The sequence below is a fragment of the Prosopis cineraria genome, unplaced genomic scaffold, assembly GCF_029017545.1.
Source record: "Prosopis cineraria cultivar Desert tree isolate PC_DT_omini unplaced genomic scaffold, ASM2901754v1 PC10, whole genome shotgun sequence".
Classification (NCBI taxonomy): domain Eukaryota; kingdom Viridiplantae; phylum Streptophyta; class Magnoliopsida; order Fabales; family Fabaceae; genus Prosopis; species Prosopis cineraria.
The window spans coordinates 5383152-5500071 of NW_026555341.1; the positions used below are offsets into that span (position 1 = coordinate 5383152).

At 34.1% G+C, this 116920-nt stretch overlaps 10 protein-coding genes and 1 pseudogene across 16 annotated transcripts; 7 read left to right on the forward strand and 4 right to left on the reverse strand.

Moving 5' to 3' along the window:
* Positions 1 to 5846: 5846 nt before the first annotated feature.
* LOC129322756 (homeobox-leucine zipper protein HAT4-like) lies at positions 5847 to 7765 on the reverse strand. Its single transcript, XM_054969124.1, has 4 exons — positions 7473 to 7765; positions 6794 to 7104; positions 6591 to 6670; positions 5847 to 6502 (listed from the first exon to the last, which is right to left on the reverse strand). The coding sequence occupies exons 1-4, from the start codon at positions 7630 to 7632 to the stop codon at positions 6163 to 6165; spliced, it is 891 nt and encodes a 296-aa protein (XP_054825099.1). The 5' UTR covers positions 7633 to 7765; the 3' UTR covers positions 5847 to 6162.
* A 15790-nt stretch (positions 7766 to 23555) lies between these two features.
* Positions 23556 to 25319, reverse strand: LOC129322770 (uncharacterized). Its single transcript, XM_054969141.1, has 3 exons — positions 24356 to 25319; positions 24176 to 24247; positions 23556 to 23974 (listed from the first exon to the last, which is right to left on the reverse strand). Exons 1-3 carry the CDS (start codon positions 25067 to 25069, stop codon positions 23969 to 23971), a joined length of 792 nt encoding a protein of 263 aa, XP_054825116.1. The 5' UTR covers positions 25070 to 25319; the 3' UTR covers positions 23556 to 23968.
* A 17113-nt stretch (positions 25320 to 42432) lies between these two features.
* Positions 42433 to 49790, forward strand: LOC129322370 (E3 ubiquitin-protein ligase HOS1). Its single transcript, XM_054968696.1, has 10 exons — positions 42433 to 42753; positions 43581 to 43971; positions 44285 to 44419; positions 44522 to 44697; positions 45200 to 45601; positions 45696 to 45854; positions 46280 to 46777; positions 47539 to 47676; positions 48369 to 49075; positions 49319 to 49790. Exons 1-10 carry the CDS (start codon positions 42658 to 42660, stop codon positions 49494 to 49496), a joined length of 2880 nt encoding a protein of 959 aa, XP_054824671.1. The 5' UTR covers positions 42433 to 42657; the 3' UTR covers positions 49497 to 49790.
* A 6724-nt stretch (positions 49791 to 56514) lies between these two features.
* LOC129321254 (transcription factor KUA1-like) lies at positions 56515 to 59444 on the forward strand. Its single transcript, XM_054966965.1, has 3 exons — positions 56515 to 57054; positions 58006 to 58214; positions 58650 to 59444. Exons 1-3 carry the CDS (start codon positions 56766 to 56768, stop codon positions 59169 to 59171), a joined length of 1020 nt encoding a protein of 339 aa, XP_054822940.1. The 5' UTR covers positions 56515 to 56765; the 3' UTR covers positions 59172 to 59444.
* A 1492-nt stretch (positions 59445 to 60936) lies between these two features.
* LOC129321349 (peroxisomal acyl-coenzyme A oxidase 1-like) lies at positions 60937 to 66909 on the forward strand. The gene is made up of 14 exons (XM_054967088.1): positions 60937 to 61542; positions 62143 to 62251; positions 62385 to 62446; positions 62661 to 62870; positions 63113 to 63200; positions 63279 to 63441; positions 63705 to 63903; positions 64429 to 64626; positions 65195 to 65326; positions 65593 to 65713; positions 65798 to 65908; positions 66048 to 66117; positions 66255 to 66438; positions 66550 to 66909. Exons 1-14 carry the CDS (start codon positions 61405 to 61407, stop codon positions 66757 to 66759), a joined length of 1995 nt encoding a protein of 664 aa, XP_054823063.1. The 5' UTR covers positions 60937 to 61404; the 3' UTR covers positions 66760 to 66909.
* Positions 66910 to 70044: 3135 nt separating this feature from the next.
* LOC129322018 (dehydration-responsive element-binding protein 3-like) lies at positions 70045 to 70811 on the forward strand. The gene has a single exon (XM_054968047.1). The coding sequence runs from the start codon at positions 70045 to 70047 to the stop codon at positions 70399 to 70401; it is 357 nt and encodes a 118-aa protein (XP_054824022.1). The 3' UTR covers positions 70402 to 70811.
* A 20305-nt stretch (positions 70812 to 91116) lies between these two features.
* On the forward strand, positions 91117 to 91253 carry LOC129284664 (U4 spliceosomal RNA; annotated as a pseudogene).
* A 168-nt stretch (positions 91254 to 91421) lies between these two features.
* Positions 91422 to 95567, forward strand: LOC129321497 (uncharacterized). Its single transcript, XM_054967271.1, has 4 exons — positions 91422 to 93061; positions 94162 to 94308; positions 94610 to 94726; positions 94801 to 95567. Exons 1-4 carry the CDS (start codon positions 91556 to 91558, stop codon positions 95398 to 95400), a joined length of 2370 nt encoding a protein of 789 aa, XP_054823246.1. The 5' UTR covers positions 91422 to 91555; the 3' UTR covers positions 95401 to 95567.
* Positions 95568 to 96713: 1146 nt separating this feature from the next.
* Positions 96714 to 99273, reverse strand: LOC129321735 (3-isopropylmalate dehydratase small subunit 1-like). 3 transcript variants are annotated; one of them, XM_054967627.1, is made up of 2 exons: positions 98360 to 99273; positions 96714 to 96973 (listed from the first exon to the last, which is right to left on the reverse strand). In XM_054967627.1, the coding sequence occupies exon 1, from the start codon at positions 99140 to 99142 to the stop codon at positions 98366 to 98368; it is 777 nt and encodes a 258-aa protein (XP_054823602.1). In that variant the 5' UTR covers positions 99143 to 99273; the 3' UTR covers positions 96714 to 96973; positions 98360 to 98365. The 3 variants fall into 3 exon arrangements, with proteins under 3 accessions (XP_054823602.1, XP_054823601.1, XP_054823603.1); XM_054967626.1 differs by having other exon boundaries at positions 96714 to 96977; positions 98360 to 99271; XM_054967628.1 differs by lacking the exon at positions 96714 to 96973 and adding an exon at positions 96984 to 97193.
* A 1741-nt stretch (positions 99274 to 101014) lies between these two features.
* LOC129322305 (leucine--tRNA ligase, cytoplasmic) lies at positions 101015 to 105621 on the forward strand. 3 transcript variants are annotated; one of them, XM_054968559.1, is made up of 2 exons: positions 101015 to 101155; positions 102091 to 105621. In XM_054968559.1, exons 1-2 carry the CDS (start codon positions 101130 to 101132, stop codon positions 105365 to 105367), a joined length of 3303 nt encoding a protein of 1100 aa, XP_054824534.1. In that variant the 5' UTR covers positions 101015 to 101129; the 3' UTR covers positions 105368 to 105621. The 3 variants fall into 3 exon arrangements, with proteins under 3 accessions (XP_054824534.1, XP_054824536.1, XP_054824535.1); XM_054968561.1 differs by lacking the exon at positions 101015 to 101155 and adding an exon at positions 101168 to 101339; XM_054968560.1 differs by lacking the exon at positions 101015 to 101155 and adding an exon at positions 101398 to 101711.
* Positions 105622 to 106994: 1373 nt separating this feature from the next.
* LOC129321607 (DNA mismatch repair protein MSH4) lies at positions 106995 to 116529 on the reverse strand. Of its 3 annotated transcripts, none has more exons than XM_054967441.1 (24): positions 116446 to 116529; positions 114887 to 115090; positions 114751 to 114786; positions 114542 to 114654; positions 114097 to 114142; positions 113563 to 113609; positions 112914 to 113021; positions 112769 to 112844; positions 111906 to 111978; positions 111664 to 111809; positions 111417 to 111502; positions 110628 to 110767; positions 110370 to 110509; positions 110230 to 110280; positions 109523 to 109586; positions 108967 to 109110; positions 108811 to 108878; positions 108633 to 108691; positions 108326 to 108482; positions 108128 to 108180; positions 107962 to 108060; positions 107548 to 107662; positions 107349 to 107471; positions 106995 to 107169 (listed from the first exon to the last, which is right to left on the reverse strand). In XM_054967441.1, the coding sequence occupies exons 1-24, from the start codon at positions 116509 to 116511 to the stop codon at positions 107005 to 107007; spliced, it is 2379 nt and encodes a 792-aa protein (XP_054823416.1). In that variant the 5' UTR covers positions 116512 to 116529; the 3' UTR covers positions 106995 to 107004. The 3 variants fall into 3 exon arrangements, with proteins under 3 accessions (XP_054823416.1, XP_054823415.1, XP_054823414.1); XM_054967440.1 differs by having other exon boundaries at positions 107962 to 108057; positions 111664 to 111836; XM_054967439.1 differs by having other exon boundaries at positions 111664 to 111836.
* Between the last annotated feature and the right edge of the window lie 391 nt (positions 116530 to 116920).

Genomic DNA, 116920 nt, shown 5'->3' on the forward strand with positions numbered 1-116920 from the left:
TTTAAAGTTTTAGCTCTATGAGTCAAGTATTTAAAATTTTATCACCATGCAAAATAAGTCATTTTGTTTAGATGGGAAAAATAAAATAAGGACTAATTGTGTATAATTATAAAATTTTAAACACTTAATTTGTAGAATTTAAATTTCATTAATGAAATCGATAATTAGAATAAACATAAAGGATCAAAAGCTTCATTATATCATAAGGAGATTATATGTGCAAGTAAAAGAGAAATGGATAAAATTAGAAAACGAATGCATAGTTTATAGAGACAATGATCAAAGTCAAAAGTGAAAAAATGAGGGGCTGCAAGGCAATAATTTTACCCCTTGATTTAATCCTCAAGTGCCGTCCCACCATGTTAAAATCGAGCCACAAGAATACAACGTAAGTCTGCCCCTAGTTCTAAGTGATGTAGAAGAGGTATAAAGAAATAAAACACACTGAGATTGTGTTTGGATAGATAAATTTGATTTCAAAATTTAAATTTAAAATTTTATGTTTAAAATCTCATATTTAAAATGTATAAATTTTTTTTATTTAGATTTAAATTATAATGTCAAATTCTTTTGTTTAGATCTAAAGAAAAATTCTAAGTTTTAAGTTATACATTTAAATTTAAAAGCAACTCAAACAACATCAACGGTCCAATTTTAATCAAAATTGGCAGTCTAAACAGTCAACTTTAACTAGAATTGGATCGTCGGCGCCTACTAGGATCAAATGAGAGACTTCCACCCAGACCATAATGTTGATAATGACTAAAGTGTCAGGACCCTAGGTCATAGGGTACAATAATTTTTTAAATTATTAATAATTTAAAAAAATTTAATAATTTAAAAAATTATTACACCTTGCATGGCTTCATGTTATGGAATCATTAAGCAATCATCTCATCATCAATGTTAAGAAAAATATCACTTTCAATATAAGTTGTTAGACAATTATTTATCAATAGATTTCTCATACATTTTGCAACAATTTTTTTACAAATTTCATAGTAGAAAAAAGCTTTTTTATCATTGTTATGGCAATTGATGATATCATTCTTAACTTCAAGAAAGCATAAAATTTTTTAGAGCACAGACATTTTTGAAGTTGAACCAAGGGGAGTAAGATATTTGGACCAAGTTGCAAAATATTGAAACATATGAACTCTTATTGCCATTTTTCGTAAATTCAAAGGGCGTGTTTGCCTCCTGAATTCTATGTAGCACTACCTATGATTGAGATTAGATGACTAACTTTTACTAAGACTAGACTATCAACATCAACTAAGGCTTGATCGTCAGTGTCAACCAGGACAAGATCGGTTGGTCCCAGTCGTCCAATCATGATTAATAGCAGCGGCCTTGTCCAGATTAGCAGTAGCAGCTCAATCCTAATCGGTTGTCCAGTTCTAATCACGGTTGGTAATTTGGTCCTATTTGGCACCGCCAACAAGCTAGTCAAATTATAAAGAGATTGATGCAGAATTTAAAATAATAAGGTTTTTAGAAATTATTTTAAATTATAAAAAAATTGGGGTAGAATTTAGTTTTAAATTTGAATCAAATTCAAATTCATATATTTTTAATTATTCAGATAATAAATTTAGCTTAAATTTATATTTAAATTTAAATCTTTATACATTCAAACATAACATGAAGGTTTTGAGTTAGTCATTGCATTTGACATTTAATTGAAGAAATTTTGTCTGATTCAAAGTGCATACAATTTATTACGCAAGTAACATTGTCGCCTGTAACATGAATCTAATCTCTCTTCTTTCACGATAAACTCTTTCTATTGGATTCACACTGTCTCGGTAGACTTGTCTCGAGAATATTTTCTCCTCTTGCTTGTTGCTAGTATCCTTATCTATATATAAATGGTCCGATTATCTATATAAAATTATATTTCATTTTAAAAAATTATCTTTTATTTTATTATTATTTGTATTCAAATTATAAATTTTGAGGTCTGAGCTCAACTCAATTTAATTGACTTTAAAATAATTAAAAAAATATTTATGAAGCTCAATCACTAAGTTAAGGCCAAATATAGGCCATTATCTCCACCCTTTGCACATGGTGAGTGGCCACAATAGAGAAAGTGCTTCTAAAATTCAAGAAAAGTGATAATTATGGATTTGGGCACTAAACCAAAATTATTTATAAATAAAAGAGCCCTCTCTCAACAAGAATCATTATCAACATCAACAAATTACTAGTTAAATTCATAGACTTCATGTCTGCTACTTTATTTTATTTTTTCTTTTATCATATAATTTTAGTCTTTATTTTTCTGTTATACAGCCAACATAGCTTGCCACCTTCTTTTTTTAATTAATGTATCTCTATTTTTTTGCATCTATATTAATTTTTTTCATTTCGCTATCTCACATCTAGGTAAATTGTGGTAAGAGAGCTTGGGTTCCGCGCGTTTGATTAAAAGTCAAATTCTTCTATCCTTTTAAAACTTCACATCTCTGGCATGCCTCACAATACTTTTTTTTTGTTTTTGCCAAGCAACTACAAAGTTCTTTTTGGCAATGTGTATCATTATTTTTCAAACCCAATTTTTGAATAAAGCGATCCAATGGATTGAAGTCAACAGCTGGCAAATTAATAAACTGATCAACAAAATATTCACAGCCATATAATATGAAAAATAAGCTGCATTGTTCATTGAAAAACATTGTGACTCATTTTTTATTTCTTATCAATATCAATATATCCATTCATTGAATTGAGAAGTCAGGGTATTTAAAAAAGACCTAAATTATCAACAGGAGTGGAGTTTAATTTAGTAGAAGGAGCTTATCTTTTATAACATAATGAATTAAAGTTTAAATTCTTCTTGGATGAAATGCTCACATTCATTGCAAAACAGTACCTTCAATAGGAATATATGTATGGGTTAAAAAAACAATTCAAATTGATATGAACTGACCAAACTAATTATTAAAAATGCAAGATTTTTTGATTTTTTTTATAATAAAATCAATCGGTTTGATTGTGTAAAGTTATGCCAAAGGTTTTTTTTTTTTTAACCTTTGACAAGTTTAATTATTTGTAGCTCATTAGAAAAAAAAATATATTACTCCCTTCATTTAAAAATATAAAACATTACCCTTAACAAAGTAATCACTTTTCTTCAAACTAATCATATCTTTTTATATTTACTCCTATTTAATAAAATATATTAAAATAAATATAAAATAATTTATTTAATAAAGTATTTAAAAAAATAATGTACATTTTTCAACACTCAACCTTTCCAAAAAAAAAGCCTCACGGAGGGAGTACAATTTAGCTAAATAATACCTGCAAAAGCTGGAATTGAGGGCAGGAGTGAGATGATGACTTAATGGAAGAAGCGATGAAGAAGATGGAGGCATTTCAACAGCAGAGATGAAGAACCGACGCATGGACCGGTCACGGAAGTGTCCCTCTCGTGCCAGAACGGGTTAGTTTTGAAATATAAAGAGGCATTAGAAAGCCAGCAAAGCCATCGTGGAATCCAATGAAGATACAGAAACTGAGGACGATGATGATGTCGAGCATACATTTGATCAAATTGGCTGTCAAAAAAGTCATCTTAACGCAGAAATCTCAAAAGCGAACCAAGCTTCTTCTTTTGAAATATAAGGGATATGAATGAACAAAAACCCGCCAAGTACAATTCTACAAAGGCCTTCATCTCATCTCCTCTTTCTTCCTTGTGCTCTCCGCTGTCCTTTAGGATGGAAAATATTTTCAGCGACATGTGGATATCCCATTGCTCTCCGTTTTTGACAGGGTAGAAAAAGAGTTGAACAGAGCATCACCGTATATGTGTATATAAGCTAGCTGTAAAAAGCTACAACCTACGAGTACAAGACAACAAGAAGAACGACAGACGATCATGTTATGGTCAATTGATTACTATTATTCTTGTTATTATTGGCCACTGAAGATTGCTAGGAAACATCGAACGTGATGGAGCATAATTCTATGATATCGGCCTGCGGTGGTACTGGTGGGCTCGTGAGCGTGAGGAATGAGACCGGACGTAACTACAGATTGAATGGGTGATAAGTAAATAAATATTGCGCGCATGGCAGGCTCCCATTGGGGGAGTGGGAACGAATCATGGGACAAAGATGGCTGTTAAACCCGAGACAAAAGTAGAGCGATCTCAATTTAAAACCCTGTTGATGGGGTCCTCTCTCCAGTAAATGCTCAAATCCAGGGGCTGGTTTTGTTCCGGCGGTTTCATCACCTTTGTTTTTTTTTTTTTTATGGTTTTTAATTGGGGTTCAGTTCAATCATATCAGTGTGAGGGCTATCATCATGGGAAGGCAGGCGAAGTGGGTAGAGTTGAGTATGGCGCCATGGGCTCTGGACTCTGGAGCCTGGACCAGAGCTCCATGTGACCCCAACGCGTGTGATCTGGAAAGGCTTTGTTGAATCAGTGATTTGAGGGGAAGCAGGTGTTTGCCCTGCAATTTTGTAACAACCATAATGAGCTGAGGGGGATAACCCCCCAGAACCCCACTTCTGGTCTACCCGTTCTGATGTTTCCATTTTTCATAATAATTGCCCTGTAGGACTACAATCGTTTTTGTGTGTGTGTGTGTGTGTGTGTGAGGCCTTGTTTGCTTCAACTTGTCGGCAAAATTAGGTGATGCCTGCCTCTTATCACTGCCAGGGTTGCTCCATCTCTATCTGTTTTCCGTGTTCTGCCTCAGTCCTTCCTTTCATCCACCCTCTATTATATTTCTATAGCTTTAGCCTTTGTATAATCGTATCAGTACATTGTCAATTATTTTAAAGTAATTAACGAAAGTTAGTTGAATCATTTCTATTGTCTTAAAAAATTGGGAGAGTGACAGTAGAGTCCCAAAATAATCAATTTATAACAGTTAAGTCCCTACAAAATTTTTTTAAAAATCAATTGTAAAAATATTGATTGAGATAGTTATAAATTCAGTTGTTCTAAATGCAAATAAAATATTTAAATTTTAAATAATACTCTCAATTTGCAGCTAAAATTTCTGTTTATAACTATTTTAATTAATATCTATAGCTTATTTGAAAAAAATCTGTCGTGAATCTAACTATCAAAATTTTCAGTTTTGAGTTTTTATTGTCTTCTTCCTAAAAAATTTAATCACAATTTACCTTTATCAAATATATGGTTTTTAAATCCTTTTACCGTGTAAAAATTACAAAAAAAAAGTAGAATAGAAAAAATAATTAAAAATTATTTTCTCTACACAGTAATTTATATATTAAAAAAAAGATCATCTGAGAAAAGACTGAACTATATATTGAGAGGCATGTAATAATGGGGCGGGGTGGGTTCACTCTACTATTTTTTTCCTTCGCCAAGTCCCTACTTTGAATATAAATTCTTCAAATTAAATTTATATTTTAAAAATTATTAAATTTAAATTATATAATTTAATTTAACAGTTCAAATATGCGGCAATCTCTTGTCTCATCTTGAATGCAGGTGCGAAAAGCCAATCCCAAGTGGGAAGGAGTAAGTCATAGCATGTGTGGAAAATATTTTTTAATTGTGGAAGAGGCGTCATGATGGTCCGATTAAGAGAAGCGCAATTCCTGGTCAAACCTGGGACTTAAAACTCCCTGAAAATCAGATAACCCTTTCACAGTGTGAAACCAACACTTGGGCCCCTACGTGTTGATTATCATATTCCCTCCGGGAAACTGAAATTTAGTCCCCAGAAATTCCGCGTCTCCAAATATTTTATTCATCGTCCACGCATTCTATTTTCTCTCTCGTAAAAATTAAAACCTGGCTTTTCATTTGTCCAAAAACCAATTAAATTAAAAATTGGCTACGAGAGAACAAATTCCGCAAACGGAAAATTTATATTAGACCGCTGCAATTTACAGAGTCACCCCTTACTCTTCGGGATGGGAAAATGGGAAGTCATACAAACTAGCCAAATCCTAAGAACTACGTACACCACCCGGAGCAAAAACAACATTGGTGGGTCGAAACGGTACAAAACAACCGAAACCCACCAAATCATTTCCCCTACCAACCATATCTTATAGACCCCAACATACAATAACTCCCGTGTCCCCAATTCCATCTATTTCCCCATTTTCCCAGGCCGTACACGTTCGAGTTCAAAATGTCCAAAGTGCCCTCGTCGTGTACCATCACGATCTAGGGTGCAGCAAATCAAAGGGCCGGTGAGCTATGGGAGCTGCGGCAGTGGCCCACGGGCCAACGGGAATGGGCCGAGGGTGCGTCTGGGCTATCGGGTGGGGGCGGTTGCCACCGGCGGCGGCGGCCGCGTAGGGCGGCACGGCGACTCGCTCGCATGACGGGCACATGGTGAGGGTCGTGGGTGGGGTCATTTGCATGTATAGTTGCGGAGAGAGTTTCAACGCTCTAAGCTCTTGAACTTCCTTCTGCAACCGCCTGTTCTCCTCCGTCAGATTCTCACAGCATCTCTTCAAGAACTCACAGTCTACCTCAGTTTGCTTCAGCTTGGTCCTGAAATTTCAGTTCAGATTCCGTAAATTCTCAAGTTCTGCGAATATGTTTTATTATGAAGGAAGGGAGATCGCTGAAAATATCTTACCTTGCCCTTCTGTTCTGGAACCAGACCTCTACTTGTCTCGGTCGAAGGCCCAGCTGCTTTGCGAGTGCCAACTTTTGCTTCTGCAGAAAAAGAACGACTTCTTCGTCAGCAAAAGAAAGTGTGTATTTAGCTTTTTGGATGCTAAGAAAACTAAGATTTTCTGTCATTAACCAGAGACAAAACAGAAGGGTGATGATTCTTACGGGATTGAGGGTATTGTGCTCTTTGAAGCTTTCCTCGAGAATAGCGGATTGATCTTTCGAAAGCCTGAGCTTTTTCCTGGAGGTTTCGCCGTCTTCTTCGTCACTGATTCCTCGAGAGCAGTCTCTGTCGGCGTCATGCTCTTCTCCGTTGGGCTCCCTCTCACTTCTCTTGCCACTGACGCTCGATATCGTGCTGTTCGGAGACGAAACGCCGGCCTCCTCTTCGCAGTCCACCCCGGAAGGCAATCGGTTCACGTCGATTCCTCGCAGGAAAGATCTTCCCTCGCCTCTGCATGTCTCAGAATCCCGATCTGCACGTCAAAACATAACGAGTCAGGTTAATAAACGAAAACGGATGATTAATTTAAGTCGCACGCAAGGGAAAAGATTTAATTTTAGCAAGAGCTTTGAAGGAGAGCGTGAAGAAAAAGGGGGTGCGAAAACGATTGTTAAATTGCAAAAAGACATAGTGAAAAGCAGAAGCGAGAAAAAAAAAAAGTAAAAAAGGGGGGCAAATTATTCTATCCGAGCGCGTTGGCTTCTCGGGAAAGAGGGCAAGTTCAAAAGGAGAAGGGAGACCAGAAAAGGATAAAAATAAAAAGGTGATAAACCAGAACAGATCTGGAAGCCAAAAACCATGCAGGTGAAGAATAGGAAGAGAGAAGGCAAGAAGAGAGACCTGAGGAGGCGAAGGCGTCGTTCCAAGAGGGTTTGGGAAGATTGGAGGAAGCAGGAGAAGTAATAGAAGAAGGGAGGAGATTGAGGTGCAGAGGATTATTAGGAGGTTTGTTGGGGAAGCTCAAGCTGAGACTCAAACCCAGGTCGTCCTTCTCAACCATGATGGTATTACGTTGCAGACCAAAACCGAAGCTTGTGGCGTCAGGAACCAGTTTTGTGAGTTTGGCGTTGTGGAGGGAGGGGGGGGGGGAGAGAGAGAGAGAGATGGGGAGGCGTGGGATAGAATAGATACACGGGGGAGGGAGGGTTCTTGGGGGGGATTATATAGAAAGAGAGAAGTGCAATGAAGAGTTAATGTCAGAAAGCCCAATTTCCTCAATCATGGCTTTTGCCCCCCAAATAATACAACTCTTTTGTCAGTCCGTCTTCTCCCTCTCGCCTTTGACCATTTGGTAATTTCATATCCACACTCTCTCTGTCTTCACTCTTTCACTTTCACTCTCCAGTAACACCGCAACAACTAACCCTATTAACTGCGTGCCTCCTCAGCTCACTTGCCCCCCTCTTCCGGAAAAGCTGCCATCTACTGCTCATATGCTCATTGACACCTGAACAAATATCAAAGAAAATCATGATTGTACTGGAGGCCCAATTGTGCGGTGTCCATGTCCAAGATAATTCCCCCGCAGAAAATTATAATTAGACCCCACATTAAGAAATTAATTGTTATAAAATTTATTAATAATTGAATTAAATTATATTAATAATACATTATCAATAAATTTTATAATAATTAAATTTTAATATAATTCTCCCTGTCTTCTTCACTCAACTCAAGGAAATGTATGCGGCTTTTTTTTAAATTATTTTTAATATATTTTATCAAAATTAAAAATTATTAATTATTAATTTTATTTAAAAGTTTAAAAATTTTAACTTTACTTCTATTCAATATATATACTTTAATGAGATATACCCTCTATTCAATATTTAATGAATTACAAATGAAAAAATATATAATAAAAATTTAATAAAATGATTTATAAATAAAATTAAAAAATTATCCTATAAATAAAAGTAAATAAAGTATATAATTATACTTACATACATACAAATATACCCGCGTGGAGTGTGCGCATGTATGTTTTACTTTTTTTTTTTTTCCTTTTGAATGAGGTATGAGTGTGTTTCTTAATTATAATAGTGACTCGTTTTAAATTGCCGGGTGATGCAGACAACAGTGTTTTTTTTTTTTTTTGATAAGCAAGGGGGGCCTGCGGTTATATTTATTTTGTATATTGATTAATTTGATATTTGCGTGATTAGTAAATGCTAGATGGGATTATAGTATTATATTAACAAATAAATTCTTAGATAAATTAGGCGCGCTATATTATTTATAATCTATTTAATTAAAATATCTTAAATTATTTAAATAAAATCATTTGTAATATTATTTTAATTAATTTTATTCTTATGATACAATGTATATTTAATTAATTTTATTTTTTCTCTCTGCTATCATTAATGTCAAATTCAATTTATATTCAATGACATTTAAATAATATATTTTTATTAGATAAAACATAAATGACATGTTGCACCTAATCAATCTAAAAATTTCTCATTAAAACAATAAAAAAATAATTATGACAAAGAACATGCAACATTATCACTTATATTTCTCCCTTCGATATTATAAAGAACTTTATATTTTTAATAAATCAATTAGTTATTTTTAAAATTACATGTATTTTTATATTTATCACTGTTAATAAAGTATCTCAATTAAAAAACTTTCTCAATCACTTGATTAAAAAAATTTATTAATTACACTTTATGCCCCTTAATTGAGGGTATTTTTCTAGAAAAATTTCATTATTGGTGCATTAGAATACTCAAAATATCTTGTATTTTTAATATTTTATCTCATAAAAAATATCTTATATTTTTCTACAGAGGGAGCAATGAATTATTTAGCATGCTTATTTATTTGAGCATCAAATATACTTGCGTAAAATATAGGGCCTACAATTAAGTTTGTTTTTAAAAATATAACTTTATATCCTTGTAATTTTTTTTAATATTTTGAATTCTTAGACTTTTATTTTTAAATATTTTAAATTTTTATAATACTGTTCATTGAGAGATTTAAAATATTAACAAATAAAAATATAAAAAATTAAAATATTAAAAAAATGTAAAAATATATAATAAAATTTAAAAAAAATGTTAAGACTTGAAGTTATATTTTTTCTTTTAAAAACTTTGCTTTGTGGGAGGGGACTATCTCTCTCGAAGACATTAATGCCTTTCGCATTTACGCTTAAAGCATTCAAAGGCTCCATCTGGTTCCATTTTTGGTAAACAATCAAATCAGATAAAACTAATCAGTAAAAAAAAAAAAAACAGTGCTTTATTTTGATCAGTTTAGTTCGTTTTAACGAGCCTTGTGTGGTTTAAAAACACTTGTCGCGCATATTTGAATAAAAAGTTTCGTATTTAACTGGCTAGAATCTCTTATAAAATGACTCATGCTTATCAGTTCCGAAGACTTATGCATCACTATTCACATGTGAATACGATGACCCTGTCATTAAATTTGCATCACAAAAATTTTAAAAAATAACTTCATTTTGTAGCTGAAATTAAAAAAAGAAGTTAATTTTCTAAAGCTTTAAATTGACGATTTTGTTCTCACAGATCATGTTTAAAGCCCTCACATGCGTCTCCTAAAATAAAATACTGGACATGCCGTTCAGTAATAGTGAATACTTTCAATCCGTAAGGGGCATGAATAATTTAGAGATTGTTTGGTAATCTATTTTAAAAACAGTTTTTTTATTTTTTTAAATAAAAGAATAAAAAAATTCATTCAATAATATGTTTTTAAAAAGTATTTGAAGAATAAAAAATAAAATATTATTTTAAAAATAAAAAAAATAATTTTTAAGTATTTTGAAATTATTATTCTGAAGAATATAAAAGAATAAAAAATATCTATTTTTATTTTTTATTTTAAAATATGTTTTATAAAATATTAATTCTAAAAAAATAATTTCAAACATGCCCTTAATTTCGTACGTAGTCTGAGTCAAGTAGGATGTGTACAGTATCTAGCTTGCATATTTATGGAAAGAGAGATGATATATTTTTGTTTGATAAACGCGATACCACTTGTGATGTGATTAATAAGAAATTAAAAAAATATTAATTTTGATAAATAACATTTCCTCTAACTCTATTTATAAATTATTTTTAAAATTTTTTACACATATAATTCATATTATAAGATAAAATAAAATAAATAGCATATCTATTCTTAAGTTATGTTTTAATATTTAAAGAAAAAAATGAATGATTCAGTCAGTTAAGGATTAATTATAATAGGTATGTTGTGTTTTAGTAAGAAATTTAATTTGAGAATAAAAAAATAAAATACATCTAATTTATTTTATGAATGGACCATATTTTAAAATATTCAAAGATCTTATCCATAATTTATGAGAGCTTTATTTTTTTGAGACTATTGAGCTAATTTTCTCTTATTTTAACATATTTTTATCATAATTTGAAAAATCATCATGTTCATTAACTCTATTGAATAATTTAATAAATTTTATCCTTTATTTTATGAATCATATATTCCTCTGGTCCTATTTATGAGTGAGGGAGAGGAAAAAATTTAGTTATATTTATAGAAAACTTATCAATTTTCAATGCTATTATATATATTTTTGCCCTTATTAAATGTTTTGAATAAAAATATCAATAACAAGATTTAAGAATATCTATTAGGAATAAAGGTAAAAATTTATTAAATTTTAAGATAAAGTTAATGAGGTTTAAGGGTTTTCTTTAGTTCACGTGAAGCATACTAAAAGTGATTTATAAATAAGATCAAAGAGGATATATTTCAATAAGATACTCAATCCATTCCAAATTACAAAACACTTTTAAGAGAGATTCGGGGTTTCAAAATATAAGACACTTTAAGAAGATTTGAGACTTATTTTAATATTATTTATTCTCTCTCTATAATTAATTTTTGTATCTTCTCTTTTCAATTTATTAAATAATGGGTACTTTTAAAAGTTTATATACTTGTTTCTAAAAATATAAGGTTATTAGGTATATTTAATGAGATTTATTAATATGTAAGTTTTTGTCTTAAAATGTTTTATAATTTAAGATTAATGGAGCATTTTTTTTAATATTTAATGAAAGTTAAAATAAAATTATGATAAAAAAGTTAATAATACATGATAACTTTATGAGATAGTATATTTGAAAAAATAACAAAGAAAAAGAGGCAATGGAGAGTGGGAAAAGAAGGGGAGCAAGGAAAGGCCCAAAATAAATGCAGGTAGCTTTTGGATTGGGGAGGGAGGGCGAGAGTAGGAGATGCAAATCGCAAGAAATCTTGAGGCATTTAAATCCAAAGTGGGTTCCTTCTCCCCTCGGAGAACCAATTCCCTACATCAACGGCTGTCGTCAATTTCTGCCTCTCTCTTCAACGGATGGTGACGATGCACTGTTTCTCCTGTCCCTTCCGAGGGCCCCTCTTATCCTTATCCCATACGACACCCAAATCTTTCCCCGTGCGATTACCACCAGAGGGGCATCCAATCTTTTCCTCTGCGTCGCTTTCTCCACCTTTTCTGCAACTCCGTCTTTGCCTCCTGCCCTCAATCTCCTCCGCATTCTCGCGCGTCGCTTCTCCCCTCCTCAGGCCGTATGCCCCTGCTTTAATCCGCGTGCCCTTCACTCCTCCGATAAAGAGCGTGCTCGCCAGTTCTGCTCGCTAATAATTGTATCCTCGCTTACGTGAATTCATCACCATCTCTGCCCCGAGTGCTGCTTTTCCAGTGCCCTCCAAATTATTTCTCGGTCATTCCACTGCCGTGGAACAGCCAATCAAAATGAGTTTTAATTTTTAACATACTTTTAAAAATATTTAAGAAAAATGGAATAGTAACGTATTTAAATTATGATATTATGCTATAATTAAATAATAATTTAAATTTTTAAAATATAATGATTAAAAGCGTATCAAACTTATAAAAAAAATTTTCCCTCCATTTTATTATATTTAATCTTGCAGGAGGAAAAATTGTTTCACGCAACAGGTCCTTTAAACAATTTCAATATAATGTTAATAATATTTTTTTCTATTGTATCGTTCAAAATCATTTACTATTTATTTGTAATAATATTTTCAGAGACATTGAATGAAAGATAAATTTAATAAAGTATATTACATGTTTTTTTAAATTTACACGTACATAATAAGAATAATAATCTTAAAGAAAAGTATAAAAAGAATCCGAGAAGAGAGCTATCATGATTGAAGATACTCCATTCTCTAAACGAGATTCTGTGTTTGGACAATTAGGCTAGCGAAGCAGGGGCGGGGCATGTTTTCATGAAACGGATCCGAAGGGGAGGGGGGACAAGGGAGAGTGGAGTTCACGTGGGAGAAGGAGGGGCTGCGGATTTGAGGGAAGCGTGGACGAAAAACCTGTCCCTGACTCACGTGGACCAACATGCCTGCCTCCTCGACACGTGCTGCATCCTCACCCCGGGCCCCACCCGCCCCCTCCCCCCAACAAACTCCTCCGTGTCATCTTGTCCCTCCTCGCACCGACATCTTCCTTCTCACAATCATTTGAACTCCCCGCCCCCACTCTCCTGCCCTCCCCTCCCCTCCCACCCTCTCCCTATCCGCGTGCACCCCACCGCTCATTTCCCAACTATTTCATCCCTATCTTCACTCCAGGGTTTTAAAAACCAGACCGAACTGGCCGGTTCAACCGGTTGAACCGGAAACCGGCTTCTGATCCGGTTCGATCGACCCTTAAAAACCGGTCAGCAGAGAACCGGTCAACAACCGGTTAAACCGGTCAAAAACCAGTAAAATCGGACAAAAACCGGACCGGTTCTCATGAAAGAATCGGAAAAAATTAAAAAAATAAAAAAATAAATTAAAATTAAATTACATCTTTCTTGATATTTAAATGAAAAACTTCAATTATAATTAATATTAATTATGTATTTATCAATAAAAAATTATATTATCAAGCATTTATAATATATTTTTTAAAAAAATACATATTTAAATGTATTTTTATTTAATTATGATACATAAATTAAAAATATATTATTTTAATATCAACCGATTCGACCCCGGTTCGACCACAGTTCGACCAATGAACTGTAAACCAGTGTCTCATCCGATTCAATGATCGGTCCGGTTTTTAAAACCTTGCTTCACTCTCACAATAATTCCCGCTTTACCTCTTTACCCTTGGCTCGGGAAGCAGCTCCTCCGCGGATGACCAAAAAAGTCTCCCAGCCCGACCAATAGAGCAGTTCGCGTATTCCCTTGCTCGCAAGTTGCCCACCTTCGGCTCTGATCAAGAGCATGTTACGACACTGTTTAGACGGGGATACTCTTTATTTAGGATTAAAACTAGGTACTCATATTGTTGGGAAAAGAAAAAAGGAGCCGAGTTTTCATGGATAGAATAACAATGGGGCGGTCAAACCCGAGTACGATTGGCGTGAATATAATAACAAAGAAGGAGAAGCAATGATTTTAGGGTGACGGGAGTTTGAATATAGGATTAGGGAGGGGGGATTAGAGAATAGTACTAAAAAAAAGAGGGGGAGGAGAGACAAGATGTCGGGTGATGATTAAGAGTGTCCCCACGAGTGCGTGTTAGCTGTCCCACGTGTTCCCACGCATTTCCACGCACCCCAATAATGGATCTCACTTCTTAAAATCATACTCACTCATTGGCCTAACCCCACTACCCGACGAATCCCCCCTTCATCCCCATCTTTCCACCTCCCTGCCTTTTTCCCTCTCCCCAACCCCGCACGAGGCTCCCCCCCCCCCACCCCATGTGACCTGCACGTGAAGCCAGGTCCCCCACTCTCATTTCCCTTTATACGTTCCCCAGACTTCCAATAAAATAATACCAGATAAGTGTCGTGGTTAAATATTCCTGATATAACCGAAAGGAATGAGGGGCTTGTTTATTTAATATACTATAAAATTAATAGTCGCATTGACGAGGAGAAAATGAAGCGAGTCGTGTCAGGGGGCACCCAATAATTGGAATATAAGGGAAAGGACACCCCCGGGGATGGGCCCCCTGTTCCTCACTCGGGTCCGTACGGGGGTTGCCAGCATGTGAAAGGCACGTGAACTCCGGACCCCAGTAGTTCCCACCTCGTTCACGGCTAATAATGACCATGTTGCCCCCTGGATTTGGATGGCTTGCCCTTTGCCATGCCCTTACAATCATTGGAGGTGGGCAAGCATTAGGTGCTGCCGTTTCAGTTCGCTAGCCCCGTGGGCCCTCCTCCCCCCACCTCCAGATTGATTAGACTTCACACCTGACTTAGTCATGTCCTCTTCATCGAGGATCTCCTCTTGATTTTTTTTTCTTCCTAAATTTATTTTCCCCCCTTCCTCTCCTCTCTCTTTCTCTCTGTTCTGATTGCCTTTCCCTGATTACCCCTCCTCCCACCCCGCTTTATCGCTTACTCAGCATTTGCATTCAACGGCCTGGATTTTGCCACGTCATCACCGGGGCTGGAATGTCCTCGTTGCTCTGGTCGCCGAACCCTGTACTGTAAACATCAATCACAGGGTTTTTGAACCAACCTGGTTTACGTGATCAGTGTAGAGTTGTCTTCCTTTTCAAAACCGATCCCCGGTCAACACTGAACAGTATATTGCTACGTAATCATCAGATCACATCAATCTTTTTTCCCTCCCTTTTTGTAACGAAATATGGATACGTGATAAGTATTCATTTAATAGAAACGACTGAAGAAGGCACATGGTCCCCGAATAATTCTTCCAAACAAAGTCATAAATCTTTTCTTTTTCGCGCAAACGAAAAAAAAAAAAAAAACAAATGAATGATACAAACAGTAGTACTTTATCATAACTGGAAAGAACATGATGCGTACATGGTGGTTCAAGTTAATTGGCAACTGTCGCGGTCATCTTAAAAGACAGACAAAACAAAGAAACTACTCACAAGTTGCAAGTAAATAAAGGGGAGAATGATAATTAAGAATCTTGTGAGAATGTTAATGTAAAATAGCCAACTTTAATTATCAGTCACCCTAAATAAAATGGTTATAAAATGAGATTGGCAAGTTGCGAGGGGAAGGTATTGTGTTGAGACCTCGAGCTGTGCCACCCCACGTGGATCCTATTTGGCGCACCATTCTCTATAATGCCGACGGACAGCCAGGCGCACGTGTAGAATGTCTATGGCTCCATGCCACCACCACTTTCTTGGTCAAACCTGATTTTTTTTTGTTCCTTTCCTGTTCAACGGTCAAACCCCCTCGCCACCTTCCTCTCTCCTTCGTCACCGGTTCAGTCGGTCACCTTCCCAGCACCGTGGGATCTCCTAACTGTCTGATCCCCCGTTAAAACAATTCACCGCTGTTGGATTCCCAGATTTTCCACACGTGTGTTCGCCCAGTCGTTAAAAGCCATCTCGGCTCGGTTATTATTCGATCGGGTGGGTCCCGCAGTATCTGGCCACGTGATGCGCTGATCTGGCAGCCATGTGCTCGGCTGTTAAACGAATCCTCTACTTGGATCGGTTAATATCGTTAATCGATGATTATGTCCCTGTTGGTTCGCACGTGTGCTGGCTGAACCAACCTTTTTTTTTTTCCCTCTCGCGGAATATCATATTGCGGTGGAGCCCCGACCCACAAAAGGGCCCCTGGTTAAATAATCATGCATATTGAAGTCTCTAGATCTGCTCAATAATATTGGTTAGAAGCATGATTTGATTGATAAGGCTCTTAATACGACCCAGTTTATGACCATTTTAATATTAATGTTTATAAGAAAATAATCAAATCCTGGTTCTCCTAATATTTGACTAAACAAGATGACCTAGACATGAGGAGTCTGCTATTTTTTATTTCTTAGTTAACACGGAAGCAATCAGTCGGAATCGTGAAATGATGGAAGAGTTAGGAGTAATTATAAGAGGGCATGGATCAATGATTAAGACTAAAATTATAATACCGAGTTGGATTTGCATTAGTTCAACTGTAAGGGAGGTTAATTAATGGGAGGCCCACCCAAGATGATGTGAGAGAGGAAGCGAAGGGGGGGGGGGCATGTTGGATTAAAGAATGAAAAACCTTGAAGCTGCGTCTGCATGTATGTCCCCTGCTATGCAAAACGTGGCCTACCTGCAACATTATTCAATAATAATTCATAATTCAATGTTACTGTGTTAAATTAAATTTGTTCGATTTAATAATTGTGTCAACTAGCATCAAACAGTTAGTGAAAATATTTAATATTATTTTAAATAATTGGTCTTGTTATATTATTAAGTTTAGAACAGATTGGACCTCATTTCTAAAGGCGTGTTTTGAACAAATTAAACATCAAACTAAAAAAAAAGGCGGATTCTGTTAATCGATTAGCTTTCTGTGCGTATGATACACACAGACACACAATGACAATTATGTTCCAAGGGAGAAAAATAATGACAATTAAATCCCTAACAAATTTTTAGAAAAAAATTTATTGTAAATATGGATTCAAATAGTTGAAAAAAATTTAAAAGTTTCAATTACAAATATAATAATTAAATTATAATATAATAATTAATTTGCAATTCAGATTCTTATTTATAATTATTTAACCTAATATTTACAATTTAATTTACAGACAGTTGAAAACTTAATTGTCATTAATACATTATTTAATCCCTTTTGATCAAATGCAAAAGAAAGATGCAGCTCTTGAATTTATTCCAGCATAATATCATCTTATTATTGTTATTATTTTATTTTTTGGCTATACTAGAGTTTGCAGAGCAACTATAACGAAACTATTCATATTATTGTATATCAACTGTGAGGTTCTTTTCACGTGCGTTGTCCAATACTATACTCTTAATTGTGTTCTTACACTACATATTACAAACAACTACTAAATTGAATCACCAGATGCGACGAGTCTATTACGAGTTTTGATAGCTACGAGGGCTAGCTATTTGGAACACCACACGAAGCTTTCGAGCCGTGCGCCAACTTATTAATCACTCCAAATCTCAAACCTCCCGGTCTGCGCGTCTAATTATTGCCCACTCTAATTGTCTGTGCTCCTTGGGTTCTCTTACAAACACACACAGCTTGAGAATTATATAATTCTATATGTCATCGTTGATCCAGTATATCCCTTTAATAAACATCAGATTCAATTATTTGCATCGTTAATCAAATGAAAATCAACATCAACCTTTATGGCTAACTAAGAGCATAAATATTTGTGAAAGAATGCCGATCAGTTGCTGCACAGCACATCATGGATGGCGATATGATTATTTAGGTACCAGAGAAAACATCCTGGTATGTACGAATAAGGAAAGATACCAGAAGGATCTGTCGTCCATGACACTTAAAAAATAATGACGTGGCTTTCAACTACATGAAGGAAAAATTGTCAGAAAGATCCAGTGTGATCTTGTCCATGTTCCAGTTCCACTCCCGGAGAAAGAAAAGGAAACGGTGTGATTTCCTAAAAATCCCAATAGGAATCGCAGGAATATAATATAAAAAGGTATATAATGCATGGCAAGACAACCTGGTGGATTTGTTTTTGTAGGGTACGAGAATCTGGTGGCTGGCCGAAGTCAATGGAGGAGGAACGAATTATTCTGCAACTTTAATTCACACCCTGAAGTTTAATAATATTTAAATTACTGTAATCACTAGTACCTCGGAGCCACATTGTGGATTGTTTACGATGGGCTGATACAGAGGTTATCACGAAAAGCCCACTGCAGATCAAAAAGGGCCTATTGGATGAATGAAAAATATAAGATCATTTGGTGTATGATAGTCAAGGAAGGAGCCCATCACATGTAAAAGGCCATCCACATTGATATGTGAAAACCCATATTAGTTTTTTATCCAAAACCCCAGATTAGATATACTTCTCTCTCTCTCTTTTCAATGGATGGGACGGCTAAGAGGAGAAATCAAACATTCACATTTTTTTTTTTAATTGACTCAAATAAGGTGCATTTGGATTGTTTTTGAAAGTGAGAAAAGAGTGCTGTGGGGAATACAGTCCAAAGAGGGAAACGGTGTGGTATGGCCGTATGTGTATCATCATCTCTTTCATTTTTTTTAATTACATTTCCATCAATATAATACACACATTAAACAAAAATTATATAACCCCACCAACTTTGTTTCATAATTAGTTATAGATGAGGTGATGAGTGAGAGTTCAACTTATTCTCGCTTGAATCCTTAGAATGGATGGAAAGAAAAATATGGAGGAGATAATGACACTAGGAGGGAATACTCCTAAAAATAATAAATAAATTTACTATTTTTGGGAGTTTTACTCCTTAATATTCTCTCATCTCTATTTTCCTTTCACTTTTTCCTCCATCCGAACTAAACCTGAAAAATAAATATTTTTCCTTAGCAAGGCTCAAATGCTGTTGTTGATAAAGATTAAAGAAGACGGATGTGACTGTTGCAGTTTGAACGATAATCTTATATGTGATTTGATCATTGATATTTGGATTTTAGCTTTAAAGTTTTTTAAGTACTAATATTTAAATTTGCACCAATTTTTAAATAATGATTTGTCGTGTAAGTAGGGCTACTAAATTCCAGGACACATAAACATACGTTGATAAAATTATGACGGTCCATGTAACCCAATTCAGAACCAACCCGTGATGCGTAGGCTTCCCAGCTACGTTTTCATGTGATCTTTTTAATTTTATTTATAAATTATTTTTAACATATTTTATCAAAATTAAAATAATTTTAAATCCTATTAACTTCATCTTAAAATTTGACAAGTTTTTATTTTTATCACTGATAAATATTATTCAATTTTATTAGTGGTATTTTTATTTAAACCATTTAATAAGGATAAAAATATAAAAAATTATTAAAGATTATCAAATATTTTATAAATAAAAATAAATTATTTTTTTTAACTTTATAAGTTGAATCAGAGGAGCATATATGAAGAAGATTAAAAGCCGTGGCAGACCAAGTCCAAAGATAACACAGACCAGAGAGCGTGTGCTGTGTTAACAAGACCGTGACGCCAGGTTTGTTTCTGCCCTTCTTTCCTTTCCTTCTGAAATCTGGGCTCTCTCTTGTGGGCTGTAATATTGTCAGAGTACAAAATCCTCCAGGACCAAAATCGTCAACATTGTTAGTCCAGCCAAGAAATTGTCCTCGGCTCATCGACAAGAAATTTATATAATGTTTAGATGAATGAATTTAAATTTAAATTTTATATTTAAAATCTTTCATTTTAAACTCATATATCCTATGTTTGAATATAATAAAAAACATCAAAGAAAGAAGAGATTAGATGAGTTTGAGGAAAAACACAAAAAATTGAAGGTTAAAAGCTGATATCTATTCTTTAATTGATGATACATGAGAACATGAGATGAGAAAAAAGATGAAGTAATAAATATCAATAATGAAAACTTGAAAAAAATAAAAGAATTTGAAAAAAAATTTAAATAATTAAGATATAGAAAGAATTTGAAATATAAAAAAATTATGATAAAATATAGATTTGGATTTAATTTAAATTCATAGACTTTTATACATGTGTTAAGTTGTTCAAGTGTAAGTGAATATAAGACAATGTGAGAAATTTCATATCGAATAAAATTGAACTTAACAATTAATATATAATAAAGAAAAAGGATTCATAAATTTAAACTTTAAAATTTTGAATTAAAATGTAGCATTATTAAGCTGTTTTTGCCCGTCTCTTCCCTCCTTCCATTTTTAGGCGATCGCTCTTCATTTCTAACAATATCAAATAGAAGATTTGCTTCAAATCTGAAATTAAATTTTCATTCATCTAAATATAACTTTAATTCTTTTACCTAAGAAAATGGTTGTTGTTTCTGTTAATTAAAAAAAAAAAAGGAAATAATTATTATAAGAACACCAGCACCGGGCTGCTGGCTCTGATTGAGATTCCAACTTTGCTTTCTCTGCTGCTTCACTTGAACGAACAAGAGCCATCCATCCCTTAAACCGGCTTCATGAATTCGAGTCCATTCCTCTTCTCTGGCAAACTGCTTCTTCTCTCCCTCATCCGACCATCCTCACGATGTAAGATTTAATGAAGACTTGACCTTTGAAAAAAGCTTCATCAGGAGAAATCCTTTGCCTCGATGCTTCCTCAACTTGAATCGCAACCCTTGGCTTCTTGGGACCAGAACGCGCTAATGGTTTCCATTCATTTTATTTATCTAATCACCAAGTGCAACGCAATGGTTTGTGGGGTGGCACGCGGCTAAAAAACATGCTGAGAAATTTATTAATAGAATAAGTAAATACAAAAGTAATACAAATGAAAGAACAAAGGCATCACCATAAACGAATTTCAACGCGCACACAGACACAGGAAACCACTTTTTTTTTTTTCTCCTTTTCTTTTCTTTTCGAGATAAGCTATTATCCGAGTCGAGCTAGTTGATATCATCCCAAAATTCGTGTCTGTTGCGCATTGGTCTAACTTGTGGCAGGTTTATAAAGGCACGGTCAACCATTTTTGTCGTTAATAAAATCCTCAAGTTTGATACCGCGGGGATGACTCTGCTTGCGGCTGTCGGCATTTGTCACAGTTAATTCCTATTTAGTTTGCTAAGCGTGCTTGTTTATCCATCTATGCCCATAACAATAATAATAGTACAATGCTTCTACTCCATTTCTTAAATACTTTTCTACTTTTATTTATAAGGTAAAAAAAATAAATTTGGTCTTATTGATAATGTATTTATCAATTTTTAATACTTCTATTTATATTTTAATTTTGACCTTATTAAATACTTTAAATAAAATTAAAAATTTATTAAATTTTAAAATAAAGTTAATAAAATTTAAAAAAGCGACTTATAATTTTTAATTTATAAATAAAATTAAAGAGAGCAGTTTTTTCTTCATCTCATTTATAAGGGCAAAATAATAATAATAACAAGCTTCACTTATTTGACCACTCTATTCCCGTTAACGCCCAAAATAATATTCAACTATATAAGTTATTATAATCTTAAATCATCATCATCATCACGGGCTTCTTTTCCGTGGCTTTCTTTTTCTCATTTACTTGAACCGTTAGCCGCGCTTTGTCTGGAATGCCTCTACTTTTACTGATATATTTAAAATTTAAATTATTTTAACAAAACCGTAGAAGACAAATGAACATGTCAGAAGAAGAAATACAAAGGACATGCGAAAAATTCTGGAAAACATTATATATATATGATATTTAAAATAATAAAAATATATCTTTATTTTTCACCAAAGAAATAAATCTTTATTTTATGATACATATATATGATACATATAAAAATTTAAATAAAGTTTTTTATTAATTACGTAGAGTTTTTTTCAAATAGGATATTAAAGAGAGGAAAAAAAAAACAAATGTGATGGAACAATAATCAATATTTCAATACAAAATTTATAAGAAAAACATAATAAGGTATAAATAATACGACAAATATTTTACTCTTTAGGATATAATAGAAAACATACAAATGAAAATAGTAAATTTAAATCAGTGAAAAAATTCATTGCATAACATAAAAACTGTATAGAGCTATACAATATTGAACATTCTCTCTGTTAAAAACAGTTAAATATTAAAAAATATAAAGTATTTTTAATCTTTTGAGATGTAATCACTATTTTTTTTTTAAATGTCCCTATTAATAATAAATATTTATTTATTATAAAGTATTTAATAAAAATAAATACAAAAAATAGAGTTAATTAAAAAATAAATAATTATTTTATTAGGAGATAAAATTTAATTAAAAATACGTTATATTTGTAAACAGTGAGAGTATAATAGTACAACTTATTTTAAATTTCACAGATTCACGGTCCCACTCTAAATTACTTTGATTAATATTAGTCAAGGAAAAGAATTTTCAAATTTTTCCTCGCAGCAGCATTAGTTGAACACTGAGAAGGCAATAACTTTGCAAAAGTGTTGGTCGAAAAACTTAACTGATCACCTCATGAATGAAAACCCTAATCTGATTATCATGAAAAAATATGCATAATTGCATATAGCTCAGCATGCCAGTTTAAATATATGCCTTATTTATCAGCACCAGTCCGGAACAGACCATACTTTGTGGAAGGGGCCTCTTTTAGGATGTGAATCAAGCAAAGAAAGTGTACAAGACCTGAAGATGGTTAGCTCTTAAATAGAAGTTTACGGCTCAATAAAATTCACCAACAGCTTAGGTTTGTGTTTTTTCCCACTTGTTGAGCATATGGACTTTAAAAAGGGAGAATATTAATGAAAGACTTCTGAAATGATTTAATATTCAACAAGAACTTGTAACAAGTAACGTTGATAATTGACAAATGAAAATTCAAATTTTGATCTGTCCAAGTCCTTGTCTGATATTGAATCATTTTAATGGTCCTTCCTTGATATTCTGCCTTTTAAAAAACTATAAAGTACCTGATTCTCTTTCAGTAAAGATCATTAGCACAACTCAGAGCATTTTATGAGTTGCTGGAAACTATCTAGTTACTGACGGCAGTATTAACCTGAGCTGCCCTCAAATTACTATAGCCGCATGGCAAATATAATGCTCTGAACAAATGGGAATTTGCCAGTATGCCAGAGAACAAAACTGCGCAAACTGACAAGGTTCCCTTGCCATATATTTTCTCTTAAACTACAAATGCAAAAAAGGCAAAATGAAGAAGAAGAATATTCTTAAGTGCCCTAAAATTGCCCTCCCGTTTTGTAACTGATCTTGCTAGTTTTCATACAGTGCTATAGATGACTATCAATATCAATGCAGAGTTTTAAAAAGTGGATTCATGGCATTAAAAACATGAAACATCAACATATTCGGGCCACAATCACAAAGTTTGCAGTCATGGTTGTTAACTTTCAACCTCATCAAGGTTCCTCCAAAATGGCTCAACGAGAGCTAGGAAGCACGATTGCCTCCGATAATCAGTCTAGAATTGAATTGAGGGTTCGTAAAACAACTGTAAACTTGCTACTCTGGCCCCCAACAACGTAGGGAAGCCTGTCAAACATTTGAACAATTGGAGAATCAGAATTTATTCAATGAAAGAAAACCCAAAGCAGAATCTCCTAATCACACGCTTAACATTGTTGCTAATTTCACGCTATTAACCATCTATATATTTCTCCTTCGGTTACAGTTGAATAGATAGGTACACGAATTAAACAGAACTCCAGCATCTTAGCCTATAGCAAGTAAACATAACTAAAGCAATTAACAACCTTGACTTTAAGGATTCGTCTTCGTAATTCATTTGATCTACGGGAAATTCAGCGCATTTGTACCTCCATTCAAGATTCTCAATTTACCGAAGCCCAATGACTTTCAACCCATTTTGCAAACTGCAACTCGTTACGGCTTCTCTCTACCTCTGCAAGATGCATAATCAAATGATCAGCTTTCTCGATAAATAAATAACCCGAGAACCAGAAACACAATCGCCAATCCCCATCTTAAAAACACAGAACCCAGAGTCATCAACCAGTTTGCAGATGGCACCATGTTTATCACTTCGATTATGTAACTACTATGATCAATCATTAAATATCAGCGAGGAGAGTAGAAAGCGAACCTTTGGCGGAGTATGTAACCCCTTGTAAGCATCCGCAGAGAGTCCCACCAACCATAAGCCAGGGAAAACAAACTGAAATTCAACAAGAAAGGTTATTTGTTTAAGACATGGCATGATCAAAATCCACGCAAGCAGATAATCCATATGACCAAGAAATATGACGGAGGAAAGAACCCTTACATCAAGTTGTTTCTGCACATTCTTGTGCCTTTTCTTAGGTCTTCGGGCGGGCCTTGACCCAGTCATCACGAATATGTCCTCTTCAATCTCTTCCTTTGACAAAGCGATCCAGAATCTCCTCTTTTTCTTTCTTTCGGTATTTTGCGTCTCCGTGGCACACCTCAAGCGACGTAATTTCGGCTGTGGATGGTTCTCCTCTTGCTGAACCGAATGAACACCGGTAACCGCCGGGGATGTTTCCTGCAAATCTCCGTGCCTCGACGGTCCTACTCCGATCTCCACCGTGCCTCTCGAGAATATTGGTTTCCTGGGCCTCAAATTCCATGGCTTCTGCACTATATCTTCAGCTTCAGCTTCTTCAGCGTCCTCTGTCTCTCTCTTCCTCACTCCAGCTTCATCATCAGTTTCATTGTTACTCGCTACCTCTAAAGGTTCATGCTGCTGCCGTTGCTTCAGAGATTTCTCTCCCAGATAGCCCGAAGAAAACCCAAATCGGTTTCTGGAAGTTCTCGATCCGACCTTACAAGGTCGGGTTTCGGATTCCGACTCCGGCTCAGAGTTATGGTCAGCAACAGCCGCAATAGGTTGGGAGGAGTCGCCGGATGTCTGACGGCGGCAACGATGGGTAGTATTGGTCTGATTCTTGCCACCCCATTTCAAGAAAGGGAGAGAGAAGTTGTGGAGAGGCTGAGACTTCATAGTTGAGGTGGCCATTGAGAACCACCACGACCCTCTCTCTGAGCAGCTAAAAGAAACGGTATCGAATCACAAGAGCGCGGGACAATGGGAGATTTCAGAAAACCCTAGACACAGAAGGAGAAGGATGGATGGATGGATGGAAGGAAGGAAGGAAGGCAGGCAGGCAGGCAGGTGGGAGAAGAGAAGTGGTTTGATTAAGAAGTTTTTAGAGAGAACGAGGCGCTGTGCGGTTATTTGTATTAGGCACAGCTCTCTCACAGACACAAATCAAGCCAGGAGTTCGTTCTCCTACGTTTATGCACCACCTTTTGCCCTTGCCTTTTTCTTTATTTCCGATTGTATCCTCTTCCTTCCCTTATGGGGACCAACTAACGGTGACGTTAACGGCACCACTTTTGCTCCTCAACATTGACATCTTCAATATACTTCAACAAAAAAAAAAAAAAATTATCCATCGATATAACACAGCACACATACACACTTGGGACAAAACCTCAGCGAAACTTATACAAGGCAAAATATATAAAATAAATAAATAACATGTTTTAAGCCACTTTATTTGACGCTTCAGTACATGAAAAAATATATATATATATATATGTATGTATATTTCTTAACATGCTATGGTAACATGTGTTCATCCATGATAGCAACATATTTGGTTCAATACCATTGCACATGTACAATGGTAATGGACATTGCATTACTATTGAGAGAATTGTTTGGTTAGCTTTTTAAGTGAGTTAGTAGTTAATCATTATTACACATCATTATCATAAACATGATAATATTCATTCACGGCCCTCCCTCTATGAATTTTCATCGCACCTCACCATCATCTCCTTATTCCAAAATTGCCCCTTCCATTTTAGCTTCCTCTCCCCACACTCCATCACTACTGTTCGCCTTCCCCGTTATCTTTACAGTTAGCCATTTCTGTCACCTCAACCACCACCGTCCGCCTACCCCTTATCTTTGCCGTCAGCCGTTCCCATCATCTTGACCACCACTAGTGTCGCCCTTCCTCTGCCTCCACCATCGACCTCTTCGTCTTTTCCACCATTAGCGGCCTCTTCCTTTTTCATCTCCCCTACCTTCATTGACCTCTTCTCCTACCATCTCTCCTCTCGCTTCATCTCTCCCTCCACCATTAGCCTCCTCCCTCCCCATCAAGTGTGTGGCACCTGCGTTCAACCCTGTGATTCTTTGCGTTCTCGTCTCACTTGTGAGCATCGCCGCTCTCATCCACGACGAAGAGGAGCATAGCAATGGGTTTTGTGGGTCTATTTATCTTGAAAGTCTATTTTAATTTTACCCCCTTCTGGGTCTCTTTCTTGTGTTTAGTCATTAACATGCATCCATCAAGATAAGACGCAGACATGAAAAGTAGAGAAGAAAAGCGATGAACGTTCAAAGTAGAGAAGATAATGTATAAACAAACTTTTTGGTGGCTTTTTTATTTATTAGAGGAATTTTCTTTTGTCTTAACAATGACATGTTCCACAAGAAGTTGATTGATTGATCTCCATTCTACGTGCGGCAGAGGAAGAAGACGATCAGTGGGAGCTTTTTTAAAAATAAAATTAAGGGGCATTTTAGACTTTTAATAATTCTGATTAAATATAAAAAATATTTTTCCCATCTTGTTAATAATCAACCAACCTCAGTAATGGTAAAGAACATTGCATTGCACATCATTGCATTGCACTGCATTACACTATTAAAAATGTTTGCAATTGAACCGAACAGGATCTTGATATATTAAAATGGACTACTTCTTTATAACAGTGTGGTGATAAGTTAAGATTTAAATTTTTGTTATAAAAGATGTTTACATTTAATATCATACTGTATTTAAAATAAAATTACCTCTAAAAAGAATATATTTGAGCAATGAAAAAAAAAAAAGAGTAACATGCATGATATGGCATCAACTCCAGAGAGCGTTGTCTTGGGCTTGTGTTTTATTTTTGCTTTGTCGTTTTCGTCTCATAAAAAAAAAAACAGAGTGACGTGTTAGAGATGTATCCTATAAATCAAATCGCTTGATTGGATTTTACAATTTAAATTTAATAGTTTTAAAAATTATAAATTGATTTGCGTTGTTAAAATTTAATCTAAATGATTTATATCTGTAGTGACAGTGAGGTGGAGGAAAAATATAGTTAAAAGAAATCAAGTATATACTCATGTTTGGCTAAAAAAAAAAAAAGTCCATACTCATGCAGTTAACAGCTCTGGTTATTTTATCACGTTTGATCAACCCCCATCTTTTTTTAACTAAGATGGTGGATGATATAAGGAGACTGTTTGAAAACGCTGCTTAGGTTATAATTTTTGTGATTTTAGCACTTTTTTATTTCAGAAATTAAGACAGAAAGAAAGAAAGGAATCAAGTCTATCAAGCATGTGCTTGGCTGATTAATAGCACTCATCTTTATCACTCATAAATACCAACATTCACTTTTCAGCACATTTCAATCTAAGGTTTGATTTGATTGATTTAAGTTACGTTAAACTTAAAAATTCTATGAAGTTAATTTTTATATATTCCCCCAGCAAAAAAAGAAAAAAAAATTGTTTATGTAACTTCGAGAGGAAAAATTCATGAATTAAGTTAAGAAATTACAAATTTTATGCCGGTTGTAACTTGTATCAAAAGGTCTGATAATTCATATTTGGACATGGCATGTGCGTGAGGAAAAATATTATTTGGAAGTTATATTGACTTGCTTGTTTATTATGTTAAATGCGAAGGAGAATATCGGCTTATCTCAACTCCTTGTGATTGGGCTAATGCGTTCGAGTTAGGTCGTCATTCCCATTGAGATCTCTCAATAGCGTGTGGTGCCTCGAGCAAGTATTTTAGTTTTTTTCCACCTAATAAAAAACTATCAAAGAGTGAACAATAAAGAATTTGGATGCTTGCTGCCAATTGTTTCAACGAGGGTCAAGAAAATCTCTATTGCATTCAACTGATCCCGATGTGACGGTAACTAGTCACAGTTTTGAAACCAGGTGCCCCACGTTGAGTTATCTATGTTTTTAAGTAGGGTTAAAGGTAAAAAATACTTTTAAAATATATAAAAATATATATAAATATTTTTAAATTTAATTATGAATTATTTATGTGTATCAATCTCAAATGTTTTTTATGTTATCACCGTTTGATCTTTCTTTTTTTTTGTTAGTGGGCCCATTTTTATTTTTTTAATATTTTTTATTATAAAATATTATTTGTTATCCCCACGTTATTTTTTTTAATGTTTTTTTATCCTCCCTTCTCCTCTCTCTCTCTCCCCCCTCGCTCGATCTCATCATCTTCTCGTCCACACTCTCTTCTCCCGTCTCCTTCCTTGCTTCATCTCCCATCTCCCTCTGTGCTTCATCTCTTTATCTTTCAAACCCCCATCTCTCCCCCCTTCGTATCCTTCTCTCCTCTCTCTCTTCTCTCCCTACTTTCTCTCTCAGTCTCCAGTCTCCTGTCTCCCTCTCTGCTTCGCTCCTCAAGGACAGCATTGAGCTTGAACTCTAATATCTATGGGATCCCAATGCCGCTCAAGGACAGCTTAACAAGACAACAACAGTGAACCTTAGAGCGTTTACAGCACTTGGTGGAAGATGACCAAAGAGAGAGAAGGTAGAGAGAGAGGAGTACCGCAAGCTATGCACGTATGTATGCATGAAGCTTTTGACTGGTAGTTGTGTGGCCCAAATGAATATGACTCCTATATAATGCTTAACGATGATATTCTACGAAGAAAAAGTTGCTCTGTTTTTGCAGAAAGAAACAGAGCAAGACTACACTGCCTCCCCCTCCCTCCTTTCCCTCCCTCTTCTCTTTCTCACCTTCATTCCTTATCTCTTGGATTCAACTTTGCTCTTTTGCCCTCTTTACCAGACCTAACCTGTACCCCATTCCCTTCTCCTCTACCTCGTTCGCATTGCTTTGACCACACCCCAACACGAACGCGTTCCACACATGAGTAGCAAGTACCTCGAAGGACGTGGATGTTGACTTGTTGAGGTGTTACTCTTGAGCTAGTCAAGCCATTAAAGATGTTGGAGGCTGGTCTCAGGTTGCTCAAAACCTGAGTCTTGTACACATAGAGATTCCATACAAGTTTGTGCGCTAAGGTACAGGAACGGCCGAGGGCGCATGGAGCCATGCATGAAAGGAATGGACGATGATGGAGTTTGGAGGTAAAGGAAGAAAAGCGAATAAAGTAGAAAGGAAAGCTTGAGTAGAAGAATGCGGGGAGGAGAGAGAAGGGAGACCACGGAGAGAAGAAATGGAGGAGAGAGAGGGAATGGAGAGCGGATAGAGGAGGATGGATGAGAGATTAGGAATGGGATGAAGAAATGAAGTAGGACCCACACGTAAAATATTTTATTATAAAAAAATATTAAAAAATGAATATTGTACATGCATGGCTCATCAATTATGCAAAATTATAGGCCCCACAAAGTCAGAAATGATCAACATCTATTGGCTTAATGGTAGGGCAACGGAGTAAAAAAAATTTTGAGATTAAAAAATATAAATAATTTATAATTAAATTTATAAGTATTTATAAATTTTTGTGTATAATTCAAGAATAAAATTGGTTTTTAATCCTTCTGAGTATTATGAATTTTAATTCCAATAGAGAAGGGTGAAAACATGCTTACTTTTTTTAATACATAAATCGTGCAAAAATAAAACAAAATCAAATCAAGCTAGCTAATAACATGTCTTTGAATCTTGAAGGTGGATTATTGTAAAAAGTAACACCAAAATTGTCAAAATTAACTCAATGAATTGACCAATTAACACAAGTGTTCACTTTTTTGAAAGAAGTGATCGTCTATGATGGTCTAGTTCCACGTGACGAGCTTTTGATAATCCATGTGTGATCTCATTTGAATGCTCATTATGAATGATTAGTATTGCTTTAAATGAATCACAACAATGGATGTTAACACAAACATGCTTACTAATGCATGTGGCTTTGCTTGAATTAGACTTTCAAGTAGCCAAGGCCTTGCTAGGTAAGGTTGAAAGAAACAAAAAAGATTATATTACGTAAAGCAACATGAGGCACGTATGGCCCTAAGAAATCATATTGGATCAGGCTCTGTGAGCTAGCCCGTCAGGGTTGAAAAAAGTTCTACCACACATACACTTGCTCGCAAGTAGAACCATAAGTTGCCTTTCAAGCTCGGCACATATCCTCTTTCAAAATGTTGTAAATACAAAGTGCCATCTTAGCTTTGTCTAATTTTATTAACTTATTTTAATAATTTCAAATTTTTATTTTAAAAACTAATTTATCTTAATTCAGTTTTTCTCATTTTTCTGTCATTATCCTTTCCACTCTTCTATCATTATAATTTCTCATAATCTTATTTCTATTTTTAAACAATTAATTTTAAAAACCGAGATATCATATTGAGATATAAATGAGAGTGATAAATAATATATTATTTATTATGATGAATAATATAATAACATTTTAAATTAAGAAAATTTATATATCTATATATTCTCGATATAAAAGTAGAACTACAAGCTACCTTCTAAACTTAACACGTATGCAATTTTTAAAATACTATGATTATAAGATATCCACATCAACATTAATTTCTAAAAATATTTTTTCATAGATGATAATAATATTATCTTTCAATTGTCAAAAATTACTTTCTTTTATCTCTAAATTTTCTCTCCCACGATCTCATACATTGCCATAACTTTCTGACTTCCTCACCCTTGAAAATATACAATTTTACTGGTCATGCTAGATATTCTATCAAATGTTCTTTAGTATTCAAATTATTGTATTTAAAATTAAAATGAATTATTGTAATTCTTACTTTCCCTCATTATTCCTCCCACTCTCCTATCATCATAACTTTCCATAATCTTTTTCTTATTTTTAATTTCAAATTCTAATTGCACAAACTCAGGGTTAGATTGAGCAATTATGAAGCATATACAAGATTTTCTTTCACATGTAATATCAATTTAGATGCTCTATTCCCTTACTAAGACAAGCAAAATCACAAAACCCTCTTCCTCTCTGACTCCTTCCTCGGTCACCAATGTCCTCTCAACCCCATTCATGTCACCTTTCATGAAAATTTTTCTTTCCTAACCAATGGCATGATGAGGTTGTTATGTGCTTTTAGACGTTAAAAGAGCAATTCAATTTTTGATAGATCTCACATTCATGATGGATACCACATAATTGCACAGAATCATGCACTTCATAGTTTTTTATTGAATTTTCCTCCATCACATTCTAAATCTTTCTTTCACCGAGTTATGGTTTCATAGAATTTGTTTAGTTTTTGGAATATTTATTGTAAAGTGTATAATGATTTGTTAATTATTTTACAGCTCTTGATGTATATTAAAATTAGATGAAGAGGGAGATATACATTGCTATTGTTCTTCAAACCAACATAAAGTAATTTTTCTCTCACTCCACGTATATTTTGGGCAACTCCGTGTAAAATTTTGATTTGAAAAGTATGCTCATAATAATTTACTCATAATTATCCAAATTTCTTAATTTTGAATAATATTTTGATATCTTTGTTTAATTTTTAATTTTTATTTGAATTATAAATGTCAAATGAATTAACTATATTTTAAAGTTTTGATTCACATGTAACCTGTATTTGAAGATGATGACTTTAATCTTGATAATATTTGATATTATCATATCTCAATTACAAAAATTAAAAATATTGTTGTTTCAATTGAAAATCAAGTTTGCAAGATATATTAATATGTTTATTTGTTAATATTTATAAATCATAAATAAAAATATAACACATCATAAATTTATCTACCTCACATGATTTAATAAAAAAGTGGTGCCATATAATAACACTGCAATTTATTTTATGTAATTTTTTATCTACATTAGTTAATATTTTAAAATTATTTTATTCTAGATTACAAAAATACACTATGCATCGCACGGATATCATATATTTGTTTAAAAGACGATCGAGCTTGCCTTGCCTAACCTGTCAAAAAGGTAGGGTTTGCTTGTGTGGCTTGTGAGTTAGTCTGTTTTTCTCCCTCTCTTTTTATCCATTTTTTAACTGTTTCATTATAATTATAATAAAAATTTTATTTATACATTTATTTTTAGTGCATCTTTTGTTTTATATTAGGAACTTTTTCTGTCTTTTTATTTCTCATTTTATTTATTAATTTATTGTTTCTCTGTTGATTGAATAATCATGTAAAATATATTATATCATGCTTATATTTGCAAGTTTTAAGGTTTGTCTAATAACATAACTTGATGAAAAATATAGAAACAAGGCTATATAAATTTAAAATTCAATTTAAAAATTTTTTAAAAAAGACTTGAAAAATATTTTTCAAACAATTTTTTTAATTTATCAATTTTATTCATTAAATTTTCCTTATCTTTTAAGTTGAAAGATTTACCAAAGAGCAAGACATATGATGATGAAAAAGCAACCAGCAATAAATATAATCTAATATTGGTAGAAAGATTCCAATATATAATCTAACAATATTATTTTTCTTTCAAACTAGAACGATTAATTGTTAATAATCATCAGACTTTAAAAATTCAATTGATAAATATTAAATTTTAGAATCTAAATCAATAATCGATAACTATAATAAATTTGAGAGACATAAAATTTTATCATTGCTCTCTAATTTTTACATATCATCGAACTGGATCTAAATAAATACACATGAAATATCGCACAAGCACCAAAGGAATAAAGCTTATGATATAATAGTCGAGCTTGTTTATGCCATGATACTCATTTATTCCTCGTAATGACAAGACATGGAAGTGGAGCTGCAGATCGAGAATGCCGTGGAAATGAAGGTGGAAGCCGAGGAAGATGAAGTCTGGGCACAAGATGAGATGGGGAAGATGAGGAAGAATAAGAGGAAAAATCCAAAATCATGTTTGGGCATTAACAGAGTTTGAAACTTTAGGAGGAATAAGAAGAACGCTTGCAAGAAGAAGAAAGACCAAATACGTTACACAATATTCAAAGGTTGTTTGGCTTACAAGGCATTAATGCTAGGGCTCTGCTGATAAGATTTCATACTAACTCGGCACTTAATTATAATTAAATTAACGATCAATATTAATAATGGAGGGGTACATTATACCATTTTAAAAAAAGTTTGGGTGTATTGTGTTTGATAAACTATCTGCGTCAGCGTGGGAATTTTAGGTACCAATTTATGCATTAATCCTCTCTCTCCCTCTCTTTTAATAGGACTTTATTTTGTTCACATCATTTCAATAGTCCTTATATCCTTGCATGCCAATGCCATTCTCCATTTTAATTGTTAAAAATTTTAAAATATTATCATAAGATATCATAATTATACAGTCATATTGGCTAATAAAATAATCTTGACTATGATTTTTACATTTTTATCCTTACTCAATCCAAATCTATATTATTAATATCAATATAAAAATCAACGGATCAATTAATATAAAATCAAATCCTCTCTTGAATTTATTGAAGCGTAAACAAGATCTCAGATTCTCGATAGCCGCGTTAATTCAGTTTATTCTCAATTGCATTAAATCTCTATCTCTCTATTTTTTTTAACATACATAGCAAAGATAGGCTAAAGCCTGAAAGAAAGTCTATGCAGCAAGTTTGTCAGCCTGATAGAAGGCCATACACCCTATTGTGGGTTCAGTCAAAAGATTAAAATCATCAATCCTATTACGAGCATCTTTAGCTAGGAAGCCAGCAATCTGAACGGTCACATGATTAGAGTAAGCGATCTCCACATCCTAGTTGGAGTAAATCAGGTTGTTCATCATCTCGGATTCTCAGTAATATCAAAGCATATTGGATGTTCCAGGCCACCACCAGTCTTGAGTAAGTGGATGACTTCTAATAATTCTGAATGACATTTGGCTTTGTCTAAGTGATAGCTTTTGCAAAGCAACAGTCTTGCATTAGTAGCTAGAAGTTCTGAAGTCATGGAAGGAAAGTAGCCCAGTCGCTGTTAGAAACCTATGATTCGGCCAGTTGCCATGAGAGTCTCTTAACATGCCTCCACATGTAGCAAAGCCTTGCATGTTCATTGATCCATAGACATCCAGCTTGTAATAGTCAGTTAGGGGAGGGTGCCAATGAGTCTTAGTCCTGTGAAGCTTTGAAAAATTCTGTGCTTGACGTTCCATTTTCCATTATGTCGAAGAGGTGGTTCAAGGCATCAGGGGTCAGTTCAGATGCTGTAAATTGATGTCCCTCCATCATGCATTTGCATATGTTTCTCTAAAGTAACCAACGAATTGTACAGAATGTACTTAGCCATGCTTGATTTAAATTCATGTTATGACCCATATTATTCAAAGTGTTTCTCCTCAACCATACTTGCAAATCAGAAGAAGAGAAAAAATTTTGAACATGTAGAGGGTTAGTAAAGAAGGACCACACTTGTTTGGCTATCTCACTGTCACAAAGTATATGGAGAATAGTTTCCTCACAATCACACTCAAAGGACAATTTCTGCTCAATGAAAGACCTCATCAGGTTCTGAGTAAGTTAGTAGGAAGCCTCTCATGAATTACATGCTAGAAGAAATGTTTAATTTTCTCATGGATAATAGGCCAATGCCACAGTTTCCTCCAAATGAGCTCCTTGATATTATTACTTTGATTCTGTAAAAATAAATGAGTAGATTTGACACTAAATTTACTATTAGAGGAAGCTCGCCAAATAAAGCTGGAAATATTGGGATCTTTAGAGTAAAGATCTTTGAAATATTCGAAAGCCATGTTTTTGAGAGAATTTTCATCTTGAATTCACTCAACAGTATTATTTTGGAGGGCATGAATAGTATTTTTCTTCCTTTTTATCTTAGTTATGGCATGGAAGTATCTAGTGTTTCTGTCTCTTAATTGAAGCCATTTACAGCATGATTTTTGAAACCAGATCATTTCCTCTGGACACTCAGCTTCTAATATTCTTTCCAAAGTTTCTTTTCCAAATGATAAAGCCCACAATGATCATTGGCCCTTCATCTCCTCTTAATTCTTGTAAAGTAATGAAGAATATCCTTTTTCTTTTTTGGAATGCTACCTATGACTTCACAATTCCAGTTAGTTGCAAATTGACTAAAGTGTTCAACACCATTAAGCTAATTATTGTTGTCCTAGAAAACTTTAACAATGTCATAAGAATCATTCTTAAGAAGCCAAGCTGCTTGATAGAAAATCTATTATATTTCTTTCTTGAAGCTTTGGGGTTTTCATTAGACACAACCAAGATTTTGTAATCAGATTTGAATCACAGACGGTGAAAAACCTTAGAGTGAGGATGTTATTCCTCTTGAAGCAATTTGTTGAAAGACCAATCTTGTCTTTCTTTAAAATCATTTTTCCTTGGTGAATTTGTCTTCTACTAAAGAAATTTCCAAAAGGCCAGCCTCATTCATACAATCAGAGAAGTCAATCATGGATTGAGAAGAAGGTAGACACCCTCTAGATCTATCAAAGAAATTAAGGAAAGAATTAAATTACTAATCATAAGCCAAGCATTATCAGTATATTTAGCAATAGATTTAATAGACTCCCATGAAAAATTATCTTTGAAATATGAGTTTCCCTATAAATGAAAGTTGAATAAAAATATTTCCCAGATTGAAGTTTGAAAAATTTGTAATGAAAGATCTGAGTATCAAAACCAATATAACCAACTTTGGTGACAATATCATTCCATCGAACCTAAATGCCCCCCGCAAAACTAGTTGCTTCAACTGTGATCCAATTAGTGAAACCTAGATTTCTAACCATCTTATCAGCTTAAACCCTACTAGTCCAAGGCTCAAGAAAGCATAAACCATTAGTGCTATATAAAGCCATAATTTTTTTGACGATGTTAGAGAGAGCCTTACCTTCATCATCATGAAAATTCCATGAGGCTATTATCATTAATAAAATAGTATAGTAAAAGGAATGACGAGCTTAGGGTTAATCCAGCAGGTCATTAACAAGATCTTCATCAATTTACTTCAGGAGACCTACCGTAATAGTATGAGGCACACTTAAATTTGAATCATCTTTCTTCACCATGGGAGAGATGATATTTAAAGGTTTAAGGGCTAGAGTTGCCGATAGTCCTACGTTAGGTGTCGACGTGTTTGATTGGGGAGGAGCCAGAGCCTTATTTACAAACTAAGTTATAGAATTAAGAGCTGGAATTACAAGTGTTTTTGCTAGGTTAACATGAGTCTAATTGACTTGGTTAACTTGTCCACTAATTATATTGTGAGTTCTCTGGCCTACTTTTGTAGATCGCCCTTTCCTTAGTTGAATTGAAGTAGTGGGATTATTGCCTATATCTTTTGAAGCTGTAGCCTTTTTGTGAGGCTGGCCTAATTTAAAAAGCTCCTTAGGATTAACACTTTCTTTTCTCGTTGGCTTGTAAATTTTCTTTGACTTCTCTTGATCCCTCTTTTTTCACCCTACTGCTTGAGGCCTACAACCATGAACTTTTCTTCTTGCTAGAGACTTAATCATCAAAAAGTACAACCTTTGCTCCCTAATCCTTAATGGAGTATGGTCTACACCTTTTTTCATTGAAAATCGCCTGATAAATCATCTTTATGATCTAAATTATCCAAAACTTGGTACCTTGACACCATTGACCAACTCCCTTCCTTCTTTTGGTAGGTATATAGTTCTTTTTCCTTATTCATGCTTATTGTGTTGTGGCTTGTCACATCTCTAATAATGAGGCTTATTAGAATTAGGAGGCAACATCTAAGACCTATATCGTTGCTTAACGCTGGGTGCTTCTTTGCTTAAGAGGGTGCTAGTGTGGCAGAACTAGGGCAAGCATTATGGTTGTTCTGTGCCTTATTAGTTTAATATTGCCATGGTAATTCTTTTTACGATGACAAAAAAATGTGGTTAAAGCCTTCTTACATCAGGTTGAAAATGGAGTTTTGTTGCTATTATTAAGGGAATACATTTTTTTAAGGGTGAGTTCAACAAATAACTTGGTAAATAGACCTTTCTTTATTTGAGTATCACTTGCAGTAAAATTGACAAGAGTCTTCATGCCTCCCTTCAAAGGTTTTCCAATCCTTTCTTTAAGCCTAGAAATGTTCTTATTATAGTGGTGTATTGGGATGTTTAGGATTTTGATCCAAGTAGCCACCTTTCGAGAGGGTTATGAAAAGGGTCAAAGTAAGGTGTCTAACATTGAACCAAGAGGCAGTATTTCCTAATCACCTAAGGACCTTTACAGAGAACTTTCCTGTAGTAAACCATTTCCTGATCAGCATCTTTAAATCTCACTATAAAGTAATTGTTAGGTTAGTTGATAGGTCTAAACTTCTTGATTTCCTAATATTATTAAGATAATATTTTAGGTCGTAGATGTTAAACCTCTTGCCCAGCGCTATGATGACAAATGCCTTGCTTTAAGGCCTATACCATTCATTAAATTCCTCTTGTGTAATAGGAACTTTAAGATATGACTGTTTTAACTAATTGATTCCACCTAAAGCTTCTAGGAGAGCCTAATTGATTTCATCATCATTAAGAAGAAAATCTTCATCTTGAACAAGTTTTCCACTATTTGCAACTCCATTATAACTTAACAAAGGATCTCTATAAGATGCTTGCTTTTGTTCTTGCTTATAATCTGTTACCTCTTTGTTACTATCCTCTTGAGTCACAGAAGGAGAGTCACTAGCAGTTTTGGAAGCCCCTAGCATGGAGTTATCCATAAGAGCATCCTTGATGTGAACTTTAGCTTTGTCCATGAGCTTTTTTCTTTTGAATTTAGTGGAGAATTGTCCGATGGCTTGTTCGAAGGAATTTTTCAGTGGCTTTGATCATCCATGAGGAAGAAACACATGCTAGCATGAAACCAAGAGAGAGCAAAACCTAAACTTTATGGAAACTCTCACAAGATGAACACAAATCTAACTAACCAAAAGAAGGGGAGAGGAAGAGGGGAAAAAACCTTGGTTTGGTCACGTGTGTTTTGCTATAATATGTAAACATAATATTTATAATTATAATTATAATATTTAATATCCATCGTATTTATGATTGAAGTTATATATCTAGAATTTTAAATTTGGTAGGGATAGATTAGTATTAATATACTTATTCCAATTGCTTAGGTAGAGACATTTCACTAGAACACTCAATTCTTGCTGGTGAGATCCTAAAACATCAATGCATTGACCTCTGCCCTTCTTTTTATTATCCATTATCCTATCATCCTTCTTCATCATGCACTTGCCAACTACAAAACACAAGTTAAATTCAAGTTTTTCTCTTCTGCGTCTGCGTTTCAACTTCCAACTGTACTCTTTTTGGCCTCTATAAAACAATTTCAAACAAATTATACTCTTATAAATAACTTCATGTGATTTGACCTAAAAAAAACTTCCTTTAATATACTTCCAAAGATAAAAAAATTATAAAATAAAAAATAAGTCTCATATACATGCTTTCATTATTTTAAACTGCCTAATTATCAGCAATGTTATTAGAAAACATAAATAACTAGTAAATGCATTGATAAAAAATAAGGACGGTAACAATTATGATTTTGTTTAAATTATGAGAACAAAAAAATAAATGTTTTAAAAGTCGGATGTTAAACTGAAAAGTCAACAAATCTTGTTTTTATAATATAACTAATTAAACCAACAATTGAATAGTTGACATCAGAATTAAATACAAATAATATTAAATGCATATAATGTATATATGTGCATGAGCATACGTGCGTAACAAATTCACATTTTATAACTTGTTAAAGATAAGTGAAACTTAACTAAATCATATATGACTAGGCTCAACAATATATTTGCACTTGCACTTGCGCTTACATAATTGAATTTTTTTAATAGGGCTAATTCTTGAATTTTTAAAAAGGTCCTAAATCATATTATATAATTGTTATGGGTCCAAAAATGAAATTTTTTTAATAGGGCTAATTATTGAATTTTTAATTTTTTAAATTTAGCCTTTTTTATATTAGGTTTAAATTTGCCTATTTTATAAAAAATGTTTCAATTTTCAACTCATACACTAGTTTTAAGACCAATGGCAACTCAACTTTAGTCTAACTTGGCTCAATTATAAAAATAATTTTCTAATCCAAATTGAGCTGTCAATGCTCTAATCTATAATCTAATCAATATGATTGTCTAGTCTTATTCTTAAACAATAAAAAAAACCATTTGAAAAATGTTTGTTGATCTCGCTTGAAATTGATTGTACTTGAATCTAATTTTGATAAGGTTAAATGATAGATTCGTCTTTAAACTATAGATTTTTGAGTGTCTAATTCCTTTTATGTAATTTTATTGATCATTTTTTGTAATTTTTGGATTATTGTCTATGATTTTGAGGTATTTTTTATGTAATTTTTTGGATAATTAACAATTAAAGACAATTTTTACTAACGGTATGGGTGACATTGTATCGTTTTCAAAAATTAAAGAGAAATATTATACAAAAAATAGGTCCGTGGTCTCAAACGTTGCTAGATCTATAATTAAATTGTTCTTTGAACCATTTGATAATAATAACAAGGGTTAAATGATAAATTTTCCTTTTAACTATAGGTTTAGGAATGTATAGGATTGTAAACTCAGTTTTTATGCAATATTCTTCGTCAACATTTTAAAATAGTGCAATATTGCCTCTATCGTTAATAAATGCTAACTTTGATTATTAATTGACTATAAAAATATAACAAATGACATTAAAAATTACATAAAAGGATGAAAAATTTTCTTGATTATTTTATGATTTTTTAGGCCTCTCTATAATTTTTAGGCCTTTTTTTATATTCTTTTTTTTGTGAAATTTTAAGTTTTTTTGTAATTTTGTAGTTAATTAACAGTTAAAATTAATTTTTATCAATAGTGAGAATAACTTTGCATTGTTTTTAAAAGTTAAAAAAATATTACATTAAACATCAATTTAGGGTTTCAAATGCTCTTCGAATTGTCTTTTTAACTTTAATAAAAAAAATTAACAAAAAAATAATAACAAGAAAAAGGTGTAAGGCATAATTGTCCTAATGGTATAATAAGATGTCAGGTTGACCACAACGGTGGATTACACATGAAAATTAGGATGACGTCTAGTTATAGCTACCAATTGTTTATACTTTTGAGTACATAACCACCTTCTAGAGTCGATATTTTGAATCAAGCTCGAATAAATTCACAAAATTTTAGAGTTGAATTTAAAAATTTAGTAAAATATCAATACTTAAGCCTTTGGGCTTATTTGAACCACCTTAATAAAGGGGTCAGCCTTGAATCTTGAATACCTTTTTATTTTTATTTTTATTTTTTGAAAAATCAATGCTAAAGTGACATTCGACATGAGCTAGTATCTTGCTTGGTCCTTGCTCCTTAGAGTCTTTCCCTTTTGGTCTCAATCTTATCGTAGCGTCTTGATCTGTCTCGCCCCTCCTTCCCCTCCTCTTCTTTTTACTCGCCGTGTTTATTCATAGTTCATACCTTCTTTAATTGACAGACCCACAGGCTCAGGCTTTGTCTTCATCTGCCTTCAGTCTTCTCCTTTCTTCTTAGCTTGCCCAGTTCATTTAGACTTTAGATCTATTTAGGAAGTAAGAACCCGTAAGCTTAAATCCAAAGTTAGATCTCTATTAGTGGCATTTCCTCTGCCTTCATTCTTCTCTTCTTCATTAGTTCATCTCTAGAGGACCAGCGTCCAATCTCCAAACTAACTAGATAGAAAAATAGAAATTGAGTTTTTTTTAAATGACAAGTTATCGAATTGAGCTCAACATCAAGAAAGACGATAGATTCTGCTCAAGAATATCAATGCTCTTTCTTCTTTCTACTGCACCGTCTCCTTCTTCTTCATTTTAACTATGTTGAGAAATATCCATTAGAAATTTAGAATGAAGTGTTTAATTAAAACACATCTCCAGCAACATATCAACTCTTAAATTATAGAGTGTATTTGCTTGATAGATTTTAATTTTCAAGTTAAAAATTTTATTTGGTTTAAAAAAGAGAAAAAAAATCAATTTTAAAAAAATTTAGGTATTTAGGGTGGCCCGACCAAGCTCGAAACCTAAGGATATTAAGGTCGAACTTGGTTGTACGAGTTTTTTTTATAAGCTCGACCCGAAATAAGTTTAACTTGAAAAAGTTGGGCAACCTAAATTGCCAACTCTACTTTATTCCTATTTTCTCCTAATTTCAATATTTTCACATGCTCTTGTTTTTTGGTAATTAAATATAAAGAGAAAATATCACCTAAGGATCCTTGTAGAATTTTAACAGTAAACAATGACCTTGTGATCCTAAAATATTATTGCACCCTCTGGGAACTTGATAGTAAAAGGAAAAAAGACTTGATACCCCTATTAAGTTAACAAAAAATATAGTTGAACGAATGTCCATTTATTACTAATGTATGGGTATTTGTTTATATATGAATGGTTGTTTATTTATTAAATACTAACATCTGTGCAATTAAAATTATAGGACAAGTTTAGTCGTATAAGTGTTAAAACTAATATGAAAAGTTCACTTGTATGGGTGTTGGTACTGAACAATCAAGCAACGATTCATTGATAAACGGCTTAAAAAATTGATAGGATGTGTGATAATTGTGCAAGAGCGGCTCCTCAAGGAATAAGCAACTATTTGGGTATTGATAAAAAATCGTACATTAGTAACATGCAGACATTTGATTAGACGTATTTCCCATTCTGCTACGTTTCTAAGGGTAGTCTGGTCTTTTTCCCTATAAATCTGATTTTCAAGAATTATAAGCTCCTTAATAAATGCTTTTAATTTGTGCTCCTCAATTGACTTTCCATTCTTTGTCTCAGTCCACGCGGCCTGACTCTGTCAAATGTCAATTTCTATGTCCCTAATGGGCTTGGGCCCAAATTGTACCTCGTAGATCTTCTTAACTTCATTTCTTTCTCGTAGAGCCCGTTTCACTCCCACCATCACGCTAATTTATCCATAATATCACCGCCCGACCTGACAAGTTTTTGGGTCGGGGAATTTTTTTTATTATATTCAGATTTCATACAAAAAAATTTAATAAAAATATTATAAATTTTATAAAATATTTTTAATTTTAAATCTTACATTTTTTTTTTGGACAGAGAGTTTTAAATCTTACATATTAATAACTTAATTAAAGATTCAATTATTAATTTAAGAGTATTTTAAAAAATTTATATATAAATTTTTTATAATAAACTTCTTTTTATAAATATAATTTGAGATTTGAACATATTTTATCAAATTTGCGAGGCTTTTTTGAAAATAAATTTCCTCCACAGCACCTGAATGCAATTTTCAAAAAAAAAAAAAAAAACAGAGAAAAAAGGGGAGGTGGGGGAGGCAACGTTCGTGAGGTGTTTCAAAGGCGTTCCAATCTGTCTGCATTTCCCTCTCGAGGGAACTTTGATTGAGCGTCAATGGGGTTATTCACTGGACTCTAATCCGCATTGTTTCGCAGTCCCGGATTTTATTGCTACCTTCCACTTGGATTTTTCGACAAATTCTTCCCTGGCACCGTTTGGACAGTGTGTTGAAAATGGATAGGAGACTCAACGGACCCACCGGTGGCGCCGCCAGCACTAAATCTTCTACAACTACTTTGCAACCAAACTACGGCAACCAATCCGTTCAGGTAACTGTCCGTTCAATTTCATGTATAGCGTTTTTGGAGCTACCGAGTAAACCCTAGCTGTCGCCGTTTCAACCACAAATTGGTTTTCTTAACTTAATTGTGTAGCTTAGTTCATATTGGATCTTGAGGTCAATTTATAATGCACGGAACATGATCAGAGCGTTAAGGCCTGATATTCCAAAATTCTGATAGGAGTAACGGACTTGTATGTTTTCTGTGGACATTCTTTTTCGATGTTAGGGTGGATTGACGTTTTTTTGAAATACTCTCGGATGTTCAAAAAAAGACGATGCAAGTTGGGTAGTCGGATGAATCTAGTAGTTCAAAAGTGTATGCTGCAATCCGAGACTGCTTTAATTATTTTATTGTCTCCGTTGGTGATTGCTGTAACCTACAAAACTAGAGTACATAACAAGTATTCGGTCTATTCATAGCCTCATGAAGTTCTTCGTCCTTAAAGTGTTTGAATTTATCTTGGTAGGAACTTGTTGAGCTGTGATAATAATGATCTATGAAGTGATAGTCGTATTTGGAAAGTACTCAGCAAGTGAATACTTGTCATGTGCTGAACCTATTTATAATATTATGAGGCCCTTGGTCCTCAAAATTTCTGAATTATAACTTTCTTTTCGTCACATGGTTCACTGAATTACCCAAAAATAAGTTTCACAGGGCTGTCATTTTAATCTGAAGCCTGGTCATAGCGTCTTGCCTGTTTAAGCACGAAACATCTTGTAGATGATTTTTTTCCTTTTCATTTTACCCATGAAGTTCTGTCATATACTAACCATCAATAAATACTTATGGCTTCTAACATCTAATTCCAGGAAGCATTGGAACACTTAGCATCCATTGATTTAATTGACTTGTGCAAGGAAGCCAAAATTGAGCGCTGCCGGGCAACTAGAGACTTGAGAAGCTGTGGCCGCTATGTCCACCATTTGTTGAATTCATGTGGGCATGCCTCTCTATGTGCAGAATGTAGTCAAAGGTGTGATATCTGCCCAATTTGTAGAATCCCGGTACCCAAGACTGGCACTAGACTGCGTCAACGTCTTTATTATGAGTGCATTGAAGCTGGTCTTATATCTAAAAGATGTGATGAGAGGTTTCAAGAAATAGAAGACAGGGAGAAACAGCTAACTGCTGATGTCCAACGACTTTATTCTTTGTTTGATGTTGCACTTGAGAATAACTTGGTTTCTCTAATCTGTCACTGTATCCTTTTCTATGCATGCCATCTTTTTTTTATATAACATAGGCAAGCAAAAGCTTGAAAAGAGAAAAACCAAATGGCTAGAATATGCACTAATGGCCATACTGTCTCTCTGTTTTTTTTTTTTTTTAATGCCAGCCCTCTGTTTAGGTATAGAGGTTAATTTTAATTAAATATATTTTGAAGAAGCATCTTTAAATAATTAATGAAACGTATCTAGTTTTTTTATTAATATTATCACCTTAAACTATCATCAATGTTTTGCTTCCCCTCCTACGTGGAGACTGCACATTCCCCTTAACAGAATTTCAACAGACGTGACAGATGTATGTATGGATGAGACTGCAGTTTCGAGCGATCCTGTCATTGCATTTTTGTTGGATGAAGTGGTGGTAAAGGATTGGTGCAAGAGGACATTTGAAAACGTCATATCTGAATTACATGAAATCTGTATCCTGAAGCCTTTTCAGTTGTTGATATTTGAAGCTAATTTTAGTCTGTGCTTTTTGTTGTATTCCCTAAATCTTTATGTTTCTTAACGATTTTTACTAGATAGTCTTGACATTGGAGGAATGATAAATAGATTGAGTTCACTTCTTAAATTTAAATTACACTTGGCTGGAATATCTAATGTACTAGAAGTTTTGGAGTCATCTTTCAAGGGCACTGTCTCAGCACAACTTAATGATCTGCACAATCTCCAGGAGAGTGTATCAAAGACAAAGCAGGTCTAGTTGCTTGCAAAATTTTGCATTCAGTGGAGTGATTGCATAACTATTCATGAGATTACTTTATTAATTGTTTTCCCCCTTCCCAATGACACAAAATCAAGAATTTGGTTGATGAATATTGTTAATGTTTTTTTCTAACTTTTGTTTTTAACATATTTTATCCTTAATCTTGAAAAGTATGGATGACAATTATATATTCAATGCAAGGTGGCTTTGGTTGCATCCCAAATCATGGAAAGAGTGAATTAACTATTTAAATGCTATTATTGCTGGATAATTTTAATTTAGCTTGACACATATAACATGGACTTAAGCGGTCGATATTTTGCCCTTAATCTTACTATTTCATTGATTGTGACCTATTAAGTGTGTAATGGTCATACTCTACCTCTATCTGTCTACCCCTCCCATAATTATGGTAGTTATCAGGAGGTCATGTAAATTAGCTGACTGCAATCTACATTCTAGTGACTAATTCGTATTGTGTTGTTCCTTCCAGCATCTGGAGATTATTATTTGGTGTACAAGACATGAATTTTTGGAGCTTGTGAGATCTCGTTTTGCTGATATTTCATCATGGGCTTCAGATGTACGTGAACGGAAATCAGCGGCAATCAGGCGTGCTTGGCCCAATGCAATAAGTCCACCTGGGGAATCAACATGGCAGGATGGTTCTTTATTTATTGAAGATGCATTAAATAATCTTGAATTAGAGGAGGGTTTGATAAAGGACATTGGAGAGGGTTTGACAGTTGCTTCCTTGCAGAAGGATGGTACATCAATTTTCATGGCTAATGCTGATGGGGTACTGGGTTGCTATCCCTTCAAAAATCTTCGAGCTGCTGCTGACTTACTCTTTTTGCGTGGTAGTTCTGATATGGTGATCGCAAAGCAAGCCATTGTATCCTTTTCCTCTTACTTTTTCCTGTGTCATGAGTTCTCAATGGTTGCCATTATTTAGAGTATTGCTTGATTAGTTTCCTTAATTTCTATAGTTTCTGTATTATTTGTATGATCGCCACTGGTCAATTCCAGATGAAGAATGGAGAGAAATAGTGGAGGACTTTGCAGCTACCTTTAGAATTAGTAGGCACTCGTTATTGGAGTCTTTAATATTCTATCTTCTAGATGATCACACGGAAGAGGCTTTACAGGTAACTTGCATATATTACTATGCTCGTTGAGTCCGGATGATGGTTTTGTCTTGGCCTCAAATAAATTCTTATATTAAGTTGATCCGTTGGTTTCTTTTGACTTGAATGATCAATGTCCTATTTTTCTTGATACTGTTTTATATTAAAACTTCCCTTTTGACCTTGAAACAAGAGTGGTTAGAAGAAGTGTTCGGTTTCAAGTCGTATAATATTATATTTACGTGCTTAATGTTTTGAGTCCTTTCTTTTTTATTAATGATCCAATATCTGGGATGCTTTGTAAGCTTTAAAAAGTATTTAGGCAAAGTACGGAGAACCCCCTTCCCAAATAGATAGAAGTTTTTTCCATCTTGATACTTGTTTTTTGGATGTCAATGTGGACTCTTCTTTGCCTTTAAGAGTAACATAATTTGTTATCCTATTAGGAAGCTTGTCGCCTTCTTCCTGAAATTTCTGGCCCAGCATCACATCCTAAAATTGCTGAAGTTCTGTTGGAAAGGAATAGTCCTGATACAGCTCTTATGGTTTTAAGGTGGGCTGGCCGTGATGGTGGATCACAGTTGATTTCGCTTCAAGATGCTGTGACTGCAGTGAGGGTGAGGGTTGAGTGTGGACTTCTGACTGAAGCTTTTATGCATCAGAGACTGCTCTACACCAGAGTGAAGGAAACAAAATTTATGCATGGAGTAGCTGGGGATACTTTGGACAAACTAAAAGGTCAATATGGCAGTTGGCTGGAGTGGGTCGAGGCCTTGGTGACTGAGATTTGTTGGCTCTGTATCAGGAGGAGCTGGGTTGACCGAATGATAGAGTTGCCATGGAATTCTGATGAAGAGAAATATATACACAAGTGCCTCTTGGATTATGCTGTTAAAGACCCCCTTAAGACTACTGGAAGTCTTCTTGTTGTGTTCTATATTCAAGTAAGCCATTCAAATAGCTGTTTCAGCAACCAAGATTGATGCTACTGATTTTTTGATAATGTTTAGCTGTCTAGCTGTCTTGAGTTCTTTTGATTGTTGCACCTTTGCAATTCTGCCTATGTCTATCTCAGTTAAAACTTAAAAGTTGTGCATGTCACGCTTCAATTATTAATGTTCACCCAATCTGATAATTGTGGCCTTAATTGAAATGTAATTCCACATCCACCATCACTATTGTCCACTGTTTCCATATTTTGCTTGCTCAATATTAACATCCTCTCTGATGGGCATAAAAGATGGAGTTAGTTTTATTCTTTCCTGTCAAACTTATTGATGCAGGAGAAGTGTTTTCACCTCTTAACTAGTGATTCCTTTTCTGGAATCAGAGCCTATATAAGCTTAGTTTGGCACTTGCCTATGGGATTGCTTTTTAATAGTCCTTGGTGCCCTTGTGCTTGTCTCATCATGTCATCTTTGGAGCAAAAATAAGTGAATATGAATGACAAAATCTTGTCTTTGCCTCTCATGCATAAATATCATATGTGGTTTGCAATTTTTTTCAGCAGTGGGTCATAATTTGCTCAGTACTTGGATTAACCTGAAAGTTGATGTGAGTTGTATCTTTCCTTTTGAGCCACCATTTTTGTTGCAAATGAAAATATACTGCTATAATCTTCTTAAAATGTTTCTTGGCATTTGAGAATAAGTATGAAACAATTTTCTGGCAATTAAAAATAAAAAAATGTCCTTGTTCTCTGCAGCGCTACAGATATGCTGAAGCGTACCAAGTTCATCTTAAACTTGAAAAGGTAGAGCAAGCGTCAATTTCAGAAGTTTCTTTTGGAGAAGAAGCTCTATCTAGAATAAGGACACTCAGTCAATGGAGAGCTAATTTGGTTGTAAGTGATTTATGTGGTATTTTCTATTCGTATTTTGTTTTGTAGTATTTGGCCTTTGGAGCACGGCAAACATCAGTTAATTTTCAATTGGAGTGCCCAGAATCACAAATTCCTTGATCAACATTCCATGAAAAATAAATGCTTAGTGATGAGAATTTTGAGGGGAAACAATGTCTTAATTGACATTTTACTTTTTGAAATTGACAGAAACCTTCATGTAAATGAAATTTAATTGCCCAAAATAAATAGGAGTGTGTGTCACACTGGATATATCATTGATTACTGCTATATCTTATTTTACTTTTTGAATGCATGAAAGGAAAGCTTAGGACGTTACCCAAATATTGCTTAAATACAAAAACGCAATAGTTAGGTAGAATTAAATAACAATCGTTGTGGCGGGCCTACTTTCTGTATATGTTCTCTGTCATCTGTGTTCTCTATCTTTGTTCCCTTTTTAGAGCTTTTTCCCTTTTAATAAATTTGTTTACACATGAAAAGAATTCGAGAAGATAGAGGTAGTTCTGTCAAGATTAGTCAAAGCAAATTAATAGATGACATGATATGTTTTGTTTCACAATAGAAACTCCTAGATTTGCTGAACCAACAAAGCATGCAGAGTGTCAGATGCAGCATGCATTTGTGCTCATATGACGCAGATTTATGAAATATTGAGCTGCTGGGATATACAGGATAGATGCTTGGAGTTGTTGCCTGAAGTTAAGCAGCGACAACTGAGGAGTGGAAATTTCACTGAAGGTGCTGCTACCGCTGATGTAGAAGTTGAAAGTCCATCTAAATCTGATGTTCCTCAGATACAGGACTCCAGGCTGACTAGTTTATTGGTCCCCTTATCTGCTAATTCTACCCATGTGTTGGGTGTGGACAATGCAATCGGCTTGTTGCGGTCATCAACTTATGAGACTCCAACAAAAGTTGGCCAGGCTTTCTCCAGTATCAACCCTGAGCTTGGTAGATTTGGTTCTGCATCATCACATGAATGGTTATTAACCAACAGTGAGAGGAGGCCAAAATATCGAAGTAGCACTGGCAAAAGTTTCAGATATGATGCTGTAACTCAACGAAATCACAGGATTCATTCCATTAATGGTTCACCTGTAAGGGGATATAGCAGAACATCGCCAAGTAATTCCCAAGACAGCATGCAGGATAAAATCTCACCCGGAGATGGATGGAATCAGTTTCTTGGTCATAATTCAAACGGCAGTCCCATGTATCCCTGGAAAGCTGCAGCTAATGCTGTTACTATATCTGCTGTCGGTGATTCTACAGAATTTGTGAATGACCTGCTTATGTCCAGCAGAAAATTTCAATCACAGAGAGATGATAGAAATTGGAGCACAGCTGCCTCTGATGATCCAATGGATGTTTCTTTGAGGTAAGGATCTAGTTACATGATTCTCCTTCTGCTCACTTCCTTTTCTTTTCTTTTTTTTTTTCCTTGCCCCTTGTAAAAAGAAAAAAGAAAAAGTTTAGATGAGTTGCGATCCATAAATTTTAATTTTGTTTTAAAGATGCTTGTGGGAGTTGTTCTTATTCTTTTTAAGATTTTCTCATAAAAGGTTAAGTAAATGTAGTGACAGCAATTTTTTTTTTTTTTTGGTGTATTTTGTTCTTTCAGCCATATGGAAGGCAGCTTATCTATTGAAAAAAGCAACACCAATGGTGGACCAAGGTGGAGGTCGGATGAAGAAACTGGTGACGAGGAAGAAGAGAAGATTCTAGAAAGAGCTATGGGGATAGCTTATCATGCAACTTCAACTAGGAAAACCAGACGTAGCAGATTTACCAAGAGATGAGCGCGACTCTTACTTGGTACGAGTCTGGAAATTATCTGGAAATGAATAGGTAACATTCTTGTTGAAAGAGCTGTTTTAGGATGAGAGTTGTACCTTTTTGGAAGGTGGAAATTTTCAAGTTTACGACTACACTGGTCATAGTTGTGTACCTGATATTCAGAGAAGGAAATATTAATTTTGAAGGTCCATTTCCTTCCCATTTCCAATGTTGTTCATCAAAGTAATGTAGATTTACTGATAATATTTTGAGCGAATTCAAAGCGGAGGTGTCTGAGTGAGTTTTACTTCGTCATCTGTCTAATGACCCAAAGATATGATGATTGAACATTTAAGATCCATTTGGTTCTTTTGCTTTTCACGTTCAAAAAGCAAAATTTTACTTTCAGGAAGTCGAAAGTTATTTGGATAAAATATTTTACAGAAAAGTACATTTTGAACGTACATTTAAATAGTAGTTGAAAGTGAATTTTTAAAACGTAACCATTTAAAATTTTTAAAAAGTGAATTTAAAAAATAGGATATTATTTAATTATATTATTTCAAATTTAATCTCTTATTCTTTTATTTAAAAAATAGTTGATTCATTAAAAATATAATTATTATTTCAATAATAATGATTAGGTATCAAGTTTTTAGCATTATAAATTGAGTAATTAATCATGTTATTTTTTAGCATTAATGCATAGTAAAAATTACAAATCTTTATCACATTTTTTAAAATTACAAATTAAAAAATATAAATAATTAGAGATTAAATTTTTAACATTATAGATCAAAATTTATGTTGTTTAAAATTTTTATCACATTTTTTAAATATTTTAAATATATTAAATTTGTATGATAAAAATTATAAATCATCATAAATTAATGTCTTTTTTGATAATTGTACATTCAAAAGCATATTTCACTATTACAAATCAAACAACTTTTAATATATCAAACTGACTTTTAAAAAAAATATATTCAAATACAAATTTTGTTATAATAACTGACTTTAATTAAATTGATTTTTATTAAATAAATTTTTATTAAATAAATTTTTGACAAGTTGAAAATCAAATACACACTTATTGTGTACCCTTGGTCACTTGTTGGATCCTGGACGTCACTTCTGTAGGCCCTTTTATATTTTTGTAGCTAATCTTGATATGCAATGCCAGATAACGAATAAGCTTGCTAAAATCCAATATTTGGTGTAGGGTTTTCAGAAACTTGACTTTTGATGGTGAACGAGCTTCTCCAGCGGTGGTTACTGCGCGAGATCAGCAAACAAAATGTTAGCTAACTTTTCAGGTTTCTTGCAATTGCTATTCTGTTTTTTTTTTTTGGTCATCTGTGCAATTCCTTTTTTTTAAAAAAAATGATTTTTTAATTATTTAATTTTTAATTCATCTGTAACTCATTTTCTCAATTATAACTCACCGTAACTTAGTCTCTCAACTATGACTCACTATGATTTAATCTCTCAACTTTTGTTTCACTTATAACTCGATCCTTATTTTTTAATTTTTTTTAAAAAATTCTTATCAAATAAAAAGGATAAAAAATGTTCATATTTTATTTTAAAATACTCTCATCTTGCTTTTTGATATGAGATTTAAATTATCATAAAAAAACAAAGCTAACAAAAGTTGAGGGAGTGGATTAAAAGTGAGTTAAAAGTTGAGGGATTGAGTTATAGAAGTTATAATTAAGAAAATTAGTTACAGTAAGTCATAATTGAGGGACTGAAGTACGAGTAAGTTAAAAAATAGAGGACTAAAAAAATAATTTTTTCCTCTTTCCAACACTTAAAACATGTCTTTTTTAATTATTATCATGTATCGCTTCTCAAGCAATCACGAGTTTTTATTAGTTAGGTACAAGGATCTAAATTAAATGACGGGAGCACATCCTGCACCCATCATCGGCTCATCACCCTTAAACGAATCTGGATCGTTTAAATTTAAATATCTTTTTTATTTTTTTATTTTTAAAATAAAAATTTATAAAATTTTAAATAAATATATTTATTATTAACATATATCATTTATACTTAATTAGATGGATCTAAATTTTATTAATTTTTTTATAATTTTTTATAAATTGACTATACAGATTTAGTTTGTACTGTTTAGATTTAAAATTTTTAACTTGTTATATTTATTAAATTTAAAACAATTCAGAATAAATCTGTATTGTTAATTTATAAAAATTATAAAAATTAAATTTAAATTTAAACTAATCTAATTAAATATGAATGATACATATTAATAATAAAATATATTTATTTAAAATTTTATAATTTTTTATTTTTAAAAATAAAAAAATAATTAAATTCAAACGGTCCAAATTTGTTCAAGGTGATGAGCATCGAATGTGCTTCCGTTGAATGACACTAGCTTGAGAGGAGTCTGTCATCCTTCACCTGTGCGGCACACCTACCCCGATGAGTGGACGGGGGAATTGAAAGGGATTAACATATGATTTATCTTGGTTTAGTTCAGTTATATTCACTACGTTCAGCTTCCTTTTCTTTTTCTTTCTGATATTTCCCACTAATTTTGTAAGATTGAATTATGTTTCTTATGCCTATTCAAATACAAGCCTCACTCACAGCCTTAAATTAGTAATAATTTAGGCCCTCTTTGCACACTAAAATAAATATAATAAAATGGATTGAAAAAATAAAAATAAAAATAAGATGATTAGAGAGGATAGGTAAGTGCATTTATAAGGAGGGAGGTAATTTAATTCATAAAATTAAGAATCATAATTTATGATATTTTTAAAAGTATAATAATTTTTATATTTGTAGTATATATTAGTGAGTTTTATTATACTTATTATGAGGGAAAGAGTGGTTTAGTTAATTTTTATTTTATTTTTTTAATTTATTTTATTTTAATAAGCAAATGAGAACTTATTTTTCCTCGTGAGAGAATTTAATTTCCACTTAAAGGTTGATTATCTTTTTTCTTCACAAAAATATCATTAAAGAATCCTAAAAGCACCTTTTGTGAATGTGAAGACAGATAAATTTTGAAATATCATAAGAGACATTTTTTTTTAACCAACATCATAAGGGCTTAATTGCAATTTTTCTCATTCAATCATTAAAATGTCGTTCATTTATTTTTTTTAAATACCTAATTTATTCTCCTCCACCCCTATAAGGCAGCATGGCTGAGTGGTAAATTTCAGGGAAATTCATATTCAAGGATATATGAAAAATGTTATTCACAAATAAAAAATAATAAAAAATAAATTATTATTAAAATTCAAATATTTTTTTTTAAACAAATGGTGACTTGTTATTAGTTTTTGTTTGCAAATAACATGTTTTCACAGATCTTTGGATGCGATTTTTTTTAAACTTTAATTTGTTATCAGTCTAATTCTTTATCTTTGAGTATGCTCCTGAAAAAAAGGGGAATACACTTCAAGTCTTTGGGAGTAAATTCACAATTAAAACACAAAATAGTTGAAAGCTTTTTAATGAGGCATGGATTTTTTTTTTTTTTGGGGCCAAAGGTATTAATAAGGCATGGCTGGGAACTACATTTTCAGAACTTGATATTCAGATATCTAATTTTCTAATGCTTAAACAATTCTCATGTAGAAATAAATTTAACGAGTTTATATAGCATTGGAAGCAATTGAAATCTGTAAACATGTATAACAATTGAAATCTCATTTGAAAGAGTTAATTAATGGCTTAATCATTCCTTAGGCTATATCCCTGTTCCTAATTAGTAGATTTAATTACTCATGAAGGATAAAATAGACATTAAAACAAAGCTAAAATCTCAAATGGTCAAAGATAATGGGAAAATGACAAAAAAAAAAAAAATCCCTCCAAATATGCACATGGCAATAAGGTCTCATAAAATGCTATAATTATTTTCAAATCTCTATAAACCTTTATAATATTAATGATTTTGAGTGAAACGATTAGAATATTCTCAATTTAAAATAAAAATAAATATCAGTAATTATTTTAGTTTAAGTAATAATTACTTTTATTCTGGTAATGATTATAATAGAACAAACAATTATAACTTTTCTTGTACAAATTACAACTTCATTGAATTGAAAATTTGTATAGAAAAAATTATAATTACTTGTTTCATTTTAGTCATTGTCACAATAAAGATAGTCATTGCTTAAATTAAAATAATTATAGATACTTACAACACTTTGAATTTAATGAATATAAAATTTTCACAAAGAAAAGTTGTAATCGTTTCATTCTATTTATTGCAAAAAAAAAAAAGTCATTCCTTAAACTAAAATAATTATTAATATTTATTTTTTATTTTAAATTGTGGGTATTTTAGTCATTTTATAAAAAATAATCAATATCAAAAAGTCCCTGAGGACTTGAAAACAATACTAACATTTTGTGGAATCTCATTATCATTTAAATATTTTGAAATAAAAAATTATGTGATCTTCCCAAAAGATAAAGGATAAAAGAAAAGAAATCTTCATATAAAAAGATAAATCTTGAAGCACTCTTCACTTAAATCCTTGGACCAGGTTTCATGAGTCCAAACTCTCTTCATTTATCCATGAGAAGATAAAATCAATTCTTGAATGAAACTAATATTCATGTATTGTTTGGAGTTTAAGTTGTCCAGAATTTAAGACAAATGGTACCATTCGTGAGTCATGACTCACTTCTCGTGTAACATATATTGATGTTGATTTTTCTGAATTATTTGGAAAAATTATTTCCTTATTTGTATATTTATAATAATTAAATTATTTAAAATGATGCACTTCTTTCATAAATTAAGCCAAGTTAAGCTCAATGTTCCATTGGCCATGAAAAGGGCAAAGAGAAATAAAATACGAAAATAAAATTGCATATAATATTATGCATTATTTTTAAATAAAGACTTAAAATGATTTTTATTTTTATTTTATATTTAATATTTGCATAAAAAAGATTAGCTTATTTGCCAAAAAAAAAGAAGAAGCTAAGTTGGAGGAATCTCCATGCCACGTAGAGTCTCTCTACACATATTCAAAGCTGGATTTCATTTTTTATCCATATTTGTTTTTTTCTTCTTCTCTTGATGACGCCGTCTCCATCGTTCGATTTTTTCCTGGTTGATTGTCCTTCTTCTTCTATTTTTCTTGGCTTTCTATTTGGTGGGAGAAAAAGCTCATTCGTCTTTTGTCCTTCATTGACTTTCTTTTTTTTAGAAAATAAGCCCCGTCGTCCCTTTCTTTTCAAAGAATTAGACATGTGTAAACATTTTTAAATAAAATATCATATATTAATAAATTTTATTAAATATATTTAAAAAATTTATTTTTAAAAAATAAAAATACAACTTTTAAAAATACTGTTCATGATCTTAAATCTATACTTAATTAGTATTAAAAATAATAATATTAAAATAAATATATTTAATAATATTTTAATAATTGGGCTTTTGTAAATATTGCTCATTTTATAAGACCAAAATAAGAAAATAATTCAATATTTATTATATTTTGTGTTATAATTAATTTATAATACTTATCAATAATATATGATTGTATACTAATAATAAATCTCTTGTAAATTTTAAAATTTTTAATAATAAACTTTTTTAAATATTAATATGAACTGATGACATTTTCAAATTTTTAAAATTTAATTCATATTTTTTAAGTATAAGATTTTTTAACAAGTGAATTAATTTATTCTTAATTTTTTAAAATATCTTATATTTAAGATATTAAATTTTTTTTTAAATGTCCATGAAAATTTTAAATTCGGTACGAATGAAAAACTTTACACACTTTATTAATTTACTTAGATAAATTACACAACAGAGACTTTTGCGGTTAGGAGATATCCGCTTTTTATAATCCCAAAGAGATAACAAAAACAAAAATAAAAGGAAAACCTTTGGACTTGCCTCTAAGGGTGCTATGACAGCCTTGAAATGTGTAGTGATTTCACTTTAGAATAGATAGATCAAGCTTTAGATTATTCCATGCTACAATTTTATTTTATTTTATTTTATTTTTTGGGCTATTTGCGATGTGAACTAGGACTGATAGAATGGATATGCATCACAAGTTCATTCACCTTCTTACAGACTTTGTTATTTATTAGCTTCTTCGATGGGATATTTCTCTCCAATTTTCTTAATTGTAGGCTGTATTATATATTTTTTTTCCGCTTTTGGATATCAGTGAGTGTAATGATTTATCAACAGTAATAAAACTGAATCTGTTTTTGTTAGAAAAATTGAAGATGCGGAATTTTAATCAAGAAAAAAGAAAAGTAAGACGTGAATTGGCGGATTTGACGGTAGATTGGAGGTGGCTTGTGGTTCGGTAGATGACTTGTAATCCATGAAAAGTCATGAATTAATAGAGTGTGCATTTGCAATCAAACACGGTCAATTGTCACCGTCCGGCGTCCGCACAAGAAAGGAGTTGTTCAAAGTTGACTGGATAAGGACTGGGTGTTATGTTCAAACCGTGTATAAAATTCCACAATGTTAATGATGAGTAAAATCAACTTCAGTTTCGAAGGTTTATTTTTTTATCTTCCAATTGTTAATTATGCCCCTTCATGCTTTATTATCCTATCACTCATTGATATTTTTACCATTGGTTGGCCTGATCAGCGAAACAAAATCTCAACATAGTGCATGTTTAGTGATTTTTAACGTAAATCTAGTGAGCTCGTTTCAAGTATTATTATCATTGTGATTTTTTTTTTTAAAAAAACTTAAGTGAGGATGGGCTCCATTATATTTCTAGAATTTTCTTTTGGACAATTCATATGCAAATGGTAGCTTGGATTCAGCAAGAGAAGAGATGTGACTATGTGAACAGGTGGACCGATCACATGCCTAAGTGAAGAGCAGAGTGGTAACGCGGCTTGTGATGGTTGAGGCACCAGCCACGTCAACACGCACCATTCCATGATTGGCCAGTGCTTCCGAGGACCATGGGTCTAGACGGCCGCGAAGTATGATATAATTTCCCCGTTTCAATGGTGAACAAGAAACAGATATATGGATTATGGATAGCGTTTCATTATCCGCCGCCTCTGTTTATCCCTGCCAAAACCGAGAGAGAGAGAGAGAGAGAGAGAGAGAGAGAGAGAGAGAGCAACGAACAATTAATACACCACAGAACAACACCATTTCTGTCTGCGCCAACCTATTCTTCGTTTTGTATCACCTGTGGCCCGATATTCTGAAGCTTGAGCTCAAGTCTAGTTTGTTTGTTTGTTTGTTTGATCTGATTTTAGCGGAATCGAAAGCCGTCGGTATGACTCGGCGGTGTTCTCATTGCAGCCACAATGGCCATAACTCAAGGACTTGCCCCAATCGCGGTGTCAAGCTCTTTGGAGTTCGATTGACTGATGGCTCGATCCGGAAGAGTGCTAGTATGAGTAGTCTCAGCCACTATGCTGGGTCAAGCTCCGGAGCTCATCATGCTGGGTCCGTCAATCCGGGTTCGCCTGATGAGACGCCTGATCATGGTGCTGCCGCTGACGGTTACGCCTCCGAGGATTTTGTTCCTGGGTCATCGTCTGTTTCCCGGGAAAGGAAGAAGGGTTCGAATTCGAATGTCTAAGCGTTTATTTTGATTGTTTGTTTGTTTGCCCCCCCCTTTCACTTCGTTTTATTTTCCTTGGGTCTTCGTGGCGGACTCTGCTTTGGAAGTGTTCTTTTAACGTCCTTAGCTTTTGAGTTTCTTAGTCTGCATTTACTATCATGATACACGCTTAATTTTGCTTGCTCTGTCGATTAATACTATATCAATGTGTGATCTGGGAATTTGTCCTGCTGGTAGAACTTGTGAAAATAATTGGGCCACAAAGTTTTCGGTTGACTAAATTTCCAATGGTTTCTGTCTTTTTATGACTGAATCCTGAGAATGCTAGTATAACAAGCTGAGATGCATGGTTTCTAAAATTTAACAACGTTGGATGTTAGAACCGTCCCCAGACATTGCGTTAAATTGCAGCAGGCAGCAGCTCCTATAGCTCATGAAGGTTCCAATTATCCTTATCAGTGTAGAGGCCAAGTTTTCACTGACCTGATCTTTTGAAAAGAGAGGAAATTACTGAGTCCATCCATGTTGGGCGAGAGAATGAATTTCTTATGTAGCATGGAAACACAAAATTCGTGCACCTAAATTTCTATTTTTCCATTGATCACTATGAATGCTGAGATGGTTTTAAGTTATTCATTATTTATGAGGAAACGTGGAATGGAATTTAGTGAATGGCATCTGATACCCACAAATATGCTAGCCTAGAAAACGAGAGCGTGGATTCAATTTTCACTGGTAACCATATTACGTTTGCATAGTCAGATGCTCAATTTTATCTAGATTCCCCCTGTTAATTTTAAAAGAAAACAAGTGAGGTTTTTGTAATTCCATCTTCTTGATGATATTGTGTAGATCTGTCAATGTTTGTTATACTGAAGGCAAGTTACAGAAATCCATTGGTTTATTGTGCATGTTAAACTTTTGTTTCATTGTAGTTTTTTAAATGCAGGTGTTCCGTGGACTGAGGAGGAACATAGATTGTTCTTACTTGGATTGCAGAAGCTTGGCAAAGGTGATTGGCGTGGAATTGCCCGGAATTATGTTATATCAAGGACGCCTACTCAAGTAGCAAGCCATGCTCAGAAATATTTCATCAGGCAAAGCAATGTGTCTAGGAGGAAAAGACGCTCTAGTTTGTTTGACATTGTTGCTGATGAAGTTAGTATCCATGTTTAACCCTAAGATGCATGGTGTAAATGATGCCACACAGCCTATTTCATGGCCATTCATAAGAAAATCTGATCCTTTTTCTTCTCTTGACATGTTTGTCCTGTTCTAACTTCTATAATGAAGAAGATAGTCATATGCTGCTGATCGTAGATGGTCAGTTGTCATATTTGAAAGTTTGTCATTTCCAATCTTATTGTGCTGAGGAGTTGATAATATCATTAAAGTTTCTCACTTTTCTCATCATGCATGCTTCCATTATTTATATAATTATGCATTAATGGGTAGTTTGGTGATAAATATTGCATTTTTCTTGCATCAAATCATTAACATCCATAATTAGAATAATTAAGTCTCACCCTCATTCTTTGGTGCTTTCTCTTTCTTATAGGATTCTTACATATTGTTGCCATGTTTTTGTTGCAGACTGCTGACACACCAATGGCAGAACAAGACTTCTCGCCAGCTAGTCAGCCTGAGGCTGTAACAGAAGGCAATGACCCCTTGCCAGCTCCTCTGGCCATTGATGAAGAGTGCGAATCTATGGATTCCGCTTATTCAAATGATGGAGACTCTGCCTCTTTAAAGCCAGATAGCTCACAGTCACAGTCAGAGTCACAATCGCAGTTCCCAGTGCTATATCCTGCGTACTTTTCTCCTTTCTTCCCATTTCCTCTGCCTTATTGGTCAGGATACAGTCCGGAGCCCATCAAGAAGGAGGCAGTGCATGAGGTGCTAAAGCCTACTGCGGTACATTCTAAAAGCCCCATCAATGTTGATGAATTGGTTGGCATGTCTAAACTCAGTTTAGGGGACTCTATTGGTGAATCTGGCCCTTCCTCTCTTTCACTAAAACTCCTTGAGGGACCCTCTAGGCAGTCAGCTTTTCATGCAACTCCTTCATATGGTAATTCAGACATGAACGGCAATGCAATCCCTGCAGTTTAGGGCATCTTCTGCCAAGTTGACTATAGGCTAGCCCGGTAGTGTCACGATTATCTACAAATACAGGGCTCGCAAATTTGCTCTTATGTAGCCACAGGTCTCTGGTTGTGGGATAGCAGTATAGTTTTCTCTTCCTTCTTCACAGTGATTATTAACTTTGTTTCTTTTCTGGCAGGCGATAGCATCTAGGAATTATTTGAGTCTAAAACGTTATTTGACAAGTTGTTAATTACTTCTTGTGTTCTATATGGCATAGGCGTCATGAAGTTTATTCTACGGTATGGCATTTTACTGAGTTCGTTCCTTCTTTCTTTAATCTTTGGGATAAAATAAGAGATACTGAGTTTTTCTCCCTAAACCCAAGTTAATCAAGCATCCAAAGCACTGGCTCCTCTGAAGTTTAGCATAACTTAGGGAAGCTGCTGGGCCAAAAGATTAATAAACTGAAGACTAAAAAAATCATTACATATACTAAATGAAGGTTATGAGGCTAAGAACTAAGCTTTTGAGACTAACAATTTTTTTGCCAGTAAGCTTTTGAGAGAGTAAACGCTACTATTGAGCATGGAAACTATCGATCTTGGGAATGGGTTTTGTTCCTAGCCTTGTCTCTGAAGGGTGATCTTTTGGTAACCACCAAGAGCTCATCATCACCTCCGCCCTGGCTTGTCTTGGTTTTGATGTGACGTCTTGAAGAATTGAAGCTTGCAGTCTCCGTCACAAACGATCATGTCAAAAATTTGAATCTTTGACATGGAACTGAGACTGGGAAACTACCATAAGAAGAATGATAAACAAGGACCATATAAAAATAGTAATATTAAATTAATTTTTTTAAATACTAATGTTTTTATATTTCAAGACTCATTTTATTATATTTTAATATTAAAGTTTTTAATTTAATACTAATATTTTTATAAAGTCTTTCGTTTTTTTTCTCTCTCGATGTTATAGGTCCTTAATTGATGGGAATTTCTATTATAAAACATGGAAGCCAAAATCTAATATAATATCTGACAATTAAAAAATTCTTACCTTTTTTAAGATAACAATCTCACTAAAATTATTTTTTATCATAATTCAATAGAAATTCTCACGCTTCAGTGCAATTTTGTTTAAAATTATCTTCTCTCAAATATTATTAGTAAAATCAAGGACCTTTTTTTTTTAACCAAAAAATCAAGGACTTGGTTGTGAAAGATTGAATGTTACTACCTTCAACTTTGTTTTTAAAGAAGAAAACAAATATAAGGACTAGCTTGCACGTTATGTGTTACTGTGATTTTTATAGAACCACTCTTAAAGTGAGAAGTTTTATATGTTCTAATATAAACTAATTTTTTCAAAGCATGATCTCCATCACCTCGTATTAAGAGAAATCTTTAACAATACCTAGAGACAAAAAGGAAAGTGACTCTAATAAAAAAAAAGGAATAAAATTTAAGTTCAAAATATTGACTTAATAACAATTAAGTCTAAAAAAATAAAAAAAAAGAGTTGCATATATTATTAATTAAAAAATAATTATACATTGACAGTTATTTTATTTAAAATTTTGAATCCATTATTTGTAATTAAAATGTTTTCTTTTCGTCGTATATCGTGGCCGTGATCGAAACTATGGGCACAATAAGGAGGGTAATAGAAAGGCAGGTAGCTTTTCTCCACTTCATGCCAAATACTAAGCTTCTACGACCAGAAAGGTTGGTTCGATTATTTGAACCCCCGTGTAATCAAAAGCGACAGCGAAATCCGCGTAATCACAACAAAGCCGATAGACGAATTAAAGTAGGAGGCTGTAGCTTTAAGAAAATAAGAAGAGAAACGACTGAAAATCCATTCCAATTTCTCTATTATTACAAGTTCGTACGAAAAGCTCGGATCTGCGAAGAGTCGCCGCTGCAGCCTTGTCATCAGAGATCAAGACTCGAGCTTTCCCACCAAACCTCTATGCACCGCTACCTATGGATCAATCATATCATAATAAATATAAAATTCAACCATTATATCACAGCAACGGACCTGTCCGTACAGTTGAGATATTTATTTTCACAGTAAAATCAATGAATTAATAATTAATTATATAAATTAATAATTAACTTCTATATTTCTACGTTGTCATTTAATTTGGCCGATTATCTTGGTGTCGGTCTTCAACCCAAGCTGAGTTATAAAAGCTTTGGGTTTCGATTGTAAGAAGGCAGTGTTAGAGGTTGTGTTAGTTTCGTTCCCGAGAATGGAAGGTGTTGATTTCTTGGCTTCCGAGAGGAACAAAGCTCAATTCGATGTCGAAGGGATGAAAATCGTTTGGGCTGGTTCTCGTGAAGCTTTTGAAGTTTCTGATCGAATGTCTCGCCTTGTTGCCAGCGATCCGGTAAATTTTCCTTACACTGTTAGTTGTTACTTTTCTTTTGAAAAACTTCCTCAGAATAATTTGCATATCCTTTTTTCTCTTTATTTTACGATTTAGTGGACGATTTTTCCTTTTCACGAATTGATTTATCGTTGCTGGTGATTTGGGCGCAATATAATGTGCATCCAACGTGTCCATACTTGGACAAATTGTGATTTTTTTGAAAATAAATAAATAAATATTTTTGCTTTATTAAAAGAAGAAATTCTGATTCTCGATTTGAAATTTGCTTGCGATGTTCAGCGCTTTCGCTTCTTCCGGTTCCTCGAAGTTTAAATTGAAGATTTTGAACTATTAAACTCAATGTATCTCCCAACGAACCTGCTTTATTTAGCCTTTCTTTTTGTAGGTTGTGTCTCCCAATAAGAACCAAATCATTGTTGGCGACAAGCCTTATGAAAAGTCACTAGCTAGTTTAAGAATCACACACTACTGTACAGCACCAGGATGAAAAGTAGTTTGATTTTGCTTCATGTTTTTCTTCCTTGTATTTGTATAGGAATAGGACATCACTATGACTTCTGCTTGCACCTATAACCTTGATTGCTTGTCTGTCTCTAGGTATTCAGAAAGGATAATAGGCCCATGCTTGGCAGAAAAGAATTGTTTAAGAACACTTTGAGGAAAGCGGCTCATGCATGGAAGAGGATAATTGAGCTTCGCCTCACTGGTGAGCCTGTTGATCTTTTTGTCGTTTGCATTTGGTTTCCAAACTTGTTATGTTCTTCTAAGGAAGGCAATTTGTTGCCCATTGCAATTTCTATTTATCATTCTTTATAACCATGTAAGTTGTATTCTTGCAGAAGAGGAAGCTTCAAGACTTAGATTCTATGTGGATGAACCTGCATTTACGGATCTTCACTGGGTAAAATTCAATTTATTTTCCTGTTGGCATTCCTTTTTTCCATACTCTATCTATCCTCAAAGAAATACGTAGGTCAAAGGGACAATGTGAGGTTGTATTTGTACTAGTTTAAGGATTTCACATAATATATTGACCTCTTTTTCACTTATGATGTACATTTGAGGTCACTTCAACTACTTCTATTAAATTTTGGGTTATTTATATTATCTCGCAGGGAATGTTTATCCCAGCTATAAAGGGGCAAGGAACGGAGGAGCAGCAGCAACAATGGTTGCCTTTGGCTTATAAGATGCAAATAATTGGTTGCTATGCCCAAACTGAACTTGGTCATGGATCCAATGTTCAAGGGCTTGAAACAACTGCAACCTTTGATCCTCAAACAGATGAATTTGTGATAAATAGCCCCACACTAACTTCCAGCAAAGTGAGTAAACATGATAGTGACTGAGGAGAACTTTTACCAGTCATTTAGGAAGTGTATGATTTAAGATTCTATAAACTTATTATAATGCTACTGGATGCACTCATAAGTACAATAAGGAAAAGATATAATATTTCATTCATTCACTGTGTGCACTGGTTATTTAGGCTATTTGTCTAACATGTTATATTTTGGATAGTTATAGGATTTTGTCATCACTCCTTCCCCCCCTGATTTTTATGCAGTGGTGGCCTGGTGGATTGGGTAAAGTTTCCACTCATGCTGCTGTCTATGCCCGTCTAATCACTGATGGTCAAGACCAAGGAGTGCATGGTAATCGACATATTTGAATGATAAGTTTCTGGTGTTAGATTTATATTGCTAATAATTAACTGAGCTTGCAATATAAAGGTTTCATAGTCCAGCTGAGGAGCTTGGACGATCACTTGCCCCTTCCGGGCATAACTATTGGTGATATTGGAATGAAATTTGGAAATGGTGCATACAACTCGATGGATAATGGGGTTCTAAGATTTGATAATGTAAGAATTCCAAGGAATCAAATGTTGATGAGGTTAGTTCTTTTTATATCTTATTTTTGTCTGTGAATCCACTATTGGTAGACAGATAATTGTAAATTCCTCATTTAAAAATATATATTTTTTGAGAGCATCGCTCTGCTGCCTGGTCTTACAATATGTTTCCAGTATAAGAAGATTGTCTGGTGATTGTTAAATACCTGAGTATACAAAATCCTGAAAATGTTTAATTTTTAATTGATATATATATATATATATATATTATTCAGTACAATTTGATACTTTTTGAATTGACCAGGGTTTTACAGGTTACAAGAGAAGGAAAATGTGTCCAATCTAATGTTCCACGGCAATTAGTTTATGGTACAATGGTATATGTGAGACAATCCATTGTGTCTGATGCATCATGTGCTTTGTCACGAGCAGTTTGCATTGCTACAAGATATAGTGCTGTTCGAAGACAGTTTGGCTCACATAATGGAGGTCTTGAAACACAGGTCAGATTTTGAACTTTCTAATATCATTAGGTTGTTGGGCATTTACGTCATATGGAGTATAGTTTAATACTTCTATATTAGTTTCATCATAATTTTTTTAAGCACCAATGAGGGTGCCGAACCTAGGTTCACGGGATCAAATTATAAAATGAACTGTTTTTTTTCCCCTCTTATGAAGTTGCTCCTTATTGTTGGCTGTGTATTTCTATATCTCATTTGCCTAGGTTCCTGGAAATCTTGCTTTCCTCTAATGTATTATATTCTAATTTTCTGCAATTAGTTAGTAGTAGTAGTAGTAGTAGTAGTAGTAGTAGTAGTAGTAGTAGTAGTAGTAGTAGTAGTAGTAACAATGGCAAGGCTGATGTAGTTCCCACAGATCTTTTACATGGACGAATGCATGATATATAAACATTGGGTGGTCAGGTTTTGTAAGATCACTGGTTGGGTTGGTAATGCCTTTGTTTTTGTATCTTTGTCCATTCTATTATTTGCGGGTCTTATTCTTTACTACTTGTTTCCTTATAGGTGATTGATTACAAAACTCAGCAAGCTAGGCTCTTCCCCTTGCTAGCTTCTGCCTATGCTTTCAGATTCGTTGGTGAATGGTTGAAATGGCTATATATGGATGTGACCCGAAGATTGCAGGCCAATGATTTTTCAACCTTGCCTGAGGCTCATGCATGCACTGCAGGATTGAAGTCCTTGACTACATCAGTTACTGCTGTATGTCATCATTTATCATAGTTCACTGCTCTATCAAATGATTTTAGTTGCTTAGTTTAATTATTCTGCGTCTTTAGATGTCATATGGAATATGAATATTTATATACAATATGGGAGAATCTTTATATGTGTCTGCGTACATGTGCAATGTTGTCCAATCCTATAGTGAAATTTTCACAAGTGATGCTGATAGATAAGTTTCTGTTTTTTTTCTTCTCTTACCATTTTAGTTTAGGGCCTCCTCAATGAGCTGCTACCACATGAGCTCTTGGAGGGGGTATTTCATGCGATTTTTTATTTGTCTGCTTTTCTCATTATTATTCACTATGTTATTTAAAGTTTGCTGCGATGCAGTACTTATAATTTAATATCATTAATCTGTATCTATCTTGTTATTGTGTGATAACTAATTGGATCACTAATCTTTCCTTCATTTTATAGTCCATTCCTTTCTGGTATTATCTTTATACTTTTTTCTCGTGTAGTGTTTCTTGGGTAGTGTATAACTTTGCAGCTTTGTTGAATTCACTCTTGTTCAAATAAAGTAAAACCCAATTCCCCTTTGCAGGATGGGATTGAAGAATGCCGAAAACTATGTGGTGGCCATGGTTACCTTTGCAGCAGTGGCCTTCCTGAGTTATTTGCTGTATATGTTCCTACCTGCACTTATGAAGGAGACAATGTAGTGCTGCTTTTACAGGTTTGTTAATTCATATTGTACTATCATGGTGTGTCTTTTTGGTTTTTGTGGGATACGTCATAACTATAGTATTCTACAACGTTCAAAAGTCACTAAAGCATTGGAACATGTAATTATTTTATCTTCATTCTATGACTTCTCATATGTCCCTTCTCATTCCTGTGATCATCATTCACACCAGTGCAGTCTGATTTTGGTGTTATTGGATTAGTTTCACTGAAGGTTGGCCAGTCAATGTTGACGTTCTTGTAGAAAATCTCATGCAGGTCGCGAGACATCTCATGAAGACTGTCTCTCAGCTGGGCTCCGGGAAAAAGCCTGTCGGTACCACTGCTTATATGGGTCGAGTGGAACATCTGATGCAATGCCGTTCTGATGTTCAAAAAGGTACAATTCTGTATTAAAATTTGATCGACTGAGATTGCATCAGTTACTGCGAGAAATTTTGTTCTTACTTCTGCTTGATGACAGCTGAGGATTGGTTAAAGCCTAATGTAGTGCTGGAAGCATTTGAAGCTAGAGCTGCTAGGATGGCTGTTGCCTGCGCTCAAGCTCTTAGCAAGTTTACCAATCCAGAAGAAGGTATATGCTTCATTATTGCCTCTGAGCACAAAAAATTTTTTGTTGGGGAAGATACATGCATGTATATGTAATTTCTGTGATCAAAAGAACGCGATTAAACATTATAATGACTAATGCTGAGAGTTCTCCGGACATGCAGGTTTTCAACAACTGTCAGCTGATTTAGTTGAGGCAGCAGTTGCTCATTGCCAGTTGATTGTCGTTTCCAAGTTAGTTACTCTGTAATGTCTGTAGGAGTTTAGTACGCTGTCTACATATTATTGAATTGGTAATTTAGGAGATTTGAGTTGCATCCTAGGTATCCTTGAATATCTAACATGTAATTCGACCAACCCCTTGATTTTAGATTTTTGGAGAAGTTGCAGCAAGATATACCTGGAAAGGGAGTGAAACAGCAATTACAAATTCTCTGTAGCATATATGCTTTGTTTCTTGTTCATAAGAATCTGGGCGATTTTCTCTCCACTGGCTGCATCACTGCCAAACAGGGTTCACTTGGCAACGAGCAGCTGAGGTCCTTATATTCCCAGGTTCGTCCTCAATGATCTCAGCCTGTTTTACTTCTTCACAGATGGCACATTCTATAACGCCTAGAATTTGATTATGTGACTTCTAAAACTTGATTATATTATGTCTTTAAGGTTCGCCCCAATGCAGTTGCACTTGTGGATGCTTTTAACTACACCGATCACTACCTTGGTTCGGCTCTGGGTCGTTACGATGGAAATGTGTATCCGACGCTGTACGAGGAGGCTTGGAAGGATCCTCTGAATGATTCAGTTGTGCCAGATGGTTATCAGGAATATGTTCGACCAATGCTAAAGCAACAACTCCGCAATGCTAGACTTTAATGAAGAAATTTGAACTGGGCTGTATTCTGTAGACTATAACATATCAGAAGTTGGCCTATGCTATTCTGATCCAAGAGTGGCAGTTAATTCATTATGGATGGAAATTATATTTTTCTTATATTGCAGTACACAGAGACATAAATTTGCTAACGAGTATGCTTGTATTTTTTTTATTTTATTTATAAATCACTTTTAATATATTTTATCGAAATTAAAAAAATATTGGAACTCATTAATTTTATATTAAAAATTAATAAGTTTTTAAATTTACACATATTAAATATATATATTTTAATAATATTTTTTTCTAACATTAAGGAAAAATTTGTGTTAAAAATTTAATGAGATAATTTATAAATAAGAGTAAAAAAAAAATTCTCTCTCTATCATATAACTAAAACTTATAAATAGAATTAGTGGAAATATATTGCAATTTGGTGTATTTGGAAATGGAAACATGCTTTCACTACACTGTTGATTGTCGGTGATTGATGGCAGTGTCTTGGTTTATATTCTCAGTGAATAATTTCTTTTTGTATTTTCATTAGTTTTATTTTTAAAGAGTTGTTTTTCCTTGGATTCTAATGAAAAAAATATTTAAATTTTATACAAAAATAAATTATCTTTTTAATTTTATTGTCTATGAATAATTTGCTTAAATGGTTTTTCAAATGTAATTCTTCCTAAGACTTATTTTATTACAAGAGAAAAGGGAAAAGAGACATAATTTCTAATATTATAAACAGGTTAAGATTTTTAAAATAACCAGGACAATTTAGTCAAGTACAATTTTTTTCTCCTTCCTCTCCTAAAAAGAACCTCAATTTGGAGGGGGAGGGATAGGAGTTTTTAAACCAAACGAGAACCTTATTCGTTCCTATTTTTTGCTTCCCTCCCCTAAAACATTCCAACCAAACACACTTTTAAGTTTAGGTTGGATTGAGAGAGAATTGAAAAAAAAAAAAAAACAAGAAAAGAAAAAAGAAAGGAGCATGAAGCACAATTAGGAGAAAAAAATTCAAAGATAATAATTTTTTTACTATTTTTAAGAGTTTTTTTTTTTCTAATTGTATCTGATTATTCCTATCCAAATTAATGATTAAGGATCCCATAGTATCTCTCTCGGTGTGGGTGTGTGTGTGTCCAGTTTTGTACCATCGCAACCGCATCCTAGAAAACATAAATATGATAACTACCATATGATATACTATTTTCTTTAGTCTTTATTATAAATTGCCTTTTAAAAAAATTGTCCTTACTACACAGTATTTAATAGAATATTAATTATTTTTTTAATATTACACTTATTTAAATACATTAATTATGAAAAAGAATGTAATACAATTTTTTAAAAAAATTATTTAAATAAGAATAAAATTAGAAATTTATTTTATTTTTATAAAAAAATGACTTGACCACCTCTCATTAGAGATTGTTAAGAATGACTTGTAATAAATATCGGATGGAGGGAGGGAGTGGTGAAGTACTTCTGTAGAAATTTAATTTCAGGTAAGTTTAAAAAAATTTTAGTTCAATTTAAGAGAGAAAAGTCAAAAAAATTTTGTCGGTGAAAAGATTAAAATACCCTTATTAATATCACTTATTAATTTACTAATATCACTTGTAAATCACATCCATTTACTAGACAATTAGTAATATTAGTTGTTATTTTACTAATTTTACTTATTAATTTATTAGCATCAATTATAAATTACAAGACCTGTCAGTAATTTATAATTAATTTTTGTAAATTACAAGATCTATCAATAATTTATAACTAATGTTAATAAATTAATAAGTAAAATTTACAATTGAATAATTGATGTTGCTGCTTATAATTAAAAAATTGATATTAAATCTTATATAATTATTGACATATCAACTCATGTAATTTATAACTTATATTTATAAATTGACAAGTGAAGTACAAAAATTAACAACTAGTGATTCTATATAACAAGTGAAGGATATTTTAACCTTTTCATTAACAAAATTTTTTCTATTTTTTCTAACTGAATTAAAATTTTAATTTTTTTTAAACCCATCAAAAATTAAGTCTATATGAAGATATTTAACTGAAGTCCCCGTATGTCTTAAGTTGCACTGAATTATTCAAGTGATGCTGCATTAATGAATCTGTCTTCAATCAATTATCAATCGCACACAGTTTCCTAATTCGTTGTAATTCAAGGCACCTTGTTCCCCTTCAACTGAACCTTTTTCTCTAGAGAATGGAAAGCGATTAAAATGAGTCATTTAGGATTGGTTTGGTTTTCAGTTAGGATCTTCAAAAAAAAATTTGCAATGGATTTTGAAAATAAATATTATTTGATTTTCAATTTTTTTCAAAAAATTCTTTTGAAAAGTCATTTTTAAATATGGTTGAATGTGCTTTGAGTCAAATTAAAATTTTTTACTTTTGAAACTTACACTCTAAAAACAACACTTATTTATTCAAATTGACTTTTAAAAAAATATTTAAATATAAATTTCATTACAACAACTGATTTTTATTAAATAAATTTTTAATAAATTAATTTTTACCCAACAAAAAACCAAACAAACCGAGTACGCACTTACAAAGTGATGTATAGATATTACCATTCATGTACAGATATAACAAATACTGCCCTTTATCCTATTTATAAAATAGATATAATAATTTTTTATTCTATTTATAAAATATGTCATTCAATCTTTATTACATTTTTTCAATTACCTCCATTAAACATATATTATTAGAAAAAACAAAAAAAAGCACGTTATTAATAAATATATATGTGACTTATAAATGAAATTAAATGAAATATTTTTTTAAAAAAAATTATACATGCACTCATTATTATTGATGGGTTGTTTTTAATTTAGAAAAACCAATAAACACATGTACTCCAATTTAGTTATGAAATTGCTAAATGGTGAGTTTATTATATCTTTAAACTAAAAAATACATTATACATCACCATTTGCTATTAATTAGGTGAGCTCCGCAGAGAGTCTAAGAGAACAACTCTTACTCTTGACACTGTCTCGCTGTCAATTTTATATATATTTTATATTTTATATAGTATGTAAAATAAATTTTGTATCAAATCATATTATCCATGAACAATAAAAAGCGGAGAAAAACTCCAGGCAAAAAGTGTCTATTAAAAAGAGCAACTGTTGCTGGGTCTCCCATGGACCCATATCTTAATTGTGGGAGAATTATAAGAAGCTGCCGTATGAAACTAACTATACAATACAATAATAAGAAATTCATCATTTCCCCGTCCCTTCTTCCCCATGGAAGAAGAAGCTGTCCTTCTGCACATTCAAGCCATGCCATCCACTTCAACCGCCCCATCCTCCACAGAACCCAATGCACAGAAGAACACTGTAGAAGGTTCCGGAGACAACCAGAAAAGGGCGAAGCGAGAGCGACGATTCTCTTATGATTACGACGCAGGCCAACGCTACCGTGGAGTTCGCATTCGTCAATGGGGAAGATGGGTGTCTGAGATCAGAGAGCCCAAGAAGAAATCCAGAATCTGGCTCGGCACTTTCTCTACGCCGGAGATGGCGGCTCGAGCTCATGACGTTGCGGCTCTTACTATCAAAGGCTCCTCTGCTTTCCTCAATTTCCCTGAATTGGCCCCATAGCTTCCACGTCCGGCCACCGGCTCCCCGAAGGACATCCAAGCCGCAGCCGCCAAAGCCGCTGCTCTCACCCATCATCATCGTCAATCGCAACCCCAACCCGAAGGGTCGACCAGTGAGGATGACCCATTCTTCGACCTCCCTGATCTCTTACTTGATATGAATTACGGTGTTCATGATTTTCATCGCTCGCTGCCGTGGACTGTGGCCGGAGCTGAATGCCTTGAACCCCCAGCTATCTGGTCCGAAGATTCTCTTATCCTGCGGGAATTGTATTAGAGATCAGGCTGAGGTCATGATGCCTCCTCTTATCGGAGCCAAGTACAATGATCAACAAATTACTATGAAGTACGTGCCGTAGATGCATTCTTAATTTGTATGATGATTTCTATGACAGGATCGAGCTCCTTTGATCATCTCAAGACTGGTAAAAACATCACTGTATTTATATATACGAATTTCAAAAAATAATCCAATATAATGGTAAATATATGGTTGTCCTAGCTCGCCGTGTTAATTAATCCGCCATAATGTTTAGATTCTTTGTTGTTTTAAAATTATGAACGTCCAGGGACCTTTGGTGCCAGTTTACAGTACCCGGTATATCTTGTTTTCGTTCTTTGTTTGTATGTTCCCGTCATGAAGTAATCTTTCTTCTTTGCCAAAATTATTTTCTCGTTTTTCAAAGAGGTTGTATATGTCTTCAGGTTGATCGATATGTAAACAAGATCTATTTCTGAGAGGAGAATTTTTACAAGGACTTTGTCCTTCGTGGCACTCAAAAAGTTTTATTTGGTAGACTATCTCAAGCTCGAAATTATTTAAAAAAAAAAAAACAAAAACACTTGAGTGTTACCAAAGGGATATACAGTCTAAGTGGTCCTCCACAACTGGGTGGATTTAGCTAGATGTGGATAGTTACAGCAACGAAGGTTGGATATTCCGAATGGCTCAAAGTTATGTAGGGAATCAAGGAGATCGACGTAAAAAAACATTTTGATTTGTGTAGTGACTCTGTTAAAGCTTTGACTGATCTGATCTCCAAATAAGTCAGCAAACATACTTTAAAAAATACCATCAATGAAAGTTAGTGACGTCGTTGCTTTAATTTAGGGTGGTTGGTTAGTTACAACTCACAAGCACATTTTAGTGAGACGAACTGTTGCATCCATTGGACAGCTTATATATAAGGCTCACCATATATGGGTGAAGAATTTCTTATCCGTGATCTTCCCTCGGCAGTGTAATAACCTCTTAAATGCGGACATAGCTAAGGAGCATAACATAATACTTCCAGTACTTAGTCTCCTGTTTTTTGTATTGGCTTTGGCCTTCCATTCTTTAGATTGCTTACTAACTAACAGGAAGTTTTTTGTGGATTGCTCATAAGTATTTTTTATCAAAGGTGTGAACATTGTATTTTATTCAGACATTTTTTTAATAATAAACGACCATAAAAAATATACAAAAATAAATTTTAATCTTTCTTGAGATTATATTTTTGAAACATAAAAATTTTTTTTTTTAGAATTTAATCTTTTGATTAGGTTTTTTATTTTTTTTAGTTCACTAAAAGAAATTAATTAAATTAAATATATATATATATATATATAATATAAAAAAAAAAGGGAGAAAGAAGCATTTTTGGGTAAATGGGGAGAATGAAATGCGGCCCATTGCAGCGTTTCACTCCTCCCCCTTTAGCATCAAATGAGGCAGTCTAAGGAGCTTTGTTTTTTTTTTTTAAAAAATAATATATGTTAAAAGATGACATAAACCGATAGGTAAAAACTTAACCCATAGGTTCAGTCATCACAGATAAGGCAGCCGAAAACACGGATGCACGCAGAGAGAGGGAGACAGAAGAGATAAACAAAAAAAAAAAAAAAAGAAACAAAGAAGATCAGAGTGGCGGCGGAAATCTGGGCGAAAATGCAGAATAGAGGAAGGAAGAAGGAGAACACACCCGAGGAAGAGAACTCGAGGCGAAGAAAACTAGAGGCGTGAGCAGAAAATGCAGATGAACAGTGACGGGATCCAAAAATAGAGAAATTAGAAGAACAGAGAGGAGACGGCAATGCACACACATGGCGACGCAGCGGAAGAAAAGGGAAAAAGGCAAAAGAAGGAGATGGACGCGATCAGAAAGAGCAGAATAGAGATGGCGGTCTGAAATGGAAACATGTAACGGTAAGAAATCGTTTGCTCTCTATTTAAAGCTTGGAACCCGAAGAGAGAAAAAGAGGGGAAAAAAACCAAAATCAGAGAAGTGATTTCTGGAAAAAAACCAAGAAAAGAGAGAAACCGAGAGGATGAGGCCGGGAACTGAGCTGAAGTTCTAAAAAAAAGAGAGACTGAGAGTTCAAACCAAAAGGGTTGAGAGGATTTCTGGGGGTTGGGCTGGCCGAATTTCTGAAAAGAAAGAGAGAGACCGAATCCAAACCAAAAGTGTTGAGAGGAGTTCTGGGAGGAGGAGCTGGCCGAACTTGTTTTGGAGAGGAATCAGGCAAGAAGAGTCCGGAGCCTCTGAATATTTTTCTGGGGAAGGAACCAAGAAGAACCAAGGGAATTCGCGACTGATTTTGGTAGCAATTTAAGTCTCTGAAAATGAGAAAGATTTAAAATTCTCAGTTTACTCCAATAGGTTCAAAATTCATGAACCAAATTACTCTGACTTTGATCGATTAGCTTATATTACCTGTTTGAATATTTGCCTTTTGTTCTTCCTGATTATGATTCGGTATTGGAAATCTGGAGTTGAGAATTAGATTGGTTTTTTCTGTATGCTTCCTTTTTTCGGTCAGTTGGCAGGGAACCTGGAGTTGATAATTAGATTGGATTTTTTTGTATGTTTCCTTTTTTCGGTCAGTTTGTAGGGAATCTGGATTAGCTCAATATATGTATGTGTTGAATGAATAATCTAGGTTAGCTCAATATACGTATGTGTTGAATGAATAATCTAGGTTAGCTCAATATACGTATGTGTTGAATGAGTGATCCGGTTTAGCTCAAATACATGTATGTGTTGGATGAATGATCTTGGCTTGGCTCAATATATATAGGTGGTGGACGAATGTTTGAAATTATCTCTGCATTTGTATGTGTTAGACGAGTATATGAGAGTACGGTTACGGGTTCAAATCATATTGTTTCTTTTTATTATTTTATTTTAAATCATGCTCACTTATTAGTCTTGAGAATTTGTTGATTGGTCATGAGAATTTGATAATTTCATGGTAATTGTTCTGAGTATGGTTGGATTATAATATTAATCCTATTTTTTTTTATTCAGGCCATGTGAGATTATTTTTAAGAAATCCGCATAAGCGTTTAAAATGATCATCTATCACGAAAATCAATAAGGTTTTATAGGCAGATAGATCTAACTTGTATATATAATGATATGAATTCTAAGGATGTTCCATGATAATTAGTTTTACTAATTTATCATCATTTTTTTAATTAAATCGATAAAATATCTAACTTTGTTTTTGTGTGAAAGTTCAAGAAATTTTCAAAGAGCTTTAAAATAATTGCATTATCATAATATATTCTCACAAATAATGTGATTATTAATTTATATATAACTTTTTTGTAAATAAAATAAAATAATAAACATTTTTTAAAATAAAATAAGTTAAATTAATATATTTATATAATGACCTCAAAATCTTTTGGCCTTATGAGATTCCTTAATCTCTATAAATTGCTAAGATAATCTTTTTATCGTGAGTTAATAAGACTCTATTATTATGGTGATTATGAGTTTTTATCATACTCTGTGAGTGATAAGAGCTTTGATTGGCATATCAAATAAATGTATAAAAGAACATATATTAAAACAAAAATGTTTTATAAATAATCTAAGATTTTATATGGTAACACAATACAAAATTTTAAAAAGCATTAAGGTCATTTAAATTATTTAAGCGTACACGAGTGATAATAAATCTTCGTAGACATATTAAAATTTTTTTAAAAATATATTTATATATAACAATAATACTTTTCTATGTTGATAAGGTGAATTTTCAAAATAAAAAAATAGCTTTAAAAAAATATATAAATGGGAATAAGGAAATTATCTTTGCATAATAAATCATACCAACTCACAGTTTATAAAAATTGTTTTGTTTGCAATTGATAAGTTATTCCTATTTTTATGAAAATTCTAAATAAAGAAAATCATTGACAATTTTCTTAGCCTGAACTATGTGACTTTGATCCCCACCGCAGGGTACGTAGGTCTCAGAGTCAGATTCTGAGTCAAGTTCTCCTCGTAAATAAATAAATATTTCTTGCTTAATTCTTATTATTTTTATATCAAACACATGAATATAAAAGGGATAATTAAAATAATTTTAAAACCATATTAATATAGCACAACAAACTTTAGTAACCGTTTTTACGAACGGGTGTTGTGGGGTGCCTAACACCTTCCCTACACTCAACCGACTCCCGAACCTATTCTCTGATTTCATAGACCATTCTTATCTACTATTAAGCAGTTTCTCGAGATTTTTCTCAAAATCTTGTAGCGATTCTCATTTTTTTGATCTTCCTTTCGAAGGTCGAAACCTCCGCTCTCGTGCGTCCGTGTTGCATTTTCGAGTACAACAAGGGTAGTTTTGTTTCCAAGAAATAATTGTATACTAAGTATATTCTCTCCTATAGGAAAAAAGATAAGAAGTTTTAAGCGCTTGCTTTCCTTTTTGTATACATGGTTTTTATTATATAATGATCAAAATGACAGCTCAAATACTTATAATTTGTCTATCTCATACTTGAGTGCTTTTCTTCAATTCGTTTTTGATGACCCTATTGTCATTCTCATATAATTTGCAAGTTTTCTTTTTCAAGCACGGGATTGAAAATCTTAAACTTTATTCTTCAGTGGCTCGTTCAATGGTTCGGAAAGATGGATTGGCTTAAAAAAGTATCGTGAGTATAGCTGTAATTGCTTAACCAAAAGACAATGGGAGGGGACCCTCACTTATATTATTATCGTAGCACCCACTTAATTTTGTCATTTAATCCAAAACAAAGACTCCGATGTCAAGGACGGAGGAGCTGGTTGGCATTTCAATTATTATGATTATAATTTTTCTTTGGAAAAATGATAAGAAAATTCTAAAACATGTAAATGACTCTTTCAAATCCTTAAAGATCTTTCTAACATTAATGATTTTCAGTGAAATTACTAAAATTCTCCTAGTTAATAAAAAAATTGTATGAAAAAAGTTATAATTGCTTGTTCTATTTTAATCACTGTTAGAAAAAAGTAATTATTGTTTAAACTAAAGTAGTTACGATTAATATTTACAAAACTAGATGAATTTTAGTGAATCAAAAATTTGCACAGGGAAAATTATAATTGCTTGTTTCAATTTACTCATTGGCAAAAGAAAAATAGTCATTACTTAATAGTTAAAATTAAACCAAATTGTAATTTTGTTTTTCAAAACCCTTCTTTCATTCAAATACAATTCAAAGAAGAGTGAGAAATAAGGGGATGAATTTGAAAGATCATAGGGGTAACTGGTTGGAGGAGGAAGATCAGATTAATACAACTTTTGCTGATTTTTACAACCAGTTGTTTGCCTCAAACGATAACTTGAATATGTTTGAAGCTCTTAAGTTTGTGTTGTGTCAAGTGACCAATGAGGATAATCTGCAACTTGAGAGGACTACTACTACAGAGGAGATTAGGCAAGCTACGTTCCAGCTTGGAGGTAGTAAAGCCCCTAGACTTGATGGATGCTTTGGCCTTTTCTATCAATCGGCTTAGTGTGAAGTAAGCAAAGAATGGTAAGTATGGTGATTGATTTCTTCTCTAATGGTGCTAGTTTGAGAGAGATTAACAACACTAATATACTCATACCTAAAGTTGATGATGCTGAAAGTGTGGGTCAATTTAAACCAATTGATCTTTGTAATTTTTCTTACAAGATTATTAGTGAAGTCTCGGCTAATAGATTGCAAGGGGTATTAAATAGAATTACTACTTGCAATCAAAGGGCTTTTATTAAAGGTAGATTGATACGAGATAATATAATTGCTGCACGTAAAGCTTTTCATCACTTGAAGGATAGGAACAAGGGTAAAAAGGTGGAGATGGTAGTAAAAATTGATTTGAATAAAGCCTATGATAGGTTGAACCACGTTTTTTAGAGGAAGTAATGAGGAACTTGGGTTTTGGTAGTAAATGGATTGTTTAGATGATGAAGTGTGTGAGATTTGTGAGTTTGGATCTCATGGTGACTGGAAAAAGATCACAAATGTGGATATGAGAAGGGGAGTGAGGCAATGAGATCCTTTATCTTCACATCTTTTCATAACGGCAAGTGATGTGCTTTCTAATGGCAATTGAACTTGAAAACATTTGCATAAAAAGGGGCCAAATATCAATTTCTAGTAATATGAGCTATCCACCGTGGTGCTATGTGTCTCAACATATTGCATATAATTTGATAGCGATAAGCGGTCATATGACAAATCTGGGGGCTACACTTCTAGAGCTTTCTAAATTTTCATTTAATGTCTAATTGAGGTAATTTAGATGTTCATAAAAGGCTTATTTAGTGACTAGTTAATGGCACTAGTTTTATTTTCAAAATATTTCATACCAAATAGTTGGACACTTATACATAAACTAGTCACTTTTTTTACATTTTTTCACAATTATAGAGTGTCCAATCTCCAAACTAGTATTCATTAATTAAGGGTTTAAGATTAATCCTAATATTAAGTAAGTTAGTTTAAGCTAATAAAATTATTAATCAATGTCCATTAAACTTAATGGGAGTTAAATAAGCTAACATAAATGAGTTTTAGGGTTAATATGCTTAATCATGCTTGTTGAAAGTATTAGGTCTTAATCTTGATTAAGGGTCAATAAATAACAACTAGTAATTAATGATATTTATTAACCGCAATTTGTAGAGTTATTACTTGGAGCTTGTCAAGTTATGGGAAAGCTCTTTTAGAAATCTAAATTTACACTCTTAGGGTGATAAATCAAAGAGTTTAGGTAACCGAGCATTTAATTTTTACATATGATTGTACTTGTTTGATTAATTTTATATTGTTATAAATGGCATAGTGATGTTGGGAATTATGAGCTAGTATGTATGCCTTGTTAATTGATATATGAGTAATGACAATAGACTCTTGGCAATGTAGTTATGTTTGATAGTTGTATGAGTTACATGATTTCATAATTACAGAGTTGATGAATAGAAGTGATTTTTAACTAATTTTATACTTAGAGATTATAACTTTTATGATTGGGCATGAAGATTGATATAGTGATGTGAATGTAAGTTCTTAAGTTATATGGATGAGTATGTCATGTGTATATGATTACTTGAGTTGTTGAGAAGCATGAATATGTTGGCACATATTTGATGAACATGCGCGATTATGATAGGCAGGAGTTCACCTTAAAGTAGTAGAGGGTGTTGTTAGAAAAATCTATGTAGTGTGGCCTCAATTGTGTTTACATATAGTGGCTGGCAAATTTATCTTGCACAGGTACTTATCATTAACTTTTGGGAATGGCATGAGTCGGGCATACTACTTAGCATCACCAATCACTAAGGGGACAATATGCGTTGGACAATTATGACACCCTAAAATTAAAGTAAGGGAAATCTATGTTTTAAGAGTGAGAGCGAGAACCTTTAGTTAGGTAACCCCCCACAATTAAAGAGTGGAGCTAACCTAATCACACGAGTTAGACCTATATAAATTAGTAGCTCATAAATTCAATCAGATAATATAAAGAGTGGTATAAGATGGTTTCATTTTATCATGCGAATTATAGCATGATAATGGATTATGAATATGTGTAGTTTACCTTGTGTGATATTTAAGTTTGATTAATATGAATATGCCCTTTTATATGTTCTAATTGAATTGTTTAGTTATTGAAATTGAGAAATTTCACTTTTTTATTCATATCTTTCTAGGAGACGACAAAACGAAGGGCAAAGGGGAACTCTCTAAGGCCAAGCACTTGAGATTTGAGTGGTAATATGTGTAGTTGCCTTTATGTTATAATAGATTTCATATTTTGCTAACTTAGTATCTGTATGTTTGGATGGTGCATCATTTGCTTGTTAGCCCTCTCATAGACGTGGGCATTTTGATTGCTTGGCCTTATGTTTTTGGGAAATGCCAACCATGCAAATGTGTTTTATGATTGTTGATAATTACTTCTAGCCTAATCATGATATAGTGATGTGATATGATTTGTGCATGAGTGAGTTTTATGCATGTGGTATGTGATTGTTAATGGTTGGTGGAGGGAAGACACTTGGGGTGCCTTTATAGTAAATATAATTTTTGTCTTGATACCAAGTGTTCGAAGATCCTCAATTTATACCGAATTGAGTTGGAACCTAGGCTAGTAGATAGATCTTTTAACTATCTATGTGTGGATACTTAAATTACTTTAATTGGAGGTCTGGGTAATTAACTAGGTACATATGAAGTTAGAATTTAATTTTGCATAATTCTATGCTATTATGACTTGTTGGGATTCACTCGTTAGCCATGATGGATGAAATAATAAAGTGTCAATCGTGGCGGATGTGAAGTTTGGCTAGGTGGATATGTTGTGCTAGGCTGGCCATGGTGAATGGACATGCTAACTATAGTGAGTGGCCTCAATGCCATAGGTCACACAGCAGATAGCTCCTTAGTCATGGCAAACACGCACAATTTGTTGTATTGTCTATTTTGCCCCTATTGGAAGCTGTTTTAAATGCTCGATCTATATTTATGTTTTTCGCAATCTTTTCTAATATGATTTTATGTGTATTCAAGCATTATACTTTATTTTCAAATAATTACTGGATCCCAATGTTCTTAATGTGTTTTTTTAAAGATGTTTATGAAAACATACCTTAACCAATGTTGATCTTTAATTTTAAAGATTGATTTAATTAACTGGGTTTATTAATGGTTAATGACAAATGTCATTACAACATTGGCGGACTGGTTTGTCTGTTTTTTTTTTTTTTTTTGCTTTGTGTTTTTGTTGTTTGGTTTAGGTTGTATTATAGGTTTATTGCTTTGTTTACTTTCTTCAGGTTATATGTTAGGTTTGCTTTATTTTTTCTCATTGAGTGTAATTTCTCTTTTAGTGGTTAATAAAATGTCTGATCTTTGCGGGAAAAAAGAAAAAGAAAAAGTGAAGATATACATATAAGACAGTTTAATTTTATTTAATTTTTATTTTTTTAAAGCAATACTCGTTTTGTTCGCTTGTAAAATCCTACTCATGAGTTAAATTGAAAGTATAGATTTATCTCTTCGTTAAAATAAAGGTAAGCCTGATTTATAACACATTAGAGAGCTACCTGATTGGCCTTGACAAACAGCGGATACCATCATTATATAGTTCAAAAAAAAAAAAAAGACGTTTACTTCATTGTTAAAGTTGGACAAAAAAACAAAAATTGTTGTATGGTGTCAAAGACAGGATAAACATTTTTTTAATATAAGAGCACGGATTAAAAATCATTATAAAAAGATAATCGATTAGGTCATGTCATAATACATAGGATAAACATTTCTGGATGCAGGATAAACAGTTGAAGGGACCTAATTAGAATAAATCATGCAAATATTTTTCGACACATGATAAACATTTAGATAATATTAAATATAAATTAATTATGATATTATTGATGATTGAGATAGAAAAGGCAAGAAATTAAATATACATTCATTATAAAAATAAAATTATTAAAAATAATGACATGTAAGATTTTTTATTTATTGAACTGGTGTAATTTTATTAGGTGAATCATAATGATAAACTGTACCAAATTTATTTAGAATTTCTCTTAAAACACACTCATAGGAAACATTTTCCTAAAAATAATGAAGAGTATATACTCCTTTTAGTACTATTTATATATCATTTTAACATGTTTTATTAAAACTAAAGAAAATTTTAAATCTCATCAACTTTGTCTAAAATTTAACAAGTTTTTACCTTTATTCTTAATAAATATTTTTAAATCTCATAATTAATATTTTTATTTAAAGTATTTAATAATAATAAAAATGTAAAAATGGGCATAAAAATTATCAAATGTCCTATAAATAAGATTAAATTTTTTTTTTCTCCTTTTGCTTTATAAACAGAGTAAAAGGAGTATATGGTTTTAAGGAGCTGGGTCGACCATTAATTCCTCTTTGTTGGTCTCTTGCCCCCTCCTTCCTGAATGTTTATATATGACGAAACATGAAATCGCACACAATTAATTCAAATTAATATAAGGTGTCCACACATGAATGGAATTGGACATGTCTCTGAAGCCCCTCTCACCTTTTCCTTTTAATTTATTCTGTCTGAAAATGTTTGCCTATAAATTAAAAACTAAATTATTCTCCTACAGCTAGCTAACTGAATACAAGCATTTAAAAATTAAAACACATTTATTTTTTATTTTTTGAGAAAAAATTAAGTTTGCCAAAAAAAAAGAAAAAAAATTAAGTGAGTTTTTTTTTGACCAAAATTTTAAGTGAGTTGAGTATCCTAAAATTTCTAGAGTACAACATGCTTTATGGCTTAAAGAATATTTATAGAGTTACATCTATATACACTACTCATCAATTTAACTTTCTCGCGTCAAGTATATGGAATTTAGACCAACATTCCTTTGAAACGGATGCGAGATATCAGCTCCTTATCAGCAAAACTAGCATTTATTAGCCAAGCACATTCACTTTATGATGGATTTTTATCCAACATATATATAACCGTCTAGCGTGATGCGATGGGATTTTTTTTTTTTTTTTTGGGCGTCGGACGAGGCAAGCACTAGGCAACGGACTTTGTTCTTTCGTTCTTCTCAGTCTTGAGATTTATACTCGATTTAGGGTACGTTTGGTTTTCATTCATTTAATATTTAAATTTTTAAATATTAAAAGTTATTTGAGTAATTTTTTAAGGAGTAAAATGACTTTTTAAAAGTGAGTTAAAATGAGTTTGAAATGCGAATTTTGAAATTTTATTTTTGGGTGAATTTCAAAAGTCCATTTTAAATGTTAAATGAGTTAGGAGCAATTATGAGAAAAATAATTAAGTACCTAATTTTATGGATAACCATGATTCCCTTTGATCCATATAACTTCATGCACTAATAAAGAAAATATGATTAATATTAATAATGATAATGACAAATATATACTTTCATCATTAATTCCAAATATAATTTCAAGCATGATTTTTGATAGAGAAATAAATAGAGTTTGAGACTTCATTAGAGATTAAATTATATATTATAGATTGAATCATTAATTAAGTATTTTTTTCAATATTAAATTATATATTTTTTATTCTTATTATTTAACATCTTAAATTTCATATTATTTTATTTTTTTGACATTTTTTAAACATTTTTAATATATTATACGTGTATAACAAAAAATTATAAATTATCATAAATTAATATTTTTTTTAGTCATTGCATATTCAGAAGTACATTTTAAAAGTATAACTTTTCATTAATTCAAATAATTTTTTATTTTATCAAATTGACTTTTAAAAAAAATATATTCAAACATAAATTTTATTATAATAACTGATTTTCACTCAATTTACTTTTATAAATAAATCTTTATTAAATTAATTTCTTACAAATTCAAAATTAAACACACACTTAATTGATTTCATTTTCATCGCACCCAATCATTCTGCTTGACTGCTGCCTTTATTTACGATATCTCTAAAAAGCGAAATTAGGAAAGCATATGATATGTATAAATCGTTGTCAATAGGGTACTACATGGATGTTCTATCTATGTTGTATAATCATCTTCCCTTTCTATTGATAAGATAAACGTGTCAAAATTACCAGCTCATGCGACTCAAAAAATATTGCTTTTTTATATAAATTTTATAATACATATCGACATAATGATAATGATTATCTCATTAGTTTCTTGTCAGTAATTTGTTTTATGTGGTGCATATGGCATGAGATTTTAAAAATCAGTGGTAAGGTCACAACGGCAATAGTGTGATTATCTTATAAACTTCATATTTTATGAATTTGCCTAAAAAAAATCTGATATATGAATTTGGTAAAAAAAAAATCAATATTTGGAATCCTTAATACTAGCATTTATCTATTAAGGTCAGACCAATTTCTGCTTACCTTTTCGATATAAAATTCGAATTTCATGGGATATCAGTTTAAAAATTATGTTGATCCATGTTAAACTGACAATGGAATTTGATGAAATGTTAAATTAAAATATCTTAGATGCTTTGTTCCCGTTACAGAAATGTGAAATGTCTTTTATATATATATATATATATATATATTTGTCGTACCAATATAAAAAAAAACGAGTGTGTGAGAGCATTATATATCGTATCTCGCTTGGCCTCCAACAGTCGACAACATCGAGCCTTGGGCTTCCATAATGCACAGAACATTACAGCTGAGCCGAGCAAGAAAAGTGTTAGGAAACAGTTTTGTTTCCAAAAAGAAAAAAGGGGGAAAAAAAAATACACACACTCACATTTAATCTTATATATTTAAAATATTTTTTTAATAAATTAAGATATATACTTTTTAGAAATTGCTTATTTTATAACAATACTTGTTATTAATATCAGTAATATATTAAAATTTACATATTTTGATTTGATTAGTTAAAGTTATATTATATATATAAAGTTAAGTATCTTTAAAAAAAAAATTTGATTCCCATAATAAAAGGAATGAACATTTATAAATTATAAGATCAAAGCATCCAACAAAAATTGGATGTTGCCAAGCGTATAGTCGGGAAGCTGAATTCGTCATCCAAACATGTCCTAAAACGCATCCCATTGATGTTCTTTAAAAATATTTAGCATTCAAGATTGGTTGTCAATTTTATCTCTTCCTCGTCCTGTCAACCAAAAGTTAACACCGTGTCTTTGAAAATTCATTCCTCTCAGATTATAATCACAAAACCTTAAGGTGATATCTCTAACCACACTCAGAAGAAAAGAAGGTAGTGCCGTAAAAATTCTTCAAGAATTCTCTCGACCATGCCAAACATTACTTGCCCCCTTTCTTTAAGTTAAAAAAAATTTGGAACGCATGCCCGGGGTTTTTCAGCTAAATTCCAGTTCTGGTTTGTGGATGACGGAAACGCGAAGTGACTCTAGAGCATTCATATTTCCCGTTGGTCGCATTCACATGAGGGCAAAGAATTGAAAACACAAGGCAATATTCAATAGAGGAGGATACAAAGCTCCGAGGGAGGACGGGCACCCTGCAATCTTCTTTCATTCGAACTTGGATTTACTTGGGAAAAGTGTGTCAAGACTAATAGCAAAAATATGGGAATAGCCGAACACAATAGCTGAATTAAATAAAACTTTGTCAGTCTTAATTCCGAAAGTAGGCAAGCCAGAAGGGGTGAATCAACTCAGGCCAATCTCATTATGCAATGTTGCAATGTATCTCCAAAATGATTGTGTCAGGACTTAAACCTATTATGAGAAGGGTTGTTTCTCCATATCACACTAGTTTTGTACCAGGCAGGTGGATATAGGAAAATATCATTGTTGCTAAAGAGCTCGCTCATATTATGAGTAAAATGACAGGGAAACATGGGGTTATGTCAATCAAGATCAATTTAGAGAAAGCATATAACAGAATGAATTGAAAATTTTTTATCAAGGTTCTCAAGGAAATCGGATTACCTAATATGTTATGTGCTTTGATTGAGGCTTGTATTTCAACACTTTCATTCCAAATTATGTGGAATGGATCTTAATCTAAAAGCTTTTTTCCTTCTCGAGGGGTTTGACAAGGCAATCCACTATCATCCATTTTACCAGGAATGGAGAAATTAACTCACATCATTATAGATGCTGTGAAGGATGGGAAATGGAAACCGGTGAGATTAGGTAAGAACAAAGTATGAATTTCGCATTTATTATTTACTGACGATCTACTTTTATATTGTGGAGCTGAAAAAGATCAATTAGCAATCATATTGAACTGCTTACAACTCTTTGGAGAGATATCTGGGCAAAAGGTAAATCCTAGCAAAACCATGATATGCTTCTCAAAAAATGTGAGTATAGACAGACAAAACAAGCTGATACAATAGTGTGGGTTTAAAAAGGATGAAGAATTGGGAAGGCACCTAAGGGCTTTCATTGTAAGAGGAACAAATTCAAATATTTCAATTCTTATTGGACAAAATGCAAAAGAGATTAAGTGGATGGAAACACAAGAATTTATCTTTAGTGGGGAGAGTCACATTAGTTCAATTAGCAACACGGTAGATACCAATTTTCCAAATGCAACATGACATTTTGCCAAACATTGTCTACAAACAAATTGAAAAATGCTGAGGGATTTCTTATGGGGTGATGGTGAAGGCAAGAGGAAAATGCACCCTTTAGGATGGAAGAAGCTATGTCTACTAAAGAGACAAGGTGGCTTTGGACTCCAACACTTGATGGCAATGAATGAGGTATTAATTGGGAATATAAGGTGGGAGATTATTTCTCAACTAGAGAAACTAATGTCAAAGGTTTTAATTACTAACACACTCACAAGCACATGTACAGTAAAGCAAGGAGACTCGATAGTATAGAAAAAATTAAGAGAGATATGACCAAAGCTGGTTCAAAACATTAGATGGGAAGTGAATAATGGACTGAAGGTGAAGTTTTGGAAGGACAAGTGACTGGATAATGAGGAGCCACTAATGAATCAGACTATAAGAACCATCCTTGTTATAAATATAGAAGAAAAAGTTATACATCTTGCAGGTGAAGAAGGAGAATGGAAAGTGGAGGAGTCATATAATTGGTTACTCGGGAATATTGTCTCAAAGATTCAAGCTATGGTGTTGCCCAAAGAGGAAAGATGGTGAAGATAAAATTATGTGGTTAAGAAAAAGGAAGAAGAATTATTTCGTCTTAAAAGTGTATAAAAAGCTGAATAAGGTGTATATAGCAGAGGTGGACGAGGTTTTGTAGAAAATATGGGGATGGCAAGACCCAAGAAGAATACATGTATATTTATAGTTCTTAATAAATGATTGTTTATTGACTTATATGCACAGGGTGAAAAATCTTAGGACATCTCCTATTTGTGTGCAATGTGAAGCTAGAAAAGAAAACACTCTTCATGCCATCAGAGACTGTGTGCAACCTAAACAAGTGTAGCATGGACTAAAAGGTGCAAAAAGCTAAGAAATTTCTTCTCCCTACCTTTACGTGACTGGGTGTTGATAAACTTGCTAAAAAGAACAAAAAGTAGATGAAGGATGGAACCTACTTTTTGAAATAATAGCATAATAGCTCTGAACTTAGATAAATTCACAACTATTCGAGAATGGATTCTGCTTGTAGCTAAACCTGAATCAATGATCAAAAAGTTCGCAAGGGAAGTGCAAGAGGTACGGAAGAAAAATAATACGAGTTTTAATGCTATTGTTGCTAACATGAAGTGGAAAAACCACAAGAGGGATGGATAAAATTAAATATTGATGTGGATGTAAAAGAAAGTAAAAGGGAAGCTAGTTGTGGTGGTTTATTTAGAAACAAGGATGGGAGATGGCTATAGGATTCACAAGTAAAGTGGGAAGGTGCTAGGCAGAAAAGGCTAAAATATGGGGAATATTAACAGGTGTCATACTTCTAAATAAAATAGAAGGGTATGTTGTCATTATTGAATTAGACTCATGGACAACTATTCCAAAAATGGCGAAGCTGATGCTTTACAAAGAGGAAGATCAATTCACAAAGCACATAAATCATATTATTGGGAACAAATGAAAAGTGAAGGTAGTCCATGTAATACCCGTCAAAATAAAGACAATGATTAACTAAAAGCATATTTAGACTTTATACAACTCTAACATTTAACATGAAATGAACACTAGACCAAGATTTTGCCCCAAGAAAATCCACTCATATTACCAAACAAAACAACTTGTCATAAAAGAGGAGGCTTCCTCTATGACGACCATACCTATTATGGGCAAATCTCATAAGACATAACAAATGTCATTTGTACAGACCAATAAATCATGACAAAGGGGTATCAAGATTTTAATAATTTACAACAAATAAATAGTATAGTTAGCCATGAATCACATGCATAGGAGTACAGAAGGAAGACCATATACTTAGGTCAAACCATCCTTGTCACCATGTATAGATAGCGAGCTAAGACTCTCACCTATAACAAGTTAGAATGAGGGGTGAGATACAAAATCTCAGTAACTGAAGAGTAATTCTAGTCTAAACAAGCATGCCATGATATAATATAATTTATTAAAAGGGTTGCATGTTATTAAAAATACTATATATGGAAAATAATTTCAAATTAAGATTCTCAACTTTTAATAAAAGTGTAACCATTTCAAACGAGTTTTTAGAAACTACCCAATCCATTATTCCTCAAATAACCATTACATATAATTAATGTCATATTTCATCCTTACCCAATGCTTCCCTTCTATAACCTCATGTGCTATAGTTTAAAAAGTGCCCTCATAACAAGCCTCTTTATGCAGTTCTTAGCTAAAGATATTTTGCATTTTAGAAGGAGATTATGGAGTTGTATCCACCTTCCATGATCTAGCCACTATAGTTTAATGAATACCTGCACTTATTTTCTCATTCCACTTTCAAGTCGAGAATAGTAAATAAAAAATAATAAGTCTTTTATGCCACCCCTTTTCCCTTTTAAATTTTAGGAATAGGTACTTTAGAGATTGCAATTACCACATAGTAATAATGATAATCGATAATTTCAATTCACAATAGTCACATCCCCATCCTATAACAATAATGATCTAGAAACACGATATACCATAAGCTATAATCAAAATTCATCATTAATCACAAAATGATAAAATCCATCGTCAATTATACAGCAAGGGGATAGGACACTTCTTAAACACATATATATATATATATATATGACAAATACTCTTCAGGATGTACAAAATCATTTATCAAAATATAATTCTCACATTCAACCCCAATAAAGTAAAACAAACCGCTTTTGTAGTCATTCTTTAAAGGATAAATATGCAAATTTAGTCATCAACTATTTTTTGAAGAGCACTAAATAGCCTATATTATTAGGTGTTGTAAAAAAAATCATCAACTATAAAAGCAGAGCATCTAGCACCTTCCATCGATTGTAATAAAATGGTTGTTTGTTAAACAATTGTTTAACTAAAAAAAAAAGAGCTGGCATACTACATGTGCATTATTCCTCTTCAAATTGACTTGCTCATTAACCTTCTCCTACCACAACCCCTACTCTCTCCCTCTCCTTGCTTCCTCACCATGCTCCCTCACTCTTATGCTGTCAATTGTCTCTCTAAATCCTAGGACATTACTTCTACCATTATCATTGCCACTTCTCTTTCTCAAATATTCTCTACCTATACCTTTATCGATTGCTTCCTCCAATCTCACTTGCCCAACCAATCTCACCACTTTTTCTCTATTGTCTTCCCCGTTGTGTGGTTGTTGGAATGGTCCCATTCTCTATTATCCAACCACAAGGATTTTGGTATCTTATCATATTTATGTCCCTCATTTAAGGGTAAAGTAAAGCTCTTCCATTATCTTTTAACAAATTAAGTTTGAAGCCTCAATCTCTCTCATAAGATGTTCACTAACCAGCCTTAACTCTTTGCATTTTAAAACCTCCTATGAGCACAGGATGAACAACTATATTGTTCTCTAAAAGGGTCACAGCTCGTAAAGTGAAATGATGGAAATGTGATTTACTTTCATCTTCTTAAGCTAGGGTTCATCTACCTTTTTCAATCCAAAAATAAAGCTTCATATTAACCTTTATTCAACTCAATACAACTCACATTTAACTTCCAATAGCACATGCAAAGCTTAGGGTTCAGATAAAACCCTTTAACAACTCACATCTATCTTATCCACTCTCAATCTCCATGAACAACATGATGAAGATGAAGATGAGAGAAAGAAGAAACTTACACAAGAGATTGGAGACCTAAACAAGCTCTTAATAGACCAAATTCTCAAGCCCTAGCACAATTAGAACTCCTTCTCTTAAGAGCTTAGTGTTCTCTTAAAGTAAACTTCTAATTTTTTGAGCTGATTCATGATTTGATTAAGTCAGGCTCGTGGCCATGCGCAGTAGCTTTTCATGCATAAGTTGCGGTATATGGCATAGTGAGCTCAGTCTCATTTGCCTCATGCCATTCGGTCCTGATCTGATCCAACTTCGACCCTAGTCTGACCTTAGAGCTATCTAATGATCTAAAACACTAATTAGCAACTTGAAACATAATTAACTCAATTAATCCATTAATTACTAATTTATCCTTAGTTAGCAACTAGATTTTAGATCAAAAAACTCATAATCTTACATGATAGAGGTTGATTTCAGCTCTCATTGATGGAGGAGGAAGAAGGAGAAGAAGAAGAAGATAGGGAGAGGGAGGAGAGAGATGCAAGAAATAATGTCACATGTATAGCCATGTAGACAGAGATTTGGTCAAACATAAGTTAATTAACATTCATTCATTGAAATTTAATGGGAGGCACTGGAAGCTCCATTTTTTAAAGTTCATGACTTATTTCGCACTATTTCATAATATATGATACTAGATGCTTTTCAAAAAATAGTTTACAGTTAAATTTATACTTTTATCCTTTTTTAAGTACAAACAACTTAATACACTAATTTGTATTCCTTAGAATTATTCTAAAATGCTAAAACAATATTTACTTCAAGTACCATTTTCCAAACTTTCAAAGTCATTTTCTAAATTCAAAGTATTCTAATGTCAACATCAATATATATATATATATATATACATAATTTAAAAACCATTTCTTTAAACCCACATTTATACCATTATCAAAAACTCATATGAATTAATTATCAACGGTTTCATACCAAAAGAAGAGGGATTATAATCAATAAAAACATTCACATATGTGAAAAATATTTATTGCATGAATGTATTATGACAAGAATTAAACTCTAATTTCCTTAACCCTTCAAGTTAGAAGGGCAACAAAACTAGCCAAGACCACTTCCACCCATGAACTATAAGTGCAACTCATCTACCACAAGTTCAAACCAACGCCTACAAGGCCTAATAACAATTAGATTGCTATAACTTAGCCCAAAAATAACTCAACATGAGAGCAATATCTCAGAGAGTTCATTAGCCTCTTATGAAGTGTCATAGACTCATAGTTCTACCAATACTTCATCAAACTTAATCAAGAAATTAATTCCCAACTCAATTCCACCATTCAAAACAATTTCCTTCCTTATCTCCAAATAAGCCCCTTATTAGTAGAAATCTCAAGTTCATAACAAAAATCAAATACATTTCAAATCCCATAAAATTTCAAATATAATAATTTTAATATTTCTACATTATTAGCTTCGGACTAGCAACTGAGGATCAAATAAAATGTGACTCTTACATGATATATTTTTTTTTCTAAAAATTCATAGAGGAGATTATCATACCATATTTCTACAATTCAATTAGATGCAAAATCTAGAAATATACTTTTTTTGTGACTGTAGAAGATGTTTTTTGTCCTAAGTTTCTAACCAAATAAATTTTCATGCCAAACAATTATCCAATCAGCCAAATCAAAAATTCCAAAGAAATTTGGGTTAAATATCCTACAAATCTAAAATTCAACATAACTTCCAGTCAAACCACAATTTCACATTCCAATCCAATAATCACATTCTTCAACAATCAATTTTTCAAAAACTTGAACTTCATCTTCCAACAACCTAGAGTTTGTCCAAACACCATAATATTCCTAAATCCACCGTCTAAAATTCCAAACAAGGTTAGGGAATGGTTAAACTTATCTCTTGGAGCCAAAAAACTTCCTCAATTAACATGAGATTTAGACCATTTTACTGTCAACCAATGAAACCCCAATAAAACTTAAAGTCCTACTAATGAGATTGAAGAGGAGGAGGAAAAACCAAATCCACATACTTCAAATCAACATTTGGAGACTCGTGCCTCATGGATTTTCAGCCAAAATCTTAGGAAACTCCGTGTCATAAGTAGCTCTTCATTTTCCCAAACAAAACCCTTATTTCTAGTATAATTTTTGGGATTTATTATTGTAGTTTCTGAGTTCATTTGCCTAGAGTCAAACCCTTCATAATTTCATCTATAGGCAAATGAACTTCGCATTTTGACAAGTCAATATTTGGCAAGCATTCACAAGTGGACTTGCATGTTTATTTCTTGTTTGCACATGGACAAACATCAAAGGGCAATTCCACCTATTTGTTGTTCCATCACGAGCATTTGACCTCTATTAAACTCATGTTTACAAGTGATCAAGATCAAAAGCTTCAAATCTTGCCAAAGTACCTTGATTATCTCGAATAAAACAACTAAACTCATGATGAACCAAAATTTAAGACATTGAGGTGTTGCAATCCACACTTTTAAGGAAGGCAACATGTGCACAAATTAGCAGGCAAAATGGGAATTTTTGAAATCTTATTCAGCTCATTTGTTACAAGAGCCACCTGATGGGCTGAAGAATTATTAGCCTAAGATGAGATTGGCTTGTTAAACCGGCGTGTTATAAACTTGTAATTTGCATGCTTGGGCTCTGCCCCGTCCTGTAAAGAAAAAACGAATAAAATAGGAAAAAAACTATTTTCATATTTCACCTTTGCGTTGGGGCAATGACGCAGCTGGTGATGTTCTAACCGAGGCGTGTCTATTGCTGGTTGAAATTATCCATCAGTTTCCTTAGCAATACCCCCCACAATACGCATCATTAAAAATTAAAAATACATTCGCATCTCGACCTTTCCACCTCCACAAAGCCAACGGAATCGTTCGCATCCCTTTCGAGCTTTCAGTGAGTGAAACGAGGCGCACTCAGGAGGCCCCACCTTCCAAACGAAGCTCTAGCGTGTCGCCACGTATCCAACCTCTTTCTTCCCCCACTTAAAAGGGCGCCATTTGCGTCTTCACTCGTTTGAAAAACTTCTCCAATCCATCTAAAGAGTTCTAAACCCCTCTGTTTCTTCTCTTCTCCACCATTTCCACCTTAAAACCCTAATTCCTCTGAACTCTGAACCTCCCACCTCATCCCTTCGCCATGCTCCCTCACTCTTATGCTGTCGATTCTCTCTCCAAATCCCAGGACATTGCTTCCGCCATTATTGCCGCCGCCTCTCCTTCTCAAATCTTCTCCACCTGCGCCTCCATCGATTGCTTCCTCCAGTCTCACTCGCCGGACCAATCTCGCCATTTTTTCTCTATCGCCTTCCCAACCCTAATCTGCAAGCTTTTCGGCTTCGACGACTCCAATTCCTGCCCTAGACCTCCCAATTCATCCAACGGTTGGATCGATACCGTCATTACTTCCAACGATTCCGATTTAGCCAATCGGATTTTCTCTCTTCTCGCCCCCGATGGCACTCTCCTCAATTCCATCTTCGCCGTTGATCACCTCTCCCTCGTTAAATACGTCTTCCCTTCCGAGCGGTTGCCAGAGTGGTCCCGTTTTCTGCTGTCCAGCCATAAGGATTCCGGCGTCTTATCGGACTTGTGTCCCTTATTCAGAGGGAAAGTAAAACAAGACTCCATCAAGGGTTCTTCCCATCAATTCCAGCTTAATGTGTTCGAGTATTACTTCTTGTGGTTTGCTTATTATCCGGTTTGTAAGGGAAATAGTGAGGTTTCGGATCATGTTTCGGTCAAGAGAGCTCGAAGGTTTAGGTTAGAGAATTGGACCTCGTCGATTCCGGGTTTTTCAAACCCTAAGCGCGGGGTAGAACAAAAAACGGAGTGTAATCTGTACTCACGGCTTCTCTTTGCTTATCTTCGTGCATTTGTGCCTACATATGATCTAAATGCGCACCAACCATATCGTAGTTCACTTCTTCATTATGCTTCGGGTTATGATGGTACAGTCATGTTGCGAGCAGAGTTTTTGATTGATACTTTCATACATTTTTGGCTGGTGGATAATGATTTTTCTCCCTTGCCTGTGAATGTGTGCAAGTCCTTTGGAGTATCATTTCCATTTCGTTCAGTCTTAGGGGAGACTCCTCCAACCCCTGGGTTGGGGGAGGTGGTTAAATTGTTTGTGAGGTACTTGAATTGCAGTACTTTTGCAGCCTTTGAAGGTCATGAGAGTGGTGAATATCGTGGGAGTCCTAGACAGAGGACTGTCGGTTCATTGGATACCATGAAGTCAAAGGATGTAACATCTAAGTTCCCTTCTGTGCATTCACTTGGATATTGGAACCCAAGGATACAGCGACCGCTATACCGGTTTTTATTGAGGACGTTTTTGTTTTGCCCAGTGGCAACTTCCATTAAGAATGTTTCTCAAGTGTTTCATGTTTGGATTAGTTACATGGAACCTTGGACAATAAACTCGGATGATTTTTCTGATCTAAACGCAATTACCACTGGACCTGCTACGAATGAAAGGAAGGAGAACTCTCTGTCTAGAACTGGAGTCTATACACCTCAGTGGCAGGATTATGTTCTATCAAACTACTTATACTACAGCTCCTTGGTTATGCATTTTATTGGATTTGCTCACAGGTTCCTTCACAGTGATGCGGAGATAATAGTCCAAATGGTCCTTAAGGTGTGCTTCTTTATTACACAATCACATTCTTTTTCTTTCCTTTTTTCTCATATTATTCCCAATCATTGGGAACCTGAGGTATTTGGTTTTTTTTTTTTTTTGGTCCCCCTTCCCCGTTTGCCAGGGTGAGATTTGATGTTCAAGGTTTTCAGATTTCTTATATGATCTACCCCAATGCATTTCATAGACTGCGTTCTGTCCTGCATGAGTCACAGTGTCAGCTGTCAAGTATTTCTCAAAATCTACTTCATTTATGAGTTATATCCTTGGATTTCTTCCGAAAGTTTTAGAAGTTACTATCTGAATGTTCTTCAATTCGTTTTAGAAAATTTCAAGACCAGTGTTGGCTTTAAAATGAAACCTTTGGCATGCTTCATTAACCCATGATTTTCTAAGCATGAAGATTACGGGGGAAAAGTGAGGAATGCCTTGAGTTTTTCAGTTGCATCTCAATTTGGGGATATTAATCTTCAGATCGTGATTTAATGGTGTTGAAATAAATATCTTTATTTATTTTCTTAAAAAAATTTTGTAACTTCCCCTCAACACTATCCGATTACAATCTAATGGTTAATATTTGTCAATTGAGTGGATCCAAAGCCCTACTGAGTGTGATGAATTCTTTTTTGTTTTGTTTTGTTTTGTTTCTTTTTGGGTTTTGCATTGGCGTGGCCGCATGGATTTAACATTAATAGGGGAAGCTAGTCTTGTGGGAGGGGAATCCATTCTACTAAGGACATTTGAATATTTGCTTCCTCTAACTCCAGTTTCAAGGTCATCACCCATCCTCCTCTTGGGCAGTGCTGTTCCTGTTGGAGCTGTTATTATATTTCTGGAAAACCAGCCTGTGGAATTTTAGTAAAAAGAAATTGTATCAAATTATGTTTGACACTTTATGATGTGTCCTTCTTTCTTTGTTTTTTTATTTTTTTTTGGGGGGTCTGATGGGATGTGCCATCAAGATCTTGCTATTATGTCTAAAGTTCTTGTCTTTGTGAAGCATAAGGCTTGATTCTCTCTTAAGTTATTATCATATTGAATATTTTTAGTTTTTTTTTTTCATTCTTGTATGAAAAAAATAATTTTTAATGTTTTATCAGATGTTAGACACCTTGACATCATCAAAAGAGCTTATTGACCTTTTAAAGAAAGTGGACACCCTTTTCCATTCCAGACCGGCAGGACCAAGCAAATCAATGCCGATTAACTTGTACAGATATATTCCCATTATATGCGAACAGCTGCAGGCAAGTTATTTCTTCTCTGGCTTAAGTTATTTAGTAGCATTTATCTTCCGCTTAAATGTTTATTATTTTGAGTACCTCCGATTGTGTTCTCCACTCTTTAGGTTTATTCTATGTTTGATATGGTTAACTATAATCTCTTCTTCCTTATATATTTTGGGGCATAAGTTAATGTAGTTTTGAATCTTGGCACAACTTGATCAGTTTTGAAATTGGTTCATTGTCAGTTTGGGTGTATTTGTAAATGCTTCTGTTATTAATAAGTAAGAGGCTTGAGCTTAACTTAGGTACTGGTTATTTCTAGGACTGGGAGGATGGCTTATGTGAGACTGATGCTGATGGCTCATTCTTGCATGAAAATTGGAACAAAGATTTGCGATTATTTGCTGATGGAGAGGATGGTGGACAACAGCTACTTCAGGTTCGTTGTTATCTTGTGCCCGTATAAGTTTATCTTTCTTACTCCAGTGATCATTTTGGTGTTTGCCATTGCAGTTGTTTATATTGCGTGCGGAAGCTGAGTTGCAGGCAATGTCTGGGGATAATCTTGTGCCCAGCCTCCAATGCATAGACTCATTAAAAGCAAAGCTGGGGTTCATATTTGATGGTCAAATTATCAAGTCATCTTCAACCGTACCAGAACCAAGGCAGCATCAACAATCTCATGATGAGATGTTCAAGCCAAGAGCTGGCAAACATGCATTTACCGATTTTAAGTACAGAGGTGACTGGATGAAACGTCCCATATCCAACGATGAGATTGCGTGGCTTGCAAAACTGCTTGTTCGGTTGTCTGCATGGTTGAATGATATTCTTGGACTGAATCAAGCAGAGAGCAGTCGAGTGGATTCTACATGGTCCTATGTGGAGGTAACAAGTGATGTCGCGCATGTATGGGGACCGTCAGAGGCCCTGAAAGTGTTTTTCTGTGCTGTTGGTTCTTGGTTTCTTTTCCTGGGGGCCGCCTCTCTTGGACTAATGAGAAAATACGGTCTAAGGATAAACCTAAGGATTTTGGCCTCGAAGAAGGTCATGATGGTTTTGATACTATACGCTACTTTTAGCGTCTTAAAGAAACTTGTTCGAGCGTTTTAAAACTGGTAGGGATAATGCATATGGAATATACAGAGGGTGTATAGAGAAGTGTAGAAAATTTGGAGAGAATGTTTTCCTTCAAGGATTTTGTGTATAATGTGTTCCTGCCTTTGTAATTTACAAGCTATGTCACCAATACGAAAATGTTTTCCAGCATTCTGCAATTAGATTTGCGATTTAGTGGCATGAAGTCTGGATTATTTTTACACCTGTCATTATAAACGCGCCATAGAACCAGTAAAATATCCAAAATTATTTTACTGGGTAAGTAATGGATAAAAAACTTCAATTGTTTTAATTTGATTAAAATATATCGAGCATCTAGACTTAAATATCGAAGTTTTTTTTTTTAGTAAGTTATCAATATTCTGGCCAAAAAAAGTTTTCGATAAATATATGACTAGTATAATTTTCAAGTTGTAGGTACCATTTTTGTAATTTTGTTCCTTCCTTGTATAAGGAAAATGTTAGTATTTACTTGCCCTGAGGATGAACGCGGATTGGTTGTTACTTGTTGGATAGGGACAAGGTCGGGCACCTCACCCCCCTGGCATGGTTGAAAATGGAGTTCTTACGATGGCGCAGTCTCGTAATTGTTATTCATTTGTTGCTTCGGAAAAATTACACGGCGGGGATAATGCCATTATTGAAGTTTTACTCTCCCAGTGCCCTGAAGCCTCCCTTCCAGATAATTCAGGCCGAATTACGGCTTATTGATGAGCCCAAGAACCACAGCTGAGTAGATGTGAAATTTTAGTACAGTAGAAATGTCAAAATTTCGTTGCTTGAAAGTATGACTCATTCATGAGGGTAAGATTCCCGCCATTTCTGCGCATTGTTGCTGATGTTGGTATAAAAATTATTGTTGGGATGGGAGGCCAAGGGTTGATCCAGTTGTTCTCGGAAGGTGGAAGCCGGGACAAATGTGGTCGTTAGCTGCTCTCTGCCCAAAACTCCCTAAACCATAATTTGCAGTACATCACGTTTTGAACTGATTAAACTAGTGTCGTGGGCGAACTCGTGAGTGTCAGCCGTGTTCTGCTCTTGGTATCGGAGATATTGTGATTCAGACTGAAATGAATAATCCTATTTGGTTCTTGAAAGCTGGAAGAAGATCTCAAATGGAGGAAGTTGGATAAATAAAAGGGTACAATGGGATATCAATCTGTTGATTTTGATTTTTAGTAAATAAATATCTTCTGGTTTTCAAAAGTTACGTGTTTAAATTATTTGATCTCTAAATTTAAAGAATGTACCATTCAAACTCGGAAAAAAATTGCAACTTTTAGTTTTCTATGAACCAAAAGAAGAAGAAAAAAGAAGAAGATAAACGTACATGTTTGATGAACTAATGAAGGGCAACAAAACATTACACTACAAAATTAAAAAGAGGTGAAAAAGAAAATAAAAACAGTAATGTACCAATGGCAAATCAATAAAAATACATTTGTTTTGTCAACATATTATGGAGAGATGTCTCAGAAAAGACAGTTCATATATCAAGAATTCATACTTCGAAAGCAAGAGGAGAAATATGACCACAGAGATGATCTTCAGCATGTTGGTAGCAGTGCTGCCTGGGGAAAAAAAAAACTAGAAATTTAGTAACCATTAACACGCATAGCTACAAATATCAAGATTAGAGAGAGACTAAATAAACGAAAAGTTCCTTCCTTCTCATCATCAACAAGAAACTCTTCACTCAAAGCATCAAGCAGACACACAACAGCTATATATCATCTGTTATCGTATCTGCCAGCTTCTAAGATGCCCAGCACAAAGCAAGACACAGCCTACGAAGAAATAACCAGATAATAGGTGAATTCACAACTTCCACCCAATCCAAGCAGCAGGGCACATTGGAACCACCATTATCACAGCAACATACAGCAAGCTAACTCGTATAAAAGGATATCTCTAGCACCAAAGAACATGCAGACATCTTAATGGTTTCAGATGCATAAAAAAAAAAAAAACTAAACAATAAACAGAACAATTAAAAGAATCACTTTCCAAACCCCACCGCAAGAATGAGATCTCAACAACGATAGCTTAAGATCAACATAAAACAGAGCAGAATACTTGAATAATAGAACCTCGGTAGAGTTACCACTTAAATTCATCTCAGTGGTTTGCTTTGGCTTATTGACACAGCTCATATCTTATGTTGATTGCGCTCTTTCTTTGTTCCAGGTAATAGGCATCAGCACGTAAGAATAACATAATACATGGAACCATAAAAAAAAAAAAAACTCTCCCAGGTCATATTTATAAAACAACTTATAAAAGTAATTTTTGGTCTAAAATGTAAGATACTTTAAAATAATTAAACCACTTTTTCTCTGTTATTATTTCTTGATTAACATGAAAATATTTAATGTAGTTGTATCATTATTTAAAACCAAGGACAAAAATGAAAGTACACATTATCTTTTTATAATATCAAGAAACAAACTTAACTTTTCTGAAGATATGTGAAATGGTCGAAAGTATAAGGACTAGAAGGAGTATATTTTAGATTCTTTAAGTGAATAAAACATGATATCAATAACACGTTGAAAATCTATCTCTCTGAACAATGTTTCTGTTATGCTTCCTGCAGCTTAGTCTTCATAATCTCAATTACAACACGCCAATTATCAAACAGCTATGATTTATCTGCGTAGACATTTCCTACATAAAAGCCACGGAGGAATAGTATGAAAAGTAATTCTTTCTTTTCGGCAAAACAAGAAATCTTGAAAAATTTATCAGCACTCAAACATGGCCTAGTTATCTTTCACGTTTCATAATTTATTGGATTATGCAACTCGCTAGAGCATTATCAAATCATCCGAGTAAAACCCAGGCGTCATTGCTAGAAACAATCACAGATAAAAGCAAACTGCAAGCATCCAGAAGCAGCCCACTATTTTTGTTCATCATTTCCAATAGAAAAAAATAAAGAAGAATCTAATACCCCGCTTCAAGCCGAATTAGAGGGAATCATCCCAGTCTTTCTTGCATAAGCGAAAATCCCACCAGCCTCAATGACAGGTCCAGCATCGCCAATGGGCTTCAACTTGTACTCCTTTCCAGTCGAATGATTGATCAGTCGACTCTCGCCGAGCTCCACCGTAACAACGTCTCCTGTTTTACACTCCTCGCATATTCTCACCTCCGATTCCAACGGGTAAACTTCACCTGTGGCCACTGAATTTCTAAAAAATATTCGCGCATAAGACTCAGCCACCACAGCAGCTACACCAGAAGCGCCCAGCGCCACCGGAGCATGCTCACGAGACGAACCGCAACCGAAGTTGGATCCGGCAATGACAATTGAATACTTGGTTTTCATCTGGTCGGGCTCTATAAATCGAGTGGCGTAAGAAGCGGGCAGGCCAATAAGAGCATATGAACCAAGCTGTTCATACTCCTCGGGTTTAGAAGGGACTAGGGTTAAATACTCAGCAGGAATAATCTGGTCAGTGTCGATATTGTCACCGACGACGTAGCAGAGGCCATGAAAGGTTGTGGAATTGGCGGCAGAGGAAGGGGTAGGAGGAGGAGAAGCGCTCGCGCGTGAGACCAACGAAGCAGCTCGTGGAGCGAGCCCTGGAGTGTGGGTGGTAAAGGGCTTCGCTGCCATCGAAGTGGCGGGCAATCTAATGAACTGAAGATCAAACGAAGGTGCATGGGAAAAGGAGAGTTTGGGAGGAAAAAAACGGCTAAGTTTCTGAGATATACTTGCAGAGGTCGCCATTGTCAAATTCGGAGACGTTGGAGCTGGACTGTAATTAGTCAGAGTGCGTGTGAAGTGGAACCAAGCGAGGGCCGGCGATCGCTTTTGGGGTTGTTGGGTTTGGGGCTGGGGGGTGTTCCTTTTTAGACGAGGAGAAATTAGGCGATGGATGCTCGCCAGGTAGGGCCGTGCAGACGAGTAACTCCAGAAATTATTAAAAAAATAACCAAAATAAATAGTAAATACAATAAAGAACTCAAAAGGTACATACAATGGGCAACAAAGCTGCATAAAATGGCCGAAATTTTTTTTATTTAATCTTTTTTTGTTAGTTTTTATGTTATTTTTTTATCAACTGATAATTAAAATTAATTTTTATAAATGATAAGTTTCAGGCTGTATTGTTTTTAACAAATTGAGAGAATACTGTTTAAAATTTGTGAAATAATTTGTTCATTTACCTTTTTTTTTAAAAATTAATTTAATAAACTGAATGATATAAATTAAAAATATTTTTAAATATATAATTATTAAAAAAAATATTAATCTTACTGTATGTAACATCCGTTAAACTTTTTTCGGCCGACGTAATATTTGTTGAATAAAATTTGACACGTTGAACGGAAAAATAAATAAATAATAAAATATTGCTATGTGAAGTAAATCAAATGTACCTCAAGCATTTTCAGGTAGTGTTTAGACAATTAAGTTTCAACACGTGTTGGCTGTTTGTCTTGATTTGTGCGCGTTATCTTTTTTTTTTTTTCTTTTCTTCTTTTGAGTACAAGAGGCAAGCATAATGTTACGTACTTAGAGTTTGACACAACACACAGTACCTGTGCGGTATCTTGAGAATTTCATAATCCTCAGAACCAGCCTTATCACATACGAATACTACTGGTTTCACCCTGTCATGGGCTCATCAGGGAGGCGAAACTAGCCCCCAATCAATTATGCACTAAGCCCGAAGACTGAGGCAGAACGCACCCAAATGTCAATGTCGCCCCCTTTACCCATATTATACGAGGCTAACCAGTGGATTGTTCATTACATTAGTCTTTACACGGTCACAAAAATACCATTCATGACAGTAAGCTTGAGGAGATTACGAAATCAGTTCATGGAACAGAACGAAACAGCTTGGTAATGAGGCTTTGAATCTCTCTGCCGTGCAATAGATCCCTGCACTTGTTCGGAGCAGAATTCATAAGCACCACCTCGTGGCCCACACCATTGGCATTTTTCGCGAGGAAATCAGCCGCAACAATACTTTTGTGCAGGAGCTGTGTTGGTTATTTTTCTAAACTGACTTTCAGTGTAACCAAATACCATAACTCAAGCTCGTCCAAAAAAAATAATAATAATAATACAAGCCAAGCAATGATTAGCTAAAATTAGTTTGGTGAAAGTATTTTTTAAGTTACTAAAAGCTGAATCCAAACAGGCAATGAGGCAAACATAGCCGTGCGCTTGCTAGGGCCTACATTTCCTGTTACCGGGACAGCTGAATGCGCATAAATACTCTCATTTTAATCGAGGTTACGAAGTGGAAGCTGCTAGAGATGGATAAATTCCAGTTCCAATCACTTTAAGTTATCGAAAGAAAAAACTATCTAAAAGGCTGGGACTGTTAAGCTTCTTCACAGGTAGTAAGAATTAGCTAAAATTAAAATGATATTCTTGCTTTCCATAGTTTTTTAAAAAATGTCATGTTAATTTATAATTATGTAAATCAATATTTATATATTTTTTAAATTTTTTAAGGATTTAGCTATTATTATAATTCAATATTTTGAGACTTAAATGTAATTTCCCGAAAACATAAACATGCAAACGAAAACCCTCCCTTTTTCTTTTTTCTTCAGACCCACAAACGAAGCCCAACTATGTCAAGTTCGGGCGGGCTCTCCACCCGGAGATCCGACCTGCAGGGAAGGGGAAAAACCCACCCTTTTTCTTTTTTCTTCCGCTGGGTTTCCCAACTTCTCATATCGACTCCCTGCTGTTTATGGTCATTAGACGCCTCCATCTAAGGTAAATCCCTATCTCAATCTATCCTAAGTTTCGAGCACGAATGATACGTGGACGAAAAAATTCTTCAGTTAAAGCCATGGTCTGTGCTTACTTGGTCTTTGCCACCAACTGATTGCTGCCATCTTCTACTCCACTGAAGGGCAGATCTAACTCTGTTCAGTATACTGGGTTGTTTATTGAAATAGTATGTTTTCCACATTAGCGACTGTGTGTTCCCTTTTTTTTTTTCAATGCTAAATGGCGAGTGGGGAATTTTTGCCGAAGTAACTGTAAAGGTGAGCTTCGAATGGTGAGGAGGAAAGGAGTTGCATGGAAATTGTTTTTAGTTGGTAAAGGGAAGCGAATCTTCGGTCAAAGTAATATTATATATGCAGGAAATTCCTCAATGAATATCATTTTTTTTTGTTTTAAATTTTTCATGATCTGGGACTGAGAGATGTCAATTGATTGGGCTTAGTGCTGGCCATATTTGCGGTATCGGTATGATACGGGACTATCTGATTAATTTCAGTTTAGTAAGTTGATTTTCCGAGCTTGGCGGGAATTCAATGTTCTGGTGAGGCATTTGATTTGGTCATGGTTTGACTTGATGTTCTTGCAATCTTGGATAACTTTTCTATTTATCATGCAAATAAATGCTGAATAAGTACACTGATCTTCAGTATCATAAAAGAGTTGTATCTGTATGCTAGAGCAGGTAAAAGTGGAGATGAGTGCGGTGAAATTATCCATCTTTCTTGTGCAAATTGAATTTTTGTGAATTAGATGCACAAGTTTCTCCTTTATCAATAATATTTCTTTCAAATATGCTTTAATTCTTTCTTATGATATTATATTCAGCTGGATTAGGCATTTGGATCTGAATTCTATTCGTTATTTTGCTATCAAGTACTCCTCTGAGCTATAATTTTTGTGGCATAATTGTTTTGCTGCAGTTGCCGTCAAATTACGAGTATGGCGACTGAGAGTGGTAAAAGTTTTGCAAGGAGGGACCGATTGCGAGAGATTGAGGTCATGGTTCGAAAATGGTGGGAAGAAAAAGATGTTTTCAGGGCTGAACCTTGTGAGAAGCCTCCTGAACCAGGCGAAAAGTTCTTTGGCAATTTTCCCTTTCCTTATATGAATGGATACTTACATCTTGGGCATGCATTTTCACTTTCAAAACTGGAGTTTGCTGCTGCTTATCATAGACTGAGAGGTGCCAATGTGTTGTTGCCATTTGCTTTCCATTGCACTGGTATGCCCATCAAGGCTTCAGCTGATAAACTTGCAAGAGAGATTCAACAATTTGGAAATCCACCTGTCTTTCCTAGTGAAGCAGAGGAACAAGAAGATGAGCCTTCAAAGAATGTCGATAACAGTGGAGGGGCAGCTCCAGATAAATTTAAAGGAAAGAAGTCCAAGGTTGCTTCAAAATCAACTGGACAGGTCTTCCAGTGGGAAATAATGCGCAGCTTTGGCATATCTGATAGTGAGATATCTCAATTCCAGGATCCTTATAAATGGTTGGCTTACTTTCCTCCACTGGCTGTTGAGGACCTTAAGGCATTTGGGTTGGGTTGTGACTGGAGGAGGTCCTTCATCACTACAGATATGAACCCATATTTTGACTCCTTTGTTAAATGGCAAATGAGGAAGTTGAAATCCATGGGCAAGGTTGTCAAAGACATTAGATATACAATATTTTCTCCCTTGGATGGCCAGCCTTGTGCAGATCATGACAGAGCAAGTGGCGAAGGAGTTCAACCTCAAGAGTACACTATCATAAAGATGGAGGTCCTTCAACCTTTCCCTCCAAAGTTTGGAGTGCTGGAGGGAAGAAAAGTATATTTGGCTGCTGCAACATTGAGGCCTGAGACTATGTACGGGCAAACTAATGCATGGGTGTTGCCGGAAGGAAAGTATGGAGCTTTTGAAGTCAACGAAACTGATGTGTTTATTCTCTCAAAAAGAGCTGCCCTTAATCTCGCCTATCAGAACCACTCACGAGTCCCTGAGAAACCCACTTGCTTGCTTGACCTGACTGGTTATGACTTGATTGGCTTACCATTGAAATCTCCTCTTTCATTTAATGAGGTCATTTATGCTCTTCCAATGTTGTCAATTTTAATGGATAAAGGTACTGGGATAGTTACTAGTGTGCCTAGTGATGCCCCTGATGACTACATGGCCTTGCATGACTTGAAGGCAAAACCAGCATTCAGAGCAAAGTATGGTGTCAAGGATGAATGGGTATTGCCCTTTGAAATAGTCCCTATTATTGAAGTTCCGCAGTTTGGAAATAAGTGTGCAGAGGCAGTTTGCTTGCAGATGAAAATAAAAAGTCAGAATGAGAAAGAAAAACTTGCAGAAGCCAAGAAGCAAACATACTTGAAAGGATTCAATGAGGGAACAATGATCGTTGGAGAATTTTCAGGAAAGAAAGTTCAGGAAGCCAAACCATTGATTAGAACTAAACTTTTAGAGACAGGTCAGGCTATTATTTACAGTGAACCAGAGAAGCAGGTGATATCACGATCTGGTGATGAATGTGTGGTAGCTCTTACAGATCAATGGTACATTACGTATGGAGAAACAGAATGGAAGAAGCTGGCTGAAGAGTGCCTGTCCAGTATGAATCTTTATTCTGATGAGACACGACATGGGTTTGAGCATACTTTGGACTGGCTGAATCAGTGGGCTTGCTCACGATCATTTGGTCTGGGGACCCGGATACCATGGGATGAACAATACCTAGTTGAGTCTCTATCTGATTCCACTCTTTATATGGCTTACTACACTGTTGCTCATCTTTTACAGAATGGAGACATGTATGGGTCAGGTGAGTCTCGTGTTAAACCTGAACAAATGACTGATGAGGTTTGGGAATATATATTCTGTGGTGGATCATACCCTAAATCAACTGATATCTCTTCATCTATTCTCCATAAAATGAAACTTGAGTTTGACTATTGGTATCCCTTTGATCTCCGGGTTTCTGGTAAGGATCTGATCCAGAATCATCTTACCTTTTGCATTTACAATCATACTGCAATTCTGCCCAAGCATCACTGGCCTCGTGGATTTAGATGCAATGGCCACATCATGCTGAATTCTGAGAAGATGTCTAAATCTACTGGAAATTTCAGGACTTTGCGTCAGGCGATTGAGGAGTTTTCTGCTGATGCTACACGATTCTCTTTGGCTGATGCTGGTGATGGTGTTGATGATGCAAATTTTGTGTTTGAGACTGCAAATGCTGCAATTCTCAGGCTTACCAAAGAGCTTGCATGGTATGAAGATGTTTTAGCCTCTGAATCATCAATGAGAACTGGTCCTCCATCTACTTATGCTGATCGTGTGTTTGCCAATGAAATAAATATTGCTGTCAAGATAACTGAGCAGCATTATAGGAATTACATGTTCCGAGAAGCTCTCAAGACTGGCTTTTATGACCTTCAGGCTGCTAGGGATGAGTATAGATTTTCATGTGGAGTTGGAGGTTATAATCGGGAATTAGTGTGGCGCTTTATGGATGTTCAAACACGTCTTATAGAACCTATATGTCCACATTATGCTGAATATGTTTGGAGAGAGCTTTTGAAGAAGGATGGTTTTGTAGTGAATGCAGGCTGGCCTTCTGGGGATGCTCCAGATCTTACCCTAAAGAGTGCCAATAAATATTTGCAGGACTCAATTGTTTTGCTGAGGAAGTTGCTTCAAAAGCAACTTTTGGGTTCAAAGAAGGCCAATAAAACAGGTGCTCAAGTCGCATCACTGACGGACAGCAAGTTAACTGGCTTGATATATGTGAATGAACAATTTGATGGTTGGAAAGCTGAATGCCTGAGGATTCTTCAGAGCAAATTTAATAATGAAACCCGTGCTTTTGCTGCAGACGGAGAGATTATTCAGGCTTTACAAAAGAGTTCTGTTGGTCAGTTGTCCAATTTTAAACAAATCCAAAAGCTTTGTATGCCTTTCTTGAAGTTTAAAAAGGATGAAGCAATTGCACTTGGGGCTCGGGCTCTGGATCTGAGATTACCATTTGGTGAGATTGAGGTTCTTCAGGAAAACCTGGACTTGATCAAGAGACAGATAGGTCTTGAAGATGTGGAAATTTTGTCTGCAGCAGATGCTGATGCTGTGGCTAAAGCGGGTTCTTTAGTTTCTCTTCTAAACCAGAATCCTCCATCTCCTGGAAGCCCAACGGCTATTTTCTTAACTAGGTAGCTCCTGTATGAGTTTTAGGACATCGATTTGTTTTGCTATAAAAACACGGGATCATACCTTTTCCTTTCTTTATATGCTGTCTCTGGATTGACTTACGGAAGCTTGGTTTTTGTTAAGTTTATGCCTTGATTGAGATTTTTTTTTACTCCTGCTATTTGTTTGTCAGTTGTCATTCTGTTTGTTTGTGCATCTGTTCTTTCATTACCTAACTGAAAGAGCTGAGCCCTTGTAACAGTAAAGGAGTGCTTCCTTCATCCTTTCACTAATTTCCTTGTTCATATTTGGAACTCTGGATGGGCGGTGCCCATATTTTTCTGAGCCATATAGAAGAGTATGACTGCAGATTAAGGACAAGTTCAAGTAAATTAACTTGCGTCTTTTGTCTTGTGGTTACATATTTGTGTATTGGTAGCCAATCCTATCTAATGGGATAAGAATTGTTGTGGTATTGCAATTAATGGTGATGTCTTCCATTAGGAACTAGTATATTTGATTATGTTCCTGCCCGTCTGAGTAAAAAATTTCGTGACTGATTATTACTCAAGCTAAAAGGCTGTGGGCCTGCTCGGGCAAAGTGTTTTGACCCAAAATTTTGTGATTCTGCTCGGATTATAGAAGTCCATACATTCATTTTATCTAAATGGATGGTAGGCTGATTTGAATGATTGATTGGAAAGTAAATAAAGTTATACTGAAAAAAAAATATGGGAGAATAAAATCTTTGGTCTTTTTAGTTTCATTAAATTTTACTTTTAATTTTTATCGTTATTTCCTAATGTTTTCAATTTTTTTATAAAGATATTGAAAAAATTGAAATTATAGAGATCTAAAAAACCAATATCATCAATCTTTTTTTTTTTTCAAAGGAAGATTATGTAAAAAAATAACATTACTATAGGGATTAAAAGCAAAATTTAATAAAATTATAAGGATTGATAATTGTGTTTTTCCAAAATAAAAATAATTTAGAAATATAGCAATGCTTGTTAACATTAATGAATAAATATGATTTTAATTGATTCGCCAAAAAAGAAAATGATTTTAATTGTGTTTGGCTTGTATTTCAAGGATTTCTGTTACCGCATTATTTAGGGAAAACTATATTGGCCTATAACTATTTTTAATAGCGGATCAAACAAAATTTCTAATTCCACTATATTTTCTGCCGACAAACGTGCTAATGAAGTTATAATGCATTTATTTACTTCTGTTTTTCATATGGATAACCCTTTTCTATAGGAAAGGGTGACTTGCACGCACGTTACACACTATATCACCTGGAGGTTTGATCCCGCGACCTTTTCATGGAGTGTGGGGTGCTATTTGAACTGTAAGTTCAAGGCAATACTATGTCATGTGAATTATTATTAATTAATTATTACGTTTTCAAATCGATACAACACTTTCTATCGATTCTTCCGTCGAAATAGTGGTCATTTCCGCAAACCGGGTTGCTTGATTTGAGATTCTTCAGAAATTGCGAAGTCAAGTTTTCGCGACTTTAAAATAATAGTTCTTAGGGGAACTGTGTCCTCCGCCGTTTTACTCGCCATCTGCAGAATTTTTCTTGGCTAACACGAGACCAAAAGAGGTTCAAGAGCGTAGACCACTGGTATGGTAGCCAGTCGAAGTCAATACTAGAGCCTGTCCTTGATGTAGCATTCCTTAAGATTTTGCAATGCTTGCCGAATAGTATCGTCGTCTTGATTGGAATATTTTAGGCATAGCAAGCGTTGTGCAGCAAGGTAAGCCTTCTGAATAGGATGGTACTGGAGGCAGTTGACTTCCATTCTCTTTACTTCCTGAACATGCATAGATAGCAATAAAACCTAGAATCTCTATTGTCCAACCAAGGGGGAGTCGGATTTGAAATTTCTGTGTGGTGTTTTTCTAATTTATGCACCAAGGCTAAATTGTATCTCAATTAAAAATGCAGAGATTTAGTTAACTTCCTATTCTAAACTACTTTGCGAATAATCACCTTTTCTGTAATCTTGAATGTGATCATTCTGGCAGTTTCAATGACGGAACTTGGTAAACCAGCCATTTCTGCTAAGAGAAGGCCATAGTGTGGGACATGTCTTGGCCCTTCCTTAAGTTGGAACTACGGAAAGCAGAACGTTAGCTTGCAGATCATCAATTCAGAGCTTAGTGTAAGAACAGAGAAAGAGATCTACAACCTTGAAATCTATATGGCTGTTTTTCAAGTCAACATGAAAGTGAAGAATTTTCACGTTCGGATAGACTGTTGCTAATTCTGACAGGTTTTCCATATGAGTAGCAAATATGGTATAACTGAAGGAGAAAAAATATATATAACTTGGTCAATCAATGAACATCAGTATTAAGTTTGTTTCATAGCTGGTGAATGCATGCAGAAATCACTGTGATAAAATTAACAGGTCTATGAACATGAAAATGTGAATTCCGTGCTACAAATGTTGAAGTAGCCCTCCCAAAGTCATCCATAAGGAATATGAAGAGTAACCTTCATTTTATCAGTTATCAGAAATCCATGGTAAAAAAAAAAATCAAGAGACAAGTTCTTGTTGATTTATAATTTTATGATAATTGAGAATCAAGAAAAAAATTACGCTTTAAGTGACAAAAGATGCTCGCAGCAGCTCCATGCAATTGCAAAACCATCAGAGGAAGAAGTAGCCCTCCCAAGCTCATCCATGACAATTAGACTTCTGCATCCAACAAATTATTTAGGCAAAAACCACATGCCTACCCAGAGGGATAAAGATTAATAACTACCTTTGCAAGACATTCTGCATGATAAAAGCTGTCTCTTTCATCTCCGTCATGAACTACACATCCAGACAACTTCATATAATTACATAAAGAGCCTAGGAATATGACTTTGCCACGGAAAGTCAAGGTCTAACTTTAAACGACGTTATCCAAAGAGAAGAAATACAGAAAAATAGCTTAATTGGAGGCGCCGCATTGTACCGTGCTTGAGTTTGATTCGAGATTATCAATTGCACCCATCCTAGTGAACATCCTATCAACAACCCTCAGAGTTGAGAAGCGAGCAGGAACATAACATCCAACTTGAGCAAGAATAACTATAAGGCACACTTGTTGAAGGTAAGTACTCTTTCCGCTCCTGGGACACAACATCACCATTGATCAGCTATAGCAGCTCACATTGGAGATTTTCGCAATCAAACAGATGTAATTTTATCATTTCCTCCACCAATACTCTCTCCTGTAACAGTAAATTTTATCTTTATCTTTTAATTAGAATTGATCTTACATATTGGGGCCTGTGACGATCACCATATTTGAGGCTTCAGATAGAAATATATTATTGGCCTGCAAGGAGAAAGGTTGGCTCATTTACCGAAATAACAACGTGAAGGTTTTCATGCATGAAAGAAAGAAAGAAATAGAAACTTATATGGATTACAAATTACAATATACCCAGTACGTACAACGAAGTCATTGTGTATACTTTCGAGGATTGGATGTTTACCAGCATCAATTGCCATTGGTCCATTTTCTAGTAAGTAAATTATGGATTAAGAGTTTTGCTCGCGGAGCTATCAGAAAGTACAAAAATGTAAGATAGATCTTACCAATTCAATTACCTGTAAACTCTGGCCTTGTATAACTATCAACAGGCTTGGTTGATATCATATGAGCAAATGAATTTACAATCATATCCAACAGGCATAAGACCTCAGCAAGCATTGTCAACACAGAGACATTCTCGCGAATGGCATCCATAAGCTCTGTAAATTTTTTCAATTACAATTTATTTCATTTCAAAGACTACCGGACCACCAAAAAGATACGAAATATTGTACAAGTCCAAAGAAAGCAACAGGTAATATCTACTTCTTGGGACAAAAAAGGAATCTATTCGTTCTAATGTACTTTAAATTTTTAAGTTTAAGAAACAAGATCAAATTTATCTTGTAAACATGCTTGACCAGCGTCACAAATTGTTCGTTTAGGATTCCAACGGCAATTAAGAACACTATCATGGCCATGGTAAGTCCCACCCCCCGTCCAAAGGAAAAAAAAAACGCACACAAAAGGGGGAGGATATTAAATTAACAATGGATTCAATTATACAAAAACATAATGAACCACTGCCGTCAAGACCGTGAGGATCTTTGCTGCCAGAATAATTAATACAACCTTCGAGGCAGACCTCTGTTCTTGTAAAGCATTCTGCGGCAGCAGATTTATTCCTAGCATTCAACTGCAAATTTCGAAGTGAGAGGAGAAAAAGAAAAGCTTCAAAGCCAGGACAAAACAAATAAAACTGCTTTTTAAAGTTTCATTTATTATCAGAATTTGCAAGGTTATGTTTTTCGGTTTGAAAGTCATTCAAGTCATGTTTTTTTGTGCCATCAGTTCAAGTCAATTTTTTACTTAGCATTTCCCTATAGTTTTCACCTCCAAAAATTTCCTGATGTTTTTTCTCATACAAGAAGTAAGAATCCCCTTAACGCTGGCAGAGGCCTGGTGGAAAAGGTGCATTTTGTTCTTGGATTCTTATCCATCGATTATTATCGTATTGAGACAAGATGATACCAAACTTTAGGTCTAGTAAGGAATTTCATGTAAGCTTAATATATGATAATTCATGGGAGGCCTATTTCCTCTTTTCTTCTGGGGGACGATATGGAGCACTACCCCTTATAATTGACTTGGCATGAGTCATTACTATGATCCCATCAAGTTTCAATGCACACACTTAGCTACTACTCGGACCAAATTACGTAGACTAACAAGAAAATTTTCGAGTTATGTGTGCCATGCATGGTCTTGTTCCCCAGTTCACCATTGTTGCGTGATACATAGGATCATATTTATGAATTCCACATGATCAAATTACTTACCGACGCAAGCTCCAAAGTGGAGCAATGTATGTTGTTCCCATGTATTATGACCTAACATAAGTCATCAGAGAATTAGCTCTGTTGAAAACAACTTCTAATAGGAATTTGTGAGGTGAGAGCATAGAAGATCCAGTCCCAACCTGAATGAACTTGCTATGAAGCTTTCCTTGAACATCTTTTTGCGGGATCACAAAGTAGAATCCCTGCCTGTTTTTAAAGACGAGTTTTAAATTGGGCAACTTGAAATCTTCACGATACTTGTTTGCAAGATTGTGGATAGCTGTCAACGTAATGCAAAATAAAATGCTTTAGAAGACCCTTATATGGCACACTGTATTCCAACTCAGATTATGTGATTGACGAGATAGAAAACTAAGGAAGACAAAAGGTATAAAAACCTTCACTGGTGTCGCAAAATGATCTCCGTGAAATATCCAAGAGACCATCAATCCCAGCCTTGACAGCAAAGCATTGCTGCGTTCGGGCAACAAAAGGAACCCGTGCATGGAGTACATCTTCATCAATAACCTCCCCAATCCTGGAGCAAAGATAATTCCTAAGTAATTGAGCGAAATGTTTCTATTGTCTGAGTTTAAAAAACATTGGTTTCCAAGGGATTCCTGATACTCTCAAAATCTAAGAAATGTTCTCGAATGTTCAGTCTAAAATAAGTAATTTGGATAATGTCTGGTGTATTAATTATTTTTTCCCGTTTTGCCATTGTAATTAAGAGGAGCATGTTCCATTATAATTAATGTTATATTAGAATTTAGTGTATTTAGCATGGACAGTAGTGGAAAGTATTCTTATTTTTTGACAAATTTCAAGAGTTAACCAACTTTTAACTCCATTTCTAGTTACATGTAACTAATATTTTTGGACAGGAGGAGTATTTTTTATCGCATTGATGGGGAGGATTGACTGATGCACTGACGTTCAGTGAATCAGGAAGAAGCAAAACGATAGTATTAATCAGCAATAATGTCAGAGAGGAAGCAAATATGGAGCAAGCTAAACTGTGTTATTGTCTTATAAAAGAAATTAAATTACCTATCATTTGATCCTGAATATTCAGGTCAGGTTAGAGGACTATATTTGTAAATATGAATCCATATGCAACCTTTCGGGTGATTTAAGGAATATAAGTAACGGTTGCATGCGCTCATAGGAAGAAAAAACTCTCATACCTTTTCCTAATACGATCATATTTCTCATTTTCACAAACTGACTTGTAGATATTTGACAGAAGAAAACTTTTGGCATCCTTTAGCACCTAGCATGTTCATCAAAAGAAAGGATCACTCGTAGCCTTTTATTTTGCTTTTATTTTCTCACTTTACGTGCGTGCACGCGTGCATGCATACATATACATGTGCGCGTGCGCGCTCCAAATAAAAAAAAAGAAAAGAAAAGAAAAGAAAGAAAAAGAGGTACCTTAGATAGTAATGGCAGGGCGTCCAAAGCAGTCTTAAGGAGAATAACGCTTGATACTAACACTTGACTCTTCTTAGCATGATCAACTACCAGGGATTCATTTGCAACTTTCTTTGGCTTAAAGCAGAAGTGACATAATACTCTATCTGAATTAAGAGCATGGTCCAGTCCGTCTGTATGTATAACCACCAAAGATGTATAAACTTTGAGACTAACTTTCGCTCAGTTGTGTTCCTACTTACCAGTCTCTTTTGGAAACTTGCGCAAAACCTGAGAGAGGCCAAAAAATAGCTGTTCGTCGCTCATCAGCTCATCCTAAAATGAAATATTGAAGACATGTTATGGATCTAAAGCTACTAGGTTTTGAGTCTAAATAATTATCACTAGTCTACTCTTGGGACTAATGAGATGGCATATAAAAAGCCATTTTAACTAAATAACTTATCAGTGGATCATTGCCAGTTGCCCGCATTTTCTTAGTCAAATGATGACGGGGATTTGACGTGGCATAGGGTACAATTATGTTGTATGAGGGTCCAGATGCTCATGTACACCAATGTTTCATCCTGATAATTTAAGATTTAAGCAGACAGACATGCTCAAACAAAGCCATGCTAGTGATGATGAAATCTTCCAATAGAACTTCATTATTTTCTCATCTTCTAATTTTCATGCCAACATTGACTGTAATGGTCAGGTTATGAGACTCAAAACTTATTAGATTATGGGAATTATTTAACCATGATAGTTCTCAGAACTGAATGTCTGAATTTCACCTTAATGATGCGGACAGGAGGTAATTATAAACTTGATATAAGAAATACGTCACTAGTAACACTAGATACAGTAGTTGAAGGACAACAAATAGTCCCTTCCTATGTTTACTGAATAAATTAGATTATAAGTAAATCAGCCTTATAAATGACGTGCTAACCACCATATAGCAGTCTCATTGTGCTAGGTATCAATTCAAGAGCGTACTCAGTCATGGTTAGAATAAGTAAGTTTGGTTTCAAGAAAATATTGAGAGAACTTTCCAAATTAAAAACTGTAAAGGAAACATTTAACAAGAAATATAAAATATAGACCCAAATAACACACGGACCAGGCAATCAAGGCGCGCATTAATAGTTTGAATGTCTTTTAGAGGCTGCAACAGATTAGCACGGAGAAGCCTAGTCCTGAAGGGGACAAATACATTGTCATAATGGTAATCCTGCATAAGCAAATTAGTATCATTCATCACATACCCTCCGATAGTTTTAGTTGTCCTCAGCATGTGAAACAGGCTTCTCTTTTTGTTGCTAGTTCCCAGTAGGGCAGAGTGAAATGGCTCAACAATTTCCAAATTTTGGATGCTGCCATCAAAATCAAACCAATATATCCATTTCAATAGACTTCAAACAGGTGCGATGTAAAATGCAGATATGCTCAATTTCTACTATGAATATGTCCATCTACTTGAACGAAGATATGCGAACCACAATCAATTGTTTACCCTTTTTAATATCAAAAATAAGCAACCCGGAAAAGTTGCGAACAAACATTTTCCAAAATGTATATAGACCTAAGACAATGATATAACGACATATTTGTGCGTCAAAGGATAAGTCTAAATGCTTTGCAAATAGGTCTCAGCAATACTTCATTTTAGTTAGACTTTCTCTTAAACCTAAATACTTAAAAGTCATATTTAGAAGTATTATCTATGACTATATATAAATTTCCTCCATCAAATACAATTGCTTCTTTTATCAGGAAGTCAAAAAAATGAGCATCCTTGGTTCATTGGTGATAAATGCAACATATACATGAGGTAAAAACATGAAGAAAGAGCAGTGGTACTCTCAACCACCCCCCCCCCCCAAAACAACAAAAATTGTATGCTGGCAGGCTAACCTGGTAGTGTCAATATTCATGTGATCAAATGATCCATTAAAGGTGACCTGAGATAGTGGTATGAATGATAAAGTGAGTTAAATCTGACATGCAAGAACTAAGAAGTATAACCGTGCAGGTCGAAATCTAACGGATACAGTACGGATTACTTCCTGAAAGTATCATAGAAGTTGGACACTGATCACTTTCCTAAGAAACAATAGCAAGATGAACCCAATTCCCAATTGATGGGAGACAATGATCAGAAGTTGATTATTAAGGACTTGCGGGGAAGTATTCAACTTGATAAAATTATCATCAGGAACAAGCATGCGCTGAAAGTTGAAACATTATATGCAGCGGCATTAATATTATGATAAATTTGACAAAAAATGACCAAGTCTACACATGGCCTATTGAGCAAACAGTCATGCGAGTATGGCTTGTAAATTGCATAGAACTTGAGCTTATTAGTAAGATGGTGATAAGATAAACCACAATAACTTGTAAGTTACGTCATAAAAGGTCGACCACATGAAGAACAATTGTGCCTACCGACAATGAGTGATTGGTAACAATAACTCCTTTCTCTGCTTCAGTCCTGTTGTACAGTAACAGAAATGTGGTCAAGAAGTTCCAAATAAGTAACATTAACATTAAATATATTAAATTTCATAATGAAACAATTACCACATAGCTAGGATTCATCATGTGAAGGGGAGAGTGGAGTATTACTTAACACTATAACTGAGAGAGGTTACACCATCATAACAATTCCTCAAAAATAATTCCAGAGCAAGTCTAGGAGAAGTTTTTCTCGAAGAATTTTGTACTCCTTGTGTTGGCAAACAATCAAGGCACTAAAATTTAATAATTTTACTGGATAATTTTTTTTGGTCAAATTTTATTGGATAACTTTGTTATCTTTGCAAATATAAAATTAACTAAGCAATCAAAATAACTTCTATATCCAATAAAAATAACCGAGTGATGGAAATACCACTTTATGGTGGCAGCAGCTGCAGCCAAACAGAGATAATACTGCTTGTAATAAGTGTCCAAGCCAAGTGCCGAAGGCTCCTTAGACGCTAGGTTTTTTATTAACATAGCACCCTAAGGAATAATACTTCAGTGACATGTAGGAGAAAAAAATGTTAAGCATCCTAAATCCCGGAAACACCTGAATGGATGGAAAGCAAATTACAACACCTTTGTGTCATCAAAACAACCTCGGGCCAATACAACCTGTATAGCAAGGACTGACATTAGAGATAAACATCCGCAGTGGTGCAATAAAATTCAATACTTTTAGACACACACTGATGCATAGAGAAAGTGACATCACCTTCTTCAATGTACTATAGAATCTATCAACCAATTCTGTTACTCCAGTTGTAGAATTGGGTGCTGACTTGTTTGGAGGAATAATGATCACAATGGGATCATAGAAATGCAGCAATGTTTTTGTATTTTGATACGAATTGCTAGTCTCAATATATTGAGAAAGATGCAATGATGCCGATCTTAAATCAAAAGCAGCTAAACCGACCTGTGCATATTATGAATTTCAGTCAGGCGTATGAATTTCCTTTATCTGAAATAAATGTTTACATCTTGCAGGAAAAATATATATACAAGCTCTCTAGCTCTCTCATGTGGTTTAAAATTCAGTTATTCATCAAAACCCAAGAATATCAAACACGGGGGAAGTGTGTGCTAATGAATGATGATTAGGCAACCTAAGTTCCAGGTAATGATTCCCAAGTCTGATGATAGCCACGACAATAAAACAAGCTCCTTCAAGTGATTTATTTTGTAAATATGTCATCCTCCTCAGTAATTAAATGGAAGAGTCGTCCTTACAACAAAAAAAAAGAAAAAAAGGGAAACATGTATTTATCGCTGGTTGCACTTAATAAGTATAAGGGAATCAAGGAACAGTTCACAACATTCTCATTTGAATTCAAGGGTCAAGAGGTCAAATTTCGAAGATAGCCATTACAAGCCTTATACAGACGACTGACTAGGACAAGCAACCTAAACACGGGGCTTGAGAAATCCTGACTCAAAATTGGAACCAAAATACTAATACTTGGGCGTAAAATCATAAAACTGAAGACCCCAACTAACTGAAGTTACAATCCTACATCCTTTCCCCGCGGTGATATAACAAGAAAGCCCAATTCACATCATAGATTTAGTAAGGTGCATCTTCAGTTAAAACCTCTGAACATCTGTGCCAGATATGCCAGCTGATTAAATACAGTGCATAACAATCATTAGAGAATGCATACATGAAATTCAACACATAATTTTTTTATGTTCTGATCCAGCTACAAAGGAAAAAAAGGCCAAACACGTGAATTTGAAATCAAATTCCGACTCCAGTAACACAAATCACTTGACATAATATATTATTGACAACAGTTCCTTCTATTGTCGACTGAAACGCACGCAAATAACGAGTAACAACAATCAATTCTTCGCCGAAGTCATTGATCATCGTGATTCCAGTGAATACTATTTTGGAATTTCTACCACTTACAAGTCAATAAAAACATGTACAACCACCGTACGAGCCAAAAACTGAAGATACTTCCAACAATCTACCATAAAAAAAGCAGGTATAAAAGACAGACACCAAGTAACACACATGCCATATTTTTCGAACGTTGAAAAACAGTTCCTGCTAGTTCGCTGATTGATAAATAAACTTGATGAACCAGTAAATTCAAATCCAATTTTCGATTTCAACAGGGACTGGACTTTTTTTGGTGGAAAGCAGGGACTGTAATTTAAATGAGATAAAACGGATTAAAGGATCTCTGTGAAAGAAATGACCAGCATCAACACGAGTTCCATGTAAAAGGAGTACGAGTTATCGAAGGATGGGAAGGACATCACCTCTTTCGCTCTATTCTCGATGAGACCGACCACGATACTAGAGCTCTCCGCACTGTCGTCTTCCATTGCTTTCTACTAGTTGGCTGGCTAAGTCTAAGCAAATTTTGCTCTGCGAACCAGCGGAAGAGGTAGTTATAAAGAGCGGTTGCTAGTGATTTCGTGCGTCGGGCGGGGCGTGCAGCGCATGAACCTTACGATGAGCACGTATCTTTGGCGGGAAGCTAATAATGTTTTAATTTAATCTCTTGATTTTTGTAGCCCTTAAGCTTTTTTTTTTTTATGTAGTGAAAAATAACTCATTAATTATTTAAAATAGATAATATCTTTAACCTTATGTGCATTTATAACTAATGGTCGTTTATCCAAATCTTTCACGCTCACGTTTCCTTTGCTTACTTTTATCAATAATATCCTACTTTTGTTAATAAAAGATAAGGCTATGATATTATGGGGGAGGGTCTCATGCGCGTTTAGA

Bases quoted from the DNA above. Each gene is read 5' to 3' on its own strand.
- LOC129322756 (XM_054969124.1), bottom strand. From the start codon at position 7,632: ATGGTTGAGAAGGACGACCTGGGTTTGAGTCTCAGCTTGAGCTTCCCC. The intron at 6,671-6,793 runs GTAAGAATCATC...CTTTTTCTGCAG, and splicing joins AGCACAATACCCTCAATCCC to AAGCAAAAGTTGGCACTCGC. The intron at 6,503-6,590 runs GTAAGATATTTT...CTGAAATTTCAG, and splicing joins TTCCAGAACAGAAGGGCAAG to GACCAAGCTGAAGCAAACTG.
- LOC129322770 (XM_054969141.1), bottom strand. From the start codon at position 25,069: ATGGCCACCTCAACTATGAAGTCTCAGCCTCTCCACAACTTCTCTCTC. The intron at 24,248-24,355 runs GTAAGGGTTCTT...GTTGAATTTCAG, and splicing joins ATGTGCAGAAACAACTTGAT to TTTGTTTTCCCTGGCTTATG.
- LOC129322370 (XM_054968696.1), top strand. From the start codon at position 42,658: ATGGATAGGAGACTCAACGGACCCACCGGTGGCGCCGCCAGCACTAAA. The intron at 44,698-45,199 runs GTCTAGTTGCTT...TGTTCCTTCCAG, and splicing joins GTGTATCAAAGACAAAGCAG to CATCTGGAGATTATTATTTG. The intron at 45,855-46,279 runs GTAACTTGCATA...TTATCCTATTAG, and splicing joins ACACGGAAGAGGCTTTACAG to GAAGCTTGTCGCCTTCTTCC.
- LOC129321254 (XM_054966965.1), top strand. From the start codon at position 56,766: ATGACTCGGCGGTGTTCTCATTGCAGCCACAATGGCCATAACTCAAGG. The intron at 57,055-58,005 runs GTTCGAATTCGA...TTTTAAATGCAG, and splicing joins TTCCCGGGAAAGGAAGAAGG to GTGTTCCGTGGACTGAGGAG. The intron at 58,215-58,649 runs GTTAGTATCCAT...TTTTTGTTGCAG, and splicing joins TTGACATTGTTGCTGATGAA to ACTGCTGACACACCAATGGC.
- LOC129321349 (XM_054967088.1), top strand. From the start codon at position 61,405: ATGGAAGGTGTTGATTTCTTGGCTTCCGAGAGGAACAAAGCTCAATTC. The intron at 63,904-64,428 runs GTCAGATTTTGA...GTTTCCTTATAG, and splicing joins ATGGAGGTCTTGAAACACAG to GTGATTGATTACAAAACTCA. The intron at 66,118-66,254 runs GTTAGTTACTCT...CCTTGATTTTAG, and splicing joins CAGTTGATTGTCGTTTCCAA to ATTTTTGGAGAAGTTGCAGC.
- LOC129322018 (XM_054968047.1), top strand. From the start codon at position 70,045: ATGGAAGAAGAAGCTGTCCTTCTGCACATTCAAGCCATGCCATCCACT.
- LOC129321497 (XM_054967271.1), top strand. From the start codon at position 91,556: ATGCTCCCTCACTCTTATGCTGTCGATTCTCTCTCCAAATCCCAGGAC. The intron at 93,062-94,161 runs GTGTGCTTCTTT...ATGTTTTATCAG, and splicing joins TAGTCCAAATGGTCCTTAAG to ATGTTAGACACCTTGACATC. The intron at 94,727-94,800 runs GTTCGTTGTTAT...TTGCCATTGCAG, and splicing joins GTGGACAACAGCTACTTCAG to TTGTTTATATTGCGTGCGGA.
- LOC129321735 (XM_054967627.1), bottom strand. From the start codon at position 99,142: ATGGCGACCTCTGCAAGTATATCTCAGAAACTTAGCCGTTTTTTTCCT.
- LOC129322305 (XM_054968559.1), top strand. From the start codon at position 101,130: ATGGTCATTAGACGCCTCCATCTAAG. The intron at 101,156-102,090 runs GTAAATCCCTAT...GTTTTGCTGCAG, and splicing joins ATTAGACGCCTCCATCTAAG to TTGCCGTCAAATTACGAGTA.
- LOC129321607 (XM_054967439.1), bottom strand. From the start codon at position 116,511: ATGGAAGACGACAGTGCGGAGAGCTCTAGTATCGTGGTCGGTCTCATC. The intron at 114,787-114,886 runs GTGATGTCACTT...CTTGCTATACAG, and splicing joins TCTATAGTACATTGAAGAAG to GTTGTATTGGCCCGAGGTTG. The intron at 113,610-114,096 runs GTAGGCACAATT...CCACTATCTCAG, and splicing joins TTACCAATCACTCATTGTCG to GTCACCTTTAATGGATCATT.